General features: G+C 40.2%; 1 protein-coding gene across 4 annotated transcripts; it reads left to right on the top strand.

Annotated features, from left to right (window-relative positions):
* Positions 1 to 32876: 32876 nt before the first annotated feature.
* Positions 32877 to 139813, top strand: phf14 (PHD finger protein 14). 4 transcript variants are annotated; one of them, XM_069175895.1, is made up of 18 exons: positions 32877 to 32967; positions 35760 to 35870; positions 36359 to 37182; positions 38409 to 38541; positions 52324 to 52483; positions 53280 to 53391; positions 54366 to 54503; positions 55533 to 55679; positions 57430 to 57700; positions 60446 to 60552; positions 63234 to 63329; positions 71036 to 71142; positions 72245 to 72376; positions 75490 to 75652; positions 86633 to 86695; positions 90741 to 90862; positions 111626 to 111743; positions 138452 to 139813. In XM_069175895.1, coding segments are annotated over exons 1-18 (2880 nt in total). In that variant the 5' UTR covers positions 32877 to 32966; the 3' UTR covers positions 138527 to 139813. The 4 variants fall into 4 exon arrangements, with proteins under 4 accessions (XP_069031996.1, XP_069031995.1, XP_069031994.1 ...); XM_069175894.1 differs by lacking the exon at positions 138452 to 139813 and adding an exon at positions 120799 to 121586 and having other exon boundaries at positions 75490 to 75640; XM_069175893.1 differs by lacking the exon at positions 138452 to 139813 and adding an exon at positions 120799 to 121586.
* Positions 139814 to 144179: the final 4366 nt, after the last annotated feature.

The following is a 144179-nucleotide window of genomic DNA, read 5'->3' as shown; positions in this document are numbered from 1 at the left end:
ATGGGGATGGGGTCTAAAAGACAAGTTGATAATTGAGACAGAGCGAAGCAAGTTCATGAAGTCATTACTACTGAGAGCTGAAGGAATAGAAGGCTCAACAGAGCTGTAACTGTCAGCATGGCTACTGTGCTGAAAAGAAACCTGGGTTTTTATTTTTCTCTGCTAATCAGATGATGTTTTCCCCACATTGTTTTTTGTACATCACTTTGACAGCCAGCAGGTAAATGGCAACATGCGGCTAAACTCACCACTGGTCAGATTAGAAAAGGGTCATAGAAAGCCATGGAGTCAGACATTGTTTTGGCAATGTTACACACTAATTCCACATGTATTTAAGTGACCTGTGGTTGCCGTAGTCAGGTGTCATCTCAGCCGACGTGAAAAACAATCCTTCTGCATTTACATTTATCCTTAGCCAGCAGTTTCAATTTTGTATAAATGGCCCCAGAACAGCATTTAAATGTGGTTGCTGCAATCACTAACTTTACGTTTCTCAAAATAGATTACCAGAGTTTCCCTGAGTGGGGAAAATTGATTTGAAATGTGAACTAGTTGATGGTAAATTACGGGCTTCTGTTTCAAGCCATGCTTCCTTTCATACTGACTCCCACATGGCCCGTTTTGAAATTACTCAATGTAAAGAGAGATTGAGTGGTGTGAGTTAAGAAATATCAGCTGAACTAGCAATGATAAATCCACGAATAGTATGAACAGGAAGTGACACAACACACTCACTGTAATGTTGAGCAGTGTACTTAATCTTCTGAGGAGCACGAGTGCAATATAAATGTCAAAGCAATCTGTCCAATACATGATTGTAGTGCTATAGATGTAGCAGTAGTTAACAAACATTTGTAGTATTCATCTCTTAGAAACCATAAATTAGATACCCACAATGGAGGCTTTGGACATGGTCAACTCACATTTCAAACCCACAGACCAGACGATATAACCCATTGATTTTAGGCTGAAGGTGTTCTGCTACCAGGTACTTGGGATGATACAAGTACTCTGCTGAAATGAGTATCCGGTAAGGATAATGTACTTTTGATGAGTAGGAGTATCATCTGAGTAAATGTGTCAATATCCGTGCTGATGAAGGCTTCTAACAGACACTAGCTGTGTGCACACAGCTACACACAGAGCCCCGCCTATGCCGATGGAGAATCAAGGAAAACCAACCAGCTAAAGCAGAGTGATGATATGTAACTTGTGACTCGTCCAGTGAGACCAACGTTCTCCGATTAACTCGACTCAAGATATTTTACACAAACCTGATTGAAATGAGCCGATGCCAGAAATGAACGAGTTGTTGTTAATTCTTGTGGACCCTGGACACTGACAGAGGGTGTTTGCCCGAGACGAAATTGCAGCAGTCTATGGAGGAGCAGTGTGTGTAGCTGTGTGCACACAGCTAGTGTCTGTTAAAAGCCATCATCAACACGGATATCACATTTACTTGGATGATATTCATACGCGTCAAAAGTACATTATCCGCCCCGGATACAATTTCAGCCGATTACTTGTCTCATCCCTAACACCAACTGTGGCAGAGCTGCCATGCAAGGTTCTTGCCTATCAGTACAAAAAAAACAGCAACCCTGCGAGTGGCGGACAATTTGCTCAACCATCTGAAATAAGAAAAAAATAAAAATTGCAATAATGGCATATTATGCAATTACTTTGACTCCTAATAACTAATCTTTGATGATTCAAGTTTTGGCCAATTTTGTTCTTTAGCTTTTAACCTTCAGTAAATAACAGAAGTAAAAAAAAATCATACTTGTGGACGACGTAGAGCGCCGATGTTTCCAAGAATATCCCCCTATCAACTGAAAACATAAGGAAATGCACACATAAAAAAGAAGCACATGCTGTTAAACATAAACTGGCGTGAAACAAAATGCATGTGAGGAGTATCAGTTTGTTATTTTTCACATAAAAGCAGCTTATTCTGCCTGTTTGGGTGGAGTTCAGATACAGTATGTGATTGAATGTTACTAAACATGAGTAGACACTTTAAATTTTGTTGAAGTAGCTCTCAGAGGAAAAAAATGTTTGGAGATCTATAATCTATACAATCACTGTGTTTCACTTAGTGTCCTCTGTATTTGTTCCTGTTAGCATGGCAACAAAATATTTTTTCAGGGTATGTGAAGAGGGCCTTAAAACAGATTGTAAATGTTTATGGTTGGAAATAAACGGATCTGTAATTTCTGTTTTCTGTAAAGTCTATGCAAAGTGGCTGTTATTAAATACATTTATAAATGCAACAAATTACACACTCTGTTGCAAATAGCAAATAATATCATAATGTGAAGGTGCCTGGTTAAGTCCATTCATGGCCTCAATGCTTAATATCAACACAACATTCCTCTCCTTTGTTCTTTCTGTTCACAACTGCTGAAGAAAAAAAGGAAAGCTGGAGACTGATTACCACTCAGGCATCATCCCTTTTCTCTGATCTTCCCCTGATTTGGGTTTGGTAACAGGAAGGAATTATTCAAATAAAACTGCTCAGTGGAAGTCTGTTCTGTACCTGCAGGCATTCGGGGGAGGCAGGGGAGGAGAGACGAGGGAGATAAATTGGAGGAAAGTATTAAAATGGCCTCCAAGGTTTCTCTTCCTGATAGGTTCCCTCTTGCTCTCTCCTCTTTTACTTTCTCTGCTGTCTTCTCTCTCCCAGCCTTTCAGTTGGTGGACATCTTGGCTACTTAGCTCATATCCTAGCTAAGCCTGGTAATTGACTCTGGGCTGTTTAGGCTGATCTCCTAAATCAGAGACTAGAGAGACACCTTCGCCTTGCAGAGCTCATACCTCAGCTTTGAAGTAATAACTGATAGGTGGCTGATAGTCGTTCAGGGAGGTTATAATTCATTTTTAGGAGCATCAGCCTACATCAACATGGTTCAGGACTCAAGCATGTCAACAGAGATAAGGAGCTGCTGGTAAATAATGGTGATGTGTATTGTACAGGGAATGTGCTCAGGAAGACACGTGTGTCATATAATTTTGGTTGACCATAACAAGACTCTTCTCATAAAAAAAAAAACAAAAAAACAACTTCCTCGGTTGTACGAGCAGGTTATTATGAGCCAATTATTACAGGAGCAAAGGAGGGAGCGAGGTGTCATATTTATAGAGCAGCCCTGGAAGGAGGTTGGGGTGGATCATTGGTCCACAATACATTGGATTTGGGAAACTGATGCTTTTTTTCCTATTGTAAACTCATATCCAACTGTGTCATTTTTAACCATGACCATTACATAACTATAACCATGTATTTATTATGCTAACTGTAATTGTCGATGATAATAAAGGACCTCTATTTTTACCAAAAAGCCTGATCTTTCTCTACATCAAACAAGTCGTTTTGGTGTGTAAACCTAAACTGTTTTGTGAGCATAAACCGAACCAAGTTGTTTTTGTGTGCAAGCCAAACCAAATTTGCATATTACAAAAGGGTTATCTGTCTCCTGCTGCCAGTACACTCCTGTTGGTCATAAAAGATTCAAAGACTTTACATATATACCACAGAGAAATATGTGCTGTTGTGCGTCCTTGTGAAAAGTGGACTTGATTATTCTTGATTAACTCCCCACTTGGCCCTGGTACATAAATATTATATTAATCACTATTGACCTCTCCTTCTCATAATGTATGCATTAATTAGTAACAAGGATTTGGTAACTTGATTCAGGACTAATTTATTTAATATTATGCAACATGTAGTGCAATGCTAAAACAATAAAGACTTAAAAAATTGTTATGTAATAATCCAGTAGTACTCAATTTTGGAGAATATTTGAATCACTGGGCAGATCCACAGATTATTTTTCACTTTCATTAACTCCACGTGATATTGCATTTTGCTTATGCAATTCATGTTAAATTTAGTAAATGGTGGTAAAATTCAATAGTGATAAAACATCGGCATAGTTAAGTTGACTCCATATCACAATCCACATTTATGGATACCAGTAATGCTCTGGGATACTCACACATACTTAATACAGCAAGCAATCTTTCTGGATGGATGGGAGGCTTAAGCTTGGCACAATCAAATTCTGTCGTGATTTTAAACTCGAAGTATATCCAGACATATAGAATGGATGCAGTTGCAGATCTGCATATGATCGAAGAGTGGATTATTTCTGCGCTCCATGAATGCCCTTCTTTTATGTGTTTATTATTTTCAGCTTCCATTCAGTGAGAGTGGTACATTCAGTCAGTCATGTCCTTTCATCCACCCACACAAAATGTATGTTTACATCCATCACTCATTCTTTTTTTGTGTAAAAATGAACAATGACCAGCTATTCAACCATCCCTCCACCCATCTGCAGTTCATTTATTAACTCATTCATTCATCGATTTCCCCCCATTAATGGAACTGTTTCATTGCAATAAGTAAACATATTGTGCTCTTTAGCTTGAACTTGTAGTTATCATGCTTAAAATCAACAGTGCACGCCATGCGTAACACACAGATAATGTGCGTAATGATTTTCTATTACAAAATCTAAGTGATGATTTTAAACCTACATGCTGCTCATGCTGCTGGTAGAAGGTGGGTGTTGCTGGGTGCTGATGCTGGCCCACAGGTACAGTGATGGTACAGCTGAAGAGTCCTGCATAATCCCTCCATGTGTAAAGCCCTGCCACCGGCAGCTCATTTTGCTTCTGTGGTATCAGTTTGTGCTCCAGCCTCTTTTGGCAAATCACAAACTGTCCCTCCGAAGCTGTTTATAAAGCAAGTAACAGCACAACCAAGCAGGTTCTGGATTTATGCATCGTAGCTAACTGCATGAATATGCTATGGTCCTTCTGTTGAGTTTGGATTGTGTCTTTATAATTGTATTGTCTGTAACTGGAATTATCTGACAGGTAACCCAGTAAATCAGGTTTTTTTGTCCAACATTTGTTTTTTGTATTGTGAAAGTAATTCACGGGCAGTGTAGTGAATACTTGATCTAATATTACTTTACATTTTGAGTATATCACTTTATTAAAACTAGCAGACATCAGGGACTCTCAGTGACTGAATTTGTCTCGTCTACTTAATGTGCAGCCTATGTAGTTTCTTTCGGCTGTTATGGTGATAAAGATGCCTGTCTAAAGGTGCCTCTCAATAACAACCCCCTTCTGGGCTCACACTAGGGACATTGTGGTTACATACACTCCTGCTCTCTTTATTAAATGATTTGCGCAGATTGGAATAGATGCTTTGTCCACAGTAGAAGAAGCATGAGAAAGTGCTGCACCAGCAGGGTGTTTTCAGTAAATCTGCTTCATTAGTCTGCACCACAAATTTTGTCATAAGTAGCATATGATGAATTCTTGAATTATGACCACAAACATGTTTTGTTTGGTAACAGTGACCTTTTACCACCTAAATCTAATCAGTTCATTCTTCAGTCCAAGTGAATATTGAGCAACATCTGGACCTATCAAGTGTTCCTGAAACATTGCTTTCACACAACAGGATACGGGTCACATTGATCTTGAACTCTGACCTTTGACCACCAAAACCTTATCAGATTATCGATGAATCCAAATAAATGGTTGTTCCTGCGATATGGCATTCACAAGTCACAATGACTTTGCCCTTGACCCCCGAAATCTAATCAGTTAATCCTTGGGACCAAGTGGAAGACATTCTTTCAAAGTGTTCTTAAGATATTTAATTTAAGATAATGGAACGGAGGAACAGAGGGATGGTTGTGTGTACATACTGTATAGTCGCAGAGAAGTATAGACGGACAATATGAAAACACGGTGTGGAAGCTGTTATTCTTAAATGATTAAAAGAAAAGAATAAAAGTTTAAATCTGTCTGTAAATTACCTAACAAAACCCTGCACTGATGGATAGATGTAATCTTACTGAAAGTTCCAACAAAGATCACGTCATGGTACTTTGTATTTATTTACTCAAAGTCTCGGTGTCTCCCAACACCACATCTGCTGACTGAAGGTACTTCTTCCATAGTTTAACGCATGAGATTTTTCCACAACCTTTGTCAATTAACCAATTATGTTGCTAGTCATTTGAAAAAACTCATCTTTCTCTGCTGCTGCCAACTTTCATTTGACTTTAGAGTCAGATCGACCCAACCCTCCTCCTGCACCATGTTCACCTCTGATTTTTACTAGAACCAGTGTCCATGAGTCCTTCCAATAAACTCATCAGTTGTCCTGCTCAATCCAGATCTTGAGCATTGTTCTGCTGACTCGCTTCAGCAACACTGTTGTCAGGACTCCATCGGAGTGGTGTGTGTGTGTGTGTGTGTGTATGTGTGTGTGTGTGTGTGTGTGTGTGTGTGTGTGTGTGTGTGTGTGTGTGTGCGTGTGCGTGTGCGTGTGCGTGGGTGACTGAATTTAGGTTGCTTTTTTCCCTCGATTTTAGCGGTGATGGAGAAAGAAGATTCTTAATCCCACCTACAAGGCAACAATTGATGGGATAACCAGGGCTAAATTTGTGCCGCATCCTGCCGTAAAATCTGTTTCTGTGCCCCTCCTCGTGATTTCCAGTGATAATTGTGAATGCTCTGTCTGGCAGTGTCTCAAACTGGTTCAAACCATTCATGAAAGTGAGGAAGTTTCATGTTAGCATGGGACATCATGTGTCTGAGATACAAGACAACTGCTGACAGTGGGGTTGCACAGAGAGCTGTCTCTGTCCTTTACTATTCTCACTTTACACACTCCACTTGATGACATCATTAGAGCACGCGAGGCTTGTTTCCATAGTTATGTGGATGATGCAGCTATGCGCTACATCACTAAATGTTTTTCAGCAATAAATAAATAGATCAGCAATAATTTCCTCAAATTAAATGAGGAAAAAAACTAAACGAAAAAGACTGGAAAATAATCTGGGGCAACTAACTAAACTAACTAAAATAAGAGGTGACACATTTTTTCGTTATTTTAGACTGAGATCGAAGTTTCAAGGACCAAATTAACAAGGTGACCAAAACCTCATTTACATATCAGACAAATGTTGAAAAGTTGATTCAGGCCTTTATTTCTAGCTGACTGGACTACTGTAATGCATTTTTTTACAGGCCTGCCAAAGAAAAAAAGAAAACAACCGAGACTTATGCCAGGTTATATAATTATGTGACTGCAGATGTTTTTGACATCGCAAATTTATCAGACTTTAAAGGCTGTGGTGACCAAAAAAATAAAAGATGTTTAAAATTAGAATTTCGATACATTATATGCACAAAAGGAATGGAAAGAAAATTGGAAGAGTTTAGAGTCAACATAACTAAAACAGACTTGCTTTTGTTTCTTGCTCTACTGAGATCCACTCAGTAATGTAAGTATGCCCTGTTTAGGACAGATTTGTAAAAATGTTACTGTTATTGTAATAAACTATAGTTTTCTTCTTTAATGTGCTTACTGCTCATCTGATTCGAAAGGAGACAGTTCACAGATGTGTTGTAACATAGCAAACAATATTTGATTAGTAATATAAGATTAGTTTGATTTAGGAAATGAATGTGCATAAATTAACAATAGAAGGTTAAATGTCAAATGGTCTGCACTTATATAGTACTGTACTACCTTAGCTGTCTCAAAGCGCTTTACAGTTTAGCTCCCATTCACCCACTGACACATTCACCCAGCAATGGTGGCAGAGTTACCATGCAGGGTGCATCTCCTGCTGTCAGGAGCCATTTGTGGTTCAGTGTTTGCCCAAAGACACTTCAGCATGTGGACAGTCTTCCATGATTTGTGGAAGACTCTGAGCCACATTCTAAACAGTTCAGTGATTATTAGCTTCAGCTTTGGTCATGGACACTATTTATACTCACATATCACCAACTATCTGAACCCCACATAACTTCTCTTTCAGTGTGCTTGTAACCTTGGATGTCAATACCACTGGCAGACACTGGCTTGCATGTTTTTTCATGGTTCAACCATAAGAATTATTCTTATCGCTACCTTTCACGTATCCTGTATGACATGACCAAAGCACATAGTGCACTTTATGAACTAAAGTCCTTGGTTACTCCAGGATCGCTGCTCCTTGCTGCTGTTTGCACAATACTCTACATTTTATTTTATTTATATATTTCTTTAAAGTTTTTAGATTTTAAGTATATTTTTATGTTTTTTATTTTTTGTGGAAATTGAAAAAAAAGGACTTGCAAAGTAGAAATTCATTGAATGGTAAAACTGTTTTTGTTTTTTTTCATTGTGCATATGACAGTAAAAATCTCTGTTATTTCCACATTTCATTTCCTGGAAGGGGGTTTCTCAGGTCTCAGTCAAAAGGGCTTTAGGTAATTTACTGGCTGCGTGCATGAGGTGATATTCTGTATGTACTGAAAATATTTTAGTTTTCGTCATCTTAAAGGGAATCGATGATGGTGGCCACCAGGGCTATTAGTCCCGATGTGATGCAGGGCAGAGAACAGGGAACCAACTTCCTTTGGAGTCAACAGATAAAGAGAGAAAACAAAGCTGAGGCTGAACCTGCTGCCAGCACTCAGCTTTATTCTACGTGTCAATTAACTGATCGTGGGCAAGCAGTAAGCAGCGGCTGGCAACACGACTATACTTTCACCTCTTCCATGGCAGAACTGGCTTCAATATGCTGTTTTCTCTGCAAATACATAGAACTGGATTAATTCAACTCTATTTCACATACATTTACCATCAGCAGTGTTCTTCAGACAGATGATAACAATTAAGAGGAGAGTGTTGTTTCTAACATTGACTCAAAGGTTCAGTTGTCAGGATTTATTTGTAAATATAGAATATAATATTAATTATTATGTTTTCTTCAGTGTAAAATCAGCTCGTTGTGTTTTCGTTAGCTTACAATGAGTGCTTCATATCAACATAGTGTTATGTCCTCGTCTAATGGAAGCAGACACACAACATGCTGTGAGTCCTTCTACTCTCCCACTCTCAGCAACACAACTAAATAGTCAAATTTCAGCAGTCTAGATTTCTTCAGTGAAGAGTAATGCCCAAAATAACAAACAAAACAATGTGATTAGCCCTTACTACCACCAACATAAAACAAAAATAATAATTAAAATAGAAGACGAGGGTCTAACCTGGACCCCGAAATTTAAAACAGGAAAAAAAAAAAGTGTGCGCAAACAAAACAGGCTTCCCTCACTTACTAAACCTGCACAAATGTATACATTTCAGCAATATTACACAAGAGGGGGAGCTTTAACTTCAACGATGCTTGTTCCTCGGTCCTGACTGCATCACTGAAGTTACAATAATGACGTTAAAGTACACCCTTTGAGTGTATTATTGCGATTATACAACAAGTTACCAACTAAATAAAATATGTAATCAAAATGTATTCATATTGTGGGGCAATTCACTCTCAAAATATAAAACTGTTTGTGTGATCTCTGTTTCCATGACAATACATGGCATAGGAGTAATAACTGGAAAACAACCAGTCGCGTCAATAAACTCTTATGTAATGTATGCAATATTTACTACTCCACAAAGTAGTCCGACCCGGAGCAACCACCTAGCAACAGAGGATTTGTAGTCTGTTTTTATTGCTTTCTAGAGATGGTTTCTCAAACTGAATAAATACAGCACATAGAAACACTAAATTGCTTAGCTACCTCAGACTCATTGTAACTAAGAAATCTGATGAAAACAAATCCAAGGACACATCATCTTTTAAGATAGTACCGTGTCACCCACCCATCAACACAGTTGATATGATCCAACAGGCTAACTGTCCTCCAGAGCATTGTAAAATGCAAAAGTCAGAATTAGTTGAAAAAAAATGTATAGAATCATTTCCAAAATTCACGTGTTTTTATCAAACTAAATATTCTGCTTCAATGGTGGTGGAGGGATATTTTCTATTGATGAGCACGGTGTGCTGACATGCTGATTTGAGCATGTTCAGATGTACAGTTAAGACCAATCGGATTTCCTTGTCGGAACTGCTTGTTGTATAATTGTATATTTCCAAATGTACAACATTTGGAAAAGTGAAGATAATTAGTGCTATTTACAATAAGGTCAGAAATCTTTCACAGCTAATCCGTTTATCAGTTCTCACTAAACAAACCCAGGGCTGGCCCCTTTTTGAAGAAGAGTTGACGGAGGGGGAGGAGCCAATGGCAGTGTTTAAAATGCTGGAGCAGCACACTCGTCCAATCATGCAGAAACACTATTGAGCTCCTCCAATTGATGCTCATCAGTTAGTTTTAAATTGATTAACTGGAAGGCATCACCGGCACACCAAACACACACGCACACGTACACACACACACACACACACACGCACACGCGCACACGCACACGCACACACACACACACACACACACACACGTACACACACACACGCACACACGCACACGCACACGCACACACACACACGCGCACGCGCACACGCACACGCACACGCACACACACACACACACACACACACACACACACGCACACGCGCACACACACACACACACACACACTAGGGGGAGAGGAAGAGCTGACACATAACATTTTGCACATCACTGATCTCAGGGTCATAACAGTAGTGAGTGGGCCCTCTTCAACAGACTCTGCCATGTTTTTGTAGAAGCTCATGGGGAACAAACCAAACTCTTTCCCACCCACCAGAAAATTCCTTTACATGCTTGATCGGGGAGGGCGGGGCGAGGGGTTGGGTTTGGTTGCAATAAAATAAGTAATGACCAACTTACATTTAATAGTCCTCACGTGCACTTGCATTTTACTATTTCAGAGATAGCTGTATTGTGTTAACTGGACCAACTCGTGTGTATGACTGACTGATGTGTAACTCATTGCCCAGGTGTTTTCTTTAGCACAAATTGTTCACATGTGAAAGAGCAGGGGGTGTCCAGCCTTATTTTTTATCTGTTCAGAGTGTAACTAACAGACAAATGAATGCAGCACGGAAATCAACTGCAGCTGATGACACAAAGATGGTTTAGAAAGCAAAGAAGAACTCTAAAAGCAGCAGTCAGTGATGTCACCACCGTAGAGAAAGCGCATTTCAGAGGCAGCATTGCATGATACAGACCTCTTATTAGGAGTCCATGAGTTGGGTTGGAAATTGACAAAAAAGACAAAGACAAGCCAGAAAGCTTCTGGAGAAAAGTTTTCCAGACAGACAGCACCAAAATAAAATGGAAGTTCTGGATTTGTTCCATCCAATTAACCTGACCTCCTCACTGCATGGACTTAACACTTGAGTGTTGAGCTTCTTCGATCCGACATGCCACAGTACATGAGACATATGGCACCTTGTGCATATGCTTTAGATGCTTTGACAAAATTACATTATTTCACAATCTGGGAGGGAAAATGGCCTCACTTATCATTAAAACAAGGAGGAGATCACTTGATGACCTGAGCATGTAGAGCTGCTTCAGGAACTGGCTCTGTCTTTATTGATTACTTGATGAAGGCAGCAGCAGGGTGGATTCAGAACTGTCCACACAAAGATGTTCCCCAATCTCAGCCAATGCAACAAAACAGTGAACCCAAACACACTGCCCATCATCTGCAGGCAGCAGCTTTGAAGGCCGGGAAAAGCATTTCCAAAGAAGATACCACACTTTTGGGCACAGTATGTCAGTGGTCATTCATCACTGCATCAAACGTTTAGGCAACCAAATATGACACTTTTATTTTCTTTAGTATTCATCTGTTAGCTTACTTTTCCACATCTATAAAAAAAAAAGGGAACATTGTATAAAATGACAAACTGTATGTGGTTATAAATAGCATGAAATAAAAGTCAAAAGATAGTCTCTATATTTGTCCCGTTGACATGCCTTCATCTTAAATTAAAATGCCTTAAGTAGCAACAATATAATCTACAGTTAATACGTGTTTGGAGGGCTCAGTATCTTAGGGCACATACTGTAAGTATTTTAGGGCTGTGTTAAAGTTTTGGCATGCATAAAGGGATACCTTCCAATATTTCTTCAGACAATATCAAACAACACCAAACAAGCCCTTGACCAATTGACATCCTCATCAGATTTGGATTCAAATCCATAAATTTTGATTGGTCCAGAAAATACCACAATCAGCTTTCTCTAACTGAGCCCCGCCTCCTTAAAACCAGTGAGAGGAACACAAAGAAAAAAATAAACACAAACATCTCCTGTGTACCTAATCAATGTGGACCATAGATTACAGACAGAATGATACAGCGTGTATTTTATGATATCACGTGCTCGGTTTGAAAGTTTTTGCTTCATTATTATTATTATGAGACGAGTTTGCTTTTTATTTGCTCTGCCTTATATCAGCTGCTGTGTTTTGCTATTTTACTGCCCTCTGCAGGGCACATGACACATAAACATACAAACACGCACAAACAACACATGATTTCTCAGATGTCTTTTTACCCCTTTTGGAAGCTGTACATCAGATCCACATCCTCTACATGGTACTTGCTGATTAATGACAGGATCAATATAAATGCAATTAAACTATCTGCATGAGCTATTGAGGATACACTGCCTATAATCATAGAATGAATAAAGCAATAACACAAGCAGCACTCTCACACTCATCACAAACACACAATACATTCACCTCTTTCTTAGTTAGCAAAATGTAAAGTTCTGCACAGAGCCATGACAATTAATCACACAATGCAACATAACCCACCCTGCATGGTGTTCCTTTGGCCTCTAAATGGGGTAAATAACCCCAGCACTCACCATGCAGGAAGACATTTCGTCAAACAAATATGATCAAAACAAAGCTAATGACGTGTAAATTGTTTATGATGTATTCTGAAATGAGCGGGCCTGGGAGTAATCACAGACACCAGAGAGACATAATCAGGAGGAAATGAATATGAACATAGACGGAGCGCACTTTGACACTCTCTGTGCTGAGCGCTGGGGTGGTCTGAAGGTGTGCGAGATAAATGAGTCTAGCAGCAGGAAAACATGTGGGCCCTGTCATTCGTGCTCACTGAGAAATAGGCTGTTTGAAGAGTGAATGACTGACACTGATATGAAAAGTGTTCCTCCATTTCATAAAGAGCAATCACAATACTGAACGAACTGTTATTTACAAGAGAGGGGAGCTGTATTGAATTTCCTGAACTCGCTGCTATTGTGCAGTGATTCAATAAATGAACTTGGAGGGCATCATTACAATGCACTTCAATTAACCAACACAGACTACCAACAAAAAATGTTAGGATGCACAAATTTGTACATTGCAGTTACAGGCGTGTATGGTCAGAAACAAATATATTAAATACATAATGTTTATCCATTATCTAAAGGCCAAGACTTTCAGGAGAGCCCATTAAAAGCTTTACTGATGAATACTTTTTTAAATAATAATAATAATATGTTGAGGGTGTCTCTGAGAAGACTTGCTGGTTCCTGGTTTTCTTCATTGCTGTTGTAAACCCTGTTTGCAGCAGCAGCAGCAGTTGGAAGCTGCTTTCTAATAATCCCACTGTACACAAACTGCTCAGCAGCAAACAGCACACACACATGCTTAGCGACTGGCTGCTGAACATCGTGGAGCATATAGCTGCTAAAGAGCCACATATTCTTCTAAGAAGCTGTTGGGGAAGAAGTAAAGTGAACGAGACATGGACTCACTGGTCCACCTCACCCACAATCTGCACACATACCGTCAGGAGTAAATCAGTGTGGCTGCTTGGTGACAAACAGAAGGAAGATGGTCAGGAATGAAGGGATGGAGCTACTTTTCATGAAGCAGAATTACTGTACAACATATATCTTTAATAAAGAAACATTTTTCAACTTAATCCTACTCTCGTTAGCTCGCTCGCTAACACTGTATGTTGGTTGTTGGTCTACCAGTGGAAGTGAACAAATTGAGGAAGTCACGTCTCCTAAAAAGAGAAAAAAGCAGGACTGCCAGGTGCCCCATTTATGGGTATAATTATTGAAATATTAGTAAAGTAAAGTATTAATTCTACATTGCATTCTTACTTTTTATCACCAAGCATGACATTTTAATTTTATAAACCAAAACCCATCATCTATACACAGAGGACAGACCAGGGCCTCACCTCCACAGATGTTATTACACGCAGGTGAAACCATCATTTCCCTTTCCATCTGTACATTACCAGTTATTTCAGTTTGCACAAACGCGACCACCTCTGTTGAATTTCATTTGCTTTGATGCAGTATTGTATGAGGTGAAAATGTTCAGTTTTACTTACCGATACCAGTACAGTTTAACCCCATGCGGCTCAACTTATACTCTTTTGAAACCACTTATTTTGGGAAAGTCATATTTTAGATCCAAAGTGATTATTCCAGGGATGCACCACATCCTGAAATATTGTAAATATTTTAGTTGGACGCTTAACCGTCAACATCTCACTTTAATGACACCTCAAGTAAAAATGGGTTTACATTACCCCGCTGCTCTGTTACTACCGTATGTTGGACACTTTATAGACAGTTAGGTTAGCTAACCAGCACCCACCAAAAGTCCAAGATTAGAATTGTTTGTTTGTGCCACAGACAGGTTCAGATTGTAAATATAAGTGTCTGACAACATAATGAAAATAATCCCTAAAGGGAAATACATTTTTGTGGAATCAGAAACAGCCATAGTATTATGTCCAAAGCCACCAGACTCCATTGATAAAAACTAGAATTTTAGCTCACAAAACATTGGAACTGCGTTTGAGTCTGGTGGTTTTGAACAGAGATATTATTTTTTGAACAAAAAGGTTCTCACTCTTCAACAAAAAGATCCACCTCATAGGTGCACATAACATGTTCAGGGAGGAAGACTATTATTTTATTTTACATGTTTTTATAAATGAGAGTATTTGGGATGCAGTATTTAGTATCAAATGATAAAGTACTTTTTTATGATAAGTTTGTGCTAATACATTTTTTTTTTCCTGTATTTTTTTATTTAATATGGTTGTATTTTTTGTAATTATTGGTTTTTCCTTTTTCATATACGTTTGACCAATCCAGAATTTAAACAAAAACTTGAATGAACAAAAAGGTCTATATCTGCTGGGATTCTTTTCATATAGTTGAAATAACAATCTGAGCTTGTTCATGAAAAAACAAGCACATATAGTGGACGTATTTTTGGTGGGTGCTGTTCATCAAGCTATTTAGTAAGTGTATAAATAACACTTTACGATGTAATACTATGCTGTTCCTTATGTAGGTATCTGTTACCGTCTAGAAAAAAATTATGTTGCGCTCATGGCAGAAAAAAACCCTTTGGTGAAGTTTTTCCTGCTAGAGGTGTTTCCTACCTCCAGTAAGGCACTTTGTCCTTCAGTGAGACCTGCAGACTGTGTTTGATGGTTTTACTGGGTCGTTATTCGAGCCACTGGAGCTGACGGGCCTGGTGTTAGTGTCGATCAAAATGGCGTTCTTGCTGGAAAGTAGGTAACCTCTGGGCCTTGTCACTGCACCCTTTATGCATGTCTCTCACCAACGACAGGTTGAGCTGTGACCTAACGCCTTCTTCCAGCAAGGACTCATGGTTTTTGCCCCCTCGCCTTATGATAACGAGGAGGAAAGGCACCTTCACACCTTATTGTGCAGGCACTCTATTGTTACATGGACTGCACAGCGAGTTTTAGGAAGTCCAGCGAGTAGTTCATGGGTTCAGAGGTGCTGGTGTTGTCTCAGCGTATTGCTCATTAGCTTTGTGAGGAAGTTCACAGGAGCCATGAGACTCTAGCGTGTGCTCCCTCAGTGGACCGAGGGCGTGTCAGTGAGGGAAATCTGCTTGGCCGCATCCTGGTCCTCCACTTCCATGTTTGTGCCATCATATTTTAGGGATGTGGTGTCAGATTCAGTGTCTCGTGTAGTGCTTGGGGTGCCGCCGGGAATAATCTAACATTGAGTGGATGGAATCTTGACTGATAAGCCCGACCCCAGGGAGATGAGTACTTGAGAGTCTGACCTTGGTCAGAAAAAAAATAACTGCTGGGCCGAGCCGGGAGTACACTAATCCCTAATGGCCTTGCTTTAGGTGGTAACCAATAGTAAAGCCTGTTAATGGACGCAGCACATATGGAATTGAAATAGTAGTTCCTGGATGTAACTCCCGTTCTATGAGTTTGTGCATAGCAATCTAGCATCAATCTTAACAAACTGGTTAAGAAGGCCGGCTCCATCATCGGCTACAAACTGGACAGCCTGGAAAAGGTGGTGGAGAGGAGGACGATGAACAAACTATTATCCATATTGGATAATCCTGACCACCCTCTCCACCACCTGCTGCAGGGACAGAGGAGGACGTTCTCCAAAAGACTCCTTCAGCTCCGCTGTCACAAGGACAGATACAGGAGATCATTCCTGATACAGGAGGTCATTCCTTATACAGGAGATCATTCCTGATATAGGAGATCATTCCTTATACAGGAGATCATTCCTGATACAGGAGATCATTCCTGATATAGGAGATCATTCCTTATACAGGAGATCATTCCAGATACAGGAGATAATTCCAGATACAGGAGATCATTCCTGATACAGGAGATCATTCCTGCCGACCGCAATAAGATTGTACAATAACTCACCTCTGGCAAAATCCATCACAAAACAATAACACTGTTGTCTGTGTTTCTTGGTTGTTTGTATATAATATATATAGATACTGTATATATTGTACTGTATATACTGTATATACTGTGCATTTTATATTTAATATTATTTTACTGCTATTTTATTGCTTTTTATTATTCTATTATTATCTTATTGCTTCCTGTATGCTGCTGTAGCGAAAAAAAACAATTCCCTTGGGGATTAATAAAGTAACTACCTACCTACCTATCAGGCCAGCTGAAGGTGTTTGCTGAGTTCCAAAGCAACGGGCTTTCCATGGTTTATAGTATCTGTGCATAGGCTACCCTTTGATTGGTCAGTGAGTACAATGAAATATCTCACGGTGCCGAGACGAAGCCTACAGGGGGTTCACCAATAGCAAAGCCCATTAGAGACCCGCGAGTACTAATAGAACTGGAGTTACATCCAATAAGTATTATTTTGACTTAACAAGTGAAATAAATTAACTGGTGGAATTTATTTCTTTCTTCATGTATTTGAGACCATCAGGTGTCTTGAGTATTCATATGAGGTAGCGTTGGTATTCTTATCCACCGTACTATTCAACCTGAATTATAAACAGGAATGCATCTGTGTTTTCTAAGATGCAGATAGGGAAACCAGAGGCAAACCGAAAAAGTGGAAAATACAAGCCATTAAGAAACTCAATACAAATGGCACACAAAAATATTCAATACTTATATTTAAAATAGATGGACTAATTCCATAATCATGAAAAGAATATCATTCTAATCCAATGTTGTCTACGGCAGTTATAGTAACATTTTCTTCTTGTCATTGGAGACATGAACTTGTTTCCCAAAAGTCAGAAAAAAAAAAAAAACCTCCAGTTGTAGCTTTCAACCTTTAAAGAACTAGGATATGAAAAAAATGTAATAGTATGAGAATTAGATGATGAGTAAAAAGAAAACTGCCACTTAAAATGTTTGTGTATTGAACGTACATTTCCCTTCAGGTCACTAAAAATTACTGACACACTACTGAAGCTATGTCTCTGATAATAGCAGTAGTTTGTACATGAGGGTATTATTTGCCTGGAACCATGTCCAGCCTTTACCTCCCCAGTGAGCCACCTGCCACAGCCAAAGCACTGTAGCCACTGTGCAACATGCAAAACCAAAGCTATCCCCTGCCAAGCAGTGAATTACCAGTGCTAATCCCACAGGCTGAAGCTGAGGATCTTACATCGGAGAACAAAAGCTCTATTTCCACAGTCTGACGGAAGCCGAGGTTTTGCAGGGTCCTCAGAATGCTGCCCAGCAGGGTTTAGGAGCAGACAAAGGTACAGGCACACAACGTTTTTGGAAGAGATGATAAGAAAACATAGTGGATGAGGAAAGCATAGAAAAATACACTGGATGATGAAGTATGAAGTCACGTCAGGTTTATTTGCTATTGCCCTTTCAAGGAGGAGTCAATAAATGAAAATGGCTCTCCCAACCGACCTTTATGGTAAAAACCTCCCATGACACCATGACATGAAATGCAAAATTGAAAAACTGGGTGAATTGGTCAAATGTAAAAAAGATGTGTTTAGCATAGCTTAACCAAAAGACTGGAAGGAAGAGGAAAATCCTACTTTAAAAATTAGAAAACATAAAAAACATGTTGTAACACATTGGACCAAAAATGCTCCTTTAAATGAGTAGGCACAGTGATTCAGATTTACATACATATGAATTTGAATTAACATGTTGCATCATGTTTTTTATTCAGGCTTACAGAAAGAGAAATGTTACAGTTGCAGTTTGTGGTTTTAAAAGGAGTTGCCAGCTGTCAGTAAGTTTTGGATGTCCCTTACAAACAAACTAAACTCAGTCCTCTTCAAGTGGACCAAAATGTGGACCAAAAGAAAGGAACTCTTTCTGTTCACACTATGCAACTAGAAATGTGTTGTAGTTGTTCTATAACGTAAATATGTTCTGAGAATAGTATGCCGTGTCAAGCCAGTCTCACAGCAAAGCGTGAAATAGACATGTGGTCCACGACAGCAAAATGTGAAATAGCCACGCTTTGGGCTGTCTTCACGTAAAAAAAGTACAACCACACATGTAAATGTCATGTGACATGGGATCGTGTGACCAACCGTCACAACCGTGGGACACAACAGAGGCAACAAAAGACATTTTTGGCAAAATAAGGAGGCAGGAGGGGGGCTTGGTGGCACTGGTCACACAGGTGATAATGTTTTGCTCTCAGATATCTTATAGAACCATATAATCCTAGCAGAGCACTTCTCTCTCAGTATGCTGGTCTACTTGTGGTTCCTAAAGTTTACAGAAGTAGAATGGGAGGTAGAGCCTTCAGTTTTCAGGCTCCTCCCCTGTGGAACCAGCTCCCAGTTTGTGTTGGAGAGGCAGAAACCCTCTCGAGCTTTAAGATTAGACTCAAAACGTTCCTTCTTGATAAAGCCTATAGTTAGGGCTGGCTCAGGTAGACCTGAACCAACCCTTAGTTATGCTGTTATAGGCCGAGGCTGCTGGGGGACCTCGTTACATGCTGAGCTTCTTTTCTTTCCTCCTACTCTTTAACTGACTCATACCTCACTATCCTTTTCTCTTTTTCTTTTTGATACCAGGTTGGCTGGGTTCCAGTAACATTTTCCGCAGGAAGGTTGTTTTTGTTCTCAGAGTGTTCTTCTTAACGGTTTGGATAACATTGTTTAAAAACTCTCTACAAATATTTTGTATTAACATTCTTAAAATGTTTTTAATGTGTGTGTGTGTGTGTGTGTGTGTGTGTGTGTGTGTGTGTGTGTGTGTGTGTGTGTGTGTGTGTGTGTGTGTGTGTGTGTGTGTGTGTGTGTGTGTGTGTGTGTGTACCCTAATCTCACATGGTTCAATTGTTTGGTCATTGGAACCCATGGCTCCCCTGCACTGGTAACATGGTCTCAGTTTAATAGTAAATTTAAAATTTGATTTAAAACATGTTTGTAAGAAATCTATTTTAACTGGTCTTTGCTAATTTGAGCATCCATGAAGCCCCTCAAACCTGAATAAAATATTTTTGTTTGGAACTGGAACCTCACCTCTCTGTTCTTACTGTGTTCTGTATTCTGTATTCTATGGGTGAAATTTCCAGGGTGGGATTGTCAGTGTCGTGTAGTCTGGGCCTTGCTTAGTGGCTAGGTCACATGAATGAACAACAATAATGTTTTCTGCATCTTCTGGACCACAGTGGAAAGATTTTCAAGTTTGACTGTTCCTGAACAGAGACCTACCAAAAGTATCTGGAAACCAGCACGGAAGCTGAGTTGTTTTTCTGGCTCCATAATTTAATTTTTCTCCATAAAGTCAAGAACAATTATTTAATGAATGAAAATGTCTCAGTGCAGACTTGTAGATCTCATGGTTCCACTGTTTTATCATGCGCACAGTCAACTGTAACTTCTCATACAATGACACCTACTAAACCCAAATCAGTCGGTGTAGTAATCACTGATCACAGTGAAGTGCTTGCAATGTTTTGCAGTGAAGCGACTGATGAAGTGTTTGCAGCATTCTTGTTTTTTTAATATAAAAAAGCTGATTTTCACTTTGACATTTGACACCACAACATTATTAAGGACAACTACTTTGATAAACACCAATGAGTTAAGGGGTTAAAAACTGATCAGTCCCCACAGGAACAATCTCATCACCTTACATCATCTTGTGATCGCAATAATTTACCCAAATTTAAGCAATTTCTGCAATATTAGTGGGAGCTTGCAATTTTGCTACATTCTCACAATTCTTCCACAAAAAAATTAATAAACAGAAGTTGTGCTTCAAGTATTACAGCATAAAGAAACCTTTTCAAATAAAACTCACTTTATAAAAAAAAAAATGCATTCACTCATTTACAATCAACAGCCCCCCAACCTCTCCCTCACCATCAAAACAAACTGCTGCTAGCTAACCGAAACAACAGGAAAAAAGCAAAAGTGACATGGTTTGTGGGAAATGTGGTCTTATCATGGGAGCGAAGATGTTAAGTTAGTTTTATACACACATCCAGTTGTAAAATATTGCACTATGCTTTTGTGTATGCAGTAGGACTCAGCATTTTAAGCCCTTATTTTTTTTTTATAGCCGATGTAGCCTTTGTATTCTATAATACAGTCACAGATTGTCTGTTCTGTAAAGTTACATCAATCTTTTGTAAGTCTGAGCCAATGGTTCTCTAAGTTCAATAAATCAATAAAAACTGAAAGTAAATAAGTTAATTCTGTGATGTGCAGCATGCTTATTATTATAGCGTGTAATTGCATATTACTCTTTATCAGGTAGGCGTAGTTGTTAAAATGGACTTGCATTATTTTCTAAATGTAGTTGCAGCAGTGGTAAAGTCTCCGACATACTAGCATCAATTTAAATGTGTCCACTGAGATCCACACGTCCACATAAGAAAATGATAATCAGACCTTATGTTGTTGTTTTTATTATACACATTAAAGTTCCCATCCCACGTGGACATACAATTAGTGTTCCCACAGCAGCAGCAGCCTCAGTCTTCCTTCTGTGTCTACTTGGGACACATTTTGGGCCACGGTTGGGTTTTCTCTTCATAATACTGTAACGTCTCCTCCTGATGATGTCAAGAGTCTTCAGCTGATATTATGTTCTTACTATATAAAGGAAATTTGATGTAATTTAATTGAATGTCACAAAGACAGCTCAAGTTGAAAATGAGCAGTTTTTAGTCAAGTTAAAGTAAAAATGTACACCCACCCTCTCCCCCAACACACTCATACAGTTTTAAGCACATTGATCTTCCAGTGAGGATTAATTTCAGAGGGATCCAACAGAAGAACCGACTGGTAAAAGCTGCTCCAATAGTTTCAAAACTAACCCAAGGTCTACGCCCAGTAGAATGAAATGACTGCTAATGATTCTCAATGAAGCGTACCCAGGCCCAGATATTCACGCCTAGTAACACCAGGCTACAGTTTTAATGCAAAAAAACTCACTTAAAGCTACACAAATTACATCACTTTTTTTTTTTAGAAAAGCCGGAGCAAAATTAATCACTTTTGATCATAACAATCACAAAAAAATTATACAAAATCCTGGAAGGACTGGTAACCACCATGGTTGAGCATTTCCACTTTGGAAACACAGTGTACCACTGAGAGTTTCAAACAGTCAGGGTTTTACATGTCAGATACCAGAAGGTAAGTACAAAGTGATTTACGTGGTGTCCTTTTACAAAAATGTAAATGCCCCAAAATCCAGCTCAAATTATGCATTGATTCTACTGTCCTCCTAATTTCCTCCCCATCGTATCAAGCTACAAGAAACCATAACCAAAAAGTATCATGTTGCTGGGCAGTTCTCAGAAATCTGTATCCAACACACCATCGTTCTATTAAATCGTTTGTTGAAGGAACCCAGTGCGTTCTTTTTTCAGTACTGTATAATAGAACATCCTCCTTATTGTATTTCACAGGAAATGTATCATTTGCAGCATGGCCAAAAGTTAATTTACCATAGCATATATATCCTGCGCTGCCGTACCTGTTTTGATATCAATGTAAATGGCTGTGTTTGAGGGCTTGAGGAAACATGATTTCTTCATACAATCTCTGGGTGCAACAGATGGATTTTCCCCTCCAGGAGCTGAATGAAGCAAAAGAACATTCAATATGTAATTACCTTCCACAGACATCGTCACGCTGTTGTCAAGAATTCAATATGCACCCATGACACTGGTGGTGTAACGCCAAGGAAAAAAATGTTTGTTTGGCTTTGTGGAGAAGGGCGAACCACCTCGACTGTTCATCATGAGAAGCGTTTCCAATGACCGCCTGATGCTGGAAGATGTCTCACCACACCAACAAGCTCCTGACGAAGCACACAAAACACACACTCCCCCCAACACTCACTTTATGTGGTGTTTGTAATGGCTGTGTGAGACTTTGTGGCAATATATTTTTTATTCTTATTAACTGCATGGGTGCAATTTATTTTCCTCTCAGGCGATGGAGGTGTTTGGGAGTGAGGGCGACTCTGGTCGAAGCTGATAAGCTACTGCTCACACACGGGCCTGCTACAGGGACCAGATTTACCAGGAAGACAATGTCCACTAGGTCAGATGCACACATGGCCAAAAACACACGCACAGACACAGATACACATTCATTTGTATAACTAGACTTGTAAGAATATTTCTACCACAACCTCTAACCTTTACGTAGAAGGAACGTCTGTCTGTGATAACAAACATGTAACTCAGCAGCTGCAGTGCAGACATGTCTCCTTTAAGAAGATAACTTGGAATGAAAGGAAGGAAAATGAATGAGAGGAGAAAGAAATGAGTCTAACTATATGTTATACGAACACCCAAACCTGATGAATCACAGATATAAAACAAACTTTAGTCCAATTTAGGGTGAAGGTTGCAGTGTGCAAAATGACATGGACTCTCCCCTTTTTTTTGTCTTTGTTCATGTCTGTCTTTATGATCTTAAAATAGCAGATCAGCACAAAGGAGGTACAACACATTTTAGCTTTCCGGAATCTTTTTATGAATCTTTAGAATTTTTCTTGCACTACTCTGGCTCCAGTTCCTCTGCATGGACTCTAACAAAACCCGACGAGGCGTGAGCTCATCTGCTTTGTCACTGATGGGATCATTACACTTTGAAGTTAACGTTGCTCTAATACAGTTTATTTCTGTGTAATTGTGGGAAGAGCTCCTGTAACTATCATGTACCCAACTGTAGTCTATGTGGTTGCCATGGTCACCTGCAATTCACAGTGTCATGTAAAGAAAGTTGAATCATCATAAAGTCCCCAGTCAGCGGCAGAGATGTTTTCAAAATGGAGGAAAGGGCAACCACTCGCTGTTTAAAAGAACCTCAACGGTAAATAAAATGGTGCACGTTATAATTACAGGTCTGTGAGGTGAACTACAGTTGACCGCCAAACCCTTTTTCCAACATTGGCCTGAACGTTGCATGTACTGGGTGTCAGTTGGGAGGTTGGGACTACAAAACAGCTGCAACTTCCTGGGATACTGAGCTACTGATAAAGTACTAATAAAGTGGTAAAATGGTAGTTAATGTTGTTCGACATATATTCTCTTAATTTGATACCACAATTGTTTGGCAAACCTGGAGCTTTGTTTTGGTATCAACGCATGAGCTGTGCTGAAATTCTAAAGTATGGTTTTGCAATTTGGAACCTTATACTGAGTTCACAATACATGATGTATTTCTGTCTGATAAGATGGTCACTGTGTGAAATCAAACATTCATTAATCAAAACTTTTGTCGTTACTTTACAAGTTCACCGACCGACCAATCACCAGGTAAGAAAAAAATCTGACATGGTTTTCTTTTTGTCAGGAAGTCATGATTCATTCCAGATGTGATATCTTTTACAGTAATGTACAGCACTCGATCAATTGTCATGCCCAACACTTATTTTTGGTCTCAGCGCAGAATCTGATATCGTCCAACGGTAACCATCAGTCTCGAGCATCCATGGTGCTGAAATGTAGTTACAGGAGCTCTTTACAAAGCAGAGAACAATGGAAACAAAAAACGCAAGTCTTTGTGTTACTGCAGTGGAAACGGTCTGCAGGTTGTTGAAGCTGGGATTATACAGTGAGGGCATTAATGTGTGTGACACTGAAAAGTACCTCTTGATAAGGACGCTCGTATTGTGTCAAATAAAGCTTCCTGGAATAAAAATCATGCTGCTTTGTTTTTAACAAAGAAGGCCATTTGATTCATTCAACCCCATCACTAATCCAACCCTAATCCCAACTCCAATTTTAACCTTAATCCTGGATCCTGCCACATTTTATGTCCATCACTGCTCTTAAACATACAGTTTATGCAGGCTATATGTTGGGAACATCATTAACATGGCGTTAATTATCATGTCTGATGAGGTAGTGAGTAATGCTGAATAACTCACATGGTGCATATGCACCTTCACCCAAACTAAATCCTGCCAGACTCAAGATTATTCTGTTGTGCTGCGTGTTTGTTTATGTGAGGAGGCCAGAGGCAGCAGTGTGATGATAAGGGAGAAAAACTATAGCTCGCAGTTCACAGTCAGGAGCACAGAGATGTCTATAAAGTGAAAGAAGCACTGCGCTGTCGGAATATGACAGCCAATCCATCAGAGAAATGGAGGCTGTGTCTTCAGCGCCAAGGAGAGAGTGCCGGGCAGTTTTATAAATAGTTGCGCCTTTTAAAGGAAATTGGAAGTTGTCAGACACATGCCATCTACATTTCTGAGGATATATCCAATAAAGGCGCTCTTTGAACATGACTGAAACATCATAATATACAAAGTGGCAGAGCTGGGAGCCTATCTGAAAACGATTGGATCTCCTGCTGCACCACGAGAAGTCTATTCCCAGCCCAGTCACAGTGTGACAGAGCCAGGGCTAATGAACAGAGCTCCCATGACATCTATTAACCTTGCTTTTACTTATACTGTGTGTGTGTGTGTGTGTGTGTGTGTGTGTGTGTGTGTGTGTGTGTGTGTGTGTGTGTGTGTCATTGAATTTGTCAATGTGAATCTAAAAAAATAAATCCTTTATATCCTTATTCTGCAGAAAGAGTTTAGGTCTTGGGACCTCAGTACTTCGGTTTCAGGGTTAAAGAGAAGTAAAACTGTTGATCACTTGGACATCATGACATCATAAACTATCCGATAGGAAAGGAACGAGGCTAGGGCAATATTTTCTACGGATACAATATTGCATCTTTTATTGCAAAGCCTGTATGGATGTTATTGAGTAAAACCTGTATACATATTTTCCCAAAAATCTTCTTTTAATTTTGTACATTTTCAACTGTTTGTAGCTTCACTAGCTCCATGACTGTAAGACATCTGTGTGAGTCTGTCAGTTACTCCACTGCTTTGGTCCAGACTGAAATATCTCAACAACTATAAAGTGGATTGCAGTGACATTTTGTAAACTCACTTATGGTTTCCAGGTGATAAATCCTACTGACTGTGAAGATCCCCTGACGTTTACTCTAGCACCTCCTTCAGATAAGGGTGACCAGATCTCCACAAACCGAATATGGGACAAAGTGAGACATGTTACCAATGCTGAGAGGTAATCTGAAGTTTCGATATGTCGATCCAATTTAAATAAAAATAAAACAATAGACTTTGAGGGTTACAGGTCAGGCTGTTAACATGTGAAGGACTAAACAAATGGATTTCATTTGAATGCAACTTTCCAAACTCCCACATGAAGTAAACACAGTCAGAATAAAGGATAGGTGAAGTTTGACTGTGGTTGGGATGCTGCACAGTGTGGTCAGCAGGAGTTATTTCAACAATTGTTTCCTCATCTTTCTGAGAATCATCTTTGGATTTCAATGTATCAACAGTTTAGCAGATCACTTTTTACACCACATATTCATAGAGACTCACTTGTCGCTTCACGACGTAAATTTGAGACAAAAGAAGCAAAAACCTCTGAGAATGTCGTCCTCCTACCGTCTCCATCCAGTTATAAAGTGTCCCAGCCGCTGCATTTCCTTTTCTTTCTTCGAGTTTCCTTCATATTCTGCAGCTCAGCTTGTGATTCTGTGGTCACGTAATGATGGCAGCAAAGATGGAGACAGAATGTGTTCATCTGCTGAGTCACAACTGTTGCTGTTAATCAGTGGCCATTTTGTCTCACCTGGGCCCATTGCATTTATTACAGCTGCTCCAGTATCTGGAGACGTCCCACTGTTGTCTTGTTCTGTTGTCCATCATCTTCAGCAGCATTGAACTGGCGATCCTGAACTGATTGTGTGACTTCACTGTTATTAAAAAATAAGTTATCAGTTTCATCAGTAATTAGAGCCAGTCAAAATGTGGGACATTGTCTCAATATGTTGCACAAGAAAAAGAAATGCTGTGCAGTCCACATAAAGTGGGACACCTGGTAACTATTTGAGATTAACATTTGTGGTTCAGACAGGATAACAACTTGGATCTGCCTGGAATTTATTCAAAGCATCAAAACGATAAATTATACATTAATGTGTTTATCATCAGGTCAAATATCACCACAACTTAGTGGGAGGAGTTATTTTAGATGCTCCTGCTTTCAGAAATAAAATGACCCATACATTTGTTTTCCCATAGATAATGTTATATGACTCACAGATGAAGCATTTATGTGCCTTTAATTAACATAAAGCTTTCCCAGTTAAATTATCAGCACATAGAATTAAGAGCTGGTTCTTTTATAAATGATCACAAGCTGGTGTATATATAAACTATGATGTGCAGGACTGTTAAAAAAACTTTGGACACATGGGTTTAAATTGTTTACATCATGCAGAACCATAAGGGAGGCATCTGATTATCTCAGACAGCATAAATCAAATGTTTTTTATACACTCTGTCAACATACAAACTTACTTTACAGCCTCTAAAGTTTATTTAACAGAGACAGTGTTCAGTGAGCAACAACACTCCTTCACAGAGTGCAACTCCTTGGGAGTCACACTCATGGTCGTGAAGTTAAGGGGCAGCTTATAAACCTCCCTATGATGGAAACAGGAACTTCCTTTGTCCGGTGTCCATTCAACATCTGCTGGAAAATGTGAGAGTCTGTTCTGTTTCAGTTGCATTGAGGAATTTACAACGTAGACAATAACCTCCCACTTATCTTCATTCTTATAATAAGAGCCTTAATAATGATAATGATAGTGATAATGATAATAACAATATTAATAATTGGTACAAAGTGCTTTACAAAAAAAAAATATATACTATAAGCTATAATGTTACTTAAAAAAATTATTTAAAATTTACTGTCTTTAAATTATTATTTGGTTTTGTTTTGTTTATATAAATTCTCTAAGTATGGGAGGGGGATTCCTGGCCTCTGGCAAAAACATATAATAATGATTTGCAATGATTGGAATGTTACCCCATAGACTGCTTCAGATCTCACTGCTGCTGGTATCTTTTTTTGACATATCAAAAATGATTATATTTTAGAAATAACTGCGGCAGTTGTCCTGTAATAACCACATGGCTCTTGTAGCTGCAGGTATGTGGAGATTCCTCTATTTCTGACCTAATACAGATGCTGCTCTTTCCAGGAATCTGATCAGTGAGGCAGTACAGATGCAGACTGTTAGAGGACTTAATAATGCACTCCTACTTAACGTTAGTTGGTTCGGAATGGCACCTAATGTGGTGGGACCAAACTAGTTTTTTTTTTTTTTTTTACCTGCCTGCCTTCATTGCACAGGTGGGCCTGTTTTTCTGTCACTCATTCTACTTCTGAGACTGTATTAACTTCAGTCAGTTTTAGAGTTAATAAAACTACAAGTAATTGAAATAATTAGTAATACAATTCAGCTATCAATTGGAACATCCTTCAGTCACTCCTGAAAGTTCCAAAGTTTCCACAGGATTCTGCACTATTAAACGGTAAAAAAAAAAAAAAGCATTATTAGATTTATTTAAGGCAGAGATGAAAATGACACCTCCTTAAATACAATTTGTTCTGCATGCCTCAGAAGTAATTGGTTACCAGTGAACGTTTTATTGCATTAAGACATCATCAGACACTGCCAGTGGGATAGTAACACAATCCACTTTCTCCACATTTATAATGAAATGTAAAGGCAGTCTCATGAAAGATGAATGCAGAACATGGTGTCACATGATTTACACTGTATGAATGAATAAATATTCCAATTTAAATGCAAAATCTCGAGGTGGAGGGAGGCTGTAGATCACACAGACATTTTGGTACATTTTACCTCAAGATCAATAAATAACATCCAATGCAATTACTCCTCTTCAAATGAGGTTTTAAACCTTCCTTGTCGTGGCACATCCTTACAGTAATGTTTGTATTTCCTAAACCCTGTGTTATTCTTGCTCTTGATGTAATTGCTTCTGTCCTGTGGCTCATCAAGCTGACTGATATCTGTAGTAGGACGCTTTCTCAAGATCTCAGGTCTCTGCATTTGGCCTGTACCAGACTGCTCCTCTTAAATCAAACTTAAATCTAAAGGCCCTCCTTTCATTCCAGCACAAAGCTGGTCTAAGCGCGGATCCAAGTGTATTTGCAGTTAGGTGCAGCGCAGGGTGCTTTTTTCTGCGCTTGCATTGAGTTGCTATTTTTGAGGATCAACATGAACCCGGCTGCACTCAGATCAGTGTAACGACACAACAAAGGGCTGTGTTGATGCTTGCGTCTCCATCAGCTCAAACCAGCCAACTCCAACATCACCAATTAAAACTAGATTATTGAATGGAACCTTTTGATTCAGTTAATCATATAAAAATTTCAACTGACTGTCGTCTATTGCACTGGATGTGAATCAGGCTGTTGGCGCGTAACATAATGCAGTAGCCAATCTCACCCATCCAATATCAAAGGCAACCTGGGTTAACTACAAAATAATTTCAATGAAATGACATATAAAGGAGTAACAATTCAAAAGCCTTTTTTCCTACTCATCTAGTTTAGTAATCGACCAGCTGTGCAAGGCCACAGAGTGTAACACTGTATCATTTATGCATGAAAGGTTAGGGCATTTTTCATAATGATTTAAAAGTAAAACATAAACATTCACATTTTCTGATGCAATTCATTTATAAACAACAACAAAACAACATCAGTGACCTTTTTAGCACATTGCACTTCATATAGTGTTGTTATAAACGGACTGCATTGGGAGCTTTGAGTGAGCGTGAGTTACTTCTACTCAATCCTCAACATTGTTCCAGCACCTGATTTCATTATTTTGGAGTGTCTTTTTTATTAACTTTGACATTTGAGCTTTATTTTTGAAAGTATGCGGTATGTTCATGCATCTTCTTTGTCCCTTTTAAATGATTTTGTACCTTCATATCACATTATACCAAATGCAGTGGAGTCCATATATGATCGTTTATTTTTGTGTTAAATTGAGTAATTCAAACCCTGATTTGAGTATGATTCTATCGTTTTTCAATGAGTGTAATATATGTTAATGCTTGTACTGCCTGCACTTACACATCTTCACCTCCTGGACACCTCAATTCTGCTTTTTCTAAATATGTGATTAGAATGCTGTGCAGTTTCACTTTAATCTTGCACATCTTACTTCTGTGTTTTATTGCCAGTGATGAAAGAGATGTCATTTCTTCGTTGCTTTGTTCTTCTTTGTCAAAGAGAAGTATTTTGACATTGGAGTCCAGTTGGTTGAGTCAACTAAAACATTTCCAGCTGTTTAAGGGGAAAAAAATGCACTTTCGTTAAAGTTAGCAGAATATTTAATTGTGAAAATGTGTCCACTGAGATCCACACGTCCACATAAGAAAATGATAATCAGACCTTATGTTGTTGTTTTGATTATACACATTAAAGTTCCCATCCCATGTGGACATACAATTAGTGTTCCCACAGCAGCAGCAGCCTCAGTCTTCCTTCTGTGTCTACTTGGGACACATTTTGGGCCACGGTTGGGTTTTCTCTTCATAATACTGTAACGTCTCCTCCTGATGATGTCAAGAGTCTTCAGCTGACATTATGTTCTTACTATATAAAGGAAATTTGATGTAATTTATTTGAATGTCAGCTCAAGTTGAAAATGAGCAGTTTTTAGTCAAGTTAAAGTAAAAATGTACACCCACCCTCTCCCCCAACACACTCATACAGTTTTAAGCACATTGATCTTCCAGTGAGGATTAATTTCAGAGGGATCCAACAGAAGAACAAATGAAAACTGCACTGTTTTCTGGACACTTTGTTTTGTACAGAAACCTGCATGGATTTTGTTATTTTGCTTTATTCTATAATGTGGTTTTCTTAATTTCTTCAGAAATAATAAAAAAGTAAAATAAACTACACATATAAGTGTTGTACATGTATGTGTATGACTGAGTTAAAAAAAAAATTTAAAAAAAATTGTTGTAGCTTCAAAATGTAATTCATGATTTCCAGATGCTTGCTCTGCATAATTTATTTTTAGAAGTTGTATGCTGTGAGTGCCAGAAAGACACGGCTTGTTATCAAATGTCTCTTCTCGCCTCATGTTTAGAAGTATGGCCTTGACTTTATTGTTTCATACCTATTTGTATGACAAAGTCATTTTCTAAACATTGATCTGCTCCGAGTAAAGTTACTATCCAGTGAGTGTAAGTCTATTAAATCTATATCCGGCCTGACTGTCACTATCTCATTGATTCCAATGTCAGACACAATACTCATTAAATTCCCTCCAACACTATCTACCTGCTGTGCAGCTTCATGTTGATCAAAGCGGGTCAGGAAAGAAAACAAAGAAAATGCTGATAGTGATGATGACAACGATGCTGCTGTGATATCCCCAAAGTGTTTTGATGCAAACTGATAAAAAAAAATTAAAAAAAGATAAAAAAAAAAATCTACCTCACTCTAGCACAATATAGGGCCATTTGTCATCAAGCAAGGACAGTTGTAATCATCCCTTTCACTTGCCTAGCCCATCAGTCTTCTCCTTACCGTGTATCAGGATCAATCTAGGCTCATTTATTTTAATCGTCTCTTATTTGTGAAACTGCAAAGTCAAAGAAGGGCAACAGAAACAAAGCTCATTTTGAAAATGAGCCAAAATACAAATTTATGCAACTGCATCCTCTTTGAGGAGCTTCCCCCTTTCTTCACAAATAATTTAAAAAAAAAAAGTATAATTGCAAGATTTTACATTTTACAGGGATTATATTAACGAAAGTATTAAATGAAAATAAAACAATGGTGGCCATTTTCATTATGATAGTTTAGGACCAAAATATTTTCGTGTCATTTCACAGAAAGAAAGCATATATAGTGAAGTTCAAAAGAGGGTGAGCACTATTGAAGGGAAGTAGTATTTTGCATGTGTTTTGAACTTCACACAAAAGGTTCTTGGGGTTCGATTCCCGGGTGGACCGCCACTGCACATCATGTCTGCTGTCTTTCTATCTCTACTAGTTAAGGCAAAAATACCAAAACACTGATAACAGTTCAACATTTTAACTAAAAAAGTTGAATCTTGAAAAAATGTCAATGTGAATTTCAGGATTTTTTGCTTTAATGGCAGTGGCACTTGAGATGCATGGAGTGCACAAGTTTGTTCAAACCTGATAACCCACGTTACTCCAGCATAATCTGACAATGTTTCAAAGAGCTTCTTGTCATGTCGGGAATGTTTGACTTTCTCAGTCTTCATACCCCAAAGATTTGGGTGGCTGTGGAGGAAAGTCCATGACAGTCAACACTCCTTGGTCTAATTTTGGTCTTCAAGTTCTGCAGTTCTTCAAAGCTTTGAGGTATGTTTGGGGTCATCATAGTGCTGCAATATGAATCCTTCTCTGTAAAGAGGCAAACCAGAGAGGGGAGCATGTCTCTAATGGAGTGCTACCTCTCCTTAGGGTGGAGTCGATTTGAGTGGTCACAACTTCAGCAAGTGAAAGTCAGAATCGTTCTGGACAGTTATGAAAAATACAGACAAAAAGTTATTTCTGCTAAAGGGGCCAGTGTACTGTCTTTTTCTACAAGAGCATAATTACACCTCTCTCTACTTAATTAAATGATTGAAAACATCTTTTGTTTTGTGGTGTTTTTCAAGTAGCCTATCACTCTTTATATCTCGAGGCACAGTTGCAAAGTCAATTGAATGTTTGCTTGGTTGAATATATTTTTTAAAAAAAACAACAACAACAAAAATAATTCCCCCTGGATGTACTTACTTTTTCACATGACAGTAAAGGATAAAACAAAAGAAAAAGGAAAGAAAGTATACCCTTTCAATAGGACTGTTCTGTCTTACAATATACAACCACTAAGTATTCTTACTTGCTCTATAGTATCCTGGCTATATTTTTGCTTTTGAGTATCTCAGTTATCATCTGAGTAATCACTCTCAACATCTTTTGGGAGATTTTGGTCTGACATGACAACTATCAGTTTCTACCTCCACCATCAAAACATCACGTGAAAAACTTGAGCCTGTTTAGAAGTATGTTGTTCGCTCCTCCAGTGGATTTCCACACACGTGGAGAATCTTTGAACACTCAAGTTGTTCTTCAGGTTTAAGGTGAAATAAGATACAACTTTCTTCAATGTATGGTCTTATTATTCTCAGCAGTAGTTGGTTTCATGGTTCAAGGCCTTACACTGTAAATCCGGCTGTCTTTCTCGACACTATGAAATTATACAGTATATGTTCACTATACATTAATGCAGTGACCATGTATAAACTGAAATATGAAATCTTTTTTTATTATTATTATTTGATTTATTGCGCCCATCCTGCATCGTCTTCCTTAACTGTCCCCATGGCAACAACATCTAGTCGTCGATACGTCACTGCTGAGCTCTCCTTTGTCCACATAACATGCTGCTAAAAGGAAACCTGCTTTGTTTCTTTTAGTAAATACGAACTAAGTAAGTTTTTCGTTCCACATTGTGATTTTTTTTTTTCTCTACCATCCAGCACGCATTTGTCCAAGTGTATTTAACAGCACGTCGTTTTAACAACAATGTTTGCAAACTCTAACTGGTGCTAGTTAGCTGCTAAATGGCTAAGCTAGCCTGGGTATGCTATGGGACTAGCACTTGGTGCGGCTACTAAAGCTAATGCTAATTTGTTTTACGTGTAATTTTGCATTTTATTGGGTCGGCTATTGTCTGTCTAATTGGAGTCTCACCCTTTAGTGTCATTCTCGAACATGTGTGCTGGTGCAGCTGAGTTCAGGATTTGAATAACAAAGCCGCAATGTGACGGTAGTGAGTACAGACAATGCTAACAACAACTAGCTACGTCGCATGGTAGAAAACAAGGTGAGGTGTCAGTAAACGTGTTTCTGGGCTTCACGGCTTGACTACGGACATTGAAGGTTGTTCGGTCACAGACAGTTTGTATCGTTATCTGTTTTGCTGCAAGAGATGTGCAGTTTTGTGTCAGCTGCAGAGGCGCAGCGGAGCTCTTTGCTAACGTCCACCGAGCATGCACCTGAAGTGAGTCCAGACTGCAGCATCAGAGAAGCTGTTGGCCGATCAAACCGGGTCGTTTCTCCACTTCAGTGAGACTGAATTGTGCACGTTTGCAAAATGTAAATACACATCAGCCTCGGGGCCTTTCGAGAGCAGAACATGTACCGTTGGATGTGAAGCCAGCTCTTCCAGGTTTTAGCATTGTTTCCTCAACTCAGCTGCTTCTTGAACAGGAAGGAACGATGTGTGTTTTGCTGTAAAACACAATACTCTCATTCTACAACCCCAAAACAGCACATTCAATCCAGAGTCCAAATATGTGACAGTTATTCCTGTTCAGGTTCTGTTGGTTCGATGTTAGACGTGACTTGTGATTGGATCTGTACACAGAAACAAACTGCAAGAATTCAAAAGTAATTGGACGCTGGGCTACTGAATGTTTTTTGGACAGCTGAACTGTGTCGTTTCAATGTTGGTCTGTGCACAAAAAACCTTCATACAAGGCTCCGAGCAGAGCTGATCAGGAGTTGCCATTAAGGTTCAGGTGGATAGAGTTGTCTGAGCTGCCCTGGAAATACTAGTAGTGTCCATTAGTGACATTTACGAGACACCCAGTGGCTTACCACTAAAGCTTCATTCATCATTTGATGTTTGGGTGATGGCATGGTCAAGGAGCCTACACTGTTGCTGGTGTGCGTCTTTTAAAATCTGTGACTCCACTGGAGTGCTATGTTATGTTATAAGTACCTACACAGGTCAATCTGTATTACAAAGTAAAAGGAAACAGTTGCAGCGGGGAATACGATAAACTACTGATCAGGTCTGATCAACTATGATACATATTGTTAGTGTGACCAGGGTGCTATCATCGTGGGAAATTGGACAAGGAAATAGCTTTGTGCCTAAAATTTCAAAATCATGAAAGTTAAAGGAGTTAAATTTATGACACGCTTTATTTTATATATTCATATATTTCATATATTCACAGTTAAATTCTGAATTTGGACAGAGGTTAAATTTATGACACGCTTTATTTTATATATTCATATATTTCATATATTCACAGTTAAATTCTGAATTTGGACAGAGGTTAACTTTATGATACGCTTTATTTTATATATTCACAGAGGAATGACAGAATAGATTTTCTTTAATCTTCTTTTGAAAATCTTTAATAGTTGTGACCGCTGAGGAGTTAGTGTTTGGTCTACTTATAACATGAACTAGTAATGACCTTTAAGCAACACAGGTTTTACATGGTAAAGAGCAACAATATTTTATAAGAGGAGGTTCATTTTTGTTTTGCAAATGAGGAGGTTATTTTTTAGGTTTGCTTGTGTGTTTGTCGGAAGGATTACGGAAAAACTACTGGGCGGATTTTCATGAAACTTGGTGAATGGTTGTAACATAAGACGGAAGAACCCATAACATTTTTAAATTGATCTGAATCATGGGGCGGATCCACAAATTATTTTTCACTTTCATTAACATTTCAAGGTAGGGCATTTGGCCAACTAAACGCCATAGATTTTCAAATACAGTTAAATACTGACAAAGCATGGGCCATTTTAGAAATATAATGACCCAGTCTTACTTGCCCAAACTTAATACAGCAGGCAGGTGTTATGGAGTACCAGAGGTGGACTAGGACAGAAATTGGATTTATCTGGTGAGACTGGACAGCCCGCATCACGCTCTCCTGTGCACTCTTGACGACAGGCAGACAGAGAGGGTTGATAAAAACGTTATGGCTTTTTTGACTGTCCACCGGCTTATCTTCTGTTTGCCTGATGGCTAGTATATCACTGTGGAGCACTCAGATACAGTGGTTTCATGGTGGAGAACAGGAACCGGTACAAATGTTATATCCTGTTACATTTACCTCGATTTTTATTCTGTCATTTTTATTGCTTACCCTGTATCTCTGCATGCTGCTGTTGTGGAAACATTTCCCTTTGTGGGATCAATAAAGTCCGTCTGTCTGTCTGTCTGTCCGTCCGTCCGTCCGTCCGTCCGTCCGTCCGTCTATCTATCTATGTATCCTCACAGTTCTAAATATATCCTGGCGTACTGTTTGCGTTTGAAGATTTGCATATCATAGAAGGATGGTCTATTGGCCTTGGTGTGCTCTTCTATTAATAGTTCTGTGCAGCTTGTCTTTGAACTACAAAATCAGAATGTTTTATCCTGCTTGTTCAAATTTTGTATTTTCATGTTTGTTTTCTGCAACTCTCCTTTGTCAGTGGACCGCAGTTTGAAGCGAAGGCAAGTGAAGCCACTTGCTGCCTCTCTCTTAGACGCCTTGGATTATGACAGCTCTGATGACAGTGACTTTGAAGTGGGAGACGCCTCAGGTAACCATGGATTTTGTAATGTCTAGAAAATGTTAATACATAACATGTTATTCATTTCTGTTTCAAATGAAATAATAAAAAGGTTTTACATTGTTAGGATTTGGAGCAGGCCAACTGAAATATCAGTGCACTTTCAGACAAATCAATATCTACGCTATGTCACCGTGAGATAGATTTTTTTTTTTCCCTCTTGGATTGTTGTTTGTTCGAAGGATTTTTTTCAAGGTAAAAACGAGGGAAATAAGGAAGAATGACAGTCTCATACTAATTGATTTATATATCTATGTCTCACAATTTTTTAGCAAAGAACTACCCAACTCAAAGCAAATACCAAGACGATGCATCTTAAAATGTACTGTATACAATTTCAGTTTGACTTTGAACACACCTGCACGAATGTCTACAAATGCCGGGAGCAGCAACCAAACCTTTCAGGGTGACCTCATTGTTACTCTTTTCTCTGTTGTCATTGTTCTGTGTTCTGACAGGGTCAGATGGCACAGGCAATGGCAGTGATGACGAAGGGTCCAAAGCGAGCGCTGCAGGTTCAGAAAGCGACTCGGACAACGCTGCTTCTGTAGACGATGGTATAGATGAGGAGGAGGCCAAAGACCTGGCTGCTGAAGACAACTTATCTGAGGATGAGGAGAAGGGCAAACAGCACCTGTCCTCAGACAGCTCCACCAAAGACACCCCCACTGTCACCCCACCCAAAGGCAGACGCAAGAGCAAGAAGATGTCAGAGCCAGAGCCAAAGCCAGAACTAGAACCAGGACCAGAGTCTGAGCAAGAGCCTGCTGGAGCTGCTGAAGCTGCTGGAACCGGATCTACCTCTACGTCCGGGTCTGGCAACATGAATACTGAAGAATCTCAGGCTGAGCCCAAGAAATGGAATTTCCGCAGGAACCGTCCTTTGCTGGATTTCACCACCATGGAAGAACTGAATGAGATGGATGACTATGACAGTGAGGACGATAACGACTGGAGACCCACGGCAGGGAAGAAGAAAGGCAAAGCAGCTGCCCAGAAAGGAGGCACAGAGGAAGAGGGTGGTGGAAGTGCCAGTGATGATGACAACGACGACGACGACGATAATGATGACGATGATGATGATGATGATGATGACGGCGACGATGATGATGATGACGATGACGACGACGACGATGATGACAAGGAAGATGGTGATGACAACAACAACAGCAGCAGTGATAGTGACAAAGAGGTGAAGAAGCCCAAGAAGAAGACAAAGAGCAGCAGTGCTTTTGATGATGAACTAACAAATGACAGCATGTCCCAGGGAAAAGGCAATGAGGTGAGTGCAACTAATGTCTTACAGGGTCAGATCAGTGGCCTGAGGCATGTTTCATCAAGCAAGATACTAGTTAAGCTGACACTTTTGATTTTCTTCAAATTCATATAAATACTAGGTCGAATGGCTATGTGTAAAGTGAGTATGAACTCGGGCGTTCTCCTCGAGATCATTGTTTTGGTTCTACGTCCTATAAACTACACTTTCATCACATCATCACCTGCCAAGCTCCAAACAGCAGACAGACACAACTAAACAGACATTAAATCTGAAGGTATTTTATAGTATTTCCACCATGTGGCAGCTTATATATGTGTCAATGGGAAACTTTTAGTGCACAGGATCTTATTTCAGTGTTTGCCCTGCTTCCATTTGGTAGCGGTGCACCACCGCTGTTGAAATAGGACCGCTGCAATTTTCTTTTTCTGGAGTAGAAGACGACTTCGTCTTGTCTCTTTAAAAACTAACATTATATTACCTGGCTCTACGGATGCCTTATATCCAAGTCAGTTAACACACCTGTGAGTAAAGCATATAAACTTTGTGCTGAGTTGATAATGAGAGCATAACGATTGTAACAACAAGCAGCAGGTAGATGTCCACATTGAAGCAGCAAAGGTGATCTCGTTTCCAGGAATATAGTTCATCGAAGCGAAAGCAGTCCTGCAGCTTCACGTGAGTGTCGTACAGTAAAGTTACAGCAAATACACTCATTTGATAGGAGGACAAGGTGACACAGCTTTGGTAAAATTGGAGAATATATTGGCGGAAAACCAATACTGGGTGGTCGTGATCTTCGATCCTTCAGGTGGCACTGCATTAAAAACCGGCCACGATTCTGTCGTGGAAATTATTGCATAGGCTCAGAAACAATTCCAAAAACAATTGTCTGGAAACACAGTTAATTGAGACATCCACAAAAGCAGGTTAAAACTACCATGCAAAAAAACATTTATAAACATGATCCAGAAGCGCCGCCTTTTTATGGTGCTCCATTTTACCAAAACACAATATGAGTCACAGTCAACATATAATCCAGTGAGAGGTTTAGATGTTATCAGCGGGATTCCAGGAGAATGCTTCTGATTCAGTTGTAATCGACTTAGCACAGTGTCCATGAGCATTGTATATGGGATTTACTAAGTGCCCATATCTGGATCTTTGGTCAGAACAGAGGGATGAGGCATTGATAAGTGGCTTTACTGTGCCTCTGTTCTTTGATTCCCCAGGATGCTTTGCTCGACCGGTCCCAGACCTGGAGCACTCAGCACATCCTCATCTGCTGTGTTTGTCTGGGTGACAACAGCGAGGATGCAGATGAGATCATCCAGTGTGACAACTGTGGGGTGACGGTACACGAAGGTAAGCCGCGGAGTTCGTCCAGCTGTGTCCAAATATGGAAAAGAATCATGCCTACATCAGTCAAGCAACAATCCAGATATTTGTCACAAGTACTTCTTAAAAGGACACTCTTCAGAATCACTGTTCACGATATTCTAGGTCCAAAAAAATTAAAAACAACATCAATTAAAAACTGAACTTTGACCTCAGCTAACCTCCTTACCTCCTTGGTGAGCTTATCAGGCAGTATTTACTGCCAGGCTGTTTATCAATCTCCTGTTTTGACTTTTAATTCTTAGACCAACAAAAAGGTGAGTCCACTGTATTAAGTTAAGTTTTTTTTTACAGTGGTGAAAGTAAGTACTGACATCATTATCATCATCTTGCTGATGAGTTATATTTAATGTTGTTACAACAATTTTTTTCTCTTAATTCGATTGTAATCTTTTTATTCTGAAGTTTTTTTTAATTCCTTTTGTTGGTTTTAAATTGAGTCAGGAATATGCGTGGAAAGAGACAGCTCAGCTCACATTTTTAAAATTTCGGTGTTGAATAATATGCACTGTTCCCTATGCAATATGCAAATACATTTATAAAATGAAGAGATTCCATTTAGCAAAGGTCCGGTATTCTGGTTTACTGCAATATTTTACTGGGACACTTCACGGAAGTGACAAGTCAACATGCTGCTTAGATTGCTCCATGGCAGAAAAACGGTTTCAAACACTTTTCCTACCTTATTCACATGATATTTTATTTTTCAGACACATATTTCTGACACTGCAGTTGTAATGGCTCAGTTTTCATAGTGTTTTATGAGTAACCGAGCTGATGGTGGCTGTAACGTGTACAGAACGGTAGCAGTTCACTGTGGATCACAAAGACAGGGAAGGAGAAGATAACTAGCAATCATGGATGTATACAGGAAATTAATATAAAAAAAAATATATTTGTTGAATGGTAATGGGGAAAAAAAGTAAATCTGAAATAATCCACAAAACAACTTTAATTTAACCCTTCTGGGACTTTTTTTGTACCCGGACCCATATAATGATATTGGGTAACACCAGAACTCTGTTAGTTCTTATACTCACTAACATACTCATCATCTTACCCATTGAAGATTTGTTTTGTTTCACTGGTCATTTTGACCAGAAGACAGCTATTTAGGTTAGGGTCAGGTAGGTTAGGTTAGGTAGTTACTTTATTAATCCCCAAGGGGAAATGTTTTCGCTACAGCAGCATACAGGAAGCAATAACATAATAATAGAATAATAAAAAGCAATAAAATAGCAGTAAAAAATATAAAATATAAAATGCACAGTATATACAGTACAGTATATATCTATATATATTATATACAAACAACCAAGAAACACAGACAACAGTGTTATTGTTGTGTGATGGATTTTGCCAGAGGTGAGTTATTGTACAGTCTTATTGCGGTCGGCAGGAATGATCTCCTGTATCAGGAATGATCTCCTGTATCTGGAATGATCTCCTGTATCTGGAATGATCTCCTGTATCTGGAATGATCTCCTGTATCTGGAATGATCTCCTGCATCTGGAATGATCTCCTGTATCAGGAATGATCTCCTGCATCTGGAATGATCTCCTATATCAGGAATGATCTCCTGCATCTGGAATGATCTCCTGCATCTGGAATGATCTCCTGTATCAGGAATGATCTCCTGTATCTGTCCTTGTGACAGCGGAGCTGGAGGAGTCTTTTGGAGAACGTCCTCCTCTGTCCCTGCAGCAGGTGGTGGAGAGGGTGGTTAGGATTATCCAATATGGATAATAGTTTGTTCAGCGTCCTCCTCTCCACCACCTTTTCCAGGCTGTCCAGTTTGCAGCCGATGATGGAGCCGGCCTTCTTAACCAGTTTGTTAAGTCTGTTGGTGTCTCCAGCTCCAATGCTGCTCCCCCAGCAGACTACTAGAAGTACAGTTCACTGGCCACAACAGATGGTAGAACATCTCCAACATCTTGCTGCACACATTGAAGGATCGAAGTTTCCTCAAGAAAAAGAGTCAACTCATCCCCTTCTTGTAGACAGCGTTGATGTTGGTCTTCCAGTTCAGTCTGTTGTCATGGAGACACCAGGTACTTGTACTCCTCCACCATGTCCACCTCCTCTCCCAGAACTCTCAGCGGTTGTGGAGCCGTCGTCTTCCTCCTGAAGTCGACCACCATCTCTCTGGTCTTGGCCACGTTCAGGAGCAGATGATTTCTTCCCGCCCACTCCACAAAGTCCTCCACTACTGCCCTGTACTCGTCCTCCCGTCCATCCCTTATACACCCGACCACTGCAGAGTCATCAGAGAACTTCTGCAGATTGCAGGACTCTGAGTTGTACTGGAAGTCAGTGGTGTAGAAGGTGAACAGGAAGGAGACAGAACAGTTCCCTGTGGAGCTCCAGTACCACTGACCACCGCATCAGACAGCACACTGCCCAGACGGACAAACTGTGGTCTGCCTGTCAGGTAGTCAGTGATCCAGGAGACGGTGGACGCGTCCACCCCCTCCACCCCACACCACCTGCAGCTTCTCACTCAGCAGCAGTGGTTGGATGATGTTAAATGTACTGGAGAAATCAAAGAAAGTGATTCTCACAGAGTCACCGGTTCCATCCAGGTGAGACTGAGCTCGTTGCAGCAGGTAGATGATGTCATCGTCCACTCCCACATGAGGCTGGTACGCAAATTGCAGAGGGTCCAGTGAAGATTTCACCAGCGGCCTGAGGTGTGCCAAGACCAGCCTCTCCAGCACCTTCATCACATGAGATGTGAGGGCAACCGGTCGGTAGTCGTTGAGGCCGGATGGAGTCGTCTTCTTAGGGACTGCAACCAGGCAGGACGTCTTCCACAGCACCGGGACCTCCTCCTGCTTCAGGCTCAGGTTGAAGAGGTGTTGTAGGACCTCAGCCAGCTGGACGGCGCAGGTCTTCAGGACCCCGGGGCTGATGCTGTCAGGTCCTGCAGCCTTGCGCTGGTGGAGTCTCTCCAGCTGTCTCCTAACCTGGCCAGTCGTCACAGAGGGGGGCGGGGGGTGGGGGGGGGTCATGGTGTCGATGGAGGAAGAGCCCTTTGAGATTGAGGGCTCTATGCAGCTCACCAGGGGGGGCAGAGGGGGGAGGCAGCAGAGGTGTTTGGGAGGTGTAAAGTGTGGAGGAGACAGATGAGGGTGGTGAACTAAACCTGTTGAAGAAACATTTAGGATGCTACGGGAGCTGTGTACTCTCTGAAAACATGTCTGACAAAACACAGCTTGTGTTGATACTGACAACATGTTCTTGTAATTTGCACGTGATATGCAACTCCTCTTGTGTAGATTTGCTGTTTTTTTTAAATGACAGCAGGGAGGACATTTTTCTTTTTCTTATATAAACATAATCTGGTAACATGGAAGGATGAAGTGATTTCCCTCTTAGGCCTTTCCTGTAAGATCCTGGATCTTGTGTCGTTGTGTTAGTAAAACTGTGTAACACAGATTTAGGAGGGAGTAAACTTCCTCTTGCAGCTTTATCAGCCGAGTGAGTCTGACTGCTTGGAAACAAAATCAATGACTTTGTGAGTCATCACTTTTGGATTGGAGTTGTCTCACACATCCATAGTTGAGGCTGACCATGCAAGGGGGATCGATGTGACACCACTCAATTTCTTTATTCAGTTATTTCCGCTCTTGTTGTACCCTCTGGTGTTTTTAATCACCTTAAAAAAAGAAAGAAAGAAAAGAAAAGCTTCTCATCAGAATCATGTGTTTCCTGCTTTTGAATTCGTACAGTTTTGGAGGAGTTTTTCTCTGAGTGGGTCTTCTGTTTTCTCATGCATATGCATACAGACTGGTGGTGTGATCCACAGCCCTATCAAAGGTGTCTGATCAAAAGGTGGCGGTAATGCACCGAGAAACACAGTAATGCAACAACAAAGGCAGGAGAGCAGAAGACTGTGTGCGAGTAATTAAATATGGAATGAGTGCTAGATTCAAAAAGTGCAAGCGTTTTATGAGGAAGGAATTACATTCATCATCACAGTAGGCAAACCTCAAGGAACAACACAATCCATCTGGTTGTTTTCTTTGCTGTGTTTACGGCCTGGAAACCCTGTTCGCATTAACGTCTGCTCAGCCCCTCTGAAGGGCGGACCAATCAGCGACCACTGCTGGAGGCTAAGTGCGATGGGTTTAAAAAAAAAAAAAAAAAAAAAAAAAAAAAAATCGATTTTCCGATTTGAATCCATCTTCACTTGAATAATGTAATATCAATTCATAAATCCCACATGTTTAATAATGTTAGAAGTCTGTGGAAAGGTAAGATTCTTGTGATTTAATTGATACCATTTCAATATACGATCACCCCAGCAGGTTCAGTAAACAGCTTTGTCAGACCACCAAGGAACAAACAGACGATTACAGAATTGACGCAGCTCGCCTATAAAGTCTGACAGTCCTGTAATGATCCAACAGCAAGTGGTCCTTTTAAGTCAGGAAAGGTTGAGTACATCCAATCCAGTGAAGTATTTAGTAAAAAAAAATATATTACATCCATAATACACACGATCCGCTGTTGCATCATCTCAAACTTCCCAGCAGGTGTTCCTACTTTTTTGACATAGTTAAAGTTAGATTGTGTCTTGGTCTTGGTCTTGGTCTTGGTCTTTGCACTGCTGGTTTTATTGGCATCTCACTGAGCCAGTGGGAGCTTCCATATCCTTTTACCGGCCTACAATAGCCAACTAAAGTCTGTATCAAGCAGAGGTGTCAGATCCAACCAATCGGAAGTCATATTGGCGATGATTGACGCTTTGAATAGCCAATAAGATTCTAAACACGAGTATATGCGGCTTCAGTGGGCGGGGTTTGTACCAGGGAGAAAGAGAATCTCGTTGTTGCATAAAAGGTGCAGTAAGGTAACTGCTTTGGGGTCTATTCTTAATGGACACATTCATATTTTAAATAATGCACTATGTTAGAGGGTTCCTTGTACAATATACAGAGTCAGTTCTCTGAGATTTTGTTTCATATCCAAGCAAAATTGGGATTGTAACTTAAATATCCCTAATTGAATTGTTATCAATATTGAATTCAATCACATCGGAAAACGGAAACCAATTCGAATCATGACTTTCCGAATCGGAACTGAATTGATTTAGGAAATCAGTGGTTGTACCCAATACCCAGCCCGATATGACGGTGAAGTCAAGTGTCTTCATGCCACTCTAACAGCGATGGTAATAACAACTATTCTTGTGAATGCGATATCTCAACAACGGCTTGAAGAATTTTCTTCAAATGTTCACTTGGTTCCAAGGATAAACTGATTAAGTATGAAGGTCAAAGGTCAAGGCCAGTCCTCAGGTCTGTCCCATCCATCTGTCTGGTTCTCATAAATATGATATTTCGAGAATACCTTGAGGGAATTTCTTCATTTAGCATTTAACTACATTTTTCACTTGGCCTCAAGGATGAACTAACAAGATTTAATAAAGGTCAAGGGTCACTGTGACCTCACATGTGTCCCGTTTTTGTGAAAGTGATACCTTAACAACACGCCTACTGGCAGTCAACTCTTTTGGCCAAGCATGTGAACATCTATAAAGATGACTTTAAAGCCGTGCCCACACAAACTCTATGAACAGATATGGATGTAAACTAAACTTGACTGAGGCATAAAACCGCGAGGTGGTAATTCTAGTTTCTAAATGTAATTTCAGCAGTCTCTGCACATGTAGTGGTCAATGCCGATTGGTTAAAGGCTTTTTTAGGTCTTGACCTTATGATGACCTTTGTTATTATTTGGTGCAAAATAAATATAATTTTACAATTGTCATTTATGATATACACAGACTTAAATAAATGAAATGTGTGTTTCGTCATCGTGGTGCAGTAATAAAATCCTCAAACACTGCAGGTGTGTGTGTGTGTGTGTGTGTGTGTGTGTGTGTGTGTGTGTGTGTGTGTGTGTGTGTGTGTGTTACACAGCTCTACCCTCCTTTCCTTCGCCTTTTGGTGAAAATTGGTTTGTCACGCATACGAGCAGTAGGCATATTTGCTGCCAGGTTTTAGGTTTCCGTGAGTTGGCAGGCTTTTTCTTCTGTGGAGCTGCATTTAGTAGAAACAGCTGATGCTTCATGGCAGCATGAGTTTTGGATCGGGGGGCTCCTTGACCGATGATTAACCTTATACGTGTTTGGGAGTAGTCCTTTTTAACAGTGGTTGATCCACATTTTTTTTTAGCATTGAGTTGCTGGATTGTGAATGTGTGACGTGATTTTTCATGTTTTTCAGATTGTTTTTCTGTGTTGTTCTTTATCAGGATAGATCCAAGGCAAATGGTTGCAGTTGTATTCATTTAGAATTATTTTTTTCTTTCTGACGCTGTGATATTGAGCATTGAAAATATGAACAGATTAGGTTACATGATCAGTTACCATGCTCACATATTCTCGTAATAACACATTGAATTGCACTAACACAGTCGCCATCACTGGGAATGGCTGAACTATATCAGGACTCAGACTTGAAGCACCAAACACCTTTGAGGTAAAAGCAGCACTTGTTAGATTATCTCAGGCTGTCCAATTTACACACTCTTTTTGTTTGACACACACACACACACACACACACACACACACACACACACACACACACACACACACACACACACACACACACACACACACACACACACACACACACACGCACGCACGCACCCACAAACACACAGTAGTGAAGGGTGGGAACAGTCCTAATCAGTAATTCTCCATAGGCAGACACGAGATATTAGGAGCAGGTCTTAAATTTATCTTGTTCGTTTGGCTGGTTGATATTTTCTTCCTCTGAGACACGTTTAATCTCCCTGAAAAGACACAGAAGGGAGACTAAGTGGTTTGCAGTGGGGGCTTGAGAGAGACGAGGCGGTGGCAGCACTTGCGGACAGTTCTTATCTTCCTCTCCAAGGACATGAATAGTGTTCCTTTTTTCTGGGGCAGTAAAAATATTGAACTTAATTCTAGCAATAAATGTGGTGTTCCTATGTACTTGTGCTCTCAATAGATAGATCTATTCTATTGGAGGTTTAATTCCATCACTCAACAATTGTTTTGACAGGATCTTGCTTGAGATTTACACAGAGAACATAATGTGATTGGATAATGAAGAGTGAATCTTGGATGCATTGTTCCTCACATACTCTGTAATAGTAACATTGGTGAACAGCTTTACATTGTGAGATATTTGAGATTGTTTTGTTGAAGAAGGAAGCCACTTGATGGAGTATAGAAAGCGACAAAGTCCTCATAGAGCGTAGGTGAACTTCATGGTAACATATTCTTCTGCAAAAACATGTAGATCACATGAATAAATGAGGCATTATGTTTGCTGATGTCTATTTTCTGCACAGTGCGACTCTCCTTTCTTCCTTGACTGCCTGTCAGAATCAGCAGTGGGTGCCACACACACGGATGCAGCGGGGAAAACAAAACTGATACTATCATCATCTCAGTGAAATGAACCTGAGCTTATCCTCGAGAATGGATGTCCAGTTTATAAAAAAAACATGAATGCAAAGTTTCTGAAGGAGAAAACACATCAACCATCTTTAAGAATCTGTCTGAGCAGATCGTAGTATGTGTCCCATTTATAACTTTAATACTGAACAATTTTTTTTTTCCACAAACCGGTTCGGGGTCCTGACATCAGTGAGTGAGTTTAATGTACAGACAGCTCTGGTTGACCTGAACGCACCTTCAGTAAATTGTAAACGTTTTTGATAATCATGTAGAGCACTTGAGATGGTACCTCAAACAATGTAACTCATAAAAATAATAATTAAATACTATATACAGTGACGCTGTCATACTGTGAAATTTTCTGAGATGGTTATTTTTCTGTGAAAAGCTCCTGACCTGTACCACTGACTTGACTTCAATTCCAGTTCCTGAATGATTTTGAAACCAATTTTGTAAAATCCATTTTACAAAAAGTAAAACTACATTACCTCATTACAATATACCCTTTTTTTTGTTTTCATACATTTTAAAGGGAGAGAGTGTAACACAGGTTTTCTTCTGTAGCTATAATTTACAGATGTCCCCTAAATGCCTTGCACACAGACTATGAGTAGACGATACATTTTACAGATGTCCCCTAAACGCATCACATGCGGACAATAAGTAGATGCTAACTAGGTGGCTGCACATAGTGAGGCCTCTATTTCAGAGGAACTGTAATGAACGCAACTCAGACAGATATGTGGCGAACAATCATCTCTCTAAAGAGGAGTTGGCATTGCTGCCTTACATCAAGAAGGTTGTGGGTTCGAAGCTCAGCCAGGCTGTTGCTATGTGGAGTTTGTATGTTCTCCATGTGTCTGCGTGGGTTTTCTGAGTACTCCGGCTTTCTCCAACCATCCAAAAATCTGCATTTTAGGTTCATTGTTGGTCCTAAATCGCCCATAGGTGTGAATATCAGTGTGAATTGTTGCCTGTCTTACTGTGGTGGTCCTGTGATAGACTGGCGACCTTTGTCCAAAGTCAGCTGAGTAAGGCTGCAGCACCCCGGTGACCCAGTTCAGGATGAAGTGGGTATAGATGATGGATAGGATTCTCTCACCAGGTGATGTTATTGTATTCACTGCAATTCACTGCAGTAGTTGTACAGTTCATTGCTCCGCTGATTATGTGCGGCTATGCTATCTAATAAGGCCCGACTTCTCTATGGGGCTGTTAAGCTGATGTTAAGAAATATAATATATTTTATTTGGGACCGTTTGCTGAACAAATCAAGCAATGTGGCGGTTTAACCTTTGTATCTGAGAAATAGTGATTTGTTTCTTTTCTGTTTAAAGACTGGCTCTCTAGAAAAAAATTAAAAACTTGATATTTCAATATTAAGGGATAAATATTTGTTCAGCTTATTTGAGTACTTTTGAGCAGGAAAGCCTGGAGATAACATCATGCCCCCTACTGAGAAGGAGTAACACTCAACATGGAAGCTCATTTTAGAGATCACAACCTGCTTTGTTGGAGGATCAGACAAGGTGAAACAAGGACGGGCTTTAAGTCAGAAATGAGAGATGAGCTGTCAGTATCTGCAACCCATTGGAGTCTGTCTTGTTGCTTTGATGTTCTCACACTGCCGGGACACCATCACCTCCTCTCAGACAGAGGGAGAGGCGGACATGAAAGGGGGGCGTACAGGACCTGGGTGAGGGATCAAAAGCTGGAATGAGCAAGCATCTACACAGAGTCCTGTTCCTACCGGCCTGCCCTTTCATTATCTCACTCACCAGTCATATCGGCACACATCGTTAAAATGGCACACGTTCTTAGCCTGCTTTCATTTGCCTCTGACTTTAAATGCCAAAGAAGGTCCTTTTTGTCACATGTTCAAGCTCTGCTGGGTGTCTTTTATTTATTCAGGTGTGTGCTACAAGTCCCTTATTTTGTCTTTGTCTTTGGAGAGCAACAATATCAATGAGAAGTTGCTGTACAAAAGGTGAATGTTAATAATACATCGCCATCGAGATGCAATCCTCACGTGAGATGTTTTCCAATGCCGTGTAAATATTACTTAATTAATTCATTTGCTTAGTTGAATACTAAGGATGAGATTGATGCCCTTTATGCTTTCTGACTTTCCTACCTTTTCTCTGGCACTGAGCCCTAAACATCTCCCGAATATGTAGTTTCATATTTTCAAAATGGATCTCTTGCAGTCGGCCACTGTAGTTTGTAGCCAGCGATTCTCAAACAGGAGAAACTAGTGCCTTTGTTGGGGACTATTTTTGGCAGCAGCTCAATCAATATTTGGTGCTGTGGTGAGTATTTCAGGCAGAAGGACCGTATGTGTGGGATTGACTCTCTTCCTCCTTTAGGGAGACATTATAAATAACATATTATAAATGACATACAAAAGGAGAATATACAGAAGTGAATGATTAAATCTGGGTACATTGGTTGGCTGACAGAGATGTCTGACATTATCCCTGACTATGCAAATGGTTACGTGTTGTCATAGTGACAAGGATAAAATACATTCAATTTTACTGTATCTGTTGTTGGCCGTATGCTTCATGCCTCAAAGAAGTAGATCTTAGCTCAACATGAATTTAATGTTGTTTGTCTGTAATATAAAATAATATTTTACAAGAACCATTTTTTTAGATTCAAATTAGGGTTGAAAAAAATTATTTGGATGTACTAGTACATCGAGATAAAGTGATTTATTCATGCTGAAACATCCACTTTGTTGATTTCTATGTTTATGAAATGATTACAAAGTAAAATGTGCCAAACGTTCGGTGAACATTCCAATCAAATGCACAGAAGCTAGTATCCAAAAGAATTCATCAAAGCCCAAGTTTACACCATTCCAACTTCTTATTTGTCCAACCAACATTTCAGAACTATAAAAAAAAAAACTCAGTTTGTCATTCATATAAATGAAGAGGTGCCACAATTGTTTCCTATAAAGGACACAAAACTAATCTGGATGGAGGGCTGCGAGCCAAAAATAAATGTTTTAAATTAGGTCATGTGAAATTCCATTTCATTCAAATTGCATTACATTTTTCAGAAAATGTATATTTTAAATCTGAAATATAATTTTAGAATAAACACTACTCTTTATTCAGTTTAATATTAATTTTATTATTTTGCTGTAATTATTTTCCTAATATTTTTCTAAATGTGCTTTCATCTTCAAAGTCAGTGACATAGGACACACGAACAGCACATGAACATCAGCAGGAGAGAGAGGGCATCCCATCGTCCTTCATAGATAAGTCAGAGGCTCATGGAATTTAATAGTGAAGCTGAACAGCACTATGCTGTAGATTGCCATGAAACTTGAATATTATGTACTTTTAGCTGCACCAAATTTACAGTTTGTAGTCATTACGGTCAGGATTTTACAGCACTTAAAAATAAGGAGAGTAAGCATGAGCTTGTCAAATGTTGTAATTGGCCAAAACAAACAGAGGTGCGGGCCATATGTGGCCCACAGGCACCAAATTGGGCTGCTTTGATATAAAGGTTTATCATAGAAGAAAACAGCAAATCAAAAGGTGGATTAGTACATTTTTAGGATCTTTTTTTCTTCAAAATATGATTTTAACCAATCAACTTAAACGTTCCTGATCAGTCGTCAGTTAGCCATTTGATTATCTGCCTGTTTGCTCTTCCTCCGGTGGGACAACACTGATGGTTCACTTCTGGAAAACACAGAAATGACAACATTTTCACTGTGAGTCTCCAGATCAACTTTATAACTCTACTGGAGGGATGAAGAAGAAGAGAAAGATTGTTTTATTTTTTGTTTTCATGATGATGATGATGATGATGGAGGACGTGGTCTAACATGTCCCTCAACTCCAGTCTTATTTAGGTGTTCAGGTTGGGCGGACTTCATAGGCCATGGCACAGGAATCACGTTATTTGTATCCTCATCCATTCACAGAAGTCTTGTGGCCTGTATGGAAATATCTACATTCAGTATGATTCTCCAATAATTGATTCACGTTTTTACTTTAATTTGCCACGTATTTGTTATTGGTATTGATATAGCTGTAGCTGAGTGGTGATGCTGATTATAGATGTCTGTCGGGTTGAACATGTTCAACGTGCTGTCTGAATGAGATGGATGGTTTACTTTTGAGAAGTGCTCATCACTTTTTTTATCCCATAAAAATCAACAGCCCATCTTTATTCTTCATACACTGAAGCTTTCATATTGTCATGTCTGGATCCCATCCTACCTAATTGGTTCGCCTTTGTTGAGGGCCAGCAAGCTGTTTTTCTCTGTTAAGTCTCCATACAGTTAAAAGTACTTTTCTTGGTTCACTCAACTCTACCTTATTTTTTTTTTCCCCTGCCCAGCTCGTCATTTCTGACAAGGATAATCTTTCCTTCAGGGATTATGAAGCTATCCTGTAGTCATCACTTTTTGTCAGCTTAGCTCGTATTAGCCAGCAACCCGTGGCTTAACGGTCTGAGCTTTGTATCTCAGTTCAAAAGGAACACCGAAGATTTGTGCCATGGTTCAGCCATAAGTCGGTTAAACCAGTATGGTGGTCGTTCACAATCCCCAGTTCCACGGTTCAAAGCCCAATCAGAGAAGATGAAGCGCCTAACTGTTGCCAGAGGTATTCCAGTAATACCTGTCTTTAAGAAAATAAACGTTGAGTGGAGCTATATTGGAGCTAGGAGTTAGCCTCCTGCCCTTGCCACATACTGCGGGGGAAATGGAAGTAGAAATAGGCAGCAGTTATGTTCACATCTTGAGTAGTTGATTCTAAGTACATCTTCCATTTTGAAGGTCAGGACGGACTCTAGCTGTGACTTAATTACCCCAGTGAGTCGATCTGTAGGAGGAACCAGGGGCCTGTAGGAACTGAAGATGTCGCCCCCACAGCCTCTGAAGAATCGAGTTCAAAATTAGTGATTCACCGTGACACACAGCAAATGGTCTCTCAATCAGAAAAGGACATGCGCCCACCAAACAAAGTGCAGAGCTGAATAAACAACTCTGTCTGCTCCACTGTTTGCTTTTGATGGGCTGCCTGACTCCCCAGTGTGGCATTCAGTGACAGGCCTGCAGAACATTGAGCTTTTGATTTGTGAGTCTTTCCCATTGCTCAAAAAGCCTGAAGGCTGCTTGACTGAATTAGGAGTTGGAGTGTTATCTCCCCAAAGGAGGCAGAGTACTGATTGCTGCCCTCATTGGTAGTGAAAAGCACGTTTGCCTGGTGTAATAGCTGCCATAGAAACCACATCACCAAGTAATTGTTTAGGCAACCTCAGAAAATTAAGAGGACAACATTAAAATGCGTTCGCTTGGCTTATTCTTGCTTCTCTGGGGCTACATCATTTTTTTTTATTTTATTTTATTTTTTTAATTTAATGTTCAATTTGTCTTGCTGCAGTGCCACAGAAGATTGACAGCTCTGGAGCAGAGACTAACAGGGCTTATTTTTCTCCTACTTGCTCAGGATGCAGATTTGACCGGACTGCATGTTACACAGCAATAATTGTAGGGAGCTGTGTGCTGATTGATTCCAGTGTGGTCCATAAATTGAAGTAAGCTGCCAAGAAAAGCTCCAAACCCAGCCAGCCCTCCTTTTGTACTGTTGGCTTCAAACACAACGGGGCTATTTCCTGTGTGTGTGTGTGTGTGTGTGTGTGTGTGTGTGTGTGTGTGTGTGTGTGTGTGTGTGTGTGTGTGTGTGTGTGTGTGTGTCTACGTGTACGCTCATGAAATGGGAGTGGCCCTTTTCAGCTGCTTGTATTTTCTGCATGGACCATAATTAAACCATGATGCAACCTGATTGGTCAGAACCTACACTATAGGTGTGCTTCGCCAGACTCCCACGCATTAACAATAAATCCATTTTAACAATTTGGATCTTATTTTTGTAGTTTATTGTTTACATCAAGCTACAACCTTAAAAAGGTGTCTAAAAGCAGTCCAGTAAGTCAGAGCCAGTCAGACAGGTTGCTGCAGCCTTTCATCTCTTACCATCAAGTCGATCTTTGCACACCCTTAATTCATTCATTGGTTTTGGACCGTTAATCTGTGCATAGCACAAGTTGAAACTGTGCCACTGAACCTCAACCACACCTGCCTCCTCATCAGAGCAGCTCGATGACATGCCACTTAGTCTTCTGAGGGCAGAGACATTCCCTGATGTTCATCTTACTGCCCTTTGAGATGGCAGTGACACGGAAAAATGATAAGTGCTGTAATCCCTAATGAACAATATAATTGATATTGCCCTGACAACAAAATGTTGTGTGTTTGCAGGGTGTTACGGCGTGGACGGGGAGAGCGACTCCATCATGAGCTCGGCCTCAGAGAATTCGACAGAGCCTTGGTTCTGTGACGCCTGTAAGAACGGAGTGACTCCCAGCTGTGAGCTGTGCCCCAACCAGGACGGCATCTTCAAAGAGACAGACGCTGGCAGGTGGGACACACTGGCATGTTGACCTGCTGGTCAGCTGCCATTTATGAGAGGCAGCGAGTGGAACGTGTTCAGAAACAAATAACGCCTAATGACCTGTACTGGTCAAAATGCTGCAGGCAGCTAAAAGCTATCTAAATGGTACATATATTCAGTGGTGAGGAGAAAAGGGAGTTGGATTAAGGAGGAGAGAGAGAAGTGGTGGAGAGAGAGAGGGGGATGGAGGGAAGAGAAGAGATAGAGGAAGAAAAGGAATGAGAGAAAAGAGTGTGTTATGTGAAGCGTGGAGACTTCAGCCACGTTATCACTGATAGTGCTCCTCAGCCAGGCTGCACCCGAATTTACTACTTCACTAGAGCATGAAAAACACAGCAAATTAAACTGTGAAGCGGTTGCTTGCTAGAGATGGATATCTTTATATTGGACTTCGGATTCTCTTCCCTAAAGTCCGCATTTGAAATTGTGTCACACCAAACTGTAGCCAGAGTCTGGGGCTGCATAAATCTATGAGTCCATTTCTTTTTGAAGTGTCTGAGCAACTCACTGCAGACAATTTCATAATATTAAGTTTCTCATTGTCGGCAGTAATTCTCTACACTAAATGCAAATATAAACAGCAGCTATAGATTGTCATCAGTCTTATAGCATTCCTTGATATCAGCACGCAGAGATCAATACATTTTAAATGCCACCCTTTAACAGGAACCATTTTCAGGTGACGATTTTCATACTGTGCAGTACGTTCTGTGTCTCTTTATCACCCCGGTTTTTTTTTTTTTTCATTCTTTAATGTTTTCAGATGGGTGCATGTGGTTTGTGCACTTTACGTTCCTGGAGTCGCATTTGGAGACATCGATAAACTGCGACCAGTGACGCTCACGGAGATGAATTATTCAAAATATGGGGCCAAGGCAAGTTTTCTTTTTACATACTGATGCTGCAGGATGTTCACAGTGATTTACGGACTTGTTTAACATCCTGCAGAAGCTGCTGTGTAGATTAGGGTTTCCTGACAGTATATCCAAATATTTCATCATCATTCTTGCGTCGTTATTTTCCACCGGAATTACATAAAGCCATTTTACAAAGCAAATTAAAAAAGCTCACTTCCACTGGCAACATTTGAACTCTGTAGCTGAAGCTAAAGCCTTTAAAGAGTTAAAGCACTGAAAGGGTTTGAAGTGTTCATTTTCGTATTAGCTATTGCAGCGATTCAAATTTCAGATAAAGGTTCGTCCTTGCATTGAGCGAATGTCTGAGGTGAAGTGAAAGAGCTAAAGTCAGTTGAAGTGTTGTCCCTAAAGGTTCTTGAACTGGTGCTTAAAGTTTGACATGAATCTGAATCGTCATACTGAAAGCATTGGAATCAGCACGTTTAAGTTGAAGCATTGAAAACATTTTGGATTTGTTGCACTTTGAGTGTTACAGATGGTTGAAATGTCCCCTGATGTGCAGGCACTGACTGAAGTTCCTCTGTCAGAAGTGTAAGAGCTAACAGTAGCAGTGGTACTAGTGCTAAGTGCTCGTTAAAGAGAAAAAAATGAGTCTGTGTACATCATGAAATGTCAAAGTAGAAGCAATGACAGTAATTGAATAGTGACATATTTGTTGATTTCTTTGGCCCGAGCTGCTTCACTCAGCAGTACGTCTGCTCTTTGGGAGAACAGAACACACATTTCAACATGTTTCTACACGGTGTGGTGCAGCTGCCTTTAGTGACTCCTGAGAGAAAATGTGTAGTTTTGAAATAGTTGTGTGTATTCTGCGTCCACTCCGTGGCACATGTGCATGACAGAAGCCATGAATATGATGGCCAGAGAGAACCCAGTGTTCACTGTATCCACAGCAGCTTTAAGTCTCCCTGTTGTATTGGTTGTGTATGTAGGAGTGCAGCTTCTGTGAGGACGCCCGCTTTGCCCGCACCGGTGTGTGCATCAGCTGTGATGCAGGAATGTGTCGTTCCTACTTCCACGTCACCTGTGCACAGAGGGAGGGACTCCTGTCTGAGGCTGCAGCAGAGGAGGTAGGTGAAGCAACACTGGACATTCAACACACAATGATATTTTACCATTAAACAGAACCACGCAGTGACAAACTGAAGTCAAACAATATTCAAAGAGTTTGAGTTTCATGACGTAGAAACGAACAACCGAACAGGAGAGAAACGGTAAGAAGAAAGGAGGGACTGCAGTGCTGGTGTAATACAGGACACTTACTGTTTATGTTTATGGAGCTTGTATATCAAACTGTTGGAAATTAATTTGTGTCCGTACTGTCTGCAACTATCAGCAGGCTTCTAACACGACACCCTGATACCTTCATAGTCATTTCTGGAGACTTTAATCATGCTCACTCTCTGCTCTTCCAACATTTAGTTCATTTGTAAACCTCTGACCAGCGACAATAAAATGTGGGATTTATTTTATGCTAATGTAAAGAATGCATACAGCTCCATGCCTTCAGCTTTCAGAGACGGTAACAAAGAATTACTGAGGATGGTGCAGAGTAAGTCTAAAGGGAGTCTGAGACAAAGCAGAGAGGCACACAGGGGAACGCTGGAAAACAGGTGTCATCAAAATAACGTGATCAGAAGGAAGATGATCACAGGATTGAAGTAAAAGGGACTGAAGCTGAGGAAAGTCTGGACAGAGCTGATGAGTTAAATATGTCCAGGTCAGAACCCTCAGCGTCCTCCTCCTACCTCAGCCACACACACACACACACACACACACACACACACACACACACACACACACACACACACACACACACACACACACACACACACACCGTCTACACACACACACACACACACACACGATGTTGATGCTGCTGTCATCCTCTGCAGCAACCTGCACTGAAATAACTTTAGGTTAACTCCAGCTGCTACAAAACACGGCTTCAACATGTGGAGTGTTTCGTCCTGTATTTGAGTGAGAAATGGAGAGAACTGGGTTGTAATAGGTCATCAAAGTAAAAGCTATGCAGGGTCATGTTCTCACTCTTTACTAAACTGAACTGTTAATGTTTACATGTGTTTGTGTCTCCTCAGGATATCGCTGATCCATTTTTTGCCTACTGTAAACAACACGCAGACCGCTTTGACAGGAAGTGGAAAAGGAAGAACTACCTGGCCTTACAGTCGTATTGTAAGGTCTCTCTGCAGGAGAGAGAGAAACAGCTGACTCCTGAAGCTCAGGTTTGTTCAGCCACAGTCCACCTTCCACTTGTTAGCGACTGAGTTTGCTCTCCACAATATCAAAACCTTTATACACTCATCTGTCTATCATACAATTATTAACTTTAACTACATCTGCACATGTTTCTAGATGAATCTATTAACTGTTTGGTCTTGAAAATGTCAGGAAATGGACAAAAGCATGTTGACCATTGTTTCTCAAAGCCCAAGCAGCTGTCTAGAATATTGTTTTCTCCTGATCAACAATCCACAAGCAAAAGATATTCCATTTATTATCAAGGAGGACTTAAGAAACCACAAAAAACTGAAAGAAAGAAGCTGCAATCAAAACTTTTGAATTTTCTTCTTCAAAATATGACTCCAAAACAATTCATTGATAATGAAAATAGTTGGAAATATATTTTTTTTCAATCAACAAATCAATTAATCAGCTACTTGTTGCCAGTAGCTCTGGCTTAGTTTGAGAGGTGACAGTATTGTACTGTGTCTGGACCACCATACAATGGGTTAGAAGTGTTACCATTCAGGTGATCCCTGGTCAGCAGCATTCATATGAGCACACACAAGGTTTAGAGCCTGACTGCAGGGAAATGTGTTAATGTCTCTGTCCCTTCCTGTTTGAATTCTCCTGTCTTTATCAACTCTGTGTTCTTTGTAAAACTTGACCACGGTGTTTTAGACTTTAAGAGGTCATATTAACAAGCTTTCATTAACTCCCCACTCCCCCTGCAGCACTCTAACAGAACTGTATCAAATATATTTTCCTGGTTAGTCCTGTGTTGACATGACACTCTTTGTGGATGTCTGAATCGGACTCGCGCTGACTGCAGCCGAACATCACTCACCTCACAGCCAGGTGACAGTTTCATCTTGAGGAAATCACTACCGAGATTGAAATCCACACAACACATATAAAGAGTTGTAAACCCGCAACCCCCCAACAAGTAAATATCATTGTAGATCATCTGTATTGTTGCAAAAGTCTCAAATTCCTCCTCCACCATGACAAGAAGCACAAACATCCAGCCAGAGTCTGAAAGAGCAACAGATGGTCCGGCCCCCACAGAGTCCTGATCTCAGCATGTTGGCGTCGGTCTGGGATCACATGAACAACCAGGAGACACTGAGATAGACTAAATCATCCAAAGAATTGTAGCACGTTCTCCAGGATACTGAATAGCTTCCTGCCGAGAACCTCAAAAGACCGTAAGAGTGTACTGAGGAGAGCTGATGCTGTTTTAAAGGCAACACACTCATTTATTTTAGATGATTTCTCTTAACTGCAGTTCATTTTTAAAGTCTCATCAATACTTTAAGTGTCCAAAACATTTCCACAGTACATCAACACAATATCATAACGGTGTGTTGTGAACTTCCCAAACTTTAAGAAACATCGGTGTGCTTCTAGCTTTAGGTCTTCTGTGTGTGTTCATCTCTTTCCTGTTTCTAAATGACAGTGGCACAAAGCAAGCTCTATAAAGAAACCGTTTACTCAGATTTATGTGGAACACCAACCGTGAGCCGAGCTGCCCAATATCAGTGTTGGACCTCTCTGGTGCCTCTTTGGCTGAATGGGAGCAAATCCCAGCTCGCAGCTTCTGGTGGAAACCCTGAAAGCAGAAGAGCTTTTACATGCTTCTGTTATAGAAGCATGTAAAAAAAAAATCATTGGTTTCCTTTGTTTTGGTGTGAGATTCATGTGAATGACAAAAGGACCACCTGTAAAAAAGTTAGTGTGTCCCACCTGCAGGCCCGGATCACCACCCGCCTGCAGCAGTATCGGGCCAAAGCGGAGCTGTCCAGGAACACTCGGCCTCAGGCCTGGGTGCCCCGGGAGAAACTGCCGCGACCTCTGACCTCTAGTGCCTCAGCCATCAGGAAGCTAATGAGGAAGGCAGAACTGATGGGCATCAGCACGGACATTTTCCCCGTTGACACGTCTGATGCCAACGCCAGCATGGACGGCCGCAGGAAACACAAGCAGCCGGCTCTCACTGCGGACTTCGTCAACTACTACCTGGGTGAGAAAACTCTGTGGATTCCAGTCAGTGCTGTTGTGTTGGTTTGTGTTGGGTCATTTCCAACTGAGTTACAGTTTGAGAAAAAAATTATCTCCTAAAATTTATATTTGCAGGCATTACTGATCTGATGGAAATTTTACAATCAGTTGAGAATCCATTAACATTTTCCTGTTACACTGACTTCCCTAATTATTGTTGTGTAACAGTGTATAAAGTTTGTATACCTCCATGTCTCCAATTACAGGAAGACATTTTTTTACAGATTAGTCCAGAACACAGCAATGCTTTGGAAGCTGTTTGTTTTCTGTGAGTGAAGTTGATGCTTTAGATATTCATAAGTAAAAAATAATGGTTTAAAATTCGAAGCCCATGAACCTCTCTGCAGGTCGTCTCTGGTTTAGATTAAATGTTGTAGTAAATCTTCCATGATAATATTCTGACATTCTCAACAAAAGTATTTAAAAGTAGTTTTACATTATATAATCCAGTATTTAATTGCCAGTTAAATGAAACCACAGACTCATAACAATCAGTCCCAATCACCTTCCCAACCACCACTTGCCTAATATTGTGTCGGTCCCGTTGTGCTGCCAAAACTACTCTGACCTGTTGAGGTTTGGACTCAATAACACCACTGAAAAGAGCACCAAGATGTTAGCAGCAGATCCTTTAAATCCTGGAGGTTGTGAGGTGGATCTTTTTACATGGCCCATGTTTTTACAACACCTTGAACTCATGTTCCTCAAACCATCTCTGAACAATTCTTGCAGTGTGCGAGGGACCATTATCCTGCTGAAAAAGAACTCTGCCATCAGGGAATAACCGTTGACATTCGTTGGGTGTTTGTGGTTCGTGCAGCAATGTTTAGGTCAGGGGTGCTTGTCAGACTAACATCGATGGCCCAAAGTTTCCCATCAGAACATTTCCCAGAGCATCACACTGCCTCGGCTGGCCTACCCTCCTCCCACAGTGCATCCTGCTGCCATCTTTTCTCCGGGTAATCTACGCACCCGGCTGTCCACACGATGGAAGAGACGACATGATTCACCTTCTTCCTTTGCTCTATGGTCCATTTTGACGCTCATGTGTCCATTGCAGTCGCTTCCCTCCCCATCAGACACCCATGAACCTGTCAGCAGTTCACCAATTGTCTTCCCTTGGACCAGTTTGGCAAACCTGGAACTACCCACTACTACCCCATTTTGGAGATGCTCTCATGTTGCCATCATGATCCTCACACTTGTCCCGCTTCCAGCACATCAACTTTAAGAACTACCTGTTCATTTGCTGCCGGACATATCCCATGCCATTGGAATGAGATAAACAATGTTAATCACGTCACCTGTCAGCGGTGTTAATGCTGTTGCTGTTTGGTGTTTATGCAGAGGAATTCCATTTATTTTGCTAATCAGAGTGCGTTGAAGATGAAGAGCTCTGTGAAGTCAGATAAATGTCCTCCAGTGATGACACTGTAGTGTTTGCTGGGCTGAAGACTGAAAATGACACGATTTGAGGGTGTGGCGTTGTAATGATGTGAGATCAGACCTGTGTTGCCCGCTGCAGTCGCTTTACATGAACCACCACTTCATGCAGAGTCGTAGGTGCAGAGTGCTGTGGTTGGCTGATGGTCACTTCATGCAGGACAGGACATCTGTTCTGTAGTTGTAACATTCTTCTCTTCTGATACCAATTATTAATCTGCACTGGCAGTGGGTCTGGAAAACCCACATTACAGGGTTTCTCAGTATTTAATTGTGCAGGCACACTGCCTACCTTGAAGTGAAGGGAGCTTCTGGTAACACTTTCCCTTTAATGAAATATAACACAAGGCTTTTTAAGCTCGGGGAGAAAATCACTTGGCAGCTCCGCTTAGTAGTTTGCTGCAGGAAATTACCTGCTTTACCTTTAACACCATTTATCTCCCCTCTTTGTTTTTTTTTAAACAAAGGCAGAGCTTTTCTTAAGAACAGAGCAAATCCAACTCTTCCTATTCTATTTTAATGCACTTTTAAAACACAATATACACACATTTTGTTGTGGTACACTTAGAAATTAGTGTTGCCAAATAACCTGAGAATCCTGATTCTGAACACATCCTCCGAGGTGCTGAACCGTGTTCTGATGCCTTTGGACCCACTATCTGGTATTTTGGCAGGTTCTGTTTGCAAGAAGGGCTTTTGCCTTTTAACACTGTAATATTACTTGAATGTGTTCAGCCTACATTCAGAAAGCAGCAGTGAAACGAGATGCACTGTTTTTCATTTCCATCCTCCTCCGTCGTCCTTCAGGGCTGCTGAGTAAAAGCTGAGCTGAAAACCAGCTGCTCATCCTTATGTTGGCTGCCAGCACCTCTTATGCTTGTCTTGTGCTCCTTGCACTTTCATTTCTTGATATGCATCTAGAAACCTTTTTTTTTTTTTTTTTTTTAATGATAATAAGCTTGTAATCTCTGTTTGTTAGATCAAAAATGCAGGAAGTATATTGATTATTATTACAGTTATTTCAAGGAAGTTACAGCATTTTAGCATTTAAAGGTTTAACTGTTGCACAGTGTGGTTGAGTTACTGTGAATACTGTGTAAAGGCTCTTTTTACCCAAATAAATGGCAGCGTGGTGGTAACCTTGAAGGCGTACTCCATTAGCCTATAGCAGAGGGCCTATCTGCCATCAGTACACTCTCTCATGTGCTGTTTCCTGTATAAAGATTGTGATCATGCTATTGATTTTTGTCCCATTGTAATTCAGAGCGGAACATGCGAATGATCCAGATCCAGGACAACATCTCCGAGCAGAAGAACTTAAAAGACAAGCTGGAGAGCGAGCAAGAAAAACTGCATGTGGAGTACAACAAGGTGAGCAGCACAATCCAAACGCACAGTTAAGTGCTTTATTCCACAACAAATGAGACAAAGTGTTTGAAATTTATGTGATAAATATAGTATAGTAATCGGCAGGATTATTAGGCAGTACTTCAAGTACAAATAATTAAGCACTAACTACATGAACAGAAGTTAATCACTTTGTGTGGCTGCGTCGTTTATGATCTGTAAATTACAGCCACCGGTGTTTAATAATCAAGCTAAACAAAACTGTATACTTCTGGTTCAGGCTCATTAAATCCAGCTGAAGTGATATTAAATCACATGTATGCAGTCGGTGATACAAAGATCTGGGAGAACATCTAACTACAGTAATGCTTGTGGCTGTGAGGCTGTTCACTGCACTCCTTTCAGGTAAATGCTAATGTCAGCATGCTAACATGCTAATGTAGCGTGATCATCAGATCTCCCCCCAGTTTTGGACAGTGACGTTCTCCCCCTCTTAAATATGAGTCCCAGTTAGAACCAAGCAGCATCCAACAGTGGCGTCACCCATTGGTTGGTGATCTGACTGATCCGATTGGAAGCCCAACGATACTACGTCCCGCACACCGATAGCTGTAACGTGACTGCACCACAGCATGCTTGTATAGCTTGTCAATATAGCTTGTATATGCTTGTCAATCAAACAGACACGCCCCCAAAAACAGGTCTTTTTAAAACTTATTCTCCAGTTAATGAGGGACTATTTTCACATGGAAACCTAATAATGAGGAGCAACTTTAGCTAACAACACTGAAATAACTTGTGGAAAAATATTATTGATTTAAATTTGATGAGAGAAGTTGAATGGGAGTCTATGGCGCCGGAGGCTTTTTGCAGCCAACCTCTAGTGGCACTCGGTGGTATTGCCGCTTAAGGCACTTCTTCATCGGCCTCATTTTTTAGAGCTGGAGGCCACGAACACTTTTATATCCAGTCTGAGGTCAGAACACCTCGCCCTGCTCACTGCAACATTACCATATTTCAAGTGTTCTGTTGCCATTTTCATGAAGGTTTTCACATCCACGCTGTGTGAAATCACAGATGGGCACAGGCCACAAACAGGTGTAACACAGGTGCTGATGTTGATCAGGTGACATGATACTTTCTCAGTAATGTAATTTAGTGTGCTTCCTCCTACTCCGTGCACATCATTCCGCTGCGCTCCGGCACAGTTTGAACTTTTCAATCACCCTTCGTTAATATGTTCATTTGAAAGTTCAACATCAAGGCAAAGAATCTCGAGTAAATGTCCAGTTTCAAGTGATATCGGGCGAAAGTATACGTGTTTTGTAAGTATGATAAGTGGCCATTCATTTTCATTGGTGTGTTCATTTTCAAAGTGTTTCAGGTTTATGCTTTAATTCCTGATATTCAGCTCAGGTTATACATGGTATCACCACATTAGACAGTTTAGATGGATCTGCGCTACAAGATGGCTTCAGGAATCCTGTCCTCTTGTCTCGCCTCTCAGACATGTGACCTCTGTGAAGAGGCTGCCGCTCCATCTGTCAACACGAGGAGGGGAACGCAACGGCAGAGGAAAAGTCACCAGAGTTAATGTTGCGTTCAGTCTTCTGCCGTGCGTGTTAAACGTTATTAATGGAGTGTGTGTTGCTAATTGCCTCGCCTGAGTTGCTCTTACACGGCCTTGGAGAAAATGCTGGTGGAGGAATGTCATTACTGATGTATGGTAGTAGAGAGCAGTACAAGGTTTAGTCATGACACGAGGCTCAACTCCTGCAGATCATATACAGCGATGATATCAAACCGTTAACATTGACTCCAAAGCTGACTGAAAGCTTCGTCTGCTCCTTCAGCACTGAAACTCTCAGTCATAAGGCTGAGTTATATTCCTCTACCTGTGACCCTTCCACCACTGTTTAACCCCTCTGACCATGTGCACGTTAAATAAAGTCAGGTAGAAGCTTTTTATCTGTTACACTTCACCATTGACTTGGTGGTGTGATACACTTAAATAAGCTTGAAAGAGCTACAGTTTTTTTTTACTTAACCTTACTGCACTAGTAAATATTAAACAGTGTAACAGCACAATTTGTGTAATAATTTTGCTTGTAGTTGCAAATACCATTTCAACACATCCTCCAAACTCAACACAACGGCAGGTTACGCAAATATTTTTGTCCTTTCTTTCTTTCCTTCCTTCCAAAAATATAATATGAGGCTGATGTCCGTGTGTTTTGTACACAGTAGGAGTCACAACTGGGTGACTTGGCATAATATAAAGACTGGAAACAATGAGGAGTTCACAAATGAATAGGTCACATGTCTGTTTAATCTGCACACAAACATAATGTTACATTTGCTGGGTGAAACAACAGATTGCACTCGAGCACGGGTAACAAACCTGGCGACCTAAACCAGACTTCTGACAGGCCAAGGTCACTGCATCTGCACTTGGCTGGCAACACATCTACCCTCTAAAACAGCAAATTGTGTTTCCTTGTTGTGTACAGGTTGAGACAAATGAGAGACAACATGTAAATGATTGAGCTTTAGATTTGTTGGGAGGTGTATTTTGAACTTTGAACTGAAGCTGGCTAGGCTAAGCTAGGCTAACCATGTCCTCACTGCAGCTCTGTACTTAACACAGACTGAAACGATATCAATATTCTGTTCACTCTTGTGTTGCCTTTTCTCTCCTGATGCAGCTGTGTGAGTTTCTGGAGGAGCTGCTCAATGTGAACGGAGAGCTGCGCAGTGAAGGCCAGGCCATGTGGACTCTGATGGGGGGCATCCTGGGCCAGGTACCACCACCATCACTGACTCCACCTTATTCTTCCCCCTCCATCCATCCTGCTCTGGCATCAGTTGTTTGCACAACACTCCTGTTTATTGGCTTCACATTTTTAGGGTAGCAATGACTTATGAGGTTTTATCCATACTGTGAGTAGGAACCCAGGTGACCAACAGTGGGTGATACAGTTAGTAACATCTCTGCTGTTCAGGAAATCGCTTCATGTTACAATCTGATTGACCCATCATTTACCATGAAGTCACGACTAACTAACTGTGGAGGTAAAAGCCTTCCACTGCTCCTTGTGTGCACTTGCACAAAAACTAAAGGCAATTTTCTCAGTTGTGTGTAGAACTTCAAGCATTAGCCAGTCACTTGAAGTCGAATAATACATGTAGAACCAATTTGAAAAGGAAGTGATATATGATGGCAAGTTGCTATTAAGGGCTTTATATATATATAAAAAAATATATATATATATTAATAATAATAATAATAATAATACAGATGACTTTAATGACTTGCGTTTAGATCAGATTTTGATCTGATTCTGATGCAAAAAACTGGTTTTGGACAGACAGCGTGATGCTAGCCTATGCCTGATGTGGTGTTTTTTGTTTGTCTGAAATTTACACACAAAATCATACAAAATGCCAAACTTATGTATATACGTTGATAAAACTGAAAAGTAAAATATGTTAATGAAATATACATAGTTAAATAATTTAGTTAATTAACAAAACTATTGTTATGAAATCTCTTTTTCGTAGTAAAAATTTTACTTCGAACAGAAAAATTTCCAAATTGAATTTCCCCCATAATTTTAAAAGTATGTTTTTGTTGGATGAGGCCTCGTTGATTATTTTTTGTTCTACCGCTTCACCTCTCAGCCAATAACAATCCTCCAAATTCCCAGGCTCTTCAGGGCATTTCAGTGTCATAAGTCATAAGTCCATAAGGTGTTGAAAAGTTGGGACTTTGACATTTGGACGATCTTGACAATTTTAGGCAACACTCATATTTTCAGTGGAGTGTGCGGGCAGACCGCCAACGGCTAACTGGCTAACGATGTAAGTAAGGGAACAGCAGCGTGGCCAATGGGAGTGTTCAATGCACACATTGTCATAAACTAATTATGCAGACATCACTCTTGTACCTGGGACAGAGTTCTATATAAGTGGTATAAGTACCAGCTAGATCCATAAAATACTTTATTACAAGTGCGGTCGTTGAGAGTTCGAGTCGTGTAGATAAATAGTGAAATGATGTTAATATGGTGCGAGGCAGCAGAATGGACAGGAACTCAGGAGACTGCTGGTGAATCTGCAATGACCACCATAAATCACCTAATTATGAACATGCACGATTTAAGTAGCAACATCAGTCACTGCACCGCATGCTTTTGTGTCATCTATCTGCCACATTTTCATCTCCTATTTGTCATCCTGCCTGTGTATTTGCAGGAATTATTGATGTCCCCAACTGGGACTGTCATCATTCTTCCAGTACACAGTCAGTGCTTTTGTTCCTGGTGCTCCTGAAAGTTTAACACTCCTGGCTACTTCACAACAAAACACTTAGAAGACATTTTCCAGCAGCCTCCAGAGAACACCACGATGCTCAGACAGCTACCAGGCTGACGATGTCATAGCACGGATACGTTTTACAGTGCAGTCCAGTTAAAAAAAAGAAAATTAGACCTGTAAGCATCTCATGCGAGTTAAAGGTGCTTTGAGGGCACTGAGAGCTAAGACTGTTCCTGAATACGGCCTAAACAGGTGATCTGTCTGTAGGCAGGAAAACACATCCTCTTCCAATTCACTGACTATCTACAAACTACAAATATATAATGTTCCATGCAGAAGGAAATGATACCATACAACAAAAGTCACAAGTATTATTTGTTGTATAAAATATTGAAGATTGGACTGAATATATATGTTGTTGTTTTGTTTTTTTTCAAAAGAGGCTTGAGCTGTTTCAATAGATATTTGGAAATCAATCACATTTAGAATATGAATTAATCTGTCAGTTATTTTTTACAATGAACTGGCTAATCACTTAAAAACTAAATCTAAGATGGTGAAACGTGTGCATCATAATGGCCCAGGGCTGAAGGTAACATTTCCATGTCTTGTTTTGTCTGACTAATAATCCAGAACCCAAAGATATTAAATGCTGAAATGCTTCAAATTCATTGTTGATCAAACATAGTTTCAGTAAGTACATGTTCTGTATATTGTTCAGTGGAGAGCTCTGACCCCTTGAGCTGTGAACAGTTGTATCTTCTGAAAAGAAGAGGTTTATGTTTGGTGGTACTGGAAAGGTTCATAACAAATGTAAACACCACCAAAAGACTTCCTTCAGTAGCTGTACAACTTTTGTGAATGTGGCTTTCTAGGTTTGTGTCTAAAGTTTAGAGCTGAACACAACTGACATGTTGAGATAAGGGATGTCACAATAGCAGAAATGTGGCAAGTCATTACCAATATTACTGAATTTCCATGATTCCATGATATAATCTCGTTGCACACAGTTTGCTTACACACAACTGCATGCACAGCATTATGTTATGACAGACTTAACCATAATGATGGTAGCCTGGTAACCAGCAGCACTGAGCTGGTGTTACATACCATTTCAGGATTTAAATGTAGTGAGGACATGTTAATATAAAGTTCAAACAACTGACCTTCAATTCTGTGTACAGATGAAGGTGTCTGCCGTTGAGTTGCTTCGATAAGTTTGAGTTTTTTTCTTTCCAAATGTTCTGTTTGCATTCTGGCTATTGGTCTGTAACTTTCCCTGATAATCTGACTCCAACACAAAAAGTCTCCGTACACCTACAGATACCTACAAGATCTATTCTACCTGATAGAAAAGTACCATCACGTTTTCCGACTTTTGGCTTCAACTTATGGCCGAAGGATCGGTTCTCATGTTACCTGTCGGTAAAATGGAATTGAGCTGTACAGCCGATTTAGTTGCATACAGAGTTTGTGGAGTAGCTGTCATTATTACTGGATTCTGACATGTATCCTGTGAAAGCCATGGAAGCGGTTGTATCCCAGAGTCTGTTATTAGATCAAAGCCTCAGATATCAGAGGCTTTAAGGCCCAAAGATGACAACATCTATGAATTCATGTTACAGCTGAAGCACACAACCTTTACTCGCCAATAATGTCATGAAGGAGCTGTTTTCAAGTTATATATTGTTCCTCTGCTTGATATTTATTATTTTACTGTATTCAATAGGATGTAAATGTTGTCTGCCACAGAAAGTGCCCTGTTGGCTCCAACATTGTAATCTTTCGATGAGTTTTCCCTCTCGATGCAGCAGTCGTGCAGAAAGCCAGACAGCTTAAATCCCGTCTGTTTACCTTACGGCTCCTACTCACCATTTATAATCTGCACCTTTAAACTTCTTCATCTGTCTGATAAAGCATGTTAACAATGTTGAAACTGCTCCATACCAGCAGTGGAGACGTTTTGTGGTGGTGGGACACTGGCAGACTGGTCCAGGTTGAGGAGATAGCCTCAGCAGGCCCTTGTGCGTTGGTCACCTGTCTCCCCATCTATCAGGTCTCCCTGTGGGGACGCTCCCTCGGCACTGCAGGCAGAGCGAGTGTGCTCAGATTAGAGCTTCCTCAGGGAGAACCTTGTCTGTTTAGTGACAGACTCGGTCCCTACAAGATAAGTTTTCTAATTAACCTGCATGGCAGTGCTGCACCTGAGATGCAAGAGTGAATAAACCGGCTCTCTGCTGTTGCGTTCCTCCTGCCACATACAGCAAGTTTTCGTCTTAACTTTACTAACAGCTCGCTGTTAGAGATCGTTTACAGCAGCGCTTTGACGAACATTATTTAGACAGTCCAAACTGTCAGGCAACACAGAGCACATGTCAGTAAACTGTCACTTCACTCTTTGTTGCTTTATATCAACTGATGTCAGCTACAGCAGTCTACAAGTTCGCTTTGAGACAGACTGTTCAACTAGTTTAATCCTTCAACAACTAAACCTGTTTTGAACAAACAAAACACTTGAAAAACTGTCATAGACTCTTTTTATTTCTAAAATGAAAAAAAAGGCAGCCAATACAGAATTATTATTCAATTATTATTATTATTACATCAAATTTTCTCTCAAACTGTCCAATAATATCACCTACTGCAAATCAAATGTCACAGTTTGATGAATACATCAAATTCTGTGAACACACCACCGTCCCATCCCGGACTGTACACTGCTTCCCCAACAACAAGCCGTGGATCACCAGGGACCTGAAGGTGCTTCTTAATCAGAAGAAAGCAGCTTTCAGGTCTGGGGACAGGGAGGAGCTCAGGAGAGTTCAGCACAACCTGAAGGAGAAGATGAGAGAGTGCAAGGACTCCTACAGGAGGAAGCTGGAGGCCAAACTCCAGCAGAACAACGTGAGGGAGGTGTGGACCAGTATGAAGGAGATTATGGGGTTCAAGGGGAGAGAGAGACAACCAGGGGGAACCTGGAGAGGAACAATCAGGGGGAACCTGGAGAGGAACAACCAAGGGGAACCTGGAGAAGAACAACCAGGGGGAACCTGGAGAGGAACAACCAGGGGGAATCTGGAGAGGAACAACCAGGGGGAACCTGGAGAGGAACAACCAGGGGGAACCTGGAGATGAACAACCAGGGGGAACCTGGAGAGGAACAACCAGGGGGAACCTGGAGAGGTCCAATGAGCTAAACTGTTTCTTCAACAGGTTTAGTTCACCACCCTCATCTGTCTCCTCCACACCTTACACCTCCCAAACACCTCTGCTGCCTCCCCCTCTGCCCCCCCTGGTGAGCTGCATAGAGCCCTCAATCTCAAAGGGCTCTTCCTCCATCGACACCATGACCCCCCCCCCCCCCCCTCCCCCTCTGTGACGACTGGCCAGGTTAGGAGACAGCTGGAGAGACTCCACCAGCGCAAGGCTGCAGGACCTGACAGCATCAGCCCCGGGGTCCTGAAGACCTGCGCCGTCCAGCTGGCTGAGGTCCTACAACACCTCTTCAACCTGAGCCTGAAGCAGGAGGAGGTCCCGGTGCTGTGGAAGACGTCCTGCCTGGTTCCAGTCCCTAAGAAGACGACTCCATCCGGCCTCAACGACTACCGACCGGTTGCCCTCACATCTCATGTGATGAAGGTGCTGGAGAGGCTGGTCTTGGCACACCTCAGGCCGCTGGTGAAATCTTCACTGGACCCTCTGCAATTTGCGTACCAGCCTCATGTGGGAGTGGACGATGACATCATCTACCTGCTGCAACGAGCTCAGTCTCACCTGGATGGAACCGGTGACTCTGTGAGAATCACTTTCTTTGATTTCTCCAGTACATTCAACACCATCCAACCACTGCTGCTGAGTGGGAAGCTGCAGGTGGAGGGGAGGTGGAGGGGGTGGACACGTCCACCGTCTCCTGGATCACTGACTACCTGACAGGCAGACCACAGTTTGTCCGTCTGGGCAGTGTGCTGTCTGATGCGGTGGTCAGTGGTACTGGAGCGCCTCAGGGAACTGTTCTGTCTCCTTCCTGTTCACCTTCTACACCACTGACTTCCAGTACAACTCAGAGTCCTGCCATCTGCAGAAGTTCTCTGATGACTCTGCAGTGGTCGGGTGTATAAGGGATGGACGGGAGGACGAGTACACAGCAGTAGTGGAGGACTTTGTGGAGTGGGCGGGAAGAAATCATCTGCTCCTGAACGTGGCCAAGACCAGAGAGATGGTGGTCGACTTCAGGAGGAAGACGACGGCTCCACAACCGCTGAGAGTTCTGGGAGAGGAGGTGGACATGGTGGAGGAGTACAAGTACCTGGTGTCTCCATGACAACAGACTGAACTGGAAGACCAACTTCAATGCCGTCTACAAGAAGGGGATGAGTCGACTCTTTTTCTTGAGGAAACTTCGATCCTTCAATGTGTGCAGCAAGATGTTGGAGATGTTCTACCATCTGTTGTGGCCAGTGAACTGTACTTCTAGTAGTCTGCTGGGGGAGCAGCATTGGAGCTGGAGACACCAACAGACTTAACAAACTGGTTAAGAAGGCCGGCTCCATCATCGGCTACAAACTGGACAGCCTGGAAAAGGTGGTGGAGAGGAGGACGCTGAATAAACTATTATCCATATTGGATAATCCTGACCACCCTCTCCACCACCTGCTGCAGGGACAGCGGAGCACTTTCTCCAAAATACTCCTCCAGCTCCGCTGTCACAAGGACATATACAGGAGATCATTCCTGATACAGGAGATCATTCCAGATACAGGAGATCATTCCTGATACAGGAGATCATTCCAGATACAGGAGATCATTCCAGATACAGGAGATCATTCCTGATACAGGAGATCATTCCAGATACAGGAGATCATTCCTGATACAGGAGATCATTCCTGATACAGGAGATCATTCCTGCCGACCGCAATAAGACTGTACAATAACTCACCTCTGGCAAAATCCATCACACAACAATAACACTGTTGTCTGTGTTTCTTGGTTGTTTGTATATAATATATATAGATATATACTGTACTGTATATACTGTGCATTTTATATTTAATATTTTTCACTGCTATTTTATTGCTTTTCTATTATTCTATTATTATCTTATTGCTTCCTGTATGCTGCTGTAGCGAAAAAAAAATTCCCCTTGTGCATTAATAAAGTAACTACCTAACCTAAATACTTTGACTGCTACAATATAGCAACAATGACAACTTTACTGTAATTCATCCTTTGAAACTATCAAAAAGACCACACTTATACCTTATCACAACATAATGATATTCAAAACCTAAAAGGATTTCTAGTTCTGTTTCATGATATTGATATGATATCAATATATTGCTGAGCTCTTACTTTGGCTCCGGTCATAGGCAGTTATTTTAGCCAGTTTGAGAAATATTCAATGATCATAACCCAAGTTAAGTATTAGTAGCAGAGTGTGAGTAGTGGAGAACAGATTGTGAATGCCATCTTTGTGTCCCTGTGTGTTTTTTATATCATTTAGGTCATCATTGTAAATGAGAATTGGTTCTCAATTGATTTTACCTGGTTAAATAAAGGTCATATATATATGTGCCAATCAAGAGTTAGTAAAATGTAATGACTTGTATTAAAAACAAACGATACAGCTACATCTCTGAACCATGGCAACAGAAAAATGTTGAGCAGCGTGGAGGATGTTGGTGCAGCTCTACAGTTGGGGTGAAGTTGAGTTAACAAATAATTTGACCTCTGAATAAACCAATTTAGAAATTTGTCCTGAAAAACATTACGGTAACGGCTCCTTGTAACCACTACCACAGCTTTCATGTGCAATGAAAATGGCATTGGTGAGGCCTGCATGACTCATTAATGACTGGCTACCCATGTACCAACAAAAATAGGCCTCCATGAACAAAGGGAAGGCTAAAGGACCTGAAATGGCATGTTCTCAGAGTTGTTTACTGGTTTGCTGTGCTCGCTATGTTGTGAAAGGACATTTTAAAGTTCAACAGCAACCTGTCTGCAGAAACAGTGTCTTCATTATTCCATAAACCCAACCATGGACCGCTCCAGTTAGAAGCACTTTTTTATCAAAGGAAACGTTCTTGCAATTAGACGTAGACCATGCTGTTACACAGCAACAGTACCTCTGTTTTTGGAAGGAAAATGTGATGTTCATGACTGTTAAAGCTGTTCTTGTTTGTTTTGGTAGAAACTTAACACTCCAGCTGTTCTGAAAGCCCCGAAAGAGAGGAAGCCTAGCAAGAAGGAAGGAGGAACCCAAGGGAAGTCATCCAGCCTGCCAGCAATCCTCTACAGGTGAACACACGGTGTCTTGAGAGATGCCAGGGCAAGAAAAGATAGGATTCAAATATAAGGTTAAATGACAAAAGAGCTTTTTTTAAAAAAAAAAAAAAAATACTACCAAATGCCAGAGGCAGAAACAACGTGCTTCACTGCATATGTCCATCATTGTTTTTAAACCATTTGGGGATGAGTTTGGAACAGGGCGTTGGATTTTGTTTTTGTAGTGGTTCATCATAATACTTTGTCTTCTGCTGTGGCTCAAATTGCTGTGAGATATAATGACTGAGAAACATGAAACTTACCACAGTAACAGGAAATGTTGCGCATGTGTCTCTGAAGAAAGATGACCCCAACCAGCCAGATGGTGATGCTATAATTAAGGGTCAGAATTTCCATTTTTGAATGGTGATGCCCCTCACATCTTAAGTCTGATTGACTTGAAATTTGACACACAGGTCCAGCTCAGTTTGTCTGCCAAAAACCCTCCTGGACCATTGTGGTCTACAATGGTGGATTTTTTGCCAATTTGAGTTTTTTGGAAAACACACTTTTCCTACATCACCACCAAATTATCTGTAGATCATCATTGGACCAAGCTTAATAAAAGTTGTATAAAGCTTGTTGATTTCTTATGTAGTTTTCAAGATATTGACCAATAATTGTCTATAACTGGAACGATTTGTCCAATCAATTTCATTCAACAACTAGAGAGCACTACGAATGCAAACAAATGAATGTGGCTTAATACAAATCAGACTATGAAGCTAAAATAGTTTGTCCAATCATTAAAAACCTGTGATATGTTTCATAACAAAGTAAACCATGTGTGTAAAACTATTTTGAAATTTCTTTCGCCAATGACAATGGTGCAATTTGTGCCGTGAATTAAAACCTTAGTCCAGTCATTAAGATTTTTTTTTTTTTATGTTGAACCAAGTTTGTAAAAGGTGCTCGCTGCTCCTTCTGTAGGGTGAAAAGGGCTTGAACCCCCAAATTGCCGCTCGCTGTTATAATTGTCTTTAATTCTGTAGTTCCTGCTAGAGTTTCAAAGTCATGACTAGAAGTCCTCACATGTGGCCTTTTCCACCCATTTTTACATGATGTATTTCTGTAGTTGTGGCATCTGTAAGAAAAACCAGGACCAACATCTGCTGGTGCTTTGTGACACCTGCAAGCTCTACTACCACCTGGGATGCCTGGAGCCACCTCTGACACGAATGCCCAAGAAGACCAAGAACAGCTATTGGTAAGACACATGGAGATACAGGGGTGGGAAGTAAGGGGTCAAGTGTGTACATGGGCACACATTTCCTTGCTTTTAGTGGCGCCTAAGAGTAATGCGTTAATACGCCAGAGGGTGGAGGAAATGCACCTAAAAGTGATTTGCCAAATGCCATTAAGCAACAAAAGAAGAAGAAAAAGAAGACGTTCCTGCCAGGTTTTAGTAAAACGTGTGTGACACTGTGAGATTAGATGCTACAGTACGAAAAGGAGAACGTGCGACTACAACTCAAAGTTCTGTGTGGAACTCCCTCAAAAAATACATAAAACTGAGGTGCAGATCATCTGTCTACCACAGCTACGCGCAGTCATGTGAAAGTGAAGCAGATCAGAGCCTAGCTTTGTTCTCAGACTATTCGAATAGTATTTTTGCTTAAAATGCCATTCGCCATTCGTAGGCAGAAAACTGGCGTAAGCTGGAGGTAACAGAAGCATAAGCAGGCTGTGATGGGGAGCCGTTAGTGAGGGGTTGAAGAGAACAAGCTTCCTCAGAAGGAACACGAGCGTATCAATATGGTGCTCTGTCAGGCCTGACTGTCTGCTAGCTCCCACCATGCTGCACAACAGGAGGACAGCAATGACGGTAAAGACAATGTGCAGCCTGTTTCTAAATGAAAAAGCCTGCTACATAAATTCATGTTTCCTGCTTTCTACGTACACCAGTGGTCTCCAACCTTGTTCCTCCGAGAGCTCCTTTATCTTCTGTCAGAGACCCCTGACATACTCATACCAATCATCTTTCTGTAGTAATTTGGACCAAACATGATTTATCACAATACACTCTTAATTTTTGTGTTACTAATGGAGTAACCAACTTTATTAAGTTTGTTGAAACAATCTGCTTTGACAATAAACAAGTAACGCTTCAATGAATGTAGCTAGTTGTCCACTGAACATCAGTGTGTGCAGCCAACATGAAGCTCGGTAGAAGGTACATTTTCTTAAATAAGTCCTGAGAAAAATAGTTCCTATTTGTACAGAAGTCAGTAATCAAACTATCCATTCATGTATCAAAAACATTTAATGCTTTTCAATAATTCATTGTGGTGCACCTTTAACTGAACAAACAACTGTTGCCCTGGGTTTTTTCTTCTTTTTTTTTTTGTCTTTGTTGCTTTTGTTCGTTCTCTACCTGCGTTGCAGAAGCTGCTCTCACTTGTGATTTGTCAGACTCGTGTCGTCACATCTCAACCACAATAAACAGAACAACATCCTTGTGCATTTTGGACGCGTGTCTAGTGTTGCCTTTTAGTGACGCAGGTCAGATCTTTTCAGTTTTGAATAACAGAATCAACAACCTTTGTCTTCCGAGTTCTCCTCTCCTCTCCTCCTCCCCTCCTCCTTTCATATTTGACTTTTCTTTTAATAGTGTCCTCTGTGTTAATCAGCATCAACATGAATGAACAATAAGCTCCACCAATTGGATGGTTTTGTCAAGGTTTCAGTACTGTATGGTCAAATCTGTGACATAATGGTTGTCCATTGTTCCACGGATACAGAGTTGATGCTTTAAGAAAAGATACTTTTGACAAGCCTAGTCTATAGTACATCATGAGACATTTTCATCATGGGAATGTGGACACTTTTTATATTCACTCTGTGTTTTGTAGGAGCAGAAAGACATTAGGATCCAGAGTTAGTTTCTTCATATTAGTCCTGACATTTGTGGACAGTCAGAGGCATGAGGATTACTACATGACAGATGCAGAGCTGGTGGAAATGTTACAGTCTCTTTTCTCAACCACTGCAGTTCCTTATCTGGAGAGGAGATTTAATGCATCTGTCTCTCCACATGTGATCGTTCCAAGATATTCTTTTCCTCCACTGTTTGAAGAAAGAGGAGGAATCTTTGCTCTTACTCTTCTGAATGAAAGAAATGAAGAGATGCAGCTGGTGTTCCCATACAGGACATGCTTGTATGTGTGTAACACAAGCAGTCTGACTGGAGTAATTCATTTAGATTCTGAATTAAATGAGCATGGAGCTCTTTTGGTTTATTGGCTGAAAATTAGGAACCATTTAAATGATAAAAGTGAGCGCATGCAAAGTCTGAGTTAATTACAGAGTTGTGGCGGTACAAAAGACCGCTGGGAAAACAGACTACTGAGCTGTTTGTCACAACAAACAGAGAAGCTGATTGGAAGGCTCTATCCATTCCCTGTTTTGATTGGTCCACCATCAGTACCAGTATACTGCTGCTAACTGAAAGGTTGAACGTTGAATGTTATACACTCGGTGTCCATTTTATTAGGTACCACTGGGATGCCGGCTCATTCAACGGGCATGTGATACATTTTCTGCTAATAAAGGTTAGAGTGCTCCTTTTTCATTGAAACTCTCACACAGGTGTCACAACTTTTCTCTTGCTGCAGTTCTTAAGATTGCGATTGATTGTTGCTGCATGACGTGCACCAGCCTGTGAGTAAATATTCCAAGTTTCTTTGCTTGATCAACAACAGCCCCTGAGTTGAACATGTTCTTGTGACCTCTGGTTCAGGTGCATCTGCGACATCAGAGGGCAGAAATACATATCAAATGTAATGTCTAACTCTGCAACAGAGTGTGACAGAGAAGTGCTTCAGAAATGCTTTGACATTCATGGAGTTGTGCACCGTGAATTTGTCCCCCCAGGATCGGACCCTCAACACCTTTGTTATCCACCCTCGTCAATCTATTTATCATAAATAATCATTGTTTGATGGACTGAGTCCAATTTTTGAAACCAGATGAGAAGATTTCTACCATCTTTATGCCCGTGTCTAGAGTACTGAACTTGAATCGGAAAGTAATTAGCGGAACATGTGTATGTATTTTTAAGGACAGTCCAAAGCGGGGGTCTCCAACCTTTTTCCTTTGAGAGCTCCTTTGATCACCGGGTAGGTCGCAATCTACTGGTTGGAGACCGCTGGTCTAAAAAGTTCAAAAACCCCTCAGTAACAGAAAGGCATATTGGCATATGAAATTTCTGTTTTTTAGCTTTTGATCAGAATGAGCCGTGAAAGCCCGTTTATTACAGGAAAGACTTGAGTGGTAAAATCATTACAACTCAGTGAGACAAGTTCTCGTTCTTCTCCTCAGGCAATGCTCCGAGTGTGACCAGGCCAGCAGCGATGAAGCCGATATCGCCATGGAGACGTTACCTGATGGCACTAAGAGGTCCAGGAGGCAGATCAAAGGACCAATCAAATTCATCCCACAGGAGATGTCGCCAGAGCCCAAGAAACATCAAGTGAGAGGCACGGTGTGTAGTGACACATTGGAAATGTAAAATGTGATCAGTAGAAAGGAATGAAAAACAGCTCACGTTACAGCCAAGATTAATGAAATGTTTGTACGCCCTCCTCCTTCTCCATCCTAATAAGAGTGCAATTGATGTCACCATTGGCTAATTGATAGATCTGTATTGATTCCAAATAATTAACTTGACTTCTCATTAGTCTCACGCTCTTCTTAAGGTTATCACAAAGTTGCACAAGGTGATAGCTCGTTCCCCTGAGTACAAAATCAACATTCGTTACGCAAGGCAGTGTGACTGCATACAAAAGTCTGTGAAAGAACACAAACAGATGGAGCTCTGCTCTGGGTGGAACTGAGGCGGGATGTAACTAACCCTTTAAACTGAAAAAAAAAAAAAAAAAAAATTGTTTTTAACTTGAACCAAAAAGTAGTTGTTATCCTTTTGTTGTATCGCTTCATTTGAACAAAGGAAAGCGAGGAGAACCGGAGGGAAAGAGCCTGGTGGCAAGGAAGTGAAACAAATAGGAAGTTTTAAAATCATTGTCAAGTATTTAACTTTACATTGTCTTTACCTTAAGGTTTAAATTATCTCGACAGGAACTCTAGTTGTTCTATAATTATTTGAAAAAATAGCCCCATAGAAATATATAGGAACCTAATAAAACTCAAAAAGCCAGACTACTAAACCTCAGCCTGCATCTCAGTCTCTCAGATAAATCCACAGTGCTTTGTCTGTGTAAATATATCCAGTTGTTTAGCTGAAGCTAATTTAAGACTTGTTTAATCAAAACAAGTCAATATTTTCCCAGTTTTTCAAGAAGAGGCGAGAAGTGAGAAAATGCAAAGTAACAGAAGTGGTTGAAAACATCAAGCTGTCCATCAGCAGAGACATCAGACAGCATTTCTGATGGAGCCCACTGACATCACTTTCTTCACCTTTTCATCACCAACAAATATACACAACTAAATCAAGTTACAACATCATTATGTCACACTAACCAAACAGCTTTTGGAAATAGAGAAACTTTATTTCAGCTCTTAAGCATCAAACATGAATATTTAAAGAGGCCAATGAGCCCTAATGTTAGTTGGATGGAGAGGCGATTTTATCGTCTCCACATTTCGTTCATTCCGTTTCTGGTTCCGTCTCTCAACCCTCAGTTGTCCTTGCTATATTTAAAAAGTTATGGTGCTGATCATAGACAACATTGAATACAAACATCAGATTAGACAGGACAAATTTAGCTCAACTATCTCAATAGACTTACTGTGTGTAGCAGTTGTAGTTTCATGTTTTTTATTGTCAATTGTATCCAGAGATCAAATGCCAATTTATCAGTACCAGTTTCTTTTCACCCAACTAGTGTTATGTCTATTTTTGATTTTTATCATAAAATTTGAAATAATTCATGGTTTAATTCGTTGGTACCCATTTACGAAAAAAGAAGACACCTAAAATTGTCTTTGATGTAACTTGAGACTGGCAAAAGTGATGAGCATCTTTTATTGTTTATTCCATGTTTAATTCAAATCCAACTGCTTTTTGATTGATGACAAAATTGATGGGACTCCTAATCTAATATTGTTAGAGGCTGCAAACAGATGACTTGTGTGTCTCTCTGTGAGACCTGTGTGTCACCTGTGTTTCTCTGTGAGACCTGTGTGTCTCTCTGTGAGACCTGTGTTTCTCTGTGAGACCTGTGTGTCTCTCTGTGAGACCTGTGTCTCACCTGTGTTTCTCTGTGAGACCTGCGTGTCTCTCTGTGAGACCTGTGTTTCTCTGTGAGACCTGCGTGTCCCTCTGTGAGACCTGCGTGTCCCTCTGTGAGACCTGCGTGTATCTGTGACACCTGCGTGTCTCTCTGTGACACCTGCGTGTCTCTCTGTGAGACCTGTGTCTCTCTCTGTGAGACCTGTGTGTCTCACCTGTGTTTCTCTGTGAGACCTGCGTGTCCTTCTGTGAGACCTGCGTGTCTCCTGTCAGCAGTTCTTCGGTCCACTCTTCCAGAACAAACTGCTCCAGCTGTCTCAGGTTTGAAGGCGTCCTTCTCCAGACTGCATGTTTCATCTCTTTAGATGTTTGATAGGATTCAGATCAGGACTCATAGAAGGCCACATCAGAACAGTCCAATGTTTGGTTCTGATCTGTTCTGGCTGCTTTCAGCTGTGTGTTTTGGCTCCAGATCCTGTTGGAGGACCAATGAACTGTGACTGAGACAGAACTTTGTGACACTGGGCAGCACGTTTGGCTGCAGAGTTCCTTGATAGTCTTCAGATTTCATCGATCTGCACAGATTCAAGACTCCCTGTGTCAGATGCAGCAAAGCAGCCTGAAACAGAAGCTAGCCTCCTCCATGTTCCACAGCAGGTATGCTGTTCTTTCCTTTGATATCTTCATCCTTTTGTACGTGAACACAGAACTCATGTGCGTTGCTAAAAATCTCCCGTTTTGTCTGATCTGTCTGAAGGACGTTCTACCAGAAGCATCGGGGCTTTTCAATATGCATTTCAGCAAATTCCAGTCCGTTTTTCATTTAACGGTGTAGTTCTCCTGGGTCTTCTTCCATAGAGCTCACAGATAGACCTTGACCTCGGAGTCCAGCTTCCACCTCTTCAGAGGTTTTTATTTTACTCTGTCTACCATTCACACCATCCTACAGTGTCAGTGTTGTAACTCTTGTGGCTTTTTCCGTACGACTTTTTGTCTTTAGCCATAAAAAGTGCCAGTACAGTACGTGGAGCTGTGAGAGGAGAAAACCATCTCTCCACCCCTCACTGGATCCAACTTATCTGAGCCGGCCATGCTCTGATCCTGCGATACAGAGCTGCTTGTCTGCTCCCTCAGGAAACACTCCAGATTGATATCTGACAGCTTGCTGGTGGAGGGAGTGCCGAGGTGTCTTACACTTCCCTTTTGTTTTTCCTCTGTCAATATGTGACCCGGTGCCTCTCACCTGGGACTTCTGGGAGTTTTGCTCCTGTGCCGGTGGGATGGATACTCACAGCAGAGCCAATAGGACTGACTGCAGGGTCTGTTACAAATAAAGAAATGAACAAAGGAAAGGATGAGGGTCTCTCCGCATTCTGCACTCTATCTGTCTTGGAAATAATGGAGTGTTGGAGCACAGTGGCAGTCTGGGTTAATGTGCTTTCTGTTCAGGCTTGGAAACCCTGGGCCCAGACATGTGCCGAGAACCCTGCTGGAGCTCTCAGGGATTAAGCAGCCTTCTGATTTTACTCGCAGCCACAGCCACTCGGGCGAGGCACTTCAGTGCAGCATTTATCTTCAAATGCAAGGCATGCAATGGCAGCCGCTAAAAGGACCCTGCTTTGCATTTTTAATGCTTTTACCAGGGCACCCAGGAGCTGGCACTTCTCTAAAGCCATGTTTCAATTTATCAGGACTGGCTAATCGACCTCCTGCTGGCCTCCAAGGCTACTGTGTGTGTGTGTGTGTGTGTGTGTGTGTGTGTGTGTGTGTGTGTGTGTGTGTGTGTGTGTGTGTGTGTGTGTGTGTGAACACACATTTACCTTTGGACAAAAGGCCCACCTCAGCTCCCCGCCACCTTGATGAAGCTCCTGTCGCTGTTATTCATGGGTGCAGTGGCTTGTGTCTGCTGGAGAAAAACCTTTTAAAGTCAACCTGTGAGCCCAACTCTTTATTTAGCATGTACATAATGTCACGGCTGTAAAATTAATGCTCCATAACACAGCTGGTCTGATTTAACACAGCTCAACTGAAGGTAGAGACCATGTTAAATACCCCTTTTCAGACAGGACAGTGAACACACAGACACTCCAGTGTGGTTCACTTAAAGGCCGACTAGTTCTCACTATTTAGCAGGTTTTATTTATCCCTCCATGATGAATTAATCAATGCACAAATTAACTGAATGTGTTTATTTGCAATAGCATAGGTAATCCTGACAAAGCATTTCTTATTAATGATATCAGGGTATCAGAATAACAAACAGCATGTCACATTTGAACAATGCAATAAACATGTAAACAAACCCCTGGTTATGCAGAAGGAGGCTTAGTTACCACTGAGGACACATGTAGTGTCGCTGAATCCTCCGAGACTGTAAAATGTTTATTTGATAAATCACATAAAGCTGAGACTATTATTTAGTTTTATACTTTTCCTATTAGTAGATGTGTTTTTCCTGTTTGAGATCTCTGTGCTTTAAAATAATTAATAATGAACAAATTGATTTAATTAGATGAGTGAGATTCACTGAGACTTTGTCACAATTCATTTATTTGTTTTAGATACAGTGTATCATCTTCTTACCACATTGATTGTGTGGAACACTGCAGACAGTTGTATTGTTTTTTTTGCGTGAAAACTTGGTTCCCATAAAACCATAAAAAGTCTAGTATTAAATTTGATCAAATAGGTATTACTTTTTATTTAAAAAATGTACAATCACAAAATGTCTTAAAAGGCTTCCTTTGTAATCGTTAGGGGTCTTTTATCGCAAGCTGCTGAGTTCGAGACGTGTCTATACTTCATTCGATCTAACTCTATTACTCTGTGTATTTATAATTAGTTTTCAGAACGTTACTGATTTTTGTGGATTCACATGTTACTTCTTGCACTGACGTCACCGTATTACGTGCGCTGGGTCGCGCATACACACCACTAACAGAAAAGAGAAGAAGGTAGCAAATGGAGAAATGCAAGTTGAAGGAAAATTAGCTTGAAGATGATAAGTACTGGGTATGGTTAGCTGTTGCGGAATTATTACTTTTAGGTAACTTGCAAGATGAGCCAACAACTTTGTAAATGTGGGTCAATGGGAGTCAAAGCAGTTGAGTCCCGAAATCAGAAATGCACAGATGCTGAGCTGGTATTTCAAAACATGCACTACCAGTGGAGTCTTCCCTGCATCTTCCCCTGGGACAGGATCGTCACTTTCTTTTTTATCCATATTGTGTTTATTGGTGTTATTGTCTTCTTTGTGCTGCAGCCAACAGACAAAGTTAATACAGCTTGCTGTGTTTTATTCATTAAAACCATGAATCCTCCTTCACATAGAGAGCCTGGTGCAGCACCGCATTTCTTCTCCTGGAAGACAGGGGTCGATGGTGATGTAGTGATGTGTTGTGAGTCTGCACGTGGGTGTTTTATTTTGAAATAACTGACCAGATTCTCTTCATTCTGACTTTCTGCCCGGCTGATCTGCTCTGTTGAAGTTGTCGCGATCCCTGTGTGGCTTCCCTCAAAAATAGATTCAGAAAAATAACACATTTTCTTAAAATGTTGCTCTCAAGGAAAAAGTTGAAAATAAAGTTGAAATGTTAAGAATACAGTCACATTTCAAGAGTAATGTCAAACTTCTGAGAATAAATCTAAATCCTTGCTTTGCACATTATTCGACAAGATGCTTTGTGTAGATGCACTGCAAATGTACTTAAGAGTTGGTTTTAATGGCCAGATTCAAAGGTATTAATAGTTTTACCTGTGCGCAATACAAGTAGATATGTGGTAGCATATCACAAGACTCAATAGGACAATTGATCCAGTTGTTTGGTCTGGATGGTGTGGAGCCAGGACCACGCTTCCTTTGTTTCTCAACATTTTGACTTTATACTCAAATTAAATTTTCAGTGTTAATTCTCAACATTTCCACTTTTTCACCACATTTCCATTTATTGTCGAAATACAAACTCTCCCTCCTCTTAATTTTCTTTTTTCCAATGTGCCTCTAAAACTCCGTCATAGCTATAAACCTTTTAATAAACTGAGAGAGTGGAAAAGATCAAAGGTTTCAGACTTCCTGACATCAAACATGCTGGAAATCATTTACAGCAGCTGTCTGCTATAAAGACAAAATCATGTTTTTGAAACTGACAGAACATACCTTCAATATTCTAATAAAGACTTAATAATAAGGATCTGAAACCCAGAACCCTGCTGTTATAGAAGATAACAATATTAATGTTAGTGACCGTTCAAGTCCAGGCCTTAATCCAGTCCAGACTTTGGGGTGACATTTTACAATTGTTTGTCCCAACAAGAACAGAAAAATTACCAATTCTTCCAGACAATGTAAATGCAGTCGATATACTGTCTTTATCTAAACCAGTGTCGGCTCGTTTTCTCCTTCCTATGTAGGGTTATTTCATCCTGTGGAAAAGTCCTAATGTCTTCCAGAGTAGTTGAATTGGTGAAGAAAAATATGCAGAATAGTAAAAGGGAGTGAATAGTTTTACTGGCCCGATGTATTAATTTGATGCATGTTACAGCCATGTTCTACTCTTAAGGCAAATTAGGGAGAAATGTCAAGGGCCTGGAGAGGCTAAGTTAAGGTGGTGATAAAGGGGACATGGACAACTCACCACAGTGCTAACATTAAAATACCCCTATATGAACATATGTCATTAATCAGCTAAAAAATTATGATAATTAAGTTAATATATCTAGTTACTATCAGTTCCTATGCTCTGTTAATTTCTCTAATCCAGTGTGAAATGGTTCATGCTTGTTAAAGATGCACTGATGTACTTAATTAAAAGATTGATTTTGCCTGGGATTTATAAACTGCCCGCAGTTTTAATTTCCTCACCTGAGCAGAGCCTGAGATTAGCTGTGCTGTGTGGCTGAGCATTTTTCAGCTGATCCAGCGACTTCACTGCACTCTGTTCTCGCTGGCCCAATACAATACTTTAACAGACACTACTTTAATGCAGAAATTTTTAAATAATGTCAGGCCTTTTGTTTGGTGCTGCAGTCACAGGAGAAACGGAGGTCTGAGGGAGCCAATTGGCAGCTTACTAGCAGTTAGCATTCTTAATGATAAGTGCTCCATCTGCTGAGTAGCGATGAGCCAAAAGCGACAGATGGAATTGTTTTCACAATCTGTTTAAATATGTTGTCGATTTTTCTTCCCCTTTTAAACTCTCCCCAGTAGCTCAGACACTCGCTCGCTCGCACCAAGACGATGTTTGATTAGAAGTTTCTTTCATACTGTACTTTGTGCCTTTTACAAGCCTCCTATAAAGAGAAAGCCTTCAGAAGACCTGTCTAGTGGAGGTAAATCTTGCCCTCTGCCCATCAACTGCTGTTAAGTCCTGCATAGAAAGAACGTCATTGGTGTCCTCCCATATTCAGCACTCATATTTAGTGCCACAGCATGATGAGCAGTAAGTGGTTAGCGGTGGAGCTGTGGCTCAGGTTGTAATGAAGAGATAAGTGGTGAGGAAACATAGACGCACTGAATCGATGCACTCAGCTGCCTCACAATCAGTTGTTCAATCACATTTCTTACGAACAACATTTTACTCAGCTTTTTCCTTCTGCTAATTATTATATATTTCAGGATGTAAAGCGATGATGCAGCTATCTATAGTTGGTTCAGTTATGCCACTTTTTAGCAGAATATTAATACCTGACTTCTAATTTAAACAAAATATCTGACAGTTAAATGTCCATAACTTAACATGTTGTTAAACTGTCGTCGGTGCAGGGGGGAAAAAAAGTGACATCTTTCCCCGAGAGAACCCTGCTCTTCTGTCAACCAGTAAGGAGAGCAGGAACAGCATATGACAAAACCAAAACTGTGCTCTAACGTGGGATCTCATGGATTATACGCAAGAGGCTGATTGTGATATTTGTTTGTCTGAGAATTCTAGGGTGTCCTCCATGTAAACAACAAAAGCTATGTCTACATTCAGTGTTTCTAACCGAAGCACATATATGTGAATATATGTGTTGAATACGTAGACTCCTCTCTGCATCTCTGCTTGGTAGAAGTTGTCTTATTCTCTGCCTTGGCTGACACGTTGACATGATTGTTGGCACATTACTGCCATCATCTGTTGATCAGTGAAATATCATGAAACAAATAGCAGAATCACATCACCCACATGCATGTCAGTGCATAACACTAAAACCACAACAGAGATCCACTTGAAAAACATTGTTCCATAGCTCCATTGCAGTTAAAAAAAAAAAAATCCAACCTGTACCATGAATACGGTTTTTAGTTTAAAACATTTAAAAATTAGCAAAAATTGTCCACAGAATGTGAAGAAATACTGAGGTGCTTAAATGTCTTCCCTTTAGAACTTTATATTTCTGCATAAATATGACCTTTTGTCATTATGAAAGTTTCACACATCCTAAAACAAGATAAACAAATAAGAAACAGTGGCAGTGACAAAAGTATTTGAACCTCAAGGATTAGTATTAATTCATTTAAAGGTAAAATTACAGTGTGGTGTTTTCAGTCAGTGGAATGACAATCAGGTGTGAGCGGACACCTTGAAGAACAGCGATCCATCTAAGTCTCTGCTTCACAACACAGATTTGTAGAATGTATAATGAAATGCCGTGAACAATAGTTTGCACGGCAGGGTTGCAAGGAGAAAGCCACTGCTCTACAAAAGAACATTGCTGCCCTTCTAAAGGAAAATATCGAGACATCTGTCGGTGAACTGAATCTCAAGAGAGAGTGGGTCAGGCAGCAAGTCAAAGACGCTAAGCACACAAGTTATTTTAGCAAAGAGCGGTTCAAGAAGAATAAAGTTAATGTTTTGGAAAGACCACACCGAAGTCTTGACTGTAATCCAACAGATATGGTTGGAAGGATCTAAAGTGATCCATTCAGTGAGGAACCCCAAACATCCCAGAGTTGAAGCTGTTAGGTTGCAGGAATCAGCTAAAATTGCTCCAATGTGATGTACAAGACTGATCGACAGTTTTAGTTGTGTTGCACAAGGGGGTCACACAAATACTGAAAGCAAAGGTTCACTTTTTCCCATCAGATTAGAATATTTGATAATTGTCAGCGATGCATAAATGACCAGGCATCATATGTTTGTCTCATTAGTTTAAATGGGTTCTCTTCATCTAGAAATATAGGACATTTAAAGGGTTCACAAATGCACCACGGCATCATTAACGTCATGTCAAAGATGTCTATGTCCTGTGCTACAGACACATCAAATGAGGGTAGCTAACAGCCTGAGGCCCGTCCCATCTCATAATCCCACTTTGGACCTCAAGACAGGATAGCGAATCACTGGAGCACCCAGCCTGCTCTCAGTCTCACTTGAGAGGAAGAAGCCATGTATTTTAATTTCTTGTTGTGATGAATGGAGCAGTAAACACAATGATGGATGAAACTCTTTGTAAAACAAGAGTTAACATTAGTGTTGCTTTCCACAGCTGGAGACAGCAAAGCAATGAAGTTTTATACTGAATTTTTTTTAGATAGATGAGTAAACAGGTGCTTGTTCCTTCAGTGACTATGTTAGTAAGGAGACTAAATGTATAACATCAGTGGTGTGCTGGCCATCGGTCACACTGCGGCACCAATGCAGCGGCACTCTGGGATCGGACCATCCAGTTTTACCGACCCTGTCCGTCTCTTTACTGGCAGTCTCTTTGTGCTCTCATTCTGGGTGCACACGAGAGAGTCCGGTCCCAGCTGATAAATCCAGGGCTGATTTTCCTCCCTGGTACACCTCTGTATAATGTTACTGACTGTTCATATTTTAAGTCAGCTGTTTGTTGATACACTGTTCGGACCAGTTAGAATAGCTGTATGTGACTAGCTCAATTAGTGCGTCATTTAGCTCTATAATACCGACGCACTTTAAGTGTACTAAATGTATAACATCAGTGGTGTACTAACCAGGCATACTCACCTTGTTTGGACAATTCAAAACAGGTTTTTTTAGTGTTGCTAAAAACAACAGACTGTACAAAAAAAAAATACTTACCAAATGGCATGTAAATATGGTTTTACTGTGGTAGTTTTCTTGCCACTATGGTCTTGATAAAAACAGAGCTTAGCACACTTTAATTTAAATTCTAGTCAATCAACATTTCTTTTGTCCATCCACAGCAATGCAATTAGCAGATATTAAAAAGCTAACTACTGACTCATCGCAGGTCAAGAACTACACCAAACATTGTGAGATTTGGACTGAGGGCAGACTGACAGGATGTGACTCATTATTGACTCTTGACATTCAAAATAGTGCCACAAGACTGGGCTTAATTTATACACATTGCACGTTTATGTTTCAGCCATGATGTAGATGTATCAAGTTATTTATTTCTAATGTAAAGAAGTATTTTTTTGTGGTGAAAGACCAAAGTTTCAATCAAAGTGTGTTAATCCATCATGTATCATTTATTATTTTATTAATTGAATAAACCTTTATTTATTTGGGAAGAGTAAGTCCAATTGAGAGTGAGATATCATTTTCAAGAGATACCCCAGTACATAGGTGTATAGAACTAACAATTTAAAACTGTACAGTATGATCATGATGAAATTATGTAGAAAGTAATAAAAGTTATATAATACGATTGTAATTTAAGTCAAACAAGTCCTAAACAATCAGAACTAAAATCAGTCCGGGTTTTGTCTAGATTTCTGAATTCACCCTTTGGAAGCAAAGTATCAAGCTTCAAAGTACAATTTATTTAATGTTTGTTGTGCAAGAACCTAAAATCAGTATTTTCCTGATGGGTGTTGATTCTTGGGACCTGCAGCACTAGCTGCTACCGTGTGCAGGTGTGGTGTCATCCAACTCTCCAGTAGCCCTATTTACACAAAGAACTGTTGAAAAGAGAGGGCCAACCTACTTTTTGATAAAGAATGAATTGAGTACCGTAGATTTCGCCAATTATAAAATTAAGGGCTAAATGGTAGCTGAACAGCAGATCTTCACCTCAAGCTACCTTTGGCTCCACCCACCAGAAGGTAGGGTCGGGCCTGTAAAGCTTATCGTTGTGAGTGCCTTGTCTTAATTGTGGGCAACCTAGATCTCTATTTGCACCAACCCAGAAATTCTGTTATCTGGACTTTGTCTTCAGAGATTTTAGAGAGTAAATCCAACTAAAGCTCTGAAGGTGTAAAGTTGCACCCTTCACCTGATCAGAGGTTTAGACCCATTCAAATGAAAACTGAGTTTAAGTCATGATTCTACTGCTACTTAAAAGAGAAATGTTTGTGTTTCACAGAGAACCAGAGGGCAAAAGAGGAAGAGAATTCCCATCTGTGAAGACAGAGAAGATAAAATTGAGGTAATTCACTGATATTTCTATCCATCCATCCATAACATCTTTCCATCTATGTATCCATTCATACATATAATCTATCCTCCTATGTATCCATTCATATATATAATATATCCTCCTACGTATCCGTTCATACATACAATATTTCCATCTATGTATCAATTCATACATATAATCTATCCTCCTATGTATCCATTCATACATATAATCTATCCTTCCACGTATCCATCCATACATATAATCTATCCTTCCACGTATCCATCCATAAATATAATCTATCCTCCTACGTATCCATTCATACATATAATCTATCCTTCTATGTATCCATTCATACATATAATCTATCTTTCTATGTTTCCATTCATACATATAATCTATCCTTCTATGTATCCATCCATAAATATAATCTATCCTCCTACGTATCCATTCATACATATAATATATCTTTCTATGTATCCATTCATACATATAATCTATCTTTCTACGTATCCATTCATACATATAATATATCTTTCTATGTATCCATTCATACATATAATCTATCCTTCTATGTATCCAATCATACATATAATCTATTCTTCTATGTATCCATTCATACATATAATCTATCCTCCTACGTATCCATTCAGACATATATCTTTCTATGTATCCATTCATACATATAATCTATCCTCCTACGTATCCATTCAGACATATATCTTTCTATGTATCCATTCATACATATAATCTATCCTTCTATGTATCCATTCATACATATAATCTATCTTTCTATGTATCCATTCATACATATAATCTATCCTTCTATGTATCCATTCATACATATAATCTATCTTTCTATGTATCCATTCATACATATAATCTATCCTTCTATGTATCCATTCATACATATAATCTATCTTTCTATGTATCCATTCATACATATAATCTATCTTTCTATGTATCCATCCATACATATAATCTATCCTTCTATGTATCCATTCATACATATAATCTATCCTTCTATGTATCCATTCATACATATAATCTATCCTCCTACGTATCCATTCATACATATAATATATCTTTCTATGTATCTATTCATAAATATAATCTATCCTTCTATGTATCCATCCATACATATAATCTATCCTTCTATGTATCCATCCATAAATATAATCTATCTTTCTATGTATCCATTCATACATATAATCTATCCTTCTATGTATCCATTCATACATATAATCTATCCTTCTATGTATCCATTCATACATATAATCTATCCTTCTATGTATCCATCCATACATATAATCTATCCTTCTATGTATCCATCCATAAATATAATCTATCTTTCTATGTATCCATTCATACATATAATCTATCCTTCTATGTATCCATTCATACATATAATCTATCCTTCTATGTATCCATTCATACATATAATCTATCCTTCTATGTATCCATCCATACATATAATCTATCCTTCTATGTATCCATCCATACATATAATCTATCCTTCTATGTATCCATTCATACATATAATCTATCCTCCTACGTATCCATTCATACATATAATATATCTTTCTATGTATCCATTCATACATATAATATATCTTTCTATGTATCCATTCATACATATAATCTATCCTTCTATGTTTCCATTCATACATATAATCTATCCTTCTATGTATCCATTCATACATATAATCTATCCTCCTACGTATCCATTCATACATATAATATATCTTTCTATGTTTCCATTCATACATATAATCTATCCTTCTATGTATCCATTCATACATATAATCTATCCTCCTACGTATCCATTCATACATATAATATATCTTTCTATGTATCCATTCATACATATAATCTATCCTTCTATGTATCCATTCATACATATAATCTATCCTTCCACGTATCCATCCATACATATAATCTATCCTTCCACGTATCCATCCATAAATATAATCTATCCTCCTACGTATCCATTCATACATATAATATATCTTTCTATGTATCCATTCATACATATAATCTATCTTTATATGTATCCATTCATACATATAATCTATCCTTCTATGTATCCATCCATACATATAATCTATCCTTCTATGTATCCATTCATAAATATAATCTATCCTTATATGTATCCATTCATAAATATAATCTGTCCTTATATGTATCCATTCATAAATATAATCTATCCTTCTATGTATCTATTCATAAATATAATCTATCCTTCTATGTATTCATCAATACATATAATATATCCTTCTATGTATCCATTCATAAATATAATCTATCCTTCTATGTATCTATTCATAAATATAATCTATCCTTCTATGTATCTATTCATAAATATAATCTATCCTTCTATGTATCCATCCATACATATAATATATCCTTCTATGTATCCATCCATCCATATAATCTATCCTTCTATGTATCTATTCATAAATATAATCTATCCTTCTATGTATCCATCCATACATATAATATATCCTTCTATGTATCCATTCATAAATATAATCTATCCTTCTATGTATCTTTTCATAAATATAGTTTATCCTTCTATGTATCCATCCATCCATCCATATACTCTATCCTTCTATGTATCCATCCATCCATATCATTTATCCTTCTATGTATCCAATCATACATATAATCTATCCTTCTATGTATCCATCCATCCATATAATTTATCCTTCTATGTATCCATCCATCCATATAATTTATCCTTCTATGTATCCATCCATCCATATAATCTATCCTTCTACGTATCCATCTGTCCATCCATCCAGGGAGTGTCTGGTTTGATTAACTGAAGTATAGTCAAGTAGATGTTATTCTATGGTTTGAAATCGCATCCACCCTCGCTCCTCCCCAGTTTGACCAAATATGGTCACCTCTGGCTCCAAAAAAAGACAAGTTGATGATGGTCAAAATACCAGACTGGATATGACAAAATACAGAAAAATGTTTGATTGTTAATTTTGACGCCATGCAGTTTAAACAAAATGAGTTTCATAGATTTGTATGTCAGCATGCAGCCACAGTTTGCCTTCAAATATTAGGATAAACTAAACAAAAATTATCTCTCAGTTTGTAAACAACAACAGTAACTGATTGATATTCAGATTTTGTTTACAGCGCTGAGTGCAGCGGTGCAGCTGTACCAGCAGGCGAGCTGCTGCTCTGCCAGGACGACTACCATGATCAGCAGCAAAGCTTCCAATTTTTTCCTCACCACTGTCGGTAGATTCAGCCATGTTTTGATCAGATTTTCTAAATGTTGCGGTCGACGTTTGTCCCTTAATAAATTAATTTTGTTGCACTTTTATTTCACTTACAGTAACATAACTAGTCAACTTGTTCACCTGAGCCTCTCCTTTGCTCTGTGTGTGGAGTGGGGGCGGAGCCACCCTTTGCTCTGTGTGGAGTGGGGGCGGAGCCACCCTTTGCTCTGTGTGAGGAGTGGGGGCGGAGCCACCCTTTGCTCTGTGTGTGGAGTGGGGGCGGAGCCACCCTTTGCTCTCTGTGTGTGGAGTGGGGGCGGAGCCACCCTTTGCTCTGTGTGTGAGGAGTGGGGGCGGAGCCACCCTTTGCTCTGTGTGTGAGGAGTGGGGGCGGAGCCACCCTTTGCTCTGTGTGTGAGGAGTGGGGGCGGAGCCACCCTTTGCTCTGTGTGAGGAGTGGGGGCGGAGCCACCCTTTGTGAGGCACATAGAAAGGAGCAATAGCACAAACATTAATTAACTGTCAGACTGAACTGAAAACCTTTAGAATACAGCAGCTTTCTGCCTTGCTTGCTGCTGGATAAGCTGCGAACATATGTCATACGTTACACTGTATTACAATATGACGTCATTACGTCAACAGGTCGGAGTATTGCCATTATGACGATATGAATACTCTTTTATCACGTTAGAATTATACTGGTATTGCTGTGAACGATATGATATGGCACACTCCAAGCTCGAAGGGTTCTCCCCATCTCTCTTACTTTACCATTTTATTCCTTTTTACACCCCAACAAGAGACCATCTCATTTCTAATCAGCCATGTTTCCATAGGAACCACTGCCACGGGAACGCAGACAGCGCCAGTCTTCAATGCAGAAAAAACCCAAAGCTGATGACACAAGGACTGAGTGTGCAACCTGCAAAGGACCAGGCGACAACGAGAACCTTGTGAGGTGAGTTAGTGTGTGTGTGTGTGTGTGTGTGTGTGTGTCATGAGGCAGCCATATCCTCCTGATGATTAAAGTTCAGTCTTCATTAGGCTCTGGCCGCCTGGGCTGAGCAGCAGAGGGGGCTGAGGGTGTCTTCTCCATAGGCCTCCTATATTGACCTGCCACATACATTTGCACAGTTCATTAAGGCTTAATGAATGGCACAATTTATTCTACTTCTTTTCTTGAATTTCAGGTGTCAGGCATCTAATAAACAGGATTTTTGTTTGGCATTGGAATTCTATAAAAAAAAATAAAAATAAATAAATAAATAAAAAATCTAGATTACAGCAGGCACATTGTCATGTGATGAACTACCTACAAAAAATGTTTCTCTATTTTAATCAGGCTTCTGCCTGAAGAAAATTCCCTTTATTTTTGCCTCTCCAAAACTGCCATAGTCTCATTTTAACTTGAACCAGCTGTTGAATTTTGAACAGCTATGTTGAATAACATAACTAACCCTTTGAGTGTGATACCGTCTCCCATCATTTTTCCTTCCACTGGGTGCAATGTATATTGTCAAATAGTGACATTACGTCTTCTTTTGAAACAGATTTGTATTAATGGCAGGTGTTTTTTTTTCCGTTTCTCATCTGGTCCAGCTTTCATTTGTTGTTGCTGCAAACTCAACTCAACTTAAAGTGCTGCAACTCTTTGTGTTTCTTGATTATTTCAGGATTGATTATTTGTTCATAAAGTATTATTATTTGAGACTCTTTTGAATATGATTTGAATATGGAATGGCTGTAATTTTAAAATTCACTTTTTTAATGTTTACTTTTGCACACCTTCACAGGTTAGCCTTTACTGACAGGAGCTACCAAGAAAAGCTAATGTAGAAATAGATCTACACCTTCTCATTCAAGTTTATGAAGGGACATTTGCACTGCTTTTTAAAAAATAATTGTATTCTTATGGCAAGAAAAGTATCATTGAAACAGATGGGAAAAAGCTTATCACAGGAATACCATAGTGTTTGTGTTTGAACTGTGGTGCTCCTGAGGGAGCGTTTGGTTTGGAAGGGTTGCTGGTCGGGATGTGAGGTGTGCTGCCCTGACTCTTTCTATCTTTGCATTGCACAGGTTGTGAGAGCCGGGGCAGCCACCTCACCTCCCGTAAAATCTCGGGACAGATGACCATTGGCTTAGAGACAGAGAGGGACAAATTGAGGCGTTTGAAGAATGGTGCTCGAGTCAGGCTGAAGAACGAGACCGTCACACCGCCCCACAACCACCTCTGATCCAAACTGGACCAGCAACTCTCCAACGAAAATTCAACCGAACTGTCTGAATCTATCGAAGTGTGGTTGGAGCTAATATTCTTTCTTGTTTAATGTTAGACTCATATCTCCTTTTAAACACTACTATTAATTTAATTGTGTTTGTGACCAGCTGTGGATACAATATAAACATACATACATACATATATATACATATACACACATATACACACACACATAAATACAGCAATACAGCAAGTAACCACAACAACTCTGTTGGGCTCCTTTGGTAGAAACCCAGAGTGCTGAAACAAAATAAGTACAGCATTTCTAAAGAGTTTTCCATCGAGCCAACTGATGCATATTTAATTGACAAGCCATTTAAGTACTGATATCTTTAAAGAGCCCATGAAATGGCTTCATTACCTTTTTGAAGCTACGTATTACACAGTCAAAGATCTGTCAGCTGTGGAGTGGAAACAAGTTTTAATTTGATATGATTGGCAGGAAGGTAGCACTAGTCAGTTTTTATGAATTCATTGGTTGAAGTTTTTAGTATACCCATTACTGAAACATGAACACGTTGTTTTCCACAAAGAAAGCAACTTTTCTAGGAAGCTCAATTACAATAATTTACAATTTACAATTGCGTTCAAATCTGACTGGCGAGTATAGTAAGTTTGTCCATAGCTGACCAGCTTCTTGAATACCCACACGGCCACTGAGTTTGTTTAGCTGCTTCACTCTTTCGGAATGCCCGCAGTGTGGAAACACAGCAAAAAGCTAGACGTGCTTTTAATTGATAGCACTTTGTTGGTCAGTTGATCTTGGCATCTTGGGGCTTTGGACTCTGTCCTGAATGAATCCTTTCATGCCTCCAGGTGCTCACCTGCTACCAACATAGAGGTTTTTCTAGATAAAGTCTTTTCACATGGTTCTAGGCTGGAGCTCTGCACTTGTAACCTCCCTCAAAGACTTGTAATCAATACCAATCGCTATTATTGATTGAAGTCATCTGCCACCCAATCAGCCTGAGCATTTCGGTGTAAATGTGGTTCATTGCAGATGCACTTGAACCAACGCTTTCCCAGACTTGAGTGTTGTGTTGTGTTTTTAAAGTATGTGGCGGATCAGAAGTATTAAGAAAAGTCTTGTGTATAGAAAAGGTGTTTCTGGTGTACAAAGTATAGTGGTTAAGTAATGCTGCCATAAAGCATCTGTAGTAGAAATAATCTAGTGTAGTTAGCAGTAATAGCACTTGAATAGTCTTTAGTGTCAATAGGCATTTAGAAGGTCTGCCTGTGTCTCCATATCTTAAAGTGACAGTCAAACTGACACATCCACAGGAGGAAACTCAGCTTTGTCTCTGTGTCCCTGGTGGTCCATAGTGCTGTCAAAACAGCAGCTGCTTGCTGTTCTATCAGGGCTTATGACAAGTGTCACGTTTTGCCCTCTATGTCACTCCGTTGCCCATCCAGGGTCCTTCATGCATGCTTTTGGGAGCAGTCAAACCCATGCAGTTTACTACTTTTTGCCTCTGTGTTCAGAAATAACACCACACTGGGTTTGTCTTTCGAGATAAGATCATTCCTTCCACATCACTCATCGTCAGTCTCAAGGACTGCGTGTCATTTCTACACTGCATGGCTATATTTATTTACACAGCTTTGTATTATAACTTCAAACTGAAAATAAGTGATGTGGTCTTGTACAAATCTGAGTACCAGGTAGCGATGTAGTGTGATGATGTGTACAGTATTTATTGAAGAGGCAAAACATTTAGGTCTTTGTTTTACGCCGACTTACTTATTTACACATATATGATAAGCTTGTATTCTTAAGAGTTGAACTCTGATTTGTGATGTTGTCTTGAAATGACGACCATATTTTCTTTTGGCAAACATTTGTTTACATTTGTTTACAGATGTGCTTTTATGGGAATATTTCTGATTAATTGTGTACTGTATCATGTGATTCTGTATGAGGTAAGAATGTGAACGTTGCTGCTGTTGTGTATGTGAAGTGTCTCAGCCTCTGGCCTATAGCTCTCGAAAATTAAGCGGAGCTTTAATAAACTCTTGACTTTTTCACCTTATTGCTGCAGTGATAAATGAGTGTCAGACAGCTAATTAATTGTTCTAAAGGTGCGGTATCGGCGGCCCGTTTGTGCGTGTAATGCCCTCTGTCATCTGTGATTTATCACCTGGGAAGTGGCCTTCTTCTTGCGCGGGGGTGGTTCACACAAAATGTTGCTTCTCAGCCCACAGAAAGTAAAGTCTCAAACCAATCTGCTAGATTCTCTTACTGCAGCTACATACAATATGTGAAGAGTTGAGTTTGAGTTACATACAAGGTTCTTTATATATATACATATATATATATATGTATATATATATTTAGATAGATGTATATATTTCAGCCTTGTCCCTTGTGTACACAGATTTCTCCAGATTCTGAAGTTGAAGCTGGCCAAGATATCTGTCATTTTCATATTGCACATGTACTCTTAGGACGCAAATATGTTTTAGGCCTTTATTTTGGCAGATAAGTAGCAAAACATTTAATGATTAGTGGCCAAAATACAACCTCGCTTCCACAAAAGGTGGGACGCTGTGTAAAATACAAATAAAAAGAGAGTGCGATGATATGCAAATCATGTAAACCCATGACTGATTGAAAATAGACCTAATTCAACATATTTACAAATTGTCTTGTCCCATTCTTGCCTGATATAGGATTTCAGCTGCTCAACAGTTCAGAGTCTCCTTTGTTGTATTTTTAATGTCCTGATGCTCCAGATGTTTTCAATGATTGACAGATGTGGACTGCAGGAGGTCAGTTTATCAGCAGACTCTTCTACTATGGAGCCATGCTGTTGGAATACGTGCAGAATGTGGTTGGACGTTGTTCTGCTGAAATAAACAAGACCTTCCCTGAAAGAGACGTTGTCTGGATGGCAGCATATGTTGCTCCAAAACCTGAATATATCATTCAGCATTAATGCTTCCTTCCAGATGTTCAAGCTACCCATGTCATGTGCACTAATGCATCCCTGTACCATCACAGATGCTGGCTTTTGAACTGACTGCTGATAATAAGCTGGATGGTCCCTCTCCTCTTTAACCTGGACGATGCAGCGTCCATGATTTCTAAAAAATAATCTCAGATTGTGATCCATCAGACCACAGGACAGTTCTCCACTTCACCTCAGTCCATCTTCAATGATCTCGGTCCAGAGAAGGCGGCGGTGTTTCTGATCATGTTTCTATCTGGTTTCTTCTTTGGAGAGTTTTAACCTTCATTTGTGGACGCAGCGATGAACTGTGTTCACAGACGATGGTTTTCACAAGTGTTCCTGAGCCCATGCAGTGATTTCCACTCCAGAATAGTGTGTTTTTAATGCAGTGCTGCCTGAAGGCCTGAAGATCACCACCATCCAATATTGGTTTCCAGCCTTGTCCCTTGTGTTCAGAGATTTCTCCAGATTCTCTGAATCTTTTAATGATATTATGAACCGTAGATGATGACATATTCTTTGCCATTTTTCATTGAGGAACATTATTCTTAAATTGTAGCACTCCTTGCCCATACCGTCTTTCACAGAGTGGTAAACCCCTCTCCATCTTCATTGTTGAGAGACTCTGCCTCTCTGGGATGATCTTTTTATACTTGATAATGTTACTGATCTGTTGCCAGTAACGTAATTAGTTGTGAATTACTTGAAATGTATTGCTGCCATCAAATTCAAAATGAGCATATCTTTTTTCGTAAAACAAAAAAATGTCTCAATTCCAGCATTTAAAATGTTGATTTTGGTCGACTTTTAATTAAATATAGGTTTACATAATTTGCAAATCATCGTATTCTGTTATTACTTGCATTATACACACCGTTCCAACTTTTTTGGAAGTGGGGTTGTATCAGTAACGCAAAAATTCAAAAACCGAGGCTTTTGGAGAGAAATGTCACGGTATTTTTAATGTGTGTTCATAAGATATCTGTTAAAGTTGACATATGGTTGAGCTTGGTGTCAGACAAAAGTGTTATTGATGGGACATTTCTACCAACACACAACGTAAGTTCAAACCATTATGCTGAGAAGTTGGATCCTGGTGGGAACCACAAAATAGTGGGACCTGAAGCACAAACCATAACATCATCTAAGTGCATATCCTATTTAAAAAGGGGGGAAAAAAAGTTTATTTTAAATTGTATATGGCACTGTGATGGACTGGCGACCTGTCCAGGTGAACCCTGCCTTCGCCCAAAGTGAGCTGGGATAGGCTCCAGCCCCCCGTGACCCTGTTCAGGATAAAGCGGATATAGATGATTGATTGATGGAATGATGGATGGATGGATGGATGGATGGTTGGTCATTTTTTACAATGCATAAATGAAAACTAGCAAACTATGTACTCTTTTTTAAAGACTCAAACAAATATTTTTGCATTTCTATACAGCCATTTCTGGTTACTATCATGTGCTGACATGATACATCTACCTGTTTTTTGTTTATAGATATATTTCTGGGTGGCCCTTGGTAAGAATGTCAAACTAAAGGTAACTGGAACATTGAATCACCCAAAGTATATTACTATTCATCCACAACAGATTTCAGGGCGATGTCGAGCTGTTGGGTTATTAACTGACCTTGAATATTTGACAAATATTTATGACAAAGGGTAAATTTATTATTAATATTCTGGAACTTTCTCTCTGATTTTGTGGCTTTCACTAAGAGCTCAATTTGTTCAGTTGTAAGATTATTAGATTATTTCCAGTGATGATGGCTACGAGATACGGCTGTGCTTAGAACCTTTGGTCACATTGCCCGTGGGCACTTGAACCATCAAATATTTTGAGACGAGCCAACACTGCTATCCTAGTCGTGTAACAAGCTAATATCAGATGTACGGAAAGAAAAGGCACTTTGTCAGCAGGCAGATAGGAAGCCTTTGTTCTTAAAACAATTTTGGAAGAGAGAGACATTTTGCTGTTCAACACTGACGGAGCGTCATTCCATGGCATTTCTGTAAAATGGAACAAACTCACTGAACGGGCGGCAAACCCCGGGTCAGGTCGGCAGCTGCTTTTTGGATAGGGGATGAGACAGGCCCGGAGATGCAGAAAGAGGAGGGGCCAAGTGATAAAGAGAGAGAAAAGCTAGCAGGGAGGTTCTGGAAAGCAGTAACCTTTCCAATGATGAGTGCATTTCCCATTACTGCTCTGACACCAGATCCAGGGAGATGATTTAATGGCGGCATTTTGTTTTTGCTGACTTCACCCTTTTCCCCTCCTATTAAAACAGAAAACACAAGAGCTGGGACTGGGGCTGTGTGGGAAGTGTGGCCAAGCAGCTAAAATCTATTACTCCCTACTTCTCCCCCTGTCTCTTTATCCCACTGATTCCACCACTATGTGGGTCCGCTCCAGTGCTTCCTGAGGTAGACGCTTCTTTCCCTCCTTCTTAACTGCTTTCTTTCTTATCCCCTTGTAACTGCAGTTTTCCTCCTGCCCATTTTTAATCATTGCACCCTGACCATGAACCTCAAAGCCGTACAGCTTCTTTATATCTTAACTGATTACCTCATGATAGACTTGTTTGAAAAGAGTTCCAGTGTACTACAAGCTCTTTGTATTACTAGTGGAATTTCAGGTCAGACGCTACAGGACTTGAGTTTGTCCTACAGAGGTGGGGGCACAGTCGAAATCAATTATTTTCAAGTGTGGTACTCAGTTTGCTGGGGCCCCCTGCCGGCAAACACCAGAAACTTCAGTCACACACACAGCACAAGGTGAGAGCTGTAGACATCACTCCCCTTCACTTCCTTTCTATCCCAGCTGCAGATAAGCTAATAAAGGTAGCTGCTCTAAATCGGCTTTTACCATAGGTGCGGCTTCAGCAGTCCATTCTTTACCTCCCCGTCTTGTAAAACAATGGCTCTTTTATAATGCTGCGGTGGCCCAACCATAGATCAAAAAGTAGGAGGCCAATAATCTACTCTTTTCTATGGAAAGACACTGGCACACTTTGTCATGGATGAGAGTCAATGGCTGAGTGCTTTGTGTCATATTGATTTCTGTCATGTGGTCACTCCCACGGTAATTGAATCGCCCACTTGTGATAAATTCACTGCCTTCTTTCAGCCACTTGGGCTCAGACACCAGTGCTGTTGCAGAGAAAATAAGTTTTTGAGGCTGCTTACCCTCTGTCATTACATGGGCCTATGGCTGGGTGCAAAGCAGCTGGGAAGCAACAAGTATCAATGTCCCGCCAATTTCTATGAGTTATCATAAAGACTACTGACCTCAGTGCTTCAGTCAGTTTGACTTTTGTCATTGTTTTCCTTTAGTACTATTTTTTAGAAGCAAATCAGAATGTTAAACTACAGGGGGGGACAAGAATTTGAGTCAAGCGTTGGAAAAAAAGAAAACTTGTAATGTAAGAAAGGCCGATGATAAAAATAAACTGCACGTACTGTGTAGCACTCAGTTCTTATGAAACCTACTTGACAATACACACACATGTGCATGCACATATCCAGACAGCACATAGTTATTCTCGCAAAATCCTGTCAGATTGCCTGTCACGTCTGGGAATGATGCTCAGATGAATGCAAAATGGAAGTGACTTTCTGTGGTGGTGCACTGCAGTTTTTTTTAACCATTACATCAAGAAAGCAAACACTCGGACCCTGAACTGCCAGCCTCTGACCTCACGACAGCTGCAGCTTCAACAAGAAGTTCATCCCGAGCTAATGAGACAGTGTTATTCTTGACATCAAATGTAAAACGTCAGCAGCATTTACGGTGAGCTGACGATAAAGATACAAATAGGTAACATTAAATATGAGTATAATTCAAGCAACAGCTTAAATCATGTCACTAACATTAGACACATCACTTACTTCTCTTCATCCCCTCTGGGTCGTAAGACTGCAATGAGATCACATTTTGTCCTTGCCAATGTGTGGCTCCTCCCCCTCGATGGGTTTATATGGTTCAGTTTCTCTTAGCTACTTACACACACCAGCTAGCAGGGATGTTTCTAACTTTTTGGAGCCCCTATGCAACATGTCTTTCTGTCTCTCTGTCCTTACTTATGTTTACCTAAACAGTGAAAATTCTGTCCATATGTAAAGATTATGGATCTATTTACAGCAGGGCTTCCCATTGCCATATTGAGGTTGTTTGGTTTGTTTATGAATTATAGAGTCGTGTTAGTTATGAGAACACATCTACACACAATTATGTCACTACTGCAAAGAGCAGTAGCACCAAATCACAATGACATTTCAGGGAATGTTATATATCATAGAATGTAAAATTATGTTGCATGACATCATATCATATCTGTGAACTAAATATTTGCAGTTTTGATAAGATAAGGTTCGTTCTGTTGGACAACACAAAACCCCAAGCATTTATGCAAAGTGCCTTTTGCCGGTGGTTCTGACTATTCTTTTTTTTTTAAAGAATCCAGTTAAAAATAGTAATCTTATACTTGTAGGATTTGTTCCTCTCCTGTGCCTCAATATGATTCACTTAGCTTGAAATATTTTGTTCATTTTTAAGTCTGAAGAGTCCATTTTTAGATACTTAATTTTCAGTTCAGTCCGGCTGACTGGATTTAGTATTGTGTCATCTATGTCCTCATCACTGAGATGTCATTAGCTGTGGTGACAGATGAATGAATATTCCTCCAGGCTCTGTTAATGAATGGGGGCTCTTGGCGGTTTCTTGGGCAATCAAGGCTTCCTCTTTGAGACCTGTGATTTTGAAGAGGTGGAAGAGATCAAACGAAGCCATCTTAGATTTGTTGGCCGTCAGCCTGACTCAGCGAGGACTAGTGCCTGGGTCACGCTGGAAGGGAGAGAGATGTGAGAACTTCACACAGAGATTAAACACTAGATGAAAGTGGACACAAATCGCCAACTGAGAGCAACACATGTAGCAGACAAAAGCAATCAATCATGTCCCCTCCACCACCTCACCTCCAATAAGATTACATCAATCAATAGCCTCTTTTATGAGTGATTGGATTTTGTCCGCTTCCAAAGTACAAGGGGGTGCTCAATTTTCCCAATGATTAAAGAAGGGCCAAATTGCTTTGATAACATCAAGGACCTTGCTGTGACTGGGTGTGTAAGGGCAGTGTTGGGACCAGATAAAGGCTGGTGGTAGCAGGTGACTGTGACAGTGAAGAGACTCAGAACAACACTGGCTACCTGACGTAGATCAGCCAGTGAGGGTTGGGATTGACCATCCTCTGGCTGGAACCACAGACTAGAAGAAAACATCAACGGTGTGTCTGTGAAATCTACCAAAGGCTTCTGGATGGATGTTCTGATGATTGTCATCCTGGTTGTCTTGACTGTTACTGCAGCCAGAAAATCTAAATTGAGCAAGATGCAGTTAAGAGGGGAAAAGGAAATACTAACCATCCGATCCACACATGTCAGCGTAGAAACATTTTGACCAAACAAGAAAATAAAAGTGTTTGTTAACTGAAATATGTCAAAAATAGAATGCCGGACATTTATCAGCTTAGGATCTTCTGACCTGTAGTGCCACCAGCAGGTCAAACTTATCCAGGGTAATATTTGGACATCTTCTGGTGTTTGGTGCAAAATGTTATACGGAAATTTAGCATTTTAGACAATAGGTCTTACCAGAAAGAGATTTATTTTACATGAACTAACATCACTGTCAACAATATGTTTGACTGACTACGCTAAACAGTGCATTGTTGTTGAGCTCCACTCACAGGTGACGGAGAGCTCAGCTGTGATTTACAGTGTATTACTTCCTCCTTAAAAGCATATTAAAAGGCCACCAAAGCCAAATTAGAATCTGATATTTCTCTTGTAAGAAAATTGACTGCTGAACTATTAATACATTGTATAATGCAAATTTAGGCTACTTTTGTACTGAACCGAGCACAACAAGCACTATCAACAGACTAAACCTCCGACTGCACAGTCTGAATCAGCTCTGAATGTTGTTCTGGGTGAAGATACGCTCATTTATTGTTGTACACAGTTGTATGTACATTTGAAAAGTAATTCAGTTGACAAAACAAACTTTATGGCCAAATACCTGCAAATACTCACATTCAGTCATATGTTTACTGTGTTTCATTGTAATTGGAGAAAGTTAGCATGCTAATGGGCTCAATTAACATGGCAACCATAGTAAGAATGACATGTCAAACATTAGCATTATAACATTGTCATTTTGACCATGTTTCTGGACTGATGTTAGTGTTTAGTACAATCTCAATTGTTTGTGGTTTAAAGCTGAAAATAGCACTTATAGTCTCTACCAAGACACACAACAGTGTGAAATTGAAAGTGAAATTACCAGTTGAGACGTAAACTTCTTGGGAAATAAAATGGTGTGATGTGTATTTTTAGAGCGATGTTCGGCAACCAGGACAAAGCGCCCTTTGGGCACTGCAACCTTTGTCCTTTATCTTCCCCTGATCTCTGAATGTTTGCCCCCGCCCTCCATTGCTTTCTCCCCCCACCTGCCTTGATTTTCCTTGGCCCTTTGTCCCCACCCATCAAAGATATCTTGTCCAAAATGCAGATTTCCAAGCAGTGCCAATGGTGTTTTTGGGAATGATGCGATGAAAGGTGAACGGTACTAAACCAAAAAAGCATTCACACACACACACACACACACACACACACACACACACACACACACACACACACACACACACACACACACACACAGCTGCCATATCAGAGTGTATCAATAATAATATTGTATAACTATATATTAAGGTCATAGTAAGTATTTTTCATGCAAATTTTGTTCTGCTTAGCAGGTACCTCATTAGCATTTTAATACCAAACGGCAAATTAGAAATACACCTCAGAGTTCTTACCTGACTCGTCTGGAGATTCGCTACTGTGTGCCAATCTCTTGTGTTTGGCAGCATCTCCGCTCACCCACGGTGATTTGTGTTTCTATATGAGAATGATGCAAATACCAACCGCTATTTAACATTGAAAATGCAATGGAATGAGTGAAACACAAATATAAAATACACCATATTCAAAGACTTTGAGGCAGGTTAGGAAGGGAGTGGAGGAAGGTGGGACAAACCAGCTTCTCTCAATTATAGTAGGATATTATCAACAATATTGTTTTACTTAAAGAACCTAAATCTGTGTCACCTGAGGAACCAGAAATCCTACACAGCCATGTGTTGTCATTGGACTGGAACATAATATGAGTGACCAACAGTGTGCAAAATATCTGAAAACAATTCTTATAAATTTGAGTTTTTGGGAACCCCTGCAGCTGAAGGCATGTTTGCACAACCTTCAGTACAGTAGTTCATGGTGTAGAATTGGTCTACTGAATTCCAGTGTGATTCTAGCATGTTTCTGGAGCAAAAAAGTTTTTTTCCCCTGGCAGCTGAGGCAAAAATGTAATTGTGGACACTGCAGCCAACTGGCAGTACCATTTAAAAACCAGCCTGGTTAGATCGGTGACAGTCCACTTACTGGAATATCTGAGTTGATTAAATTAAAGTAACAATCCGGCAGTTTGGGGAATGTAAAAAAACACTGCGTAGGAGTTGCTGAAGACTTTTGGGTGGCAGGTTCCCTCTGCTTCCCCTAAACTATATGTAGGCCAAACATGTTCTGCATCTGTTAGTGGCCATAATCCATAGACGGAAACTGATATAACTGATATAGATATTAAGTTTGAAAGCAAAAAAGAATATTGGGGATAATGTTGAAATGGTCCTGGCATAGTAAAGGTAGGTTATATGTCCTCATGTACTTTGGCTAGTATTATTGTGCCCTGACATGCAGCATCATGTGGATGACCTTTGACTTTGTAAATGATTCCTCTTATTGAAAGAATGGATTTCTGTCTGAATGCTGGTATTTCTGGGCTCTTACAGTAATAGACTGTGAAAGTGTTCATCATTTCTCAGGGTGAATGTAAAGCTCAATTTTGCTGAAAAAGATGATAATAATTTGTCCCACCTTCCATAATACACTGCTCAGAAGAATAAAGGAAACACTTAAACAACACAATGTAATTCCAAGTCAATCACACTTCTGGGAAATCAAGCTGTCCAGTTAGGAAGCAACAGTGATTGTGAATCAATTTCACCTGCTGTTGTACAAATGGAACAGACAACAGGTGGAAATGAGGCAATTATCAAGACAACCCCGATAAAGGAACGGTTCTGCAGGTGGTGACCACAGACCATCTCTCTGAACACCAAGATTGGCAAGATCCTTTCTGGATGATTTTTGGTCACTTTTGCATTTTGCCAGTGTCCTCACCACTAGAGGTAGCATGAGGTGTCTCCAACCCACAGAAGTTACTCAGGTAGTGCAACTCATCCAGGATGGCACATCAATGCACGCTGTGGCAAGAAGGTTTGCTGTGTCTGTCAGCACAGTGTCAAGAGGACGGAGGAGATACCAGGAGATGGGCCAGTACACCAGGAGACATGGAGGGGCCGTAGGAGGACAACAACCCAGCAGCAGGACTGCTATCTGCTCCTTTGTGCGAGGAGGAGCAGGAGGAGCGCTGCCAGAGCCCTACAAAATGACCTCCAGCAGGCCACTAATGTGCATGTTTCTGCTCAAACTGTCAGAAACGGACTCCATGAGGGTGGTATGAGGGCCCGATGTCCACAAGTGGGGCCTGTGCTTACAGCCCAACACCGTGCGGGGCGATTGGCATTTGCCAGAAAACACCAAGATTGGCAGCTTCTCCATCGGCGCCCTGTGCTCTTCACGGATGAGAGCAGGTTCACACTGAGCACATGTGGCAGACGTGACAGAGTCTGGAGACGCCGTGGAGAACGTTCTGCTGCCTGCAACATCCTCCAGCGGGACCGGTTTGGCGGTGGGTCAGCGACAGTCTGGGGAGGCGTTTCTTTGGAGGGCAGCGCAGCCCTCCGTGTGCTAGCCAGAGGTACCCTGACTGCCATTAGGTACCAGGATGAGATCCTCAGACCCATTGAAGACCATCTGCTGGTGCAGTGGGCCCTGGGTTCTTCTGATGCAGGACAATGCTCGGCCTCATGTGGCTGGAGTGTGTCAGCAGTTCCTGCACGATGAAGGCATCAATGCTATGGACGAGCCTGCCCGTTCCCCAGACCTGAATCCAATCCAGCACATCTGGGACATCATGTCTCGTTCCATCCACCAACGCCACGTCCACCGCAGACTGTCCAAGAGTGGACTGATGCTTTGATCCAGGTCTGGGAGGAGATCCCTCAGGAGAACATCATCGTCTCATCAGGAGCATGCCCAGGCGTTGTAGGGAGCGATACAGGCACGTGGAGGACACACACACTACTGGGACTCATTTGGACTTGTCTTCAGGAATTTCCACAGAAGTTGGATCAGCCTGTGATCTGATTTTTCTACTTTTATTTTGAGTGTGATTCTGAATCCAGACCTCCATGGATAATGATTTTGATTTCCATTGATCATTCTTATGTTATTTTGTTCTCAACACATTCCACTATGTAATGAATAAAGATTTTCAACTGGAATATTTCATTCATTGAGATCTAGGATGTGTTGTTTAAGTGTTCCCTTTATTTTTTTTGAGCAGTGTATAAATGAAGATGAAAAACTTTCACACAGACACAGAACTGCATCATCAGCAAGCAGTGCTTTAATTTAAAGATCCTCCCAAAGATACACAACAAACATTACAAAGGGTTCACTAAGGGAAAGTAATTAAAGAAACACGTGTGCCGTCGTCACCATGTTGCTAAATACAAAAGAGCTCTCCTGTGGATTAGAAAGGTCTTCAAGGCCCCCCAACAGTGAAACCCGCGAGTTTGCTCCTTCCTTTCTGCTTTAGTTGGAGATTCATGTGAAATCAATTGGCAGTTTGTGTGCAACAATAGTAGTGTGCTCATTAGTGGAGCACACACACTTTGGTCATTTGTCTTCTATTCACAAGGTGGCTGGAGGGCACTTTAAATTCCCATCGTTTCCTAGGCAGATATGCCTGCTCAGCCCATCACACAGAGTCTGTGTGTGTGTGTGTGTGTGTGTGTGTATGAGAGAGAGAGAGAGAGATCCACCTGCCTCTGCATATTTGTGCTAATGTGCAGCAGCTGTTAGCTTATGCCCCTGCAACTCATAAGATGCCAATTATCTATGCCAATTAAATTTCTACTCTGGTTTTACTAAATCTTCCGTGCTTAATGTGTAAACACCGCGCTGTATTATTACACCGATTTCACAGGTTTTCTTCGTCTGGTGCCAGAGGGCAGCATTCCATAACCATGCTTATTAGAGTTTGGCTGTAGAGTCCCCGCTGTATGCTGGTGGTGACTTACAGGATAATTCTGGGTTATTACAACCAGGTCCATCGTTCCTACTGATAATATGTCACCAAGTTAACTGCTGAGATCTGGGATCACAATCCCTGGCATGGCAAGAAACTGAAACAGTCAAAGCCGAAAACAAACCCCCAGTTTAACTTCCTTAACTCTGGTTGTGATGACTCGGTTTGTGCATCATCTCTGCACAATGAAACAGTGCCCCACTCCTCCTGTGTCAGCTACACCTTCCTGCAGCTCCTTTGTAGTCATGTGGGGGTTTAATCTTTCTGCCCTGCAGAGGTGCAGTTTTATCTGAAGGTGTTCTGGATCTTCCGGAAACTGTCGTTTCTTAATGACATCTCAGACAGATGAAGCTGCAAGCCAGAAGCTGTATTTCTGTAGTTAGCTTCATTTTCAGAACCTCAGTCAATTTGTTAATGTAGCCCATAATGGTTGATTTTTACCACAAGAATTGAAGAGAGAGAGAATTTAACAACTCTGAGCAGTACTTTCTCAGCTCATGAAAAACAAAAAAAAGTGAAAATGTGTATTAACATCTGAGGAAAGGAAGGAAGGTCTTGTCTGTTTTAAATCAGGTATCAGTATTCTGTATAAACTGAAAAATGAATCATGAATCCATCTTTTCTGACTGTTGTTTGCCTCTCTATGTATTATTAGAAAACAATAATAATATGAAAAATACATAGTGGGTTGAGGTTTGCTTTTACTCACGGCCTTCATGGATACTAATTTGAAGTGAACAAAAGAGATCTGAAGGACCCCCAACAAGCTGTTCACACAGAAGATGTTTTCTGTCCATCCTGCTGAACGTCAATCTCGTTTAACATTTTGCTGCAGTCAAAGCCCGAGGCTCTGTCGCCATCCACCATATTGCATTTGTCTGTAGAGCCATCACATCTGATATCATCAAACTGCCTAATTCCTCTCAGCGCACACATCCAACACAAAGCTGGCTTTATTGCTGAGGACTGATAATTGATATCCAAACACTGGCTGCAATTAATCATGCACAGACAGCTTCTTAAACAAAGCAAGCAACCCGATTTCATGATATTTGTGCCGAAACGACAGCACAGAAAGACCAAACAATTCCAACAAAATAAAACAGAAACTGTTGAGGTTGGTCTCCAAATAAATCCTTCACATTTTATTGACTGAGGAGAGGAGGGAGGATCAGTAGCTCGCTGCTGGCTCCACATCTATCCAGATGATACTGATGTGTCTGTTAACAAGAAAAACCTGAGGTATATGTGAATCCTTAAAACACCTTAGAAATCAATATCAATATTTATACTTGTTTTTCATTGGAAGAAAATGTTCTTCTAAAAACATGTCTGAAATATAGCTTATAGCTACATTTGTGTGAGGTATATTTCAAAGCTCGGTCCATATACTTAAACAAAATGTAACCATAGCAACGACAATGCTTCAATCATCAGTACATTTTTACAGCTGTAACCATCTAAACTTAGAGTTAAGTGCCCTCACTTAAAAAATGATGGTGAAGGAAGTACTGCTTACATGTTGGTGTTGTTTGTCTCTTGTACCTGTGTATCAGAAAGATATATTGTGCACTAACTTAAAGGGTTGATTTACTCAAATTACAAAAACACATTTTCTCTCATCTCCAATGTAATCTAGCATGCTGATATTTTCTGTTGTTCTCGATTTGGGACATTCTGTATGAGATTTCTGCCCCCACCGATATGAGCAAATTGTGTATTTTTGTAAACGGTGTCCCTGTGTATAATCAATTAAATTAAAGTAATTTCAATTCAATGTTTATTTTAGGTGCAAAATAATCATGTAGCATGGTCTCAGTACAAACACAAAAAAACAGCCACATTAAAATATCGATGTCAAGGACAATTTAAAACAGAAAAGTGCAGAGAGAAAGTAAGGGAGAGCATAGCTAGGGGATGATTTTAAGTCCCTTCATCTAATTGTAAGCTTTGTCAAAAAGATATGTTTTAAGCTTGGTCTTGAAGATAGAGAGGGTGTCTGCCTCCTGAAACCAAGCCTTCAGTCTGAAAGTGTAGCTTTCTGGTTGGATGATAGGGCACCAAGAGATCTTTATTGTAGTATGGATTTTGATTGTTAAGGGCTTTGCAGGGCTGGAACAGAACTCTAAACTCTAGTTTTAAATGCCATAGGAAGCCAATGAAGGGAAGCTAAAATGAGGGAAACATGCTCTCTCTGGTCATCTCCTGTCAGCAGCGTTCTGAATTATCTGGAGGCTTTTCAAAGATCCCATGGACGTCCTGTCAACAAGGAGTTACACTAATCTAACCTGGAAGTAACAAGTACATTGAATAAGGCCTCTGAATTGCAGAATTTACATGAAATGTTCCTGATTTTATTAATATTGCGTAGATGAAAGATCATACTGATCATAAATAACTCCAAGGCTATTCACAGTAGTACTGAAGGCCAGGGCTATGTCATCAAGTGTAACTATGTGATTGAATAAATAGTTACTGAGACGTTTAGGTCCATGTACAATAACTTTTTAATTTGTGCAGTTTCTGAGCTATGATCAATTCTAAATCTTGATTGAAGATCCTCAAACAGACTATTTTTGTGTAAATGTTTGTAAGTGTTCTACAACAGCTTTTTCTAGCATTTTCAAAGTAAAAAGCAGGTTGGATGTGGGTCTATAATTTGCTAATATGACTGGAACAAGTGTGGACTTTTTAAGTTGGGGTTTACTGCACCCCAATGTACCAGGTAATAAAGATAAATTGATCTGGTCAAATATGGCTGTGTTAATTACAGACAAACCATCCTCAAACAGTCTTGTTGGAATGAGCTCTTAAAGACAGGTTGATGGTTTGGATAAATCAATTGTTGAAGTTTCCCCAAAGAGCTTTTGGACAGAATGGATTTAAACGTAGATCAGGTTTTACGGACAGTGTATAGTTGATAAATCATCGGAGACAGCTATGGGGAAGATTAGAATAATTTATAATCTTTGTAACTTTAGTTGTAAAGAAGTTCGCTGCTACTGAGAGCTAAAGGAATACAAGGCTCCGAGCTGTGACTCTTTGTCAGCCTGGTTACATTACTGAAAAGAAACCTGGGGTTGTTCTTGTTTTTCTCTATTCATTTTGACTAATATGTGGATCTGGTTTTGCAGATGTCGTGTTTATATGTTTTTAGACCTTCTTCCCAGGCCAGGTAAAATTCCTCTAAATTAGTTAAACGCCATTCCAGCTTTTGCAATGTCTGCTTTAAAGAGCCTATTTGTGAATTGTACCAAGGAGACACCCTCCTCCGGCTCATTTCTTCCTTTTTCAGAGTGGCAACATTATCGAATGTACAGTAGCAAAGCTGCTGCACTATCAAAGAGATGATCAGCTTGTATGGGATTGAAGTTAATAATGGAATCACTTCCTTAATTTTGGTTACAGCATTATCAGATAGACATCTACTGAAAAGGAATTATTTTGCAAATGCTGTGTAGTTTATTCATGTAAATTCAAATGTTATTTAAAAATGGTCAGATAAAAGAGGGCGATAATGAAATACTGTTTAATGTCCAGTTTCTGTGCCAGTATAAGATCAAAGGTTGGATTATAACAGTGAGTAGGTTTATTACCATTTAGAGAAAAGCCGATTGAGTCTAATAATAAATTAAATGCAGTGCTGAGGCTGTCATTGTCAACATCAACATGAACGTTAAAGTCACCCACTCTGATCACTTTGTACTGTATGTACTCGGCACTGAATCACATAAAAAGTCAGAGAAACTGAATAACGGCCAGGTGGTTGGTGAATTATAACTAAGTTCAGGACTCAGGTTAAGCTTCATTGGAAGATTGCTGTGATGTTCAGATGGAATAGTAATAGGTTTTTATGTACAAGTCCTCTTCTGTGGATTATTAATTTACTTTATTTGCGGGGCTGTAAATAAGGCAGTGATGGAATCGTAATAAAGTCGGAGACAGAAACAGAGCGCTTTGAAAGATGAACAGAGTCCCTGACAGTGATTGAAGTAGGGATGACAGGAGGAGGAGTAAAGTGTGCAACTTAGGAATAATTAAAAGGGTCGATTTAAGAGCACACGACAGCCCTGACCTGGACTCGGGGGTTCAGAACTGATAGCCTGAGTATCTGGGGCCTTTTAACTATCAGAATGGCTCCAACATGAGAAACTTCAACATGAACAACTTTCATCAGAACTACTTTTTAACAGAAGTTTAATACCCAAACAAAATAGCCCTATACAATATAAAGAAGTAAAAAAATAAAAAATAAAAAAAGCTGTCTTTAGTGGAATTTCTGTAAGTCTGATGTTTGTAGTGAGATATTATTAATCGATGCTAAACGCAGCAGAGACCTGCATCCAGTGCTTAATATCCCAGTACTCCTAAACAGCGGCCTTTACAACCTGCACAAGCAACATCTGGGACAACAATTTATAAACAAGAACGATTCAGTCAATCAAAAATGACTGTTACTAATAAAAGACAATAATTCAAAAATGATCACATGGGATTGAAACGGTCATCATATCGTGATAAGTCTGCTGACATGTCGGCATGCTTTTTGGCTTTTGCACTCCTGGATAAAACAAGTGAACTGAAGACATTAGTGGGGTCAGTAAAAAACCCAACAACAGAAAACAGCTGAGGGATTTATTGATACACAAAATACATTAAAAGCTTGGATCTGTTTGACAAGACAAGATTGACCTGTGACTGCAGCAGAAAAATAGCAGGCTTTTCTTTTAATCATTTATGTGGCTGACCGCCCTTCAACAAGCTTGTTCTGACTGGTAAACACACACACACAGACACACAGACACACACACACACACACACACACACACACACACACACACACACACACACCACCACCACCACCACCACCACCACAATTAGACCCAATTATGTCCCAATCAATGAAGGAGATTCACATTCACCAATGAAAATCTGATAAGAGCGGTAACAGCCAGGGAGGTCAACCTGAACACAGTCTATTCATCTCCATTACTGAGGAGGAAGGACGGCTCTAGCAACAGGGAAAAACACAAGAAGACACAACAACGGTGTCTGCAGGCTTCAGAGACTTTTTAAACCATTAGTAATCAAACATTTTAAAAATGTAAAACTACAAATGAGAAGTGTAAAGACAAAAACATGATGAAATGAGAGTGGACATGCAGTGCAAAGAAAATTCCTATCACACAAAAAAACCTGTTCTGATATAGAATTGATCAAATATTATAAAGACTTGCTTTTGAGATGTATATTTTTGTAATTTTTGGGGGGATGTTGGTGTTTGTATGCCCATCTTTTTGGAACAAATTTAAATATATCAAATATGGTATATATGGGATGGATTCCTTTGATCTCTTATAAAGATGTTAACATTTAACAGATGATTCATCTTCATATATTTGGTGATCCTCTGCATCATCCTCAGGTCAAATTTAATTTATTTAGCACTCCATGAATAAATATCTGCAAAAATACTGACACTCCCATCAATTTCAGCTCCATCTGAAAATGACTGACGCTCACTGTACTTGACACTGCAGCACAGTGCAGGTGGACGGATGCACTGCGATTGCGATGTACAGAGTAGCTCTAGACTGATTGGTTCCTCTGTTCCATGTGCATTGGCTTTATCTTTAACACTTCAGGAAAATAGTTTCTGCTTTGCTCTTTTGTTTCAGCAGATGTTAAACAGGCTCTTTGATTGTTCAACCATTTACATGTTTTACTAGGTTAATAACAGCGTCAAGTGCATTAAAGAGGCATGTTCTCAATCATCAAACCTCTGAGTAGAAGCAGTAATGTTGTGCAGAAGGTTTTTTAGTGTACCCTCCGTGTGGTCTGACCCTCGCTGCTTCACCTGAGGACTCGGAGTCCGTCCAGCCTGAGGAGACCCACCAGGCATTTATCTGACACTAACAAGGCCTGTATTTATCTGGACACTGATACGAACCATTGGACAGTCAATGGCTGTGTAAGGTCAAGGGAGTGGAGTGATTAGAGGGGCTATGGAATACATTTACAAAGTCTCAGCGCTGACAACTAGCTGCCTTGTCATCATCCATTATCACTCCTGAGCTGGCCTCATCATTGAGGGACAACGGCGGTTTTATTTATGTGAGACATAACACATGCCCTTCCTGTCTGTGCCTCAGGTGTGATGAGTGCCGACTCTGCTATCACTTCGGGTGTCTGGACCCCCCGCTGAAGAAATCTCCCAAGCAGACAGGATATGGCTGGATCTGCCAGGAGTGTGACACGTCCTCTTCCAAGGTGAGTGTGTACACACTCTCTATGTGCATGTCTAAGGAAGCAGCGGGGTGGGGTGGGGTGGGGTGAGATGACATCTCTCATCATAAGGGTGCTTTACAAAGAAATGAATGTCTATATATGTATCCATGGTGTTTGTTTGCACCTGCGCACTTATTTGGGCAAAACTTTAATTACCAAAAATAATAAATTGTAAATATGTCTGTGGTGAAATGAAATAGCTCATAAGCAATAGTAATAAAGCTCCTAAAATAGATTGTTAAAGCAATGACCCTGTCTAACGATGCTACTTGCTGGTCTGTGACAAAAAAATAATTTTGGAAGTTACAGTCGTGGATGAATTTGTTGGTACCCATCCATAGAAAAAAAGTAAAACCCTCAATTTTCCGTGAAATTAAAAGTAATCAGCCTTCATCATTGTTTATTCCATATTTAAGAAAATTCAAACTTTACTTTCCATTTTCGATTCAACACAAATACTTCAACAAATTGAGGAAAATTTAAATTCAATTCAATACTTCGGTCCACTCTTCCAGAACAAACTGCTCCAGCTGTCTCAGGTTTGAAGGCGTCCTTCTCCAGACTGCATGTTTCATCTCTTTAGATGTTTGATAGGATTCAGATCAGGACTCATAGAAGGCCACATCAGAACAGTCCAATGTTTGGTTCTGATCTGTTCTGGCTGCTTTCAGCTGTGTGTTTTGGCTCCAGATCCTGTTGGAGGACCAATGAACTGTGACTGAGACAGAACTTTGTGACACTGGGCAGCACGTTTGGCTGCAGAGTTCCTTGATAGTCTTCAGATTTCATCGATCTGCACAGATTCAAGACTCCCTGTGTCAGATGCAGCAAAGCAGCCTGAAACAGAAGCTAGCCTCCTCCACAGTTGGTATGGTGTTCTGTTCTTGGAGAACGTCACCTTTTCATCTGTGAACACAGAGCTGATGTGACTCACCAAAAAGTTCCAGTTTTGTCTCATACGTCTGTTAATAACGTGATTTGTTTCTTCATGGAAACACCCGTTTCTTAGTCATGAAGTTCTGATTACTACCCTTCTCGATAACACTGGTTGCTTCTCTGTGCAACAAAGTGTTGAAGAATAGTTCATTTTTGAAACCACAGTGATTTTTTTGCCTGTTGTCTCCACAGAGGGCTGACATTACTTATCACTTTATGAAAAATAAACATTAAAGTAAATGTATTTGCAGGGCGGTCCAATTGCAGTGGTCAGGGTGCCCGTTTCCTTCACTGCCATTGTCAAATAAATACATAAAATGCTCATAAAAATAAGGTCGATAAATACCTTAAATAAGGTAGATAAATAATATTATTGCTTTTTATTGTATTTATTTAAGAGTTGTGTTCAGACATGCAAGACTTCAATGAATAAAACAATGATACGCATTTCTCTTCGGCACTGAGCACATATTTTTTGACTTGCTTAGTCATACAGTATCTCACCATCATTGGTCCTCATATTGTCAGATTCGAAACAATCTCCCCTTCACAAGTATTAAAATATATATCTGCAGAAAGCATTTTATTGTGAGATTAATGTAAAAAAAAAAGATCCAAAAGTAGTGGATCTTGTATCTAGTGGGAGTCTTTGCTAAGGTTTACAAATAAGTTCCCACTTTTTGAACTAAACAGTACAAATGGGTCTCCAGATGTTGAATATTGTAAATCCATAGCGGTTGCTAGCTAACACGATGGGAAGTTAAAGTAATGGCTTACATTTAACTTATCATTGCCTCTTATTTACATGAAAATTTAGAATGTTTAAAGTATTATTTTCTCCAGTGAATAGTGCAGCATCAATGTTGCTTTGTGGTAGTTATTTTAATTTGTTATCACAAAAATGAGGAGAATTCCTGCTTCCCTACGTATTGTTGGGACTATTTCGAAGAAGCGGGTGTCATTTTACGTATTGTAATTCTGTGCAGAGTCATAATTATGAGGTAAAAATCCAGGTCAATAACTGTCCATCGTATCTATTATCTGTTCTTAAAAACAGGATTTAATTTTCTTTAAAAAAAAAAAAGAAAACACACCAAAATTACATCATCCCAGGACAATTAATTAGATTTTTTTTTTTCTTTTCCTTTTTGTTCATATTGAATTATATTGCAATAATAAGTTGCGTTTGGTTGCCTTTCTATGTAATTGACAAATGTATCCCAGTATCTATGTCAGGAAACTAGTAGCTGGTCCTGCTGGGATTAATTTATGTGCAAAATGGGGGCCGATTGATGCTGGTGCAAAGGAAGTGAGTTCTGAAAGCCACACTGGAAATTCTGAATTAAGGGAACGAAACATTCAATTATGAAGAATAGCCAAAGTTATAGCTGTCTTCAATGTTAAGTGGTTCCCATCAGGAAAATGCATTCGTCTCAAATTTGTTATAAAACATACTCCTCATATCATCTTTGACATGTATCATGTATAAACACACAAAACAGAAATACAGTATATGTTAATATACTAAGTGATGATTGTATCTGTGATTTTGGGCATAACTGACCTCTAGTTTTCATACCAATGAAGAATACGAAGAAACTCTGAACATGAGCATCAGTCTAGGCAGCATGTTCCCATATAAGATGTCAATGTCGCTTCTCCTTTATCCACAAAGAAATCACTTGGTTCTGACATGAGAAAAATGAGCCTCTTGATGTGCTTATATCTGAAGCATACATGGTTATATTTTAATCAGCGCATTAAATAAAAGTTGGGACACTGTGTAAAATGCAATTGAAAAAGGAATGCAATGATTTGCAAATTACATAAACTAATCTTTAATTGCAGGTATCAAATGTTGAAATTAAAAAAGTATGTTTTTGTGAAAAATATATGCTCTTTTTAAATATAATGACAGGAACACGTCTCTAAAAAATTGGAACTGGGTCAACAAAAGACTGGAAAAGTTGTGTAAAGATTTTTTTTTTTAAAACACCTGGTGGAACATCTCACAACTAATTAGGTTACCTGGCAACAGGTTGGTAACATTATTGGGTATAAAAATATCATTTGAGAGAGGCAGAGTCTGTCATCAGTGAAGATGGGGAGAGGTTCACCACTGTGAAACACTGTGTGGGAAAATAGTTCAACAATCTAAGAATAATGTTCCTCAACGTAAAACTACAAAGAATTAGTGGATTTCATCGTCTACGGTTCATAATATCATTAAAAGATTCAGAGAATCTGGAGAAATCTCTGAACACAAGGGACAAGGCTGGAAACCAATATTGGATGGTGGTGATCTTCAGGCAGCACCGCATTAAAAACACACTATTCTGGAGTGGAAATCCAGTTTCCACCCATTCTGTTTAGGGTGGCACGGTGGTGCAGTGGTTAGCATTGTCGCCTCACAGCAAAAAGGTTCTGGGTTCGAATCCTGTCCTGGGTCTTTCTGTGAGGAGTTTGCATGTTCTCCCTGTGCTTGCGTGGGTTCTCTCCGGGTTCTCAGGCTTCCTCCCATCACCCAAAAAACATGCACCTCAGGTTGGTTGGCGCCGCGGTCGTGGCAGCCTGTTGCAGCAGCTCCCCCTCGGGATGCTGCTTTAGCGAAATAATTTCCCCTCGGGGATTAATAGAGTACAATAAAATTTAAAAAAATTAAAAAATCACTGCATGGGCTCAGGAACACTTGTGAAAACCATCGTCTGTGAACACAGTTCATCGCTGCGTCCACAAATGAAGGTTAAAACTCTCCAAAGAAGAAACCAGATAGAAACATGATCAGAAACACCGCCGCCTTCTCTGGACCGAGATCATTGAAGATGGACTGAGATGAAGTGGAGAACTGTCCTGTGGTCTGATGGATCACAATCTAAGATTCTGTTTGGAAATCATGGACGCTGCATCCTCCAGGTTAAAAAGGAGAGGGACCATCCAGCTTGTTATCAGTGCTCAGTTCAAAAGCCAGCATCTGTGACAGTATAGGGACGCAGTAGTGCACATAAGCTTGTACGTCTGTGAAGGAACCATTCAGGGAAGGTCTTGTTTATTTCAGCAGAACAACGTCCAACCACATTCTGCACGTATTCCAACAGCATGTCTCCGTAGTAGAAGAGTCCGCTGATAAACTGGCTTCCTGCAGTCCAGACCTGTCACCCATTGAACACGACATGAAAAAAGACTGTACTGTTGAGCAGCTGAAATCCTATATCAGGCAAGAATGGGACAACATTTCACTTTCAAAACTCCAGCAACTGGTCTCCGCAATTCCCAAATGTTTACAGAGTGTTAAAAATAGAAAAAGTGATGCAGCACAGTGGTAAAAATGCCCCTGTCCCAACTTTTTTGTGTTGCTGGGACCAAATTCAAAAAGAGCATATATTTTTAATAAAACAATAACATTTCTTCATTTCAACATCTTATATTTCGTCATTAGTCTATTTTCAATAATATGAGTTTACAGGATTTGCAAATCATTGCATTCTGTTTATATGTACATTTTGCACAGCATCCCTACTTTTTTGGAAACGGGGTGGTATGTACAATCTCGTTATTATGCCAGCAGGTAATTCTGGTTCAACTCAGTAGTCTTTGCAACATCAGGTTTTATTTAAAATCCCAGACATTAAATAATTAACTCCCTGACAGTGTCTTGTAACCTACATCCCCGGTGGAGCGCGTCATGTTGTCAGTCTATGACAAACAATAACTGATTTTACAAAGTTCCATGTGCAGAATTGATGTTTTTAAAAAGGCGTAAGAGGCGTAGATTAGTACTTGGTAAACAATATTGTTTACTGAGTAAAAGTCAGATGCTCGGCTGACCCGTCACACTGCCTCCACTAGTGCTTCTGAGAATTGAACAGACCCTATTAGAGAAAACTTCAACTTTGTTGTTTTAATTGTTTTAAAAATCAACCAATGCTAATGGGCATGCTAATGGTTTTATGCAATATTCAGTTCAAATCACTAAGAAACCTTGAACACTGTATTTTATCCTTTAGTCATTTACTCACCGGTACAGACAGTAAAGACAAACCGGTCTCTGTGGCTCTCTCATCCCAGCTCTCCGTGTCATCTCCCCTGTTCTGCCGCCTCTTACACACTGTCGTACTTCATTCCCTCTGGAGGATCTGGTCCCTGTGAAATTGCTCTCATCCTCCTCCCCCTCCCTCCCACTTGTTTACATCAAATGGTGGAACCTCCAGGCTTCAGGTCTCTGTGCCCCAGAGCAGGGCAGCATTTCACTGGAGACAGGAGAATAACATTTACTGTGTTGATGTGATAAATTAATGTAAATGTTTTATTTTCCCCACATCCCTCAGCAAGCAAAGAACACTAATGTTCAATAATTGTTCAAAGTGTTATGACAATTTGTCTATTTCTACTTTGGAAAGTAGCTAGTGCATTTGCGTAAGGAGAGAATGGTTTCCGATTGTGAAGGATTTTTACTATTTGCTGTGAGTTCACGCGGCACATTGGAGAGGCATGTTTAAGCAACAAATGGATGAAAGAAGCCAACACGTGTTTGCCATTTCCAATACTGCAGGGTCTACATTTTGAGAGGCAGTTAAAAATGTGACATTTTTGAGAAAGCATGGTGTACAGACCTTTTAAGACGCAAGGTGCACAGAGTGTCTCAGTAATAGCAAGTGTGGGGAGATAATTGACTCCACTAAGGGCATCTAAAAAGCACTCTGAGATGAGAGCTGTATTTAAGGAAAGTTTTATTATCTGCTTTTAAATGCCAAGCCATGCACAGTTGTTGCCTGTGGGGGGAGAATGTTTCTTAAATGCCAGCATTAAGTGCAGAATATTACCTGATCGGTGCATTTGAGATTCAGCTGCTGGCAGAGATAGGGGGTGGTCAACCCCTCCGCTGACAGCCTCCTACAAAAAATGGTACAGGAAGTGATTTGTCAGAGCTCCCTGCAGCCACGGCTCTTATCTGAGAGAAAGATGTGTTCATCTGAAGGAAGAGGGAAGCAGGAAGCGACACAGAGTATCTTAAAGAACCGTAGTTTTGGTTAAAGTCTTGTTTGAAAGCCAGCCTTTTTATGTATTTATCAAAAAGTACGCCTGAAATAAGAATAAAAAGAGCAGCATACTTTTCTATTTGTAGAGGTAGAGTCTCAAACGTTTAGATTTCACTCATATGAAGTGTCATTCATTCACTTCTGAAGGCCAAAGTGGTAATATCTTCCTTTGTTAAGATGTAATGTCAAAGACTGGGTGTTAAGATGGCTGTCATAGAGGTCAGATGATATGAATCATATACAGTAAATTGAGATAACAGATTTCTACTAAGCAATGTTACAAAAAAAATACTCAACCACGATATATATAATTTTCGATTTTTTTTTTTTTTTTTTTTTTTTTTTTTTTTTTTTTTTTCATCAAAATCAACAGAAATGTCTGTTGTTGGCTCATTCAGCATTTAAAATACATTCATAGTTCACAATCCCATTGATGCAACTGTCATGTTAAAATCTAATGAGACCAAAAATGAATCCGTTACAATTTTGATAATCAATAGAATTCTTTAGATAATTTCTTTCAAGCAAAATACCACATTTGATCTTCTCAAATGTTTTTCTTCTTGGTAACATCGCTGTAACATCATTCTTTATTCATTTGAATGGACTGATATTTGGATTAAAAAAGACACTGGATGATGTCACCTTTGGCTTTCAAATATTGTCTTTTATTTTTTTCATTTTTAGATGAATCACCATTTAATCATCTGCAAACTAAACAGTTATGGAAAATACTCATAATTATACAACAAGTAGTTCTGACCCAGCGATCTGATTGGTCAACTGTACATTTGTAATGTGCTCAAATCAGCATATCATCACACCCTGCTCATCACAAGAAATATCACCGCGCCTTCTCAATGGGAATATATAATTTCGTATGCAATAATGTTGTTTTTACTTGTTATAGGTCTATTAATCGTGACCCATTTGGCAAAATCGGGTCTCTTTTGATCCTTTTTTGTTGCTCCGAGCACCCTTACGTAACACCACGGATAGTCGAATCCTAGCTGAGCAGTTTAGTGTTTCTATGTGCTGTATTTATTCAATTTGAGAAACCATTTCTAGAAAGCAAAAAATGGAATGGATCTCATTTCTGTTGCTTGGTCGTTGCTAAGGGTTGGACTACTTCCTGGAGTGGTAAACATTGCATACATTACATTCACTTCTACTGAAGTGACTTGATTGTTTTCCAGAATGTTAGTCATACCCCATGTATTGCCATGGAAATGGAGCTCACGCAAACAAAACATTTTATATTTTGAGAGCTAGATGAGATAGATGGTAGCTTGTTGTATAATCGCAATATTTCATAAGATGGTGCGTTTACGGACCTCGGCGCAAACGCCTCGGTCCTGACCGCCTCACTGTCGTGCCAATAATCACGTTAAAGCACGCCCTCGAGTGTAATATTGCTTAATTTTCAGCCCTAATGACAATAAACAGTCCGGCATAGTGATTTGCAACATTATCCACAACAACCTCATCCAGCCAGTGAGTTTACAGGAAGGGCTGTCAAAAGTATCAGACTGCACCACAGCTACGGGTGAACGCTTTGGTTCGTCTCTTCTTGAAGGTTTTCATGGTGTTTTCCTACAGGACTTTCACACCTGCGCACACTCTACAAATCACAGCACAAAGTGAAACTGATTGTTGGTGACTTCAGTTTCATCATTTTTAAATGGTCTAAAATGCCTTAAGAAATACACTATAAAGATGTCTGTTGGTTAAAAAGTGGCGGTGACTGCTGAAAATAATATGTGCCATTTTTCTTGTAGCGTTGAGTATCAAAAACTGCCCGGTATTAAATCTTTGGACTAAATGCTTGTTTCGATTCTTCATCTGCTGATTCTTCATCATTTGATTTATTTGCTAATTTGACACTTTGGTAGAGTTCTTGTATTGTTGCTTGTGCATGCCAAGAGCTGCTTCTGTAGGAAAAATACAGTTTATACAAGTCACTCAAATGGAGGTGTTGAAAACTGTTGTTTTAGTATCAGTAATGAATTAAGCTGTTGTATTAGTATCAAAATTATACCCAGATCTAGTGTTGATATTCTACCTAAACAAAGTGCCAATTGTGAAATGATCCTTCATTATTTTGTCTTAACATTGATGGAAGAAATATGATTCTAAAAAACCCAAAAAAGTGATCGAGTTCAGTAGGTTTTATTCCTGTAATTCAATTCCTATTTGGTGTTCATGTAGTCTAATGTTGTGTTCCAGATGTTGTACTAACTCTCACTATTGTCAGTACATAAGTGCATTCACAGTGTCAAGTACAGAAACATGCAATGCGCTACAAATACCAGGATGATGCACCAAAACTGTCCAAAAAAGAAGTGTGAAACTCTGGATGCTTTCCACCCTAAACGGTCGCCATGTTGGCTTCGTAATGGAAGAGGCGGGGGCCACCGGCGGAAAGAATTTTCAAATTAAGGTGCCTGAAGAAGCTGCAGCTGTTCCTGAACACCAAACTAAAGTGTTTCTCTTTCACTGCTGCTGCTGGACAGAAGCCATCAGTGTGTTAGTTGAGTGTGTTAAACTGAGGGAATGAAAACTTGATTTCTGGGTAAAATAATGAAAGCTGCAGATATTTTGCCGGTTGATGTGTTTACATTCTGAGATTATTTCTAATCAGTGTACAGCCCCATTTCCACAAAAGTCAGACACTGTGTAAAATGTAAATAAAAACAGAATGCAACAATTTGCAAATCACATAACCCCATATATACTGAGAAATAGACCAAAGACAACATATCACATGTTAAACCTGAAGATGTTAATTGTTTTATGAAAAGTATATGCTTATTTTGAATTTGATGCCAGCAACACATCTCAAAAAAGTTGGGACAGGGTCATGTTTACCGCTGTTTTGCATCACCTCGTCTGTTAACAACATTCTACAAACGTTTGGGAACTGTGGAGACCAGTTTCTGGAGTTTTGAAAGTGAAATGTGGTCCCATTATTGCCTGATATAGTATTCCAGCTGCTCAACAGTTCAGGGTCTCCTTTGTTGTATTTTTCATGTCATGATGCTCAAGATGTTTTCAATGATTGACAGGTCTGGACTGCAGGAGGTCAGTTTATCAGCGGACTCTTCTACTACAGAGCCATGCTGTTGGAATACGTGCAGAATGTGGTTGGACGTTGTTCTGCTGAAATAAACAAGACCTTCCCTGAAAGAGACGTTGTCTGGATGGCAGCATATGTTGCTCCAAAACCTGAATATATCATTCAGCATTAATGCTTCCTTCCAGATGTTCAAGCCCATGTCATGTTCACTAATGCATCCCTGCACTGTCACGGATGCTGGCTTTTGAACTGAGCACTGATTACAACTTGGATGGTCCCTCTCCTCTGTAGCCCAGACAATGAGCGCCCATGATTTCCAAAAAGTGTTCCTGAGCCCAGACAGTGATTTCCACAACAGAATTGTGTCTGCCTTGCAATATTGGCCTTGTCGCTTGTGCACAGAGATTTCTCCAGATTCTCTGAATCTTTTAATGATATTATGAACCGTAGACGATGAAATCCCCAAATTCTTTGCAATTTTACGTTGAGGAACATTATTGTTACATTTTTGCACTATTTTCCCACACAGTCTTTCACAGAGTGGTGAACCTCTCCCCATCTTCACTGCTGAGCGATTTTGCCTCACTGAAATGCTGTTTTCATACCCAATAATGTTACCGATCTGTTGCCAATTAACGTAATTAGTTGCGAGATGTTACCCCTGGTTTTATTTTAGCTTTACACAATTTTTCCAGTCTTTTGTTGACCCTGTCCCAACTTTTTTTAGACCTGTTGCTGGCATCAAATTCAAATTAAGCACATCTTTTTCATAAAATATTAAAATTTCTTCATTTCAACATTTGATATGTTGTCTTTGGTCTATTTTCAATTAGATATTGCTTTATATGATTTGCAAATCATCGCTTTGCAATCAGATTTCGATTTTACACAGCGTCCCAACTTTTTGGGAAACGGGGTTATAAAACAACAGTGTGCGATTTCAAACAGCACTACCTGGTCAAAATTACTTTGCTACACAAGTAAGAGTCCTGATATGTGCGAGCACTATTTGTTAGTGTCGTGAGGAAAGTACGTCATTTGGAACACAGCGTAACACTCTTGAACATTTTCGGAGCATTTAGATGACGTCACCATACCCAATCCCATTTAAGGTCTCATTGGATCCATTTTTTTCTCCGGCTAGAACAAACACCAAATCTGTTTGAATCATTAAATAAATCAAAGACTCTGCAGGTGAGTTTGAAACCGAGCTGTTAATCCGCATCTCCAACGTCTCACATTGAGGGTAAACTGTCTCGTCTTATACTTTCTTGTGCTGAGGTGGAGGTTATTAGAGGTCGACAATATTTTCAATTTATTTGTGAGCACTTGTTTTACAAGTAACAACAATAATGTTCCCACTATAGTATCTGTCAAAGAAAACAAACCCACGTCGTTTTGTGTTTCTCTTATTGTCTCCTATTAAAGGTCACAGGAAATGGCTTTGTGTCTCCTGATTAATAACAAAATATCTTTTTGATGATGACTTGCTTGTATTGTTGAGGTATTTGTAGAGCAGTTGTAATTACAGACGACCTGCTGGTTTACAGTGTTTGAGGAAAATGTGAAGCTGAACGTTGATGCCATTGCGTGCATATTCCTGTTGTGCAAAGGGCAATAAGCGGTTTTATTGGACACCCTTGAGTTCATTATAGACACTGTGTTTCTCTCAGCCTGCTTGGCTTAGATAAACCTCACTCTGGCCAAGGCCACGTCTCTCCTCCTGTCGCCCCAGGCCCTCACCAAATTGATTCCAGTAATAAAGTGACAGTCTTGCCGTAATATACGGATGGCTTTTAATTCAGGCCTGTTACTGTGCCAGGGGTGCTTGTTTAAGGCTTTATTTACACCCTTGCAGTGCTGCTTGATATGCTGGGCTCCATGGTGAATCAGACCACAAAAATTGGATAAAAGGTTTGAAATGCCAAAAGCTCTTAAAGTTGCTCAGACAGTGTTTAAAGTACTCAGCTGTGAACTTGTGTGGGATGCACTACTTTAGCTGCTCTCAGACTTGTTGTCATCAAAAGGATTGCAACTGTTGAAATTACTGCCTGTAAAAGTTTCATTTTCTTCACTTCCTCCGCAGCCATAATCCAACTCCTACTCGGCAAACAATTTGTATTTGAAGTTGTGTTGAGGCCTCGGAGTGTTCAGCTCTTTTTACGTCTGTATAGCAGCTACGTGTTTAAGGCCGGTGTTTGCCTGTTTGGACTGCAGGGTGTTTATGAGCTCAATGTACCTTAAGTGTTTGTAATTTCTGATGGGTTGTAGCAGCTAATGTGAGTTTTTCAATTCAGAGGAAGATTACCTTTACAAGCTGCGCCATCAATCAGAAGCTTCATGCTTGACCTGTGAAAGACTGTAATTAAGTTAGCCTAATTAACTTAATGAAGTGTCACACTCCGCCGGTTTTAGTATATAGAGGAAATTGAAAGAAAAATAGGCATCATTACTCATCAGCTGGTCTGGTATTTAGAGAGCAGCACAAGAAAGGACTTTTCTGCTAACTCCTCATTCGATGGGTGTCTATCTTTGGGGAAAATCTAACCTTTAGCCTGTTTCTATTTATTCAGTGAGGCGTTTTTTATTAGCAGTGTGGTTGGTATAATCAGTATCACTGGTGCATTTATAAAATGAAGCAAAATCCCAGAGTGTGATTGAAATATGTTGCCCTCTACATTTTCCTAGCTGTATTCAAGTTTAATGTTAATGTGGTGAGCAGAGTGCGATCAATAAGCCCGACAGTTGAGGCTTTTGCTCGAGCGTATGAGGTGCTTGGAGTGTGATAACCTCATCGATGATGGTCGTGTGGTAGACGTGGCCAAAGTTTAGCCACAGTTTAATGTGATTTAAAGGCGAGCAGGGGCAGCTAAACTTGCCTGCAGGGAGCACCGTAGCATGGTCAAGGGTGGCTAGGCGGGACGCTGAAGACGAAGGGAAAATCAATGGCTGGGAGTCACCTCAATCACTTTAACTAGGCGCTACAGACGTCCATGCCCCTCTCAGGGGCCAATTTGTGGAGTAAACAGGAGTGTGTGATTGTTGTCGGAGTCCCTGGTGGCCCCGCAGCCCATTCCTCCGGACCTGGCTCCATTCTAATAACCTTCTTAACGCAGTGAGTACATGAGGCCACTTTTCCGACCCGTTAGTATTTTACAGCCATGAACAGTATCACAGACGGAGAAACAGCACCGCCAGCCTTCGTTAAGATAACACTCCCAGCAGTCCCTGCTTCTGCTGTGTGGGCACAAAGCATTCTGGGTAGACAAGCAACACTTTCCTTCTATGAATATACATAATGAACTTTAGTTTAACATTTCTTTCTCTAAACTCACCACAGTTGAATATTGCCATACTTTAGATAGATGTTTGGCCTTTATTGTGTTTGGCAAGTTACATGTTCACACAGGTTATTGTCTTGTTTTCACAATTTCATTTTAATTACTAATTATAAATTCAGTAATTTAAGAAAATAATCAGCAGTTTCACTAATAATGAAAATACTATTTAGTCACGATTTACAACAAAATTGAACCCAATACTGCCATCTTAGATGACCATGATTTAACCTGAGCTGAAGAATTTCAGGATTCATCCACAGTTTCAAAACCATAAAGTTGGGTCCAACTCCTACTAAAAAAATAATAATAAAAGAAAAAAAAAAAAGACACATAGATACTAAAAGCATAAAGCAAAAAGGCTGACTGTCAGTCTCAAACCCAGGCAGTTCTCAGTGTTTCTGTGCTCTTAATACAGTTTTAATGTTTTCTCATTTTCTATTTTTGACTCAATCATTGAGTCACAACAACAAAATAGGTGTTTGTTCTTTGTGTTAGATCTATAAATTAATCATGAATAAATATATTTGCAGAACAAATGATACTTAGGTTTGATGATTCATAATGCACCTTTACGATTCTGTGAAAGGTGTGGGGACCGACCACACACGGCTCCATGTGATCAAAACACTGCAGTATTTTGCCTCTATGATGAAGTTGAGGGTGTACAATTATGTCATGAGTTTAATGGCCTTTTCATTTGCATTTATTTACTTGTATAGAAAAAGAATAGAAGAGGTTCCGTGCAGACCTCAGGTTGCCATGTAAAACACAATTAGCCTGAAGTCTCTACATTTTTATTTTCTGACGTGTGTTCAGCCTTCAGAAATAAAGCAGTTACAGTTTTCCTGCAGCTGCCGAGCACTCAGATGCGTACATGATTCTCAATACTCCAAATTAAAAACCGAGAGAAAGCAGCTCCTCTCCTCCCGACTGTACATCCTCCTCAGCAGCTGTAGTTATCTGAGCAGGCGATAAAAAGAAAAACCTGCTTGTGCATTTTACCTCTGATTAAATTAGGCATCGCCTGGTAAGTTCATCTCAGTATCAGTCATGCCTCACTAAAATGGAAATTCATTTCTTGGGAAAAAATGGACGTTAAACAATGCCCTTTGTAATAAATGAAATGGGAATTGCAAATATGCGCAGTCATGAAATTTAATTGTGCTCTGTGGTGTCTGGTTGGTGGGTGCTGAGGAGTGCAGAGAGGCGCTGGGGGCAGAGGTGGTTAAATGTAGCGAGTAACGCACTGCCTGAACAGCCTAATGAAGCTGCTGTTTATGACCCGCTGCAACTGTGTCATCTCTTGAATGGCAACAAGATGCCAGTTCACAAAAAGACAAACTGAAGCACGCGGACACATAAAGCTGCAGACACACACACACACACACACACACACACACACACACACTCCACAATGTGTTTCTGTCGAACGAATGTCGTCTTCTGTTTCCTTCATTTTACTCGTGTTGTAAAGTCTTTAGAGAGATGTTTGCAGTTCGCTGCCATGTCTTTACAGCTGATAAATGTAGCTAGCAGATGTATGCACAGACGGCAAATATTAATAATGTGCAAATACATATGCATAACAGACAGTATGATATCATTATGAAGGAATAAAGAAGTATTTTAGAAAACACTCGTGTTAATTGGTACGATTTGTTGAGGAATTTATGATAATTTGAAATAAGCTCAATTGGTGGCTTTAAAATATAAAATGGCTGAGGTATAAATACAATGAATGTATATGGGGCTGTGTTTTAAACAACAGCAGTCATAAGAAGTCTCAGCATCTAATTGAAGAAAAAAAAAGAGCATAGACTTATGGATCATGACAGAAGTGTTAGAACTGTAGTAGAGTGTCTTGCTTATTAAATAAATGTAATTGCTAAAGATACCATGATGGAATAAATGCATGGTGTCAGAAAATATATTTTTTTTAAAAATGTTTTTTTAAAAGTCTTAGTCATTCACTTCATTGTTTTTCTAATTTAATGATATTTATAATGTCTTAGTTGTTTTGCTTTGGCCTTTTTGGAATTCTGTATTTAAACCATGAAATAGCACAATAGAGTTGTCTCTACCATCAAATGGGTTTGAAAGCTCTGAAAAAAGATTTATTGTTGTTTTGTTTTTTGATTTGTATTTTTGAAATTGTTCTGAAGAATGAATGTTTATTTTCTATTAGTTTAAATCGGGTTCAGACCGTGAATAACTCGACAGTTCATTTACAGTAAGGCTTCGTGGTTGCGCTTACCCATCCTGTTTGGTAGTGCGCAACTATCCGTGTGTGCAGCTGCAGATTTATCTGACGGTGAGAGCAGTGAATCCATCAGAGGTGAGAGGGGAGAATCAAGTGCAGCCTTTTCTGCACACATACTCTCATAAATAAATACAGTGAACGCAGGAGGCATGATAAGAAAATCAATCACACTAATTAACTGCTAATTCTTTTGAGGACTGTATAGGCTTGATAAAGGATGGCACAGCATATTAAAGTCCATACTGTGTTGTACATTATGATTCCTTTACAGCGGGATTTTAATCCATGTGTGTGTGTGTGTGTGTGTGTGTGCGTGTGTGTGTGTGTGTGTGCGTGCGTGCGTGCGTGTGTGTGTGTGTGTGTGTGTGTGTGTGTGAGGGTGCAGTGAGGTGTTAGCAGCAGGGCTGTGAGGCTGCGTACAGTTGGAGCTGGACTGGTCTCTGTTGCCACCTACAGCTCAGTGTGAGCTCTCTCGTCTCTGTGCATCATGCGACGCTCGACTCTGCCCTTTAAAACGCCCACCTGGGCTCAAATGGAAAACGTGGCATTTCATTATCATATATGTATATGTTAGGGCCAGAGGGCCTGCCAGCCTATGGAAGGTGAGTGCAGACAACAGCACCGCCCCCCTCCTCTCCTTTGTGTCCCCAGAGGAATGGAGATATCCCACAATGCCAGAGTCCATCAGCCCCTGCAGGCCCTTCGGAGGGGGAGTGTCTGGCGCTCTGTTCCCACAAAGCAAATGTCTCTCGCAGGGGCCACTGATGCACAACATACTGTAGCTCTGTAAGGTCCTCAGTGAGACAACAGGAGCGCTGCTTCACGTCCCCCGTCCTCTATCTCCGGATCAGTGCTTTAAACATGTTACACATTTCAACACATCAAGAAAAACACAAGTCTTTCAGCAACATGCAGATAGCATTAGGTTTACACTCATAATTATGGCTTTTATTTAAAAACAGGATCTGGGATTTGTCATCCACCGTTGAGCTGATAACAGTCTGATTGATTGCAAAGGTACAGGTTGTTTCAATCACACTACTAATTACAAAGAAGACTGTAAAGAATTCATACCAGCTTTATTTGTATACCCTTTATTGTTATTATACATTGTATGTTTTATGAATGAACCAATGCGTACATCCATCAAGTGAAAAATTAAATATAAAAGGCTAAAGTTTAACAAAAGAAATAAGAGAATAAATGTGCATAGAGATACTATACAAATAAAAATCATAATAATATAATTAAAGCATTATATCCTAGGTCAGCAGTGAAACATCTGCATGGAAAAAAATATTCTTTGTTGTGATATGTTGTAATAAATAAATAATGAAAGTTGCTCACTTGGTACACAACTACAGAAATAAGAATCTGATCATACCTAAAGGTCTCGATGGAAAACCAGTGTGCACGAGCTGCAGGGTACCCAGCAGCATGCACATCCAGTTTGAGCATCGTGAACATAAAGTGAACATAATGAAGCATTTAGACGCAAAGAGACAGACTTTTTATTCTCAGTGGTTCAGAATAAGAGCGCTAATCAAATACATAACACAAATTCTAGGAGGAATACCTTTCAATGTTAAACTTCATGGTAATCAAGCTCTTTCCGTCACATGTTCTGTATCTCTACTCATACACTGCAGCTATTTCAGTACAGCTCAATAATGCTGTGACACATGAATGAGTGGGTTTACAAAATTATAATATGCTATGTGCTCACTAACAGCAATTACACTCCTTTCCAAACAACTTGTCGGATACTCCCTCGGAGATATGTGCTTTTCAAATATGATTAACAGCTCGTCTGCTCCATCGCTCTGACACTTTAAATTGCACATTGCACAGGCAATTTCCGTAGACTCACTCCATAAGGCTGACTATAAGTGCAGATAAATGAGAAGTGGGCTCTATCAGAAGGTAATCTTTAAATGTACTATCACTTTCAGCGTGGCTTTTTACCGAGATTCAAAGAAAGATGAAAACAGATGAAGATTGGGTCTACGTCTCTCCCTGCTGCTGCCCTCCTTCCCAGACTGGATGAGGATGAAGATGAGGAGGAGGAGGCTCTGCAGGCAGACAGACAGCAGGATAATACCAGCTCCAGTGAAACTATGTAGCGCTGACAGCCGTCCGCTTCCCCTCCGGCAGAGGCAGGAGTGATAGGTGGCTGAGGGGTTGGAGTGGGGAGGATAAAGAGCACATGAGAAATCCTGTGAAGGCCCTGAGAGGCCGGGAGGACTGGTGTCACCGCCTCCCCAGGGACACACACTAAATCAGTGCAGGAAAAGGCATGGGAGGCACATCTCTGGCTTTATGAGATAGTTAGCATGCGCTGGCCCCTCCTCCCTTCTTGTTTCCCATTTAAGAGCTGACTGGCCCTCCGATAACGGATGGCGCCACAGGTAATTGGAAAATTGGCAGGCTTGTCAGGGAGATTTGGTGGATGGCACAAGTGTATACGATAGTGGAGTTCATGAGGTGTCATCCTACAGCTAGATTTATATCAACTCCATGGACCGGCACCAGAAAGTATCCAGAGTTCAGGAAAAAGTAGCACATTTTTCTCCAGGGGAGACTGCATATCAAGACTGTTCCAGAGACACCGACAAGGTTCCTGTTAGTCGCAGATTATTTATGGGCCGCCCTTTACATTAACCCTGCCCTTAATTTACTGTTTCTACACATGCCTTAACAACTGCTGCAGATAGCTCATAACATCCGCCGCACTGATTTATTTACAGCAGAATCCAGGCAATACACCAGTTCAGCTCGTCTTCATCCCCAGTCTGTCCACCCATGAACTTTCAGTCAGCAAATTGTGTAATTGAAGAAAACTTTGTTGTATATTCAGATTTCCACTATCAGAAATGAATGTTGGACAAATGAAACCTGTGTCAGTTAAAAGGTATTTTGACATTAAGGGAAAGGTAATAATAAGCGTCAGCAGCAGTGAGAGGAGGAATGAGCATCTGTACTCAAGTACTGTGACATCACTGACAACTCCAAATAACACTAGCAGTGTTGAAAAGACTCAAGTAAAGTATTCTACTCAGAGTAGGAGTTACTGTCTAACCGTTGATGTTTGATGCATTATCAATAGCAGACATTTAAAGTGGAAGGGGAGATCCATGGAGCAGATATGTACTTTCAATAAATCACATGATTTAAGATATGAATGGATCTAAAAAAAGGCAAGGGATGAAACAGGAAGTTTACTACAAATGATTGTAAGCCTGCATAGATACTCAGGATAAAGTTATCCCATCTCATGATAAGACCACATTACCCACAAAACCCATCACTCCCTGGTATAATGTAGATTGTTTTCATGATGATGGGAGAGGTTGAAGAGCCTTTGTGTTAGTAAAGCAAGTTATCTCTGGAAAGTCTTTGTGCCGAATTTCCTTCAGCAGAGACTCTATTGAGTTTCAACGGAGAAATGGGAATTTCGTAAAAATGCAAGCGAACAGTTTATTTGAATTTACTAATATGATTGCAAGATCAGGATTTTTCTGGAGGGACTGCTTTATGGCAATTACATTAACATGTCAAAAGATTAGAGCTACATATTAACAGCTGTAAATCCTCTTGTCTCAATTTGTTTTTTGAGATTGGAGGCTGTATTTTTTTTTTTTAAACCGATATTATCATCGTACACGGCAAACAAAGTTTGCACGCCTTCTCTTGTTCTGCTCCAGTGCGTAAACAATTCTTCCAGGTGTGGCCATGGGAACTCGTCTTCCATCTTTCTTTGTCATTTTTACAGCTTGTTGTCCTCTGTTGCCACTTGGTTTCTGTTTCTCCAAAGCGTAAGTTTTAACTCCTGCACTGTTCTGGTCAGTGGTCACCTCTGCAGACCAACCTGTGTAGTTTGCTAACTGATGATTTTGGTAAGCCAGAGAAATGTGTATTACTCCAATCAAGCCTGAAGGGAGACAAAAGCATGAAGTCGTGCTTCAGCATCTGCCGTTGAAGGCATGAGACAGATCATGACAATATTTCGTAGGTGGCAATATGCAGTCTTTGTCATATCATTGATGTGTTCTTCAAAGGAGAGGTTGGGATAAAAAAAGGACACTGAGATTACTAATACGGCGGCTTTGTGAGATGGTGGAACCAGTGTGAACTTTTTCAGTGTGAGATCCCAGAAAATATTTCTTATCTGCTTTGGAATTTGCAATAATTAATATTTGAATCTCAGTTTTTTCAACGTTTAAAAGAAGAAAATTTGCTGACATCCATTGCTTGATTTCTGAAATGTATTCTTCCAGTTTCACTAGCTGATGACTGGTGTCAGGCTTAACAGATGCAAAACTGAGTATCATCTGCATATACAGTGCATCCGGAAAGTATTCACAGCGCTTCACTTTTTACACATTTTGTTATGTTACAGCCTTATTCCAAAATGGATTAAATTCATTTTTCCCCTCAAAATTCTAGTCGTTGTCCTGTTGGAAGATGAACCTTCGCCCCAGTCTGAGGTCCAGAGCGCTCTGGAGCAGGTTTTCATCAAGGATGTCTCTGTACATTGCTGCATTCATCTTTCCCTCCATCCTGACTAGTCTCCCAGTTCCTGCTGCTGAAAAACATCCCCACAGCATGATGCTGCCACCACCATGCTTCACCGTAGAGATGGTATTGGCCAGGTGATGAGCGGTGCCTGGTTTCCTCCAAACATGAGGCTTGGTATTCAGGCCAAAGAGTTCAATCTTTGTTTCATCAGACCAGAGAATTTAGTTTCTCGTGGTCTGACAGTCCTTCAGGTGCCTTTTGGTAAACTCCAGGTGGGCTGTCTTGAGCCTTTTACTGAGGAGTGTCTTCCGTCTGTCCACTCTACCATACAGGCCTGCTTGGTGGAGTGCTGCAGAGATGGTTGTCCTTCTGGAAGGTTCTCCTCTCTTCACAGAGCAACGTTGGAGCTCTGTCAGAGTGACCATCAGGTTCTTGGTCACCTCCCTGACTAAGGCCCTTCTCCCCCGATCGCTCAGTTTGGCCGGGCGGCCAACTCTAGGAAGAGTCCTGGTGGTTCAAACTTCTTCCATTTACAGATGATGGAGGCCACTGTGCTCATTGGGACCTTCAATGCTGCAGAAATGTTTCTGTACCCTTCCCCAGATTTGAGCCTCGATACAATCCTGTCTCGGAGGTCTACAGACAATTCTTTAGACTTTCATGGCTTGGTTTGTGCTCTGACATGTCAACTGTGGGACCTGATATAGACAGATGTGTGTCTTTCCAAATCATGTCCAATCAACTGAATTTACCAGGTGGACTCCAATCAAGTTGTAGAAACATCTCAAGGATGATCAGTGGAAACAGGATGCACCTGAACTCAATTTTGAGTGTAATGGTAAAGGCTGTGAATACTTATGTACATGTGATTTTTTTTTTTGTTTTTGATTTTTAATAGATTTGCAAAAATTTCAAAAAAAAATATTTCACGTTATCATTATGGGGTATTGTGTGTAGAATTTTGAGGGGAAAAAAATGAATTTAATCCATTTTGGAATAAGGCTGTAATATAACAAAATGTGGAAAAAGTGAAGCGCTGTGAATACTTTCCGAATGCACTGTATGTACTGATTATTGTGTCAAGGAGCAACATGTAAATAGCAAAAAGAATGCAGCACAGATCCGTGTGGAACCTTCTAATGGTCTGATGAACAACTGTTGTGTACGACAAACAGATCTATCGGATAAGAATGAGCAGAACCGGTATCAATGAGACTAAACCAGAATCTGAAGCATGTTGTAGGTCATTCCACTTTGTTTTATTAAAGCGGTTTCTCTGGTGCAGAATTTTCTGAAACCAGATTGATGAGGTTCATGCAGTTTGCTGGATGACAATTGATCCGTGAGCTGCTGAACTGGGCCCGATAACCACTGTTTTAAGAGATGTAGGTATGATTCCACTAATAAGGGAGCTGCCTATAATATGTAATAAAGGTGGGCCAATAAGTGGTGAAAGTCCTTCATGAGCTGAAATAGGACTGAGTAAACCAATAGTAGGCTTGGAGGAGTCCATCAAGGGATTTGCAAGCCAAGAACCGATTAGATGTAATTCTTCCATCCTGGGTGGAGAATGAGGAAGTGGGAGATATTGGTTTTCAGATTTTATACATTTTTGTGGTTAAAAACTTCTAAATACTTAGTTACAGTAAGGGAGTTATTACATATATGGGTTGATTTAACCCTGAGTTTGTTAACAGTGTCAAAAATAAATTTTAGGTAATTGTTATGATTTTGTATCAAACTAGAGAAATAAGTTGCTCTAGCTGCAGGAAGAGCACATTTACAGTGGGTACGGAAAGTATTCAGACCCCTTTAAATTTTTCACTCTTTGTTTCATTGCAGCCATTTGCTAAAATCAAAAAAGTTCATTTTATTTCTCATTAATGTACACTCAGCACCCCATCTTGACAGAAAAAAACAGAAATGTAGAAATTTGTGCAAATTTATTAAAAAAGAAAAACTGAAATATCACATGGTCATAAGTATTCAGACCCTTTGCTCAGTATTGAGTAGAAGCACCTTTTTGAGCTAGTACAGCCATGAGTCTTCTTGGGAATGATGCAACAAGCTTTTCACACCTGGATTTGGGGATCCTCTGCCATTCTTCCTTGCAGATCCTCTCCAGTTCCGTCAGGTTGGATGGTGAACGTTGGTGGACAGCCATTTTCAGGTCTCTCCAGAGATGCTCAATTGGGTTTAGGTCAGGGCTCTGGCTGGGCCAGTCAAGAATGGTCACAGAGTTGTTCCGAAGCCACTCCTTTGTTATTTTAGCTGTGTGCTTAGGGTCATTGTCTTGTTGGAAGGTGAACCTTCGGCCCAGTCTGAGGTCCAGAGCACTCTGGAAGAGGTTTTCTTCCAGGATATCTCTGTACTTGGCCGCATTCATCTTTCCTTCAATTGCAACCAGTCGTCCTGTCCCTGCAGCTGAAAAACACCCCCATAGCATGATGCTGCCACCACCATGTTTCACTGTTGGGATTGTATTGGGCAGGTGATGAGCAGTGCCTGGTTTTCTTCACACATACCGCTTAGAATTAATGCCAAAAAGTTCAATCTTGGTCTCATCAGACCAGAGAATCTTATTTCTCATAGTCTGGGAGTCCTTCATGTGTTTTTTGGCAAACTCTATGCGGGCTTTCATATGTCTTGCACTGAGGAGAGGCTTCCGTCGGGCCACTCTGCCATAAAGCCCCAACTGGTGGAGGGCTGCAGTGATAGTTGACTTTGTGGAACTTTCTCCCATCTCCCTACTGCATCTCTGCAGCTCAGCCACAGTGATCTTTGGGTTCTTCTTTACCTCTCTCACCAAGGCTCTTCTCCCACGATTGCTCAGTTTGGCTGGACGGCCAGGTCTAGGAAGAGTTCTGGTCGTCCCAAACTTCTTCCATTTAAGGATTATGGAGGCCACTGTGCTCTTAGGAACCTTGAGTGCTGCAGAAATTATTTTGTAACCTTGGCCAGATCTGTGCCTTGCCACAATTCTGTCTCTGAGCTCGTTGGACAGTTCCTTCGACCTCATGATTCTCATTTGCTCTGACATGCACTGTGAGCTGTAAGGTCTTATATAGACAGGTGTGTGCCTTTCCTAATCAAGTCCAATCAGTTTAATTAAACACAGCTGGACTCCAATGAAGGAGTAGAACCATCTCAAGGAGGATCAGAAGAAATGGACAGCATGTGAGTTAAATATGAGTGTCACAGCAAAGGGTCTGAATACTTATGACCATGTGATATTTCAGTTTTTCTTTTTTAATAAATTTGCACAAATTTCTACATTTCTGTTTTTTTCTGTCAAGATGGGGTGCTGAGTGTACATTAATGAGAAATAAAATGAACTTTTTTGATTTTAGCAAATGGCTGCAATGAAACAAAGAGTGAAAAATTTAAAGGGGTCTGAATACTTTCCGTACCCACTGTATATTCTAACAGACTTTGTGACCACCTCAACCGGCAGGGTTGCGTGGTCACACGCACAAATGGTTGCTCTCCATTGATGCTCAAGTTTTCTGCATTTTTGTTTAAGGAAGTGTCCCTGTTGTACCAGGAGGAAGGTTTCGCTCGAGTTTTCCTCGTGGGCACGGCGGCGAGAGAAATAAATGCATCCAGCCGTAGTTTCAAGTAAAAACAAAACACCTGTAGAAGTGTGAAGTGGAAGAACGTGTTCCTGGCTTCCTTGGTTCAAGAACAGAAAGTCATCATTGTTCTTATTTCTTCTACAGCTATCCAAGCTGCATGGAACTCCTCTGGTTAAACCATCAGTCCAAAATATTAACAACTGCATTTAAAAAAAAAAAAAAATCCAGTTTTTTTAAAAGATAAAGTCAAATGTACTGGCTGGTGTTAGCTTATTATTAAGGAAACGTTAACAATGACTCCAAAGGTGCATTTCTGCATGAAACATCCATGCATTGCTAAGCGTGAATGGAAGCTACAGATCATGCTGCTCAGGGGTTCGGAATAAGAGCACTAATCAAAAGCTAATCTGCAGCATAAACCAATTCACTATTTATTTAGGACTTGATGTGTTGGTTGAATTCAGCAACGATGGTTTTCACTGCTGACCTGCTGGATTCTTTTCCAATGCAGTGGCAGCTGAGCTCATGGTTATTGTAGTATTTAGATGGGTCTACCATGTCAAAAGGATGAAACATTTATGTTTTAACATTTTAGCATACATTCACTTTCAGGGTTTGTTTATTAAGCAGCTACTGAAATTAGTCTCTGCCTGCTTCCATGTCAACAGACCAGTGCCATGGGTCTTGTTCAACTTACTGAGCAGCTATTATAAAGTTATGAAGAAGATCATTTTCAAGTTACAATTACACCCTAAATAATATTTAGACCAAATGATTGGGGAATTGTGTTTTTCAAAGATAAGTCTTTAAAAACTGGTGAGCGGCCATGTGCCCAAGAGTCTCATATTAAATTAGTCTGATGGTGAAATTCCCCATCACAATCTATTGTTAAAAGACTACTCGGAAGATTGTCTTTTCAAAGACTGGTTTATTTAATTAGCGAGTACACAGTTGGAACACACTGAATTCGATATAAAAAAAATTAAAAAAAAAATCTTCCCTGGTGATCGGCCTTGAGGTAAAACAATTGCATACGTCATGGTTTGTTTTTAGAAGAAGTACCAACTTTTGAAGGCTTTAATGTGTCAGATCATGGTGGGGTGAGTCAGAGGAAGTTTATGGTATTCAAAAAATCCTATCTGCCAGTGAGGACACCAAAAATGCACATGGGAGTTGAATCTTCCGTGACTGACGGAGAATGAGCCCCTATTGCTCTCAGTTTGTGGGTCCTGGATTTATGTGTTGTGGGCTGCAGAGTCTCACGTTGAGATTCTGGTGTGTAGATGTGTTCATTAACTTCTGAAGGGGAGATAATTGTGTCTGTCAGAGTTGTTTAATCACCACTGCAGCTATCCCCGCCGTCACTTTCATTTAATTAAATCAGCTGGCTCCTGCTCTTTGTGTGTTGCTTTCTGTTTTGGTTGTGTGTACAACTACAGTGTCACCCGACTACAACCAGCAAACACTGTCACTGTCTCAAGTTGCACACTTGCATACTTACACTTGCTATTTCGAGTGTAATGAAAAAATGCAGTGCACTATGAGTTCTCTGACGGTGTACTCGTACAGGTTTAAAACACTCGACACATTTCACCCTCAACAGCCACTATCATAGCTCCACATTGAGAGGGGAGGCACCACCGACCTACAAAGAGTTGGAATCAAATATCTCACATCTGGACTCATCAGAACAAAGTCCAGATTTCCCTGGTCTAATGTTCATTCCATGGGACTTTTGGTCCAACCAGTAGAGGTTTCTTTGTAGCAGGTCCACCGTGAAGGTCTGATTCACAGTCTCCTCCCAGCAGTTGATGTTGAGAGGTATGTGCTACGTGAACTCCGCTCAGGGGAACTGAGGTTTTGTTAACTGTCGATTAATGTGTCGATTTCTTAGGCTGGTAACTTTAATGAATTTCTCCTCTGCAGCAGAAGGAACTCTTGGTCCTCTGTTAATGGGGCGGTCCTTCTTAGAGAGAATTTCATCCCAGGGTTTGATGCTGATAACAAATGCTTAAAAATGTGGAATCTCCTGGACTGACTGACCTTCTTGACTCAAAGTAATGGAGTCCACAAAATGTTTCCTTAGTGGCGTTTTGACTCTGTCTGGTACATTGAAGAGCTCTGATGTGCTCATGGTCGACTGAATGGAACCGTCAGATATATATTTACTAAAGCAAAGAATACTAAATCACAATTGTGTCCATTTGTGGACTGTTTTGAGAACACCATCCAGGCTTTTATAGTTCACTGCATGTTTTGATGCTTGGCAGTGTAAACGCACACATGCACTTCTATGCGTGATTGTATGGAAGCACTTGATTTGGAACAAAACTTAAACTTGTGGTGATGATTAGCCTCTTCCTTTTTGGTAATTAGACAACCTCTGAGCCGTAAGTCTGAAGAAAATTAAATCAAAATTAGGCATGAATTTGAATTTGTAATGCTCAAGCAAAAGACCAAGACCGCTTTATCTCTTTCATTTCATTTGTGTACTCACATTTCTGCTGTTAGTGATGACAGACACAGGTTCCCTTTCAAAAATGTTGGTTTCTGGCAAATAGTTGAGGTCAATGTCTGGCCCTGATGCCGCAAATTTATAGCAAATTGTAATTATTACGTTTGCTGCAGATTTGCTAGAATGTATGTTTGCACCAGATGTGCTTCAAATTGAAAGTTTAGTAAAGTCATGAACAGCAGCGACTCGGGGCTGGAGAACATCCTGGGTGTACCCTGTTTCTATAGGCTGTGCATTGTAGCTTCTGGCTGGGTGAACAGCTCCTTGTGGTTTCTCTTGGTGCTGATGCTGTTGTCATCAGGGGTGACTTACTTTGTTTCTGATTCTTGGTTTGGTCCGTTACTGGTCCTGCGAGAATCAATTTCCTGGTCGTGTGTTCGGTACTTGTTGAGGTCACTTTCAATCACCGTTGTCTCGCGTCTTCTGTATTGAAAATGAAGCTATAGTGGTGACAGTGGAATTCTCTTGGTATTGGAATGTCTCTAATGCTCATAGACTGTGATGTCACATCAAAGGAGTTCCAAACATGTTTAAAGCTCTTCATCCTGGAGAGACTTCAAATCCTTTAAAACTTTATTTTCTTTGAACTTCAACTTGCTCCGCCTACTTTCAGCTGGAAACTCCATTCAAACTTTAGACAGGCCACAAGACACTCAGCTGTTGCTGTGTTACTCAGTGTTTTGATATCTGTTACAGTTTGTTGCTTTCATTCCAGCATTGACAAAGCAAAGAGCTATTAACATTGAGTCAATATTGTTTAGCACTAAATGTTCAACTTCAACAAGAATGCTGATTCTGATGGTACATCAACATTGAATCAATGCCTCCTTGTTTTTGGTTCTCACACATCACAGGAATAACAAGCTGCTCAGATGTGTGGTTTCACACTGCAGTGAGGAATATTCTTAAACATATTCATTGTTCTTGCCAAACAACTCCTGTGATACTTTCAAGTAAGCAGTTTAAAAAAGGGAAAATACAACAACTATCTTGGAAATACATAAATTATACCATTATTGCCAGAAATGCGATCTATAGTAACATTTATGGTAAATCAGCTGAAATATTTGCCACTTGTTACCAGAAGGTTAGCAGAGGTTTGACTAACTGTAGTAGTAAACCCCAGGTGAACATGTTTAACAGTGGTGGAGAACTTCTTATTATTGCCACAATGTTTCTGGAAGTTTTTCATCAGTGGACAACATTAGCAAAGTTCTGGTAACATTTTTGGGAAAAGTAATTTCTTTGCCGCAAATCAGACACAATTTACCTGCAAATCTGCTGCAAATATTTTGCTTTTGAAAGGTTCTTGGCTTCCAGTTCTAGTTGCTACGCTTTGGTTTTATAATAATTAAATGCCGGTTGAGTTTTTTCTGTTTGTTGCTGATGTGTTTCAGGCTGCCTTGACAGTGTGATGTGTCTTGTCCTTGCAGGAGGAAGAGGAAGGGCAGCTAGAGGAAGATGACTGTGTTAAAGAGGAAACAGCAGAGCAGGATATTCCCAACTGAACCGCAGAGAGAGGACTCCACTCCACCTGCTCCGTGGCTTCACCTTCAGGCTGAGCTTTTTCTGTTCAAACTATAGCACATGTAACTTTTTACTAGCCTCCCAAAGTTTGTAGACAGCCAGCAGTTAGCTTCCACTCAAAATAGTTTAGCAACCAGAGGTGTATTTTAGAAAACTCTATTAAAAAAAAAAAAAAAAAAAAAAGGTCAAACCTTTAGTTTCAAGGGTAGAATTTGTACTTTTTATGGGTGCGGCTGTAGAGACGGACAGGTTTCAGACATATTAATGAAGCAGCACATGAAAGTATCCGACCACCGGAGCGCACACACCGCTGTGCTCCTACAGTGGAGATACAGCATGTCTGACTGTTAAGGCCCAGTATCTGAAGCATTTATGACACTTTCCACACAATCTATTTTCATACACTAATGATGATCAGACAGTGTGGTCACACAGTCTCCTCAGTGTCCTGTTTACAAGATGACGCTTGCTGAGTGTGGCTGAGCTTTTTTTCTCAGAGCTCACAGAACACTACTTCCTTTGCGAGCACGTTCACATCGATCAGACGTGAAGTGACTTCCACTGCTTCAAACGCATCTCGCTTGACATTTGACTGGAGGATTTTATTTTTCTATTTTATGCATATCTTTTTACTCACCCCATTTAAAATATCGACTTATTTTCTCACTTAATCACTTACCACTACGTGAAGTATTGAGTTTTGGTTTTGTGTCGAAAATATTTTTTTGGGACTTGATTTTTAGTGCTACATGCCAATCTATTTTGTCATTGGATTTGTAATAAAAGGTTCCATGTTTAGGAAATGTGTCTACTCTGAGATTGTATTTACATACTTTGTAAAGTAGAATTAGTTTGGGGCTCTTCTACTTCTTCTTTTCTTAGCCAGATGGTTGTTTGACCTGCATGTAGTCTGTGGTTCAGACTAAATGTCTGAGCTCCCTGGGAATCATCACTCACATCTCAGCAAAGTTCAGGAAATGAAAATGTTACATTATTTGGTGCCAAAGAGGCAGAAAACATGCTCATAGTCCAATTATGACAAATCAACTGCTACATGTATGTTTCATTAGAAGAAATGCAAAGTGATGACTGTGTTTGGTTTCTATGACTGTTAACAGAGAACTACTGGCTCATTAGATGACCACCGTCAGGCTGAAGAACTGTCCAACTTTCACAGTAAATTTGTTATCCCTTAAAGTGCCAATAAAACTGAATTGCAAAAATGTTGGTTTCTCGATCACTGATACTAAATGCACATTAAATGTCTAAATCGCTCAGTGTGGTTCTTGGTCTGATTGTATGTAAAGCCAAAATTACATCAAAGACTGCAAGATTGGACCTAGATTGCTGCCATGCATTGTAACAACGCACCGCCGTTACCCATGCCAGTGTTCGAGATGAAGGTGCCAAGGAGAACACAGTTTTGTTGGCTGTTATTGGACTATGGACGCCGGGAGCCATGTGCACGGCCGGGACACAGGGTTGTTCCTTTTGTTCTCCCTGGGAACAAACAAATAGAAAAGTGCAGTGAGTGACTGAACGAACAGACCTGATTGTGATCATGTCTAATTAGTTATGTCACAGAACAATGGAGTATATAGAGTGCCAAGCTAAAGATTCAAGTTGATTTAAATATTGCAACAACTCACCTCGGCCTGTTTCCGCTTCCCAGGGTGTTCGGGCAAAATAGTTCCCCGGGGGCTCGAGCATCCATTTATAGTTTCGGGAAGTACCAACCACAGGAAGCAGGGGGGGGAGTCAAGAGATGTGTTGCTTTGTTTATTTAGATAAATGAAGTATTGATAATATCCTTTATTGATAGGACTGTAAATAGTGGTAAATTATTATGGATATCTTTGAGTAGGGGAAATAATGTAAATATTTATGGTGCATATATTGTCAGACATACCATTTACTTACTTGTAAATGGTATGTCTGAGCTAATTGGAGGGAGCAGGTCTATATAAGGAGCTTAGTTCGTTTGTGTAGGAGTCTGGTAGAGACTGGTGGGAACTGGTAGGTGATAGTGAACCTTTGGTGTGGTGTTAGAATGTAAAAATAAATTAAGCTTCATCTGAAACCCCTCCTGGACTCCTGATCTGCTCGTTTGCCTCCATGGCCTCTTGGGCATGTAAACATGCATGTCAGGGATTTTAATCCTACACATATGACTGTGATTTCGCCCGTACTGTTACCTTCTGCTCTCCAGTGGACTGAGCTGTTATGTATTGATCCAGGGCTGCAGCTCATCACAGCCATCAAATGAACACAGCACCTGACTAAACAGTGCAAGCCAATGTGCCACAGTATGATAGTATCATGAGTACCAATGGTGCCAGTCTGATGCTGTGGGGTGAATTTTTTCCTTCTTTCTTTCTCTTTGTAAAACAGTCACTCAGGTGATCTGCTGTTCCCAAAACACAGTGTACTTTCATCCTGAATAAACGCGGGACTTGATCTTTTAGAAAAAAAACTTTTCTAGCTTTCAGGTCAGCGCCGGCATCCAACAGAATCCTGGATGAGCATATTTTCTCGAGACTGATGTTCAGTTTAATATCCTGCATGTTTGGTTCATATGATCCATCATCACACAGATTTTGTTTGTTAATGCAGCATTTGGTCCAGAGTGAAAACAAAATATGCTTAGTATATTTTTGAAAGCATACTTTACTATGCTATAGTATACTTTTTACTTCTAGTTTTGTTAAAATAAAAGCACTTAAGTAGCATTTAATATATTGAAAGATGCACCTAACGTATGCTTTGATAGATGAAGCATATATTTTTCCTGTATTTTGGGGTTCTTTCACTGACCAAAATAGTACACTCGTGAAAATATACTTACAGCAGACTTTTAAAAGAAATGACACTCTGAAAAGGTTTGCTGAAACGTGCAGGGGCTTTTGTGAGTTCATGATGACTGCTGCAGTTTTATCATATTGGGTAGTAAAGATCAAATGTTCACCACTTCACTTCAGGGGCCAGAAACATGAACTCATGAGTAACTATTAGTTAATGATGATTTTAGATGTTCTCTGTGCTGCACGGTTTGGTTCAGTGGACAGATAATTCATCATGATCATGTTTAATAAATCATAATCATTGACGATGCACTCACCTAAGTTCATGCTTTAATTAATGTGTTATTCACGTATGAGATCATTAATGAAAGACTTTGAACTCGTTACTTCCTGATCATTCATGAAGTATTAGTGAATGCTAGATTCATACATTACGTCATTAAGGCATTCACGATAATTCATCTAGCCTTACTGCAAAGTGTTACCAATGTGGTTGTGAAGCAAGAAGCGATCAAGTTGCACTACGGGAAATGTAGTATCCGCCGTATTTGGAGTTTAGGCCAAATAAACTTTGGCTTCTGCTGGATTAATATGGACCAATCTTTTTACATATCTCTTTTTTTCCCCTCCAGTTTTATGGACCGATAACACCAAATTTCTTGAAGGTGTTCCCCTTTTTAAAAAAAAGAGCTCAATAATATAATAACATTTCACCAAGAATATTTTGGTAAAACAGTACAGTAAAGATGAGAACAGTATGCTGAAAAGAATGAACCCCTCAAACCACAAAACAAAACATTTTACAGAATTGTAAAGGAGGACATATTGGAAAAAAGAAATGGATGAGAAACAGTGCTGTCAGTTACAGTTGTGTGTTGCCATGTAAACAGCTGTTCGGTAAATGATCTAAATGTCTCGAGATGATTCGGTCTGTGTTTCACAGGACCGAAGGGTTTCCCTCTTAATGCTAAAGATGGAACACTTCCTACCTCCCATAACACAGACCACACAGTGCTGCACCCATCCATGCTGAGCAGGAAGGGAGGTGTGTGTGTGTGTGTGTGTGTGTGTGTGTGTGTGTGTGTGTGTGTGTGTGTGTGTGTGTGTGTGTGTGTGTGTGTGTGAGAGAGAGAGAGAGAGAGAGAGAGAGGGGGGGGGTCCTGCACATCTTTACACCCCCTCAAACTGTCCTCCCCTCCAGTGTGCTTCCATCAGCAGTCAGACCTGGGACGTCAATGCTCTCACATTCTGACATTAAGGCATCGAGGGGTGTAATTCCAATTTGTTTCAAAGGAACTATTAATTTGCCCATTTCAAGGCCAGGCAGGAGGGAAGCCCTGTAAGACTGCTGAACCGTGAAAGACATTATCTGGAGGCTCGAGATTTTGGTGAAGAGACATGTGGAATTGATGACGGGAGGTGTCAGCGCCTGCAGACGTTTGAGCCAGGCTCCCTGCGGTTGAGCTCCCAGCATGCCATCTGAGAGCGATGTCATTAGGAGTATGATAACAGCGATGGGCACATTAATGACATAGTGGCCCGCTCTGCCACCCAGTGCCCCGCCAATCTCCCATTTACACCCGCAGCATACTAAACAGCTCCTGATGATGAGAAGAATACGCAGAGCGTGGAGCGGTGCTTAACAGCCAGCTCTCACGGCAACAAAGGAAACGCTGCTCACTTTGTTGTGTCTGCACGTCCTCGTTACATCCTCGCCATCACAGGACACACACTCCTCATGAAGCTGCTGATTCTAGTGCAGCACAAACACATTTGTCTGTTTTAATTGCAACCTTTGAACGGATTCTTTGTCTAAACTGCACGTTTACAAGTCTTTAACACGAAACACTTTCTCACTTGCTCCATTATTTTCAGTCTCCATTGTGCAGTATCTCTATTACATTAACACTTACTGTTACATCACTGTTTCCTTACATCGATGTCCTCGGGACTTAACAGTAGCAGTGTTAGTAGTATTTATAATAGTTTGTTAAATTATTACATTGTTACATGTGTTCCCATGACATTTCAATGCGTGTAATTTCCACGCTTACAAAACGTATAACTTTCCCGCCTGGACAACCCAAAGCATGGCTATCTCACGTTTTGCTGTAGTGGACGGGCGTGTCTATTTCACACTTTGCCGTGATACTGGGTTGAATTTGGTATCTTGGTTACCACAGTGACATCTTTGCATGTGTGTTGTTGTAAACTTAAGTTCAGATGGTTAGTGTATGGATCATTATGATGTCAGTTAAGTTCTGCACACAGAAAGCATGGCAGCTACAGGATCTCTAACAAGTCAAACAACAGGTTTTTCTGCTGAAAATTCTCAAGGTTTCATGGTGGGGGGGTCCTGTGGTTAATGGGGATGAAAGTAATGAATGCAACTGGACCTAATTTTCACAACCTCTAATATTTCCACCTTTAATGTATGATAACGTGTTCTCTGTGGGCAGGGTGCACTTGACAGGCATCTGTACCACCTCATGGTGTATGAACATAGACTACTATGGTGTTGTTATGTCCACTGACTTGTACTTTTTGATCTCTTATCAAAGACACAGATATTAAAATGTACTCATCTTTTGTACCGTTGACTCCACCAGAGGTTTCATGTCCAGTCAAACTATGAAGTTCTCCAACATGCAGAGTGCTCAGGACACGTGAAATATCCCCGACCGCTTTACAATGAATAGGTCACTGAAAACATTTGTCTAAATTGACAATTCCACAAAAACTTAAAGTGTGAAGCTTCCTGGAAACGGTTTTGTTCATTTGACTCTACAAGACAAAAGTGTCTACAGGACACAGACGACAGTGTCAATTCTGC

Source organism: Embiotoca jacksoni, unplaced genomic scaffold (genome assembly GCF_022577435.1).
Source record: "Embiotoca jacksoni isolate LCO1_2020_lvr unplaced genomic scaffold, fEmbJac1.0.p SCAF_7, whole genome shotgun sequence".
In the NCBI taxonomy this organism is placed as follows: domain Eukaryota; kingdom Metazoa; phylum Chordata; class Actinopteri; family Embiotocidae; genus Embiotoca; species Embiotoca jacksoni.
The sequence above is the reverse complement of the archived record's forward strand: the minus strand, read 5'-3'. Positions and strand labels throughout refer to the sequence as shown.

Bases quoted from the DNA above. Each gene is read 5' to 3' on its own strand.
- phf14 (XM_069175893.1), top strand. The intron at 63,330-71,035 runs GTACCACCACCA...TTGTTTTGGTAG, and splicing joins TGGGGGGCATCCTGGGCCAG to AAACTTAACACTCCAGCTGT. The intron at 86,696-90,740 runs GTAATTCACTGA...ATGTTTCCATAG, and splicing joins ACAGAGAAGATAAAATTGAG to GAACCACTGCCACGGGAACG.